Below are 144,179 nucleotides of genomic sequence, written 5' to 3'. Positions count from 1 at the left end.
ATCCTGAACCGCTGCGTTCCACTCCTTTATCAATTGCGCCCTGGCAAGAAATTTCAGCCAATTTTCTCGGACCACTCCCTTCAGGAGAATACATACTAGTCGTCATAGACTACTACAGTAGGTTCTACGAATTTGCATACATGAAATCAATTACCGCAGACAAAACTATCCAAGCGCTAGACAACATATTTTTTACTCATGGCTTTCCAGAATCACTTAAAACCCATTTTAAACCATATATACTACCACCTGTGATTTCTGTTGTAGACGATGAAGGAGAGAGAATATCAAACAGTGACCAGCTAGAAAAGGACAATGATGACAACATGCCAACCAATAGGGCAAGTCCAGTAAACACCGAGACGTCCAATACCCCGAAAATCAGACAGTCTGAACGAGAGCGGAAAACTCCACAGAAATTTAAAGACTATGAAATGAAGCGATAATCTACTGCAACAAGATCACAAATAGAAAACGGACTGAAACAACACCACGCATGAACCATTATACATGTTCCAACAATCGACTATTGACAAACAAATAATTCAGAAATAGCAACACAATATAATAATAGTCTACCACATAACATTATATTATATATTCATAGCGAATTAAGAAAGATGGGAAGGGATGTTGCGTAGTGATACTATTGCATTTTATACTGCGCATCAACACGTTATGTAACCAGGTTGCCGACCTGGATGAATACTTCTTTCTCTTACCTCGTGGACATCGCAGAGTACACACCTGCATTTCATAAGAGATAATAAACCAAATAAACAGCAATCTAATCTATGTCTATATATATATATTCGAATCTGTCCAATACGCCCGAGGGCATTATATGAACATAAAATTTGAGATAAAATGATTGATAAGAACGCTAAAACCTAATTTGTTGCAACACCAAGATCGTATTAAAAACTGAGGGAGTCATCAACGCCCTGACCCACAACATTCGGTGCCATTCTATTATAAAAAGAGTGCTTATATTGGTCTATCCTAAAATGTGGGTGGACTACTCCATGACGGGTTTGGTGGGATGGGTTAAAAGAGATATAGTTATTGAGGTCTAGTTCGTATAGACCAAACTCAATTCTTTTTAAAAATTTCAAATCCAAATCTTCTCTTCTATCTTTTAGTTCTTGGATGTTATTTACACGCATGCACTCTGTGACACTATCCATAGGCCCGAGTCTGAAAATCCATCGAACCCCCCGTCTTTGAATTGTTTCTAATTTGTCAGTTAAGCCTTTTGCGTGCGGTGACCATACCTGACAGGCATATTCGAGTAATGGTCGAACAATTGTGTTATAGGCGACAATTTTTGTTGATATGCTTGCATTAAAAAGGCAGCGTCGGATAAGTCCGAGTGCCTTATTACTTTTCTTAGTAATGTTTAAAATATGCTCGTGCCACTTGATGTCGCTTTGTATGAAAACCCCCAAATATTTCAGACCATTCGCCTGTGGTATAAAAATTCCGTTCATAAAAAGTTTAAAATCTGGTGTCGATTTGCCCACCTGCATGTGGATACACTTTTCTGGATTAAATGTCATGCCCCACTGTGTGGCCCAATGCTGTAATGCTGTAACGTTAGTCTGCAAAGCCAGCTGGCTGGTGTTTGTCAAATCCATGCACAGCAGAGTATCATCGGCATACAGTCGACAGTCAGCGTCTTTCACACAGAGTGGCAAGTCATCGATGTAAAGAATAAACAATAGGGGTCCCAGCACTGAGCCCTGAGGTACTCCTGATTTAATACTAAAATTATGTGATGTATAACCATTCACTTGAACTACAGAAGCTCTGTTTCTGAGCCACGCTTCTATCCATTTGAGGGTACCTGTATCAAATCTGTAAGCCTTCAATTTGTGTATTAAAAGTTGGTGGGGCACCTTGTCGAAGGCCTTTGCAAAATCAAACGAGACTATGTGATACTCTCGGCGTTCTGCCAGTGCTTTAGAAGCAAAATGTGTAACATCCAATAATTGGGTGGTAGTGCTAAAATGTTTGCGAAAGCCGTGCTGATTGTCACTTAAAAGGTTAAAACTACTTAAATGTTGCCACATAGAACTAGAGATAATGTGCTCAATTATCTTTGAGGTTATTGAGGTCAAACTTATTGGCCTGTAGTTTTGCGGTAGGTCCCGCCTACCACTCTTAAAAATTGGGACAATATCAGCCAGTTTCCAGTCGAGAGGCACATAGGATTGCTCTAAACTGGCCCTCAGCACCGAAACAAAAACGGGTAAAAATTTTGGAACGTTCTTACTGAACTCTTTAAGACAATAAGATGATATTTTGTCCGGTCCAGTTGCCTTTCTGACATCGAGATTTGTAACTAGATTTTTTACACCCGCAATATCTATGCAAATTTTACTCATCGGCTGAACTGGCGGTGATTTTAAAGAAAAGTCTGGACATGCAAAGGTGGTTTCATTGAACACAGAAGAAAAAAAGTCTGCTAGAGAATTAGCAATTCCCTCTGGATCTGTGTTTTCTAGACAGCTGATATTGTTTGATTTTCCCCTAGATTTGTTAATCATATTGTAAAGCGGTTTGGTGTTGCCAACTTTTAGTTCATTGGTGATGTGACACTCTATAAAATCGGTCTTTGAATTACTCACTTCCGTTTTAACGGCGATTTTCATTCCTTTAAGGTACTCAAAGTTCTGCTGTGTTGGGTATTTTTTGTAAACTTGGTAAGCACGATCTCTTTTTCTAATATTTCGTAGAAGAGATCGTGACATCCATGGCTTTCCCCTGGGTCTAGATAGTAATGTTGGGACAAATTCTTTTAGGGCGGACAAGGTGGTGTTTTTAAAAATTTCCCATAGAGCCTGGGCAGATAAATTCTCTTGTTCAGTTCGTAATAACAACTCAAAAAACAGAAAGTCAATTTCTTCGTAGTTTGCTTCGCTAAAGTTATACCTAGTTACACATTTATCATGGTTCGTTTTGCTGTTGCTATTTGGGAGTTGGACTTCTGTAATGATCATATCATGATCTGAAATCCCAGGTTGAAGCAATTCCCAGGTCTGATCCTGTTAGTAAATGATAATTACTAACTACTAACTGACGGACACAACACCTAGGGCTGACACTCCCTCCTAAAAGGCCCATATGGTTCGGCCCAAAACCACGTTTTAGGGGGGTTTTCAGACCATGGGGCACTGTCAGTGAATTTGCTACTTTAGGGGGGTTTCCACAACTAAGCCAGTAAAAGGGCCCATGCTCATTAAGGTTTTATTCAGCCAAAGTAATACCAAAAAATTGCACCAAAAATCCAGTCTTTATTTTAATGCAGATTGCTGCTGCTTGCTCGCTGACGTAAAAGGAACGTAAAGGAGACAGTCGACACTGCATTATCTTAGCAACCCGTTAGCAATATACTCAGAATGGATGATATATTCATTTCCTTGTTATTCATTATGTTTTTCTTTGTAAGTAAATGAAAATGATATTTTGATGGTTGATGTTTGGAATAAGTTTTATTAACCCTTTTGCTGGCATAGCGACATTTTGCCGTTTTGTGATACTGACGTTAGTGGGCAGAGCTACTATTATGTCGCCACACGAACGTTTTTTTATAAATAGATTTATGGTTAGCTAATTGCCTTTTTTGTTTAATTCATTTGCCAATAGTAAACTAAAATATATTGGTCTCTGTCAGCAACAAAAAAATGATCCGTTTGCAGAAGAAAACACGATCGTTTTTGCAATACTAAACAAACTCCCCGGAAAAATTTTATTTTGGAAAAATCCGAAATAGAAACGTATTTAAATAAAACAATATTCAAATTCAAATTGACCAACTAGGTGATTGGGGGTACAATACCCAAGTCTGGGCCTATCCAGGTGGGTGTTTCTTTCAGAGTATCAGCCCTGGGCGATAATACTACAGCTACTGTGCAAACATCAAAACTCATGTTTAGTATTGTCTCTTTGAAGGGTAAAAAGGGTGAGTTTGAGACTAAGTTTGAGACTACCTTGGCACAGTTTAGGCAACTCACTTGTGGTTTTTTGTTTGTATATCATAAAATCCCTATACCATAAACGTCCTTGAACTGAATCATTAAGTTATGCTGCAGGACAGTTAAAAATAATTGTAAATAACATACAAGTCTGTTGAAAACACGGAATGACGGAAAAAAGTTTTATATTATTAAAGGTTTTGACACCAAAAACTAAGTTCAAGATGATAAAGCTGGGTAATATTTCTTTTGACAGTGTAAAAAATTTGCCAAGACACACCAATGATATACAGCCCCCAAGGATAGCCGACGGCGCTCATATGGGCGGGGTTTAATGATGAAGCTCTTTTGGGATTAACCCGAACACGGCACCCGAACAAACAAATATGCTGAATAAAGCACCTTGTAAATTTACGAATATTATGAACTATAGTGGTTATTTTACTTATCTGTTGAATTCATTTTGTTGTCAAATAAATATAGTATCCCAATATTGTCACCGTTATGATCAGTCAGTTGCCATTCACAAGCATTCGTGATATTAACAGTCACAATCGTAAAATAGCTCAAATTCGGTTTCGCATTTAGATTTTGAGTATGAAAACTACATTGCACAGCTTTGCCTGCTGTCCCATCTTATTGGCAAGGTAAAACAATGTGAAACCGATGAAAGACTTTGTCATTTTATATTAGGGGTGGCAAAATATTAATCAAAAACTAGAAAAAAAATGCCGTTGTTCGGGTAATTATATTTAACTTTAGGCATATACTACGACCTTTACCAATTTTAAAATTACTAAAAGTAGGTAATTTGAAATGTTTTATTTTGAATAAATACATTATTTTGGTTAGGTATTACCCCTACATTGCAGAAATTCAATGTTTGCTATTGTGACCCGCGGGGTCTACTGGCTGAATAAGCTAATGAAACGATAACAGCGATTCATGTTTTCTAAAACCTAACAAGGCAACGCGACCGCCCCGCGAGAGTTGTGTTTGCTCCGAAACCCAGGCTAGCACAATCCTAATAGAGCTCCATCATTAAACCCCGCCCATATGATAGCCGTCGGCTATTCTTGGGGGACTGTATATCATTGGACACACAGACCAGTTAGTTTTAGAACCCTAAATCAGTACTGATTGGTTTCTTACTAGTTGATTCTAGCAGAAATGCTAAACACTATTTACAAAACAAACAGACATTATTATTAATTAAACAGTTATTTTATTATAATTGTTATTTGCCAAAAACAATTTAATTCACATTAAAGTAAGTAGGCTTGACTATCTAAAATCATTTAAAATTACCATAAGAACCAATTTTCAAATATATCTCTGCAGGTACAAAATGCTGAACAATGGTTTTACTTTTCCAAATTGTAAATGTTTACATTTTTAAGGTCAGAGCTTTACAAACAAAGGCTAGCATTCAGGCCTCTCATTTTAACTTTTTCATTGTTATCCAATTGATTTATTGCAAAGATGAATCTGCCTGTTCTCGGCGTGGCTTCACTTTTTTAAAATGACTTTTACAATTTCACACAGGAAAAGCTTCAACTTGTACGTACCTAATGAATAAAATTCAGGTTTTATAGTTTAATAGCATGATATATAAACCTGAGGTGTTCTTTTAGAATGATTTGGCATGCATGAAATAAGCTAATCCTTTATGTATAACTAGTGAGAATTAGCTTAGTAAAAGTCTCATACACAGGGAGTTGTCTGCTTTGTTCAACTGGAGTTGTACTCTCTGATGAAAGAAAGCAAAAATATGCTCCGCCTTACAATCGTAACGATCCAAATAAACACACATGCGATGTTTTTGTAACTAGTAACACGCGCATTGAAGCATGGATATTAGCAGTTTTCCTCTGTAAGTAAGGAGTAAGGGAATTGTTTTGCAAAATATTGGAACACTAACTTATCATTTTTTTACAATGTCAAAGAGCTTAAATATATTTTACTAGCATGAAGTACACGGAATGGTTTTTGCAATACTCATACATATTGACATCGTATTTACAGTTTTTGTCATTAGTGACGCTGTGTATGCACCTATATAACACGGTAATACAAATTTATTGCCGGAACCCAAAAGAAGGTTTCCTGTTTGTTTTTGGGAAAATATTGTTTGATGGCACTATAACTGGTTTTATTTTTTTGAGTCGTGTTGAAATAAAGTTTAAACTTACATTGTTTGGTCGGCCGTAAATAATAATGAAACTGTTGCTTAATTTATGTGCAGATTACGTGTGTTAGCGTTTCATCCATTGCATAACAATGTATGTATCAGAAATTTGAAAAATGTGGCCCAATACTGTGTAGTATTGCAGCAGTAATATGCTCTGCACAGACTGTTTTTGATTTCGTTTGTCATATTGTTCTATTTTGACTATTTTTAGTTTGTGCACTTTATTTAGCTTGTGGGAACTAATTTAATTATTACTGGATTAAAGTGAAAGCGTTAAGCTGTTGTATGAAATGTTGATATTTACCAGTAAAAGTTACTTCTTTACTCTGTGAGTTAAACAATTAATGTACATAACTAACCAAATTCTGAAACAATAAAATTAATTACAAAAGGTTTAAAGAGCTAATAAAAGTTACATCCTTACTCGCACGGTCGACCGTGGTTTCTTGGCTCGGTCCATCCAGCTGCATGTTTTGATAGTCAAATGGGAGTCATGATAGTCCTTATATGCAGATGCTCCGTAGTTGAGATAGTGGCGTAGAAGAGGCTCAGTTGATGAAGGAGAATGAAGTTCCATAGGCAGGGGAGAGAGAGGCTCCTCAGCAGGCAGAAGGGAAAGTTCCTCGGTAAAAGGGAAGGATGAAAGTAGAGTTGTGGATAGCGATGCTGAGTCATTGGAGCTGTTCTCTTTTATAGATGTTTGGCATGTGGGATGGTTAACCTGTGGGTGTAGGATGAGTGTTAAGTTTCAATGCTTTCTCTCAGGCGCGTAAAGATGTCTGGTTTGTGTAAGTTTTCAGCTGGTGCACATGATGTTGGCGTGTAAGGTGGGGCTCGTGACTTACTCCTGGTATCTACGTCCTGTTTGACAGCGGTGGCAGATCTGTATGTGACTCCTTTGACTCGTCTCTAATGTTTCTATGGTGGCTCTTTGATGATGGTGGTTGCTGGGTTTAATTGCTTCCACTTCCTATTAGCGGTTTCCACAGACAGTGTTGACACAGTTTCCATGACTGATTTCTTCCCATTCTGAAATTTCTAATTTTTTTTTGACGTTTCCAATTATGGGATCTTTTGATGTATTTTAGGTATCTTACTGTTTATAAGGTATTATATGCTTATCCTGGGGTCTGGCTGCATTCTCTGTTGGTATATTGTTTTCACAGTATCTCTATACAACTCAGTTAAAAACTCATGTAGTACCTATCATTTTAGTTTCTAAATGCCACAATAACACTTATTTTAATTGGCAGCAGCTCATCATTGACTTTGTTTTTCCAATGCGCATTAAAACTGTAGTACATTGACAACACTCACCAATTTGTTGTTGCAAGTTAATATTGTTGGCATAATTTGGGCTATTTCAATCGAAGTTCGTCAAAATCTCCAGACATAAAAATTGAGAGGATTTTCTAATGCTATGAACAGAGCATCAAGCTTTATAGATAGCTCAGCTTTTAGTTAATCAGATATTTATAACGATGCAGATATGCATTTCTGATCGAGCAGCATTAGTTTTCCTTCATGAGTATGACAAACATAAGCAAACTACATCGAATGAAGCCAACTTTTTGTTGATCAACAAAAGAATTGTTGATTGCTATTACGCCTTCTTCTCGACGAGTTTACAAGTAGCAGCAATAGAGTTTCTTCATGAGTGTAGCAACATGCGTAAACTAGTTCAAATCAAAGCAATTTTTTTATGTTTCAAAGAAACTCAAAAGTTAAGACTTTTTTATTATAAATCAAATATACATAATTCAATACTAGGGTATATTTTCAGACTGATTACAAAAGTAGCAATAATTTTTTTAATGTTTAAAAGTTCACACTAAGTTAAAGGTAAAGGATTGTGAGTAAACTACAGAAACATATTATATTTCTGTTGTTTCGAGTGTGTGGTCTTTCTGAGTGTATTCATGGACTTCACTTGCTAATGACCAGTAGTAATATGCCCTAGACCCAAAATGACATAATTCAAGCACTATACATGGACAGATAAACTGAAGCTACAATCCATCTATGTACAGTGTAAATAAATTTAATGCTTATTTGTCATTTTTGGTCTGTCAACCAAATGTTCAATTATAGCGCTAAAGTTTTAAGAATTAAAAAAACTACTTTGCTGGGGAATTAATCTCGGAAACTCCAGTTCTACTGACAGGCGTTCAATCTACTACGCACAGCTCACCTACTATACTATAAAATTGTTGTGCAAATAATTGTTACACCCACCAATCTGTAGGAGGGCAAGATCATAGTAAATTTTCACTATTGGCGTGATTGCAAACAATCTAATTTTGAAAAAAAAGGTTGGTTTTTGTAATGCTAGAGGGCCTTAAGTACCAGAAAACAGCAGTTGTTATTACTTTTTTGCTACGACTTGAGAATTATCAATGGATTACTGGCACCATGTCAGAAAATTGTGTTAGTTTCGGGACAAAACTTAAAATAGGCTGTAGGCTAATATAGGCAAGCAAAATAATTTTTATGCAATTGGATTTTTTCAACATCATCTAAGGAAGCAACAATAGCAGCTCATTCCACTATTATTGCACTGGTTCTTACAAAGCAGGTGTACTTCACTACCATGTGTCCCGTAACTAGCAAAATAAGCATGGTTTTCTTTTTCTAGTGTTTAAGATCATCACAGCATGCCAGTTTTTATTTTCTATTTAGCTGTGTCGGTGTGCAACAATAAAAGAGGCTTTAAATTTGAGTTGAGTTACGTCTACTCTGTGTATGAGCCAGCAAACATACTGTAGTTTCGGGACATTTTGTGAGTGTCGGGACAAAAATATGATATAAACCAGGATTGTACTGTGATAAATGACCCCTGCTGTTCTCATTGACATGTTTCAGCCTTACAATTACTAATCTAGTAAGAAATTCAATAGATTTGGTTTAATCAGCATTGTTTGGTGGTGAAAAAGGCATCTGGTGATCATGTCAAAGGTCAAGTCATAATACCTCTTTACGTTGTGACTTGTGTTGTCACACAACGTTATTGCCTTCATTGTTTGACTGGGTTGCATGAGGGTATCCTATCTATACTGAAATTATGGGTAAGACAAGCAAATAAAGGCAAAGAAGTTATGCTTAAAGGCAACTGGAAAAGGATGCTCAGGATTACAGGAAGAAAAAAACGAGGCTGTTAGCAAATGTCGGCATAGAAAAGCAGCTGTCATGAACAAAGCAGATAAAGCTAAACAACGTGAATACGAAAGAATAAGAAAACGAGAGCAGCGACTAAATAAAAAAGCTGGGATAAGTTAGCCACGACAAGGAGAGTTATGGAACACCGAACTCTGCACCGGCTTTCTTTTCATCCACACAGTCTTTTGGTAGGTAGACATTGAGTGACATTAGGATTTCCTTCCTTGTCAAACATGGGTATTTATTAAAAATTTTGGAATGAATGATAAGGATGGGGGAACTGAACAGGTATTGGTGACCAAACAACAACCATTCATACACGCAGGTTAAGTTGACGTAATGGTAATTTTGTGATTGGATAGCAATTAAATTTAAACTATTTTATTTATAATTTTACAAGACGAGCTATGAAGAAAGTTCACAAGGTACTGCCTACATCCCCCAGAAAACAAGTGATTGTTCTAGATGGTGAACTGGCCAAAAAACTAAATACATTATCTCCGACAACTAAAGCAAGATGCAATCAAAAGATTGGGGAATGTGGATCTAGAAGGACAAGGCGCTCAGATGCCATTGATGAAACTACTGAACAGCTGGTGAGAAAGTTTTTTCTTGAGTGACAGAATAAGTAGAACATTGCCAAGCAAGAAACATGTTGCAACTGTGAGAGATCAGAATGGAAAAAAATAAAAACTTCAAAAGAACCTATTAATGTTTACAACACAGGACGCCCATGTCATCTTCCAAGATGAGCACCCAGACATCAAGATTGGTTTGACTAAGTTTTGAGAATTTCGGTCCCCTAATGTGCTGCCAATTACTACCAATGACCACATTGTATGCGCCTGCTTTATCTGTAAAAATTCACAGCAACTTTTCGATGCTGTGAGGTCAGCTGTGCCAATGCCATTGGAGTGCTCCACATTATATCAGGTGTTGAAGTCAACTGTGTGTGATATAAAAAATGAGAAATGCTGTGGACGTGAATGTTAAAAATGCGAATGTGATGTACAAAGCATATTTGACAACACCAGTTTACCTGAGGAAGGAACGGTGATAGTAAATCAATGGAGACCAGACCCGACCATGGAAGCTATCTAACTTTGCTGCAGGAGAGGATGCAAGTGAATGATGTGATTAAGAAGTTTACAGATGTGCTAAAATCACTTTTCAATCATGAGTACGGGAAAAACCGCCAGCTAGGAGAAATTGCTGCTTTAAAAACAGATTTGCCTGCTGACCATATCATCATACAGTAGGACTTGAACGAGAACTATACCCGTAAACAGCAAGTTGAAATCCAGAGTGCCTACTACTCTATTGTATCAGTAACTCTTTTCATTGCTGTTGTCTGGTACAAATCGTCTGATGGTGTGGTCACTACACGTAGCTATGTCATCGTATCCGATAAACAGGCAGATTGAATGAAGAGTAAGAAGAAGTGAAAGAAAGTAGTGAGAAGAGTAATCAACTAGGAGATATAGTGGCAGTCGCTTATGATATAGATGAAATGCATGTTGGAGAGCTTGTTGAGAAAGTATCAGATAATGAATACGCCATGAAGTTTATGGTCAGGCAGGGCAAAACTTTCAAATGGCCAAGTAAACCTGATATACATCCTTTCCACCAAAACTTCGTACTTACAGCTAAACCGATTCTAAGACCCTGTTCGGCGAACTCTAGATCATTCATAGTTGAGAATTTTGATGAAGTATTGTCAGCTTTAGATGACTATGCGGCCAAATTCTTCAAGTGAACCAAACAACTTGCTATTATATGTGATTATGTGCTTAACATTATTAATTTCAATAAATTTGTGAAGTTATTTCAATAAAAATAACCGTTTTCACTTTGTCCCGAAACTAACACACTATTTCACACTCAACTACCACTTGAAGTAAAACCTCACAGATTGGCAATAAAAATAATCACTTTTTGAACAGACAACACCCTAACTTATGTTAGAAAACTCAAATTGCAAACCTCAAACCATTTACTTCATAGCAATTGGCCAATGAAAATGAACCGTAAAAGAAGGTGATCAAAATTTGTCCCGAAACTGACTCCAAGTTTCATCCCACTGTTCGAGAATGATGCTTTGTTGAAAGAAATATTTCAGCTGCATTTGATGATAGTAACTTAAAGTTTTTATGTACACTTATTTTCTGATATCTCATTCACCTACTAGGCTGGGGGTTACATTGACACACCATTTGTCCCGAAACTGACAACTGTGATCATGCTCAGTAGCAGATAATTAAAATAGTCATGCTTCAGCTAACACACTTAAATCATTAAAAGAGAAATCAGTGCCCAGACTTACCAAAAATGCTATAGGTATAAATTTAAGTCTATAACTAAACCTAATTAAACTTATAAAACACATAAATAATAAAACACTTTCATTCAAAATTTGAATAATAATCTTTGGATATGTTGATTGGATATATTTGTTGTAACAACATTGTTATTACTGTACAATGCCATACATGCAGCTAGTTTCATTATATACTTGAATATTTGACAACTCAAGATCTCGTACTTGGATAGCCAACAGTTTGGTAGGAACAACATTATCAATACCTGTCTAACAAGACAAAAGTGGAATATTATTAAACCTAAACTAGGAATGTTAAGACTTTGATTCTATTGTGATTACCTATTAGCTTACCTAGCTTAAAACTACTTTATTAGGTATTGCTAACAAGACTGACTTCATACATACAAGTAACATGCATGGAAAACACTCGTCTGGTGTAAACTGGTTATATAAACTAATGTACAGTAGAGGTTAGCATCTAAGGTGATCATGGTGGTTCCTGGTACTAACTTTAGAGCATCCTTGTTCACTTCATATAACATATACACCACGTTTGCACTGATCACAAGTCATGCCGATCATTTTGCAGTGATTGCGCTACGCCTGTTTACTATTAAGTCCAGAAGTTATTCTCTCCTGTTGTATTCATACTTCAAATACTACAGTTCAGAATTAATCCAATACATGGTTGAGCCGTTTTATAGCTTACAATGCTTGACAACTGTTATAATGCTGTACCCATTGTTTATCATGTATCGTAATAATTTTATCACTATTACATTTTTATTATTTATAACACAAAAACAGAAAGTCAATATAAGCCAGAAAGACCGGTAACTGTAATACTAAAAGTATAAAACCCTGACACTGCCAAGATATACTAAAACATAGAAAATTCATTTGGTCACAATTTTTGATAGCGTGTTTAATCGGTTGACTTCAACCAATCACTATCACTGATCCTCAAGTCAATATACTGTAAAACCTTAATTAAAAGCCATGACACACTGTTTTTCAACTTTGCCTCTATAGTGGCGGCGTTCAAATAGAGGCTGGTGGTATATTTTTCAAATTGCTCATCCAAATTTTCGGAAGATCAATTTTGCCCTATTATGGGCAAAACGAATATCGCCTGTGTTTTGCTCACAGTTTCTGGTTATACGATATTAAATCTTTAGGATGCAATAAATCTGCTAACCTACCTCTTAACTTGTACCACACTTATATTTAATGCAAAAACTAATATTAACATTTTTTAACGAAATGTTTTTCTGGGATAGCTGCGTTCTTATTGCTGCTTTTGATGGAATGAACATCTTCCAGTTCTATACCTTCCACAATGTCTTCTGGTACCAACTTTTCTTCTGCACTTCTTAATTCTTTCGCTACCGCAAGCTGATGTATCTGTTCAGGTTATCTCATCTTTGTGGTCGGAAGTTGATACATCAGATTGTATACAGTGCGTTAGTTTATTTATAATTACTCAGCTTTCACTTTGGGTAGACCAATAAAATTTGATTTCAATAAAAACGAGCTTGATGCAAAGGATATAGACTGAGCGGTAGGCCTCTCACTAGCGCCTCACTGATTATCCGACAGAAAGTTCACCGCAGCGCAATCACAGACAAAAATAATATCGCGATTTTTACAGTTGTAGAGCTTGTAACGTGCTTAGTTAATGGGTCTCCATTAGCTTTATATCGAGTGATTTTGACTTTTCAGTGCATGTATTTCATGTGAAAAACTTTAATAGTAGCCAAAGATTATGGGAACAGTCAAAATGTGACTATCGAAATTGCTGGCAAAATATCGTTGTTAAAGTTTATAAGATTTTATCGTTTTAATGGAGTTAATTAATGGTTTTTATGTAATTTTATTGTACTTTCTAATAAAGTGTCTTCTTTTCAACAACCTGTTTTTTAATTAAGCGAATATCTTCATTCTTTCTCAAGTTATCGCAAAGTGGATGATGTTATGTCAAAATTTGTGTAAAGAAAAATACTTCGAACCGACCTAGACATAAACTCGATAGCGAAAGAGTCAACAAGCTGAAATTAGCGTCCAAAAGGTTTTCTGGCAGAGTAAAACTTTTACACGCTGCATTTAGCACAAATGCTATGCGTAAAAGTTTTGCTCGCTAAACTTTTACGCATTACATTTACCTTTGCCCAAAACTTGCAGACTGTTTTTCATGCATGTTTTTTAAAGTATTAAGACAGTGTTAAACAATAAACTACTATTAGCTTGATACAGTTAGTAATTATTTCTATGGCTTTGCTTTGAATTTTCACCTATCATTGTAAATTTTAACAGTTTTTATACATGTAGACATGGAAGTATTAATACCGCGTTAAACAAGGAACTACTATTAATCTGAGACAGATATTAATTATTGATATGGTGTTGCTTTCAAAGTTTTAACAAAAAATCGAAGAGTTTGAAGTTCAACAATGAGAAAATTGATTTTTAATAATGCAAACAAGTCATTATTAACCCTTTGGCTGGGTTAAAGCCTCGCAAAAACACCCAAAAGTCGTGTAATTTATTTTTGAGAATTCAAGAAAATCGATATTCTATGAACATGCATTGCTCAAACTGAAGATTATTTCTTCTTACAAAATATTTTGTACATAAACATTCATGTACATGTGTACTACTACAAAAACTACACCTATGTACCATTTTCCCTATACACAATGTTTGGAATCATTTCTTTTTGGTAAAGTCGAACGCTACGGTGTAGCCGTACTAGCTACCATAACGATCACTTTTCTCGGTATATTCAAAAGTCCTAAAAGTTTACATTCCTTCTAGCATCCGAATCATTTTTTGTACTGATCAGACAAAAGATCACTAACAATCGCGCGATCACATGAATTCTCATTTTACCATTTTGAAAGTCGAGCGGATGTTCGCTGGTTTTTCCAACTTCCAGTTTTTTCTTTGTAGTATCGATTTTTGTAACTTCTAGCACAAGGCAACGCCTCTCAGATAATCGTTTTATATCTTATCTTGTTGATGATATTTAAAACTTACTACTGTTCATATCCTTTGTTTGATGTTACTAGACGACCGCTTTGTAAACGTCTACCAAAAGCCACATAATTTTCGTTTCTCCACGCAACTGATGAACGATAATTTTGTCGCTTCCCCAGCCGAATGGCTAATACGATTTTTTGGACACTTTTTTACTGATCATTTGGTATTATGGGTTCATAAAGATTAAATGTAGTCAAATTGGCGGTCAAATGGAGATAGCGTTCAAATAGAGGGTGGCCCTCTATTTGTCTACCCTTGTGATCCTTATAGCATATCATTATCATTATAGGAAATGATCATTAAGAAATATTTTCAAAGTCGTACTTATAATAACTTGGTTACATGGATAACATTTAATGCTTTCGTTGTTTTCGTTCACATCAAGGTCCGTTTTCGAACTTGCAAGCTTTTTGTTTTTTTTTGTTAAAACTTTGTAAAAAACACCATAGACATATTTAATACCTGTATCAGACTAATAGCAGTTCCTTGTTTAATGCAGTCTTGATACTTCAATATGCGAGACAAACTGTTTTCATTTATAATGTTGTATGATTAACTAAAGTTGTCTTTAGCACTTATCCGGTCGAAAGTTTGTCGTTATCCATGCAGAATGCAAAGTTTAATGGTTTCAATCTGTTAGAAAACTTCACGACACTGGTATCCACTAGTTAAGCAGTGCAGAATGTGAGTAGAGGTCCAATAATATAGTGAAAGGTAGTGAACAGCCAATAGATGTTCATTTATATATAGTGGAACAATCACATTACAACTGCCTGAACAAATAATGCAAATATTTTTGTTTTGAAATTTTTAATTTTGGATTCTGCATGCATTATAAGTATCAGTAATTTTTTTTATTAGTTTTAATTATATATAATTTATATTAATTTATAATAAATTATATATTATATAATTTATTTTAATTATATATTTATAGCATTTGCTAGATTAATATTATTATATAACTTGTAAATCTGCAGATTTATAGCAAACTATTTGATAGGATCTTTTCAATTGCTTTAACTCGGCTTGCTATGAAAAGACCTTTTTCTATCTCTCATAAAACTCCTGTTTTGGCTGCAAGCTGTTGCAAACACTTCAGTGAGTGCAATGACTTTTCATCCAGCATTGTTAAATGTTGACTTGCAACAAAATTTACATTACAGTTATTTGGTATCAAAAGATTCACCATGTCTTATTATGTTGTGTTGTAGGTGCCAAATATGTGGAAATGTGATTACAAGCTCTTAAAAGCTCAAAAACAAAAGTCGCCGTAGATTGGAATCTGTTTATTTCTCGGACGTTGTCATTACTGTTTGGTGATTGTTTTGTCACGTGATGTTCTCACGTGAATTGAAATGCCAATAAAAAGCCTAATATAAAACTTATCATAGCACTAGTTTATGACAAACACTTCAGGTTTTACCGAAGACCCCGTATCAAATATAGATGCTCGCTACTTTACAGCTTTGCTTTGGTTTGGTCTAATCGGCAAGTCATAATCTGATCATGTAACCCATTACTTCGCATACAATTTATGCAACACTTTTCAATTATCGCAGGTGACCAACAGGCTCATCATGGTTATCAGACAATAATATGTACTCTTTTGAGCTAAGGTTAAAAAGTTAAACACTTTTATACGGTAAGTTGTGAGATATCACTGCTAAAAGTGAAGCATCAAAATGGCGATAAAACAGACGCTAAAGAACGATAGACATGGTTTTATTGAATGAGTGAAGTATATTTGTGAACATATTTCGACAAACACGGTTGCATGAAACTGTAAACAGAAACCATCTACAACAACTACGTCACATTTGAGCCATTTTTGAAAGAGAATCCAAAATATGGCGGTCTTGTGTGGCTTCAATTAACTGTTCGTTCTTTTAGCTTTTAAGAGTTTGTAATCACATTTCCACATATTTTGCACCCACAAAACAACAGAGTAAGACATGATAAATCTTTTCATATCAAATAAGCCTAACTGTAATGTGAATTTTGTTGCAAGTCAACTTTTAACTATAGCTATAAAAAGAAGTATTTACTCTCAAATTTAGAAAGAAATAAAAAAATTCAAGGTATAAAAACTTGCAAAGCATTGCACAGGCTATAATATCATCGAGTTCCTCCCCATGAATATGACAAAATGTAGACAGCATTTTTGATGGCCTTAAAAGGGTTAAATTTACCTTCCCAAATACCGATGAGCTATTTGAAAATACAGCCAGCCTCTATTTGAATGCCACCTCCATTTGACAGCCTCTATTGGGAGAGAGTTGAATAACTGAGCGCCATGGCATCAACATATAAGTTTCACTGTACCTTTTTGTAAAAATAAGTTTCTACTTCAATGTTTGCCATTATCTGCCCAACTACAGGGTGAATCATTTTTATTTTGTTTGCAAGTTGAATTCATTCATAAAAAAGCTAGTTCTTTGCAATCGCTTGCATAGAAACATGGATGTTACCTAATATAGCATTACACTTTTTTCTTACGTAGATAAACTAATCTCTCCATATAATGGCTGCCATGAACATTGTGTTAGTAAAATCTGACCCAGAAGCAGAGGATTTGAATGACAGCCTCTATCCAACAGGTTAGTTAGAGAGTTCTACTTAACTATGTATGTTGTAAAGATTATTGTTCTTAAGAATTTTTGCAATATGTATTCATGTTTTTCATACCCATTTCTTCTTTAGTCATGCTGTCTATAGCCATGTTATCTGTACCCATTTCCTATTTATCGATGTTCTCTGTAGCCATGCTTGACTAATCATTTTTTCTATTTGTATTTATTTAGCTATGTCCTTTTTAAGCCTGTCTTCTATCTTTATTTATTTTATAGTCATGTCTAGTCTTGCCATGTTCTCCGTAGACGTAACGTAACACTTTTAAATAAACTTTAGCCTCTATTGGAATGTCACTGTTATTTGAACAACACCTCCATTTGGCTGCCACTATAGCAGAAAGGCTGAAAAATCAAGTACCACCCTTAATTTCACCGCCACTCCTATTTGACCACCACTTTGACATTATTTGGTTTTTATGAGTCTATAATAGCAAGTTATCAGTGAAAAAGTCTCCTCAAAATCGTACTAATAATGGCTGGTTACATCAATAACAATTAATTCTTCTGTTTTTTCTGCTCATTCCGACGTCCATTTTTTAACTCTAAAGGTTCTCGTAGTTTTTTTCATTAAAACTTTGAGAGCAACATCAAATAAATAATTAATATCTGTATCAAATAAATAGCAGTTGCTTGTTTAATGGGGTCCTGATACTTTGATAAATGTGAAAAATGGATTACATTTATGATGGTATATGAATGACTAGTTTTAGGTCAAAATATGTGCTTTTCGTTGCTGCTAGCAGCTTATCGCTTGTGTGAAATGCAATCCGTAAATGTTTTGCTCAGTTCAAACAATTATTCGGACGCTAGTCAATTGTTCATGAATATGTGTTTGAGCGATTGATAATTTATAATTGTACAACCTATAAATTAGCAGTTTTTGGCTGCAAACTGTACCAAAAATATCCATGAGTGCCAAAGGTTTCAAGCAACATCATTAAATATAGTTATAAATTGAAAAATTACTTTCAATTTTCGAATGCAGTAAAAGATTCAAAGCACCAGACAATTGCAAAATAATATCATCGAAGGTTCACTGGAAGCCGTAGATATCAACTGTTAGAGATGTTTCTCGGTTTCCATTGCATATTTATTTAGCGATCTGGGACAAGTTAGCAGACTCATTGCAATCAAATGGGTTAATTTCACAGCGCGAAGGAAAATGTGCAATATAAATTACATTCACTTTGCTTATAAAAGGGTTAAATTTATTTTCCCTAAATCCTGATGAGCGTTTTAAAAAAAACAACACCAGCCTATTTTTAACGCCAGTTCCAGTTGGCCCCACTATAGAAAAATGGTTGAAAGTTAGATTGCCATGGTGTCGAGTTATAGGTTTTATGATATCTTATATTCCCATGTCTGCTATAGCCTTGTCCCTTCAATCCATAGTGTATTGTAACTACATACTATTCTGTTGTGATGCTTTAACCAGCCAGCTTAAAGTGCTGGTCAGGTTCATCTGTTTGTGTAGCATCACTATATCAATGTTTGTAGGTAGTAAATTATAAATGCATTATATTGTAGATATCGAGATCAAAGTAGAACCTGATGATCCATTAATCAACACAGACAGTGGTGAAGGTAATTATGTTGAAGATTTTTTTATGAAGTTCATGACATCTTATTATATATACGAAAAACTGTTCATTCTCATTATTTCATGATGAACTTTCATAATTATTGCAGTAGTTGCAGAAGTGAAAAAAGAACAAGGATCTGATGATAGTCCTGATAATCTCTACCCAACTGGTAAGTTAAAGATTGCTTAAATAATTGTGCTAACTGCTGTTGATAAGCTGTGATGTCATACTTGTGAGTTGAATAGTTTAACTGGTTTAATTTTAGTGAAGGTGATATGCAGCCAACTTTTATTTTGGTTTGTTCATACTAATACAGACTGGCCGTGTCAGGACATTTATAATTGAGTACTGTACATTAAACAGACATAGTTGTCTCATACATACCATTAGCGCACAATATGTGTACAGTATGCATATACAGTATACATGCAAGAGTACAAAAGGATTATACCCACAATAGGGAGCAGTATAATCATAGACCAATCAACTGTACGCGTAGGTAATATACATGTAGTATAACATATTATAGGTAATAGGTCTATGAATATGATTGACTTTTTGAAAGGCATAGCGTGATTTATGTCACCTATATTTTGAACCCTCCCCCGGCAAGATTGAAATTGCTGTCGCGGGCTCAGCATTTCTTTTAATTCTTTAGGTGCCATTTTTACATTTCCATATAAAATCTTGTGTGGCCCGAGTGCCAATTTTTGTGAATCTGCAATGGCTGAGAATTGATGGAACTTCATGACCGATGAATGAACATAATATATTTACAAAATATCTACAAACCTGGTATGTTCGCTGTAGAAATATATTTAGATTGTCTATGAAACTGTTTAGACAGTTGGGATAGATATTTAATTAATAGTGGTAAAATAAATGAATTTAGGCAAAATAACATGCTTTTAATTGCAATGCAGCGAATGCTTTTTAAATATTCATCAGCACTGTCAAACCTTTATGGCAACGACGTTAACCCAAATTCCAGCACACTATAACCCTCTATACATCTATGAAACATTAAAATGATGTGCTATATTGCTTTGTAATTGCTTTTCTTAACAATAGAAAAACCTGTCTTGCAAAAGTCAATGGTCCAAAACGGTTTGTTTCTATAAAAAAGACATTTGTATGATGTTTGATGTCTAACGTTTTTACTTTTTTTTAGGTTAAATTCAAACCTTTTTTGCCAGGGCACTGAGTGTCTTTAATTTTAGGAAGTTCTGTTATTGATAATCATATTTCGAATGATACAAATTTATTTGTTAGTCATTGTTACGTTTTTCAGAGTTTAACTTCCAGTTGGTTTTATATTCGTTTTGTGTTATATAACTTTGCATTAATTATTCAATCGTTAAACTACTTTCATGTTATCATGACACCTATAACAGCCAAATAAATTGGCTAGCTTATATGCAATATGAACAAGAGTTAAGAAAGTTGTATTTTTGCATCAACAAACAAGCTTTTTTTGTATTCGCCAACTTCTGGTCTGCTATGAGGTCTCCCAAGAAAGGTACTCTTGGTCATATTCCGTTGTTATAAAGTTCTACTGAGACATTGATTATTTGGGCTAGATACTCCAAGTAATAGCAAAGCAAGAGTTAAAAATGATGTGTTTTTGGTTGAAAAAAAAACAGCGCCATAGCACTTGACGGAAAAAGGCAATGCAGTAGTCAGCAGTTAAAATGGTTTTTCATATATAGGCATACTTCAACCTATGAGCATAATGCCTTCCGTGACTGCGCTTGTACATTGTATGTCAAGTTTCTTTTATATCAATTTTTTCTCTTTCAATTTTTTACTCTCTTTAATATCATTTCTTTCTATATAAAATCACTAATTACAAATTAATCTATTCTCACCCTTTGCAAGAAAGACTACATAAAACAGGATATTACTATGAACAGGGTGTTTTTAGTCTTAACTTGCCACTCACGCTCAAAAAGTAACAAAATCTGTCTAGCGGTTATGATCTACAATTAATTGGTACATTGTGTACAGTACACCATAGTGTTCTTACCTTTGCAAAAGATTGTAGAGGTTAATGACATTGTGACAGAGATGTGACAGCAACATGTTCAGTACACTACACATTACAAGTTACAATTTTGTAAAGCCACGTAATATAACGTAAGCTTTAAATTTAGGTCTAACTGAAATTAACTCAGCTTGCCATATTCACATTTACAAACAAGTTTAAATCTTACACGATACTAAATTTAATTCTAACCTTGCATTAATTTTCAGTTTTAAATATTTTTCTTTCCTTGACGTGGCTGTTTTTATCTCGCTTTGTGACTCGCTTTCACCTTCACTCCTAGCCTGCCTTTTTAAAACTTTTGATGAGAAAAACCTCGTGCTGGTGTTCTTGAAAGTGACCCAACTTTAATACTCGGCCATTCAGCTGCCGCATCTGAAGCCATCTCAATTTGTTTCACTTGAATTTGTTTGAACTTGTTAAGCATAAGCCCAATTAAAAGGTTCTCAACTTAAAAAGTTTGAGGACACCATGTGATAAATGCAGGTCTATGAGAGCTAAGAGAGTATGAGTCATTTTTAATAAATTGTAACTTTTGACTGCAAAAGACACACTGAGTTTAGAGTCACATATGACTTCAATAAAAAAATGTGTTTAAGATATTTTGTATAAATGATATCATTCATTGTATCTATATTTCTATGTTGTTTATATTGTAGACATTGAACTTAATCTAGAACCAGAGAGTTCATCAGCCAACTCACACTGTAATAAAGGTAAATATGATATTAGTCTAACGAGATTAGTGACATGTCGCGATTTTATTTTCAACAGGACTTCAAATACTCCCTTAGTAGAACACTATAATGATACTGAGAAATATTAAGAGCTTTGTTATCATCATGTGTCTATCAGCTTAGTGCTGGATAGCTTTACTTTTTTTAAGTTTGTGTAATGACAAAGGTTGTAAGATATTAATCAATTGGCTCAATTATCTAGGTCAGAGTTCAATCGTAAAACCTGTATTTCAGTGTATTGGCTCAAGTAAAGGTTTCAATCCTATTTTCAATAAGGGTTGGAAGGCGCTGTATTTTTCAACCTTTCCCTTATAGTGATGTTATATTACAGAGTGACATTTTATCATTTGATTAGTTAGTCAGAATTTTGGGAAGATACATTTAACCATTTTTTCCCAAGCGATGCTGATGTTGCCTATACTTCACAGAGGACACACCCCATGTGTCATCAGTCCGGCAGAGCGACATTAATGCCGTTGGGCTTATCCCTTTTGCCAAGTGGTTTTTCACAAATATCGCGGCCATTAAGCCAAAAAACTTTTTTACAATACAGAGTTACAATACGGCATTGAGAATGCCATGAAAATGGCTGCTATCTACTATATAAATGCCAATCGTTGTCTGCCTGCGTGTGAAAGTGAGTGTCCGCCTTATAGAGTACCAAACTCTTCGGACTATTAGCCGCTCCTAGGAATTTAGGACGCGTTAACGGGAGTTTGTGGTTAGTACACGCTTCTATACATAACCTATTCATCGTAGAGATGGACGATAAATACTGATATGCTGATATCGGATCTTTGGGAGTTGTCTTCTCGATATATTGAGTTACCGATAATTCACCTTATAGAGCGGTGTTTCCTTTTATCGTCGTACGAATTTTGGTTGTACGAAGCGAGCTGAATTAATATGAGTAGTGACAGTAAATAAATTATAAAGCGGTCTTTCTTTTTCCATTCGGTCGTACGAATGGATTAATATGCCAGCTGAATTAATATGAGTTGTAAATATCGTGATTTCGGACTATTAGCCGCTACTTTTGTCTGACGATTTGAGCCAACCGGCTTATATAAAGGTGCAGTGATTCTGTTTTTTTTTTCACTGCCAGGGTGCGTTAACCCAAATCTCCGGATCTCACGCTTTTTAAACAGCAAAGTTGCTGCCGTGTTAAAAAGCACCGTTTTGAGGTCTGCGGCCTATACAAAGGTGTCTATACAGCTATACAAATGCACTACTCAATAAATAGAATAAATTAATGAGTAGTGATTTACATGCAACTATTATATACTGCCAACATGTACCGCCAAGGTCACATAAACGTTGGACAAAAACGCAGTTCTCACCTACTAAATTTCCACATTAAAAAGGTAAGTGCTTCTTATTCAATGTTGTATTGTCTATGAACTGCCACACTTTCAATACATAATCCTTTCACTTGCGTCCATGTACAAAGTTAGCTATTGCCTACTGCCAGCCATTTTGTCGATATTGCTTCAAATGTATACAATATTTTTTCAATTTCAAACTCCATCTAGAAGCCAGCTGAATTAATATGAGTTGTAAATATCGTGATTTCGGACTATTAGCCGCTACTTTTGTCTGACGATTTGAGCCAACCGGCTTATATAAAGGTGCAGTGATTCTGTTTTTTTTTTCACTGCCAGGGTGCGTTAACCCAAATCTCCGGATCTCACGCTTTTTAAACAGCAAAGTTGCTGCCGTGTTAAAAAGCACCGTTTTGAGGTCTGCGGCCTATACAAAGGTGTCTATACAGCTATACAAATGCACTACTCAATAAATAGAATAAATTAATGAGTAGTGATTTACATGCAACTATTATATACTGCCAACATGTACCGCCAAGGTCACATAAACGTTGGACAAAAACGCAGTTCTCACCTACTAAATTTCCACATTAAAAAGGTAAGTGCTTCTTATTCAATGTTGTATTGTCTATGAACTGCCACACTTTCAATACATAATCCTTTCACTTGCGTCCATGTACAAAGTTAGCTATTGCCTACTGCCAGCCATTTTGTCGATATTGCTTCAAATGTATACAATATTTTTTCAATTTCAAACTCCATCTAGAACGTTTGTTTTGGTTATATATTTCATTTTGCCGACATGTTAACAAGCACTGCTATGCAAAAACTTCAGTGTACCTATACTTTGTGCATTGATAAAGCGATGTGAAGCTACAAAGCTAAAACGATTCTCTACAATGTTCCTTATTCTCACAAAACCATTACTTTCACCACCATCAGAGTCAGTGCCGCTATTGCTATTTTAATTATCTGTGTTGTCACAAAAAATTGACTCGGCTATAATGTCATCAACATAAGTAGTTATTTGTTTTCTAACTTGGACGCATTTAATAAACTCGCACAAAAAATCTTTGTTTTGTTAGAAATTGGAATTTGAAAGTTGGAAATTCTCGAACAAAGATTTAAAACTAAACTTTAGGCCAATTTTACAGAGAACACTGTCTTAGGACAACACTGTTACTACACAGAAAAGTCATAAAGACCGTTACTTATGTTATCAACAAATAACAAAATTCAGTTGTTAGCAAATGCTGGTAAAATCGCAAAAATACGTCTACGCGGTCCACCATAGAAAACGCATGAATGAGTCTACTTCAGTGAAAGGGTTGAAAACGTTGGATTTGAAACTGTTTGTGATATTAAACATGTTAACTTCTTTCTGAGTTACTTTTGCTTTTTTTCCAGCTACGAGTACTACAGAACAACAGCTACCACACAACTTGCATGGGTACTGCTACTATGTTTTACCTACTAAATTTCTACATCGAAAAGGTTAGCACATTTTATTCAATGTTGAATTGCCACACCTCAACTACGTTTTCAAAAATTTTTTACGGCTGTCAATGAGTTAGCACCTTTTAAAACTAGAAAAGTCAAGTCAGAATCTTTACCTATCTGGCTTGACAAAGAGGTGTAGCAAAATATAAAGTTGAGAGAAAAACTGAAAAACTGCAAAAATTGGACTGCTTACAAAAAGCAGCGCAATTTTGTCACAAATATCATTGAAAGAAAAAAAAAATGGATCGATGAACTTGTTAAACAGTCAAAGCCTGGTGATACGCATAAGCTTTGGCAAGCTTTGAATGTGAAAATTAAGAAACCTCAAAGCTGTGACACTTGTTTGTCAGCTTCAGAACTTAACTCACATTTTGTGTCTATTGCAAGTAAACTTTCAAATTCAATTTTACAGTCATCCAATCCTTATTTGTTTTGTCAAAAAACTGAGTTGAAGACCACATTTAATGAGTTTCCAAAATTTACTCCTCATGATATTGTAAACTATATCAGTAACATTCCTAATTCCAAAGCCTCAGGCATAGACAATATTTCTTTAAAAATGATAAAAGCAACTCTTCCATTCATTGTACCTAATATCACTGATATGGTTAACAGAATATTGATTGATGGCTATTTTCCTTCAGCATGGAAACATGCACGAGTTACTCCATTGTTTAAAGGAGGAGATAATAGCAACCCATCAAATTTCCGCCCTATTTCAGTACTCCCTATTTTATCTAGTTTTTGAAAAGCACTTAAATATTCACATCTACTCTCATTTGTCCAAAAATAATATTTTACATCCTTATCAGTGTGGTTTCAGAAAAAGTCATTCATGCACTGATGCTGTTCATAAACTAATCTCAGATTGTTTGGATTTGAAAACCAGAGGTGAGAAGATTTGCTTGATGTTTTTGGATTTCAGCAAAGCTTTTGACTGTGTCAATCACAAAATATTATATCAGAATTTAGAACTTGCTGGTTTTAAAAATAAATCGTTGCAAATACTTCAATCCTATTTTCACAAAAGGCGGCAAAAGGTCGTCATGAATGACAAGGAATCATTGACACTAGATACTAATGTTGGTGTTCCACAGGGGTCGCTTATTGCGCCAGTATTATTTTAAGTATATATAAATGATCGTCTTAGACTTATTCCAAAAGGCTTTGCCTAAGCCGATGATACTGTTTTTGTTAGTTATCACAAATATGTGCAACTTCTTGAAACGAACTGCAATCTCATCATGCAAATTATCAGCAACTGGTGTACAGCAAATCATATGACAATCAATTAACAAAAATCACACTTTATTTTTTATAATATTGATGAAATCCTTCGAAACAGCTTTACTCTTAAGTTTAACAGTGTAGATCACTTGTAGACATGAGACAAAATTGTTAGGATTTGTTTTGACAGATCGACTCTCTTTGAGTAATCTTGTCTGCACTCTTTGTAGTAAGGTCACGAAGTCGTTGATTCTGCTCCAGTTTTGCAGGCCATACATGAACTCAAAATCTGCTATTGCATTTTATTATCAGTTTATATTTTGCCATATTATTTATGGTATCCACATTTATTATAATCTAGCTCCAAGATATGTCACTAAGGATTTATTTTTGTTGCAAAAAAGAGCATTTCGACTCATGGCAAATTTACATCATATGCCTGCATAAATTATTCCAACAAATGATCTTTCCAAATATCTGCGTCTTCTTACGCTGCCTATGCTAAATATTTATTTTACTTCAATTCAATGTTTCAAGATTTTTCATGTTTTGTGTCCTCGGTTTTACATGACAATTACAGGTTCTCAACTCATTTCAGCTTATGTGATATGAACAAATTGCATACAATCACTAACAATCATTTTTAAAATGTCATTGCCAGCTGCTTTAACAATCTTCCACATAATATCCGTTCTCTTAGCAGAGAAAGGCATTTTAAACACTATTTGCCAGACTATTTATTCAATTTTAATGGCTAACAGTTGCTTTTTTCCCCTTTTTTTGTTTTACTATTGTTGTATGGCCTAATTTGAAAAACATTTCTGTTTGTGAAATGAAATTATTGCCAATAAAGTACTATATATATATAAATATATATATATATATATATATAAATATATATATATTTAAATATATATATATATAACTACTTAATAACATTGGATTTGCTGCTGTTCATGATAGTAAGACGAGTTCGTTTCCTTCAGCAGCCGAGTTACTAATTTTTTTCTAGCCACGAGTAGGCCTTCTGTAACTTACTACTACATAACTTGCACAAGTACTCCGAGGGTTGCGATAGGTGATGGTGAAAATAAAGAAAGCAGCTGGTATCGACTTACTGTCACCCTGCTTTAGCCATGACCAGCTGTACTTTGCCTGCTCAAAGGTAGCCACAAGCCGAAAACTGTTGGCTCATACACCCAACAGGAAAACAAAAAACGTTGTCTATCCGCAAGTGTTGCGTTGAACTAACATTGTGTTATTGTTATGTCATGCTATGTTATTCATGTTCTGCTATACCACATGCAGCATTTTCTAACATATTTTTCAGTATATATATATATATATATATATATATATATATATATATGTTCATGCATTCGTTTTCCTTATTGTATCTCATACAAAGGCTATCATGTTGGTGCTATGTTTTATTATCGTAAGGTGCTAATGCTGCATCTGCCTTGGCATCATAATGTCTGTGCTGTTACACATATAAATTTTATCGACACAACCTCATTGCTGTTTGTATATACCATGTCATAACACAGGCTATAGACAATATACTGGTGAGCTATGATTAGTGTTTTAAGCATGTAGAAGTTTCCATTCATTCAATGCTCGCGATAGCAAAATATTTTGTACAATTTTTTAAAAGATGCAAAACGTTTAAATACTGTCAGTTTGAAGAACTTTAGTTTGCCTAGCAATGTCAATTTTATTATCAGTTCTCTGTACACAAATAAGGCAACTCCAATTTGAGTGGTTTGAGACTGATGCATTGTACACTAGCTGTAAGATGTAATGCAGATTTCCATTGTTCTCCCCAACATTTTTGACATATATGACTGCATATGTGCATGCATAGGGTGATCAGGGCAAAAAAAATTCAGTAAACTGCATATTTGGAGTTGTTTTACAGTATTAAAGACAACTCTCAATAAACCTTTTGCTGTACATAAATCTGTTCCCGTGGATGGGTAATGCAGCTAGCGGTTTGGGGCCACGGCGTAACTCGGTGATGAGCGGGAGACCTTTTTCTCCCCGAGTGCAGCGAGAGTATCCAGGCGCAGCTACCCGGTTGAATGAGTTGGCGAGTGCGAGGCGATTGATTGCGAAGCGATTGAGTGCTAGGCGATTGATTGCGAGGCAATTGATTGCGCGACGATTGATTGCGAGACGAGTGCAAAGCGATTGAGTGCGAGGTGATTGATTTCGAGGCGATTTATTGCAAGGCGAGTGCAAGGCGATTGACTGTGAGTTTGGTGCGGGTTGATTGATTGGAAGTGCGAAGCTATTGATTTCGAGTGCAAGAGTGCGATGGTCAACTGCTTGGCAGGTAAAGGCTGTTTGGCCAAGGCGGGGTTCGGCGGCAGAAGTGCGCGATCCTCAACTGCAAATATAAACGTCATGAATGGGTGCATGAATTTAGGCACATGAATCTAGAATATTTATTAGATTTTACACGCATCTAGCTGTAAAACACATTGCAGATTTCCATCGTTCTCCCCAACATTATTGATATATATGTGCATGCATATTCAGGGCAACAATTTCGGGAGACAATTCACATAATAATACATCAAGAAACAATTTCAGTAGACTGCATATTTGGAGTTGTTATACAGTTGAAAGACAACTCTCAATAAACCTTATGCTGCACATGAATCTGTTCCTGTAGGCGGGTAATGCAGCTATTTACATTATACAGTGTTTCTGAGAAGATATTTCATTGGTCATCAAAATGTTTGGAACTCTTTAGAACAGTTTATAAACCACTCAATGGGCGAATCTAAAGACGAAGATTTAGATTTGAACCTTCGATATTTTGAATCGGAGTGCAGTTCTGATGACTATGATGACCGATCTTCTCAGGCATACCATCACAATCAAAACATTTACGCGTTGAATTTAGCACAATAAAAGTGTGCTCGGTAAGCGTAACCTTCAGTTCAAAACTAGCAAACCAGTTTTTATATGCATGTCTTTTGATGTATTAGGACCACATTAAACAAGAAACTATTATTAGCCTGAGACCATTAGTAGTCTTTTTTTATAATCGTGAATTTAGCCTTTTTACATATATGAACATGTACGTCAAAGTATGAGGACCACGTTAAAGAAGGGACTGCTATTAGCCTGAGGCAGTAAGTCTTTTTATGGCATTGCTTTGAAAGTTCATTTACCGTCATAAATTTATACCGTCTTTTATATACGTAGGCGACTTTGAAGTAGAAAAAACATGTTACACATAGAACTACTACTAGCCTGAGGCCGTTATTGATTTTTGTTATGGTATTGCTTTCAATTTGTTAACGATAAAATCTAAAAGCTTTGAGATTGAACAACACGAGAACTAATTTTTTTGATGAATACGAGTAGTTAGTAATAGAAATTCGCGGGCAATTTTCTACTGTACAGTTGGTATTATTTGCTTGTAATGGTCAAGTAATGTCAGTCGTGGTCAATTGAAGTAGTGTTCAATTGGAGAGTGGGGCTGTATTTTTCAACCCTTCTCTCAGAGTGACGGTCAATTGGAGGTGCCGTTTAAATAGAGGAAGCGTTCAATTAGAACTGACGTTCAATTAGAGGTTGTATAGTATTTAAAGGTCCACATTGAAACTCCCACTGGTGAGAAGCCAATTCGTTGTAAGTTTTCCAGTAGTAGATTTGCTAAACGACGTTATTTATCATTACATTTAAATATTCATAATTGATAAAGAGGCTTTTAATTGTAAGTCATACAACCACACATGTTCGTATGTATTTGGATACACCGCTATATTCTGATTCTGTTTTGTGAAAATTGAATAGTCAGTTTTCTTTTTGTTGTGTGATCTTATCTGTTGGATTTTTAATGTTGATGGAGTTATGTATTTGTATAAAACAAAGTATTATGTTTTATTGAAATAATATGTCCAATAAATGATAAGCTTTGGTTCAGTTTAGTTTAACCAAATTGAACATGGTCGGTGACTGAAGGGTTTTGCGTATGTGTACATGGGTTTGATTTTTCCGCCTGAAGCTTTCGACATCGGAAACATCGCATGTATTGCTTCTGTAATTATATATTACTAGCAAAGCTTTAGTCTTTATAGTACACAATTGTTTAACCCTTTGCGTACCAAGACCGACCTTTGTCGGTTTACTAGCAATGTCTCAGCGTACCAAAACCAACAAACCCGACATTTTTGCCGTTTTCGATAGACCTTTTTTAAAACGTTGTATTTATTCTAAAAACAACGCTAAAAATTAAAATTAAAAATTTGAGCAATTTCAGTAAGTTTTTTACTACTGTTTTGAGGCTAGAAATAATAAATTTTATGCGCATGTGCAAAAAGAACACGTTGTAAAGATTTGATCTTTCTTTATGGAAAGCTGATCAACATGGACGTTTGTGATTATTTGAGCTCGGCTAAAAAATTTGTTTAGTGGATGATATCGACTGGTTCGAAAGTGAAGAAGAGGATTTCAAGTCAGAAGAATGTGGGGAAGACGATGAAAGTGAAAAAGAAGATCACCAGAGTGAATTGGATTGCGAAAGTGGGATTGAAACGGCCGGCGTTGAAACAGGGAATAATGACGGATATCAAAGAGGAGCTGACTTAAAACCAAAATAATTACATTTTGATGACAGCATGGCAGGAGATAAGTTCGAATACTTAAACAGGTAAGTATTTTTTATTATTTGAAGCTTTTTATAACATTGGCCATGATAAATGTAATATTTAACGAAACGAATAAATATGGCTTTCAAAAACATCGCGATGCTTCGGAGCCTGTTGATGATAAATATATGTGACGAGTTATTGGTTTAGTTTTGCATATAGGTATTCTCAAAAAGCATACTCTATTGTCTTACTGTTCCACAATCCTTCATCATCTACGCGGATTTTTAATAAAATTGAAAGTAGAAAGAAAAATAGAAGCAAGTTTACCTTTTACTGACAATTTTGAAGACCCTGCTGGCAATAAATTGTTCAAGTTGAAAAATGTTTTTGCCATGATATGCGACTGGTTATATTCTGTTTTGCTGCCTGATAAATTTCTATCTATAGATGAAAGCTTGCTGGCATGGAAAGGACGGCTCAACTTCAGACAGTGTATTCCATCTAACAGATATGGATCAAAGTTATTTGCTCTCCGATGCTGTCTCTGGCTATGTGCACAAGTTGTCTGTATACATGGGTGATGAGCAAGTAAAGCTGAAGGTACCGGCAGCAGATTCTCTTGTGGAATATCTCTATGCGAGTCATATTTTGATCCCGACCATGCAAAATAAATTTATTTACAAATTGTATTTTATTTAGTTTCTGCAAATGCTTCCTCGCTTTGTATTGCTAGCTTTTGTACATACGTTCGCTGAAATGTCATTATCTATTGTATTTGTTGTGTATTGATATGTTGTATTTGATGCCCATTGCCCTTATCACCCACCTTATCAAAAGAGTTCAGTTCTCATATTGCTTTGCCATCTAGCAGAATGATTTCTCCATCATTTGCTGTAACTGCTCATAATAAATGTTGCTTCCTGTCTTTTGCTGCTTCACAAAATGTGTGAATACAGGCTCACCACTCAATTCTTGTGCACAACCAGTTAATCCTTGCTGCAGCACACATTGATTTTAGCTGCATCACACCTGAATCCGTGCAATGAGTTTATATGCAAAATTGTTACTTGAATCTATAATTTCAAGAAATGCACATAAATCTGCCAGTAAAAAATCATATCTGTGAATATATTCATCTCAAGTTGCAGTCTCGACAAGCTGCTTGAAGGAAAATGTCTCAGCTTTCAGATGCATATTCATTTGTAGTCTTATGCCAATTTGCACGAGAGTTATAGCAGAGTTTGAGAAGCCATGTCGGGTAACAGTTGCACTGCTTATCGCCATGGCGATATGAGCATTTCGAAGGTCTGCTCCCGCAATGCACAGAAGCACCTAACTCAACTTTTGATGCGCTTGAATAACCCAATTTTTTTGCAAACTCTTGTAAACATATGACACCGTGCATATGTTTATCATAAACCAGTTTTGGCAGAGATATTGCTTTTAAAAATATATTTGTAATCGATATTTCATGATAGAGAGGTGACAACTTTGTTAAATCAGAATTTTGACCAAAGTGTGCACAGCCGATTTGCAGGGAATAAATGGTTGTCCGTTGAGAAATTTCTAAGCTTTCAAATGCATATTCATTTATAGCTCCATGCTAATTTGCATGCGAGTTATAGCCAATTTTAGTTGGCCATGTCAAGCCTCGATTGTCGCAGGTCGTTAGGGTCACGCGGTGAAAATTTGGAAAGGCGCTCCTGCATTGTAACGGAGCTCATATCTACACTTTCAATGCTCTTTGACGTCCACTTTTTTTGCAAATTGTTGTGAAGATATGAATCTATGCAAGAATTATTTATACAACCTTGTCAATTGCCTTTATCAATTAAAAAAATAAAATTAAAAATAACGTACAAAAATAAAAAATTCATTGCTTCAGCAAATTGAGACTTCTGTTGGTAAATATTTGCAAGCTATCTACATAAAAGAAGCATCAGCTTGTAGATAAATTTCTCAGCTTTCCTATGCATGTCAATTTATGTAACTGCCACAATTTTGATGTAAGTTACTGCAGTTTCTATGCGGTCATGTCGAAAGCTCAAATCGCGCCAGTTATTGTCTGGTACGCTAGTGGTTTTTCCATCGTAACCTCGCGGTCGCTAAAGGGTTAAATACAGCGCACCCAAGTTACGCTGTCCTTGTTTTATGTTTTTTTAATCTTTCAATATGAAACAGAATATTTTTCATTCCCTTGTTACGGCATTTTGGATATGGCACAAACAGAAATATTTCTGTGAATTTCAAATTTTGCGGTTGGTGTTCTGAAAACTCAGAATGAGATAGAGACTGATATGCTATTCTCCGAACTTCCACTAGCAACAAATAAACGCGATCTGAAGCGATCTCACTTCATTCGGTGTTATTCGTTATTAGTTGCTATAAAAATTAATTTGGAAACATATATGTGGTAAAATTCTAGCGATGAACAATTTTAAGATTGGTAAACTGGTTAAAACCATACTCGAACTTGACTTCAAGAATGCATTTAGTAAGATAAATTCATGTGAGCTGAATTCAACGCTTATTTGATATGTCTTCCTTGGAGGTAAGAACTCCCTACGGTACATACTGCGCAAAGTACATCGTAATCTAACATGTTATTGCAGATTATAACCACCAAATAGACTAAACTTTCTGTAGGTAACTATAGTTAATAAGGTTAACCTATTATTTTGTTATCAATTTTGAATATGTAGAGTACGTATAAACAATTTTGATGATTTTTACCTTGGGGTGGTGTTCGCATTACATAATTACTAAAGCCTGTTTCATACTAAATCGCCGTATTTCGGCCTCGATTCCGCAAAATTTTTACACAATACTCCGGTGATTGTCGACGATAACCATGTTCACACCATCCGCGGTTGCATCAGAAAATACTCTATCACATTCATCTTTAAATTTATCAAAGACATTTAACTTTTTAATTTTTTGCGAAGAGACCTTTTTTTTCGCATGCAGGAATCAAAAGCTAGTCTCGCAGCGGTTACCATGAACGGATATGAAGAAATCATGCTCTGCACAACTGTGAATTACCATCGTCAAATTGGTTCACATTTGAAAGTTTGTCATTCATGCTAGGTGAATCATCAGAGATGTTTGACAGCTGCAAACTTTCCCGACGTGTCCGCTTTGTTTCATCGATACCATTTATTTATGTTTCACATAATCGACGACCAACGGCGGAAATGACACCACCAAGATACGGCGATATAGTGTGAACCAGCCTTGAAAGTTTTTTATCCCTCTACTCAAAATGTTCACTTTATAATGCCATTGTTGGAACAAATTAAAATCATATTGGTTCGCTGTATTTAAATTTTGGTGTAGTAAGCATATGTACATCTATTCTGAAATGCGGGAAGATAATCGATTGCGCAGGTGTTACAGTGGTAATCTAGCAAGCTGCATGCTGTGAATTCAATTCCATTGTGATGTGATTTTTTTTAATCTCACAAATAGGTTTAGACGAATGGAGACAACTGTTGGTATAACAATATTGTAGAAAAATGAATATATGATTATATTGATATAAATAGCTGTAATTTAAAAATTATATCAGTTAACACTTTCGCTGTACAAGTTTACACCATCGTACTCATTCTGGATTGTTCATTCAACTTGCGCGAATAGACAAGAAGGAGACTATGAGCTTTACGTTGCACCAGTACCAGTATCAGCCAAAGCTAAACCTGTCTTCATTTGTACATAAAGTAGGAACTCTATTTGACGTATTTTTAAACACCCAATTTCATTTGAATGCAACCTCTGATCGAACGTCACTATAGGATAATGGTTGAAAAATACAGCGCCAATCTCTATTTAAGCGCCACTTCTCATAAAATGTCATTATAAGGGAAATGTTAAAAAATGCATCACCACGGCATTCATGTTGAGGTTTTATGGTATTTATATGATAAATATTATTGATCACTTATGGATTTTGTATTATGTTTTTAGATCTTCCGTACACGTGTTATCCTTAGTCATGCCATCTATGACCAAATTGTCTGTGCCGATTTCTTATTTATTGATGTCCTTGGTAGCCATGTTTACTTTGTCATTTCCTCTAGCTCTAATTCATCTTTAGTTCATGTCTCTATAAATTTGCCAGCTATTCTTATTTTACAACCATCTCTGCTGTTTCTTGTAGATATATGTATTGTATTCCCATTCCTGCTATAAATAGTTCCACTATTAGCCATGTTGTATCATAACTACACCATATGTTATCTTCATGCTTTTACCAGCCAGTTTTGAGCAATTATTTTCTAGGCTGGTCCTCATACTTAGTTAAACTATAACTCTGCTTGTAGTTAGTAATTTATCGGTATTTTATATAGTAGTTTCTGAAGTTACAGTAGACCCTGGTGATTCATCAATCAACAATGACAGTGATGAAGGTAGTTAATTATATTGCACTTATATTTTCATAGAATTCATCTCAACATAATAAATATACAAGACAATTAACGTTGTTATATTCTTTAGATGACCTCTCATATTTATTGTAGGAGTTACAAAAGTGAGAACAGAGCTAGGATCTGATGTTGGTGCTGATAACCTCTACCCAACTGGTTAGTTAAAGATCAGATAATTATGTCAACTGCTGTTGATTAACTCTGTTGTCTGTTAGTTGAATGAATATAATAATTACCTTCCTCTATTGTCTCACAAACTGGTTCATTAGTAAAACTAAAATACTAAATCCTACTACATTGTATTGTGTCATTCTCTATTAAGTCACAGACCTTTTCATAGATGTTATTTTTAGTACTAGTTGTCAGAGGACTTCAGTTTTATACAGCCAGTTTTTTTTGTCTTGGTTGCTATATCAACATGTGCACCATTGGTCTTAACAATGCTATATTGGTATAACATCTCAACAGTTGGTGGATGCGACGTTTGCAGTGGTCATTATCATTTTGAATGTATTTGCTCATGGCTAAAATAGACAATAACATATTTTGTTTTGTATTCATGTGAAAAAGTGGAGCCATTTGCGAAGCATTTTTAAAACTCACTTTTGAAAGATTATGACAGGAATGAGTTTTATAAGCTTGAGTTTATCGGTTGGCCATGTTTAGCTCATGGTCTTCACAAACACATGACCAAAGCATGGATGACCTGATCTTGACCCTATCCGAAAGTTAACTACTGGTTTCTTGAAAATATAAAATTGTGTATCTATCGAATTGTCACATGATGGCACTTGTCCTTCAAGTTAGCATTTTACCACATTCAGAATAAATTGGGATGAAACACTTTATGAGCTTCATTTTTGCATATGTTTTAACTTACTTTGGTAGCCTTTTCTAGTCTTTGTATTAGAATTCATAGAATACACGCTTACCAACCTTCTAGGTTTGCTTTATTACCAATATGTACTAGCTGACTCCAAGTAAGTACATTTCGAGTAAAACTGCTGATTACTGTAAGACTTCTAATGGAACGCCACCTCTATTTCAACGTCACTTCTGTTTAACCGTCACTATGAGAGAAATGTTGAAAAATAAAGGGCCACCTTCTATGTCTACACCACTTCCATTTGACCGCCACTTTGACAATTGTTGATTGTTATGAAACCATTATATGGAGTGATTAGTAGAAAAGTTTCCACAAAATCGTATTAAAAATGTATCGTTTACGCTAATAACAATATTTTTTGTTGTTGTCCAACTCAAAACCTTTCCACTTTTTTCGTTGAAACTTTGAAAACAACACTAAGGAAATAATGATTAGCTTTCCGTGCTAATAGTAGTTCCTTGTAAACGCTGTTTTGATACTTTGAAGTATATGTATAGAAAAAGACGGTTTAGATTTATGATGATAGATGAACGACTGGATTTAGGCCAATAGTTACAATTAGTTAGCAAAACTGTTACGCATTGCATTTGTGCTGAATGCAATGCGTAGAAGTGGATTATAATACAGTTCAGTACAATTTCTTTGACAAAAAACTTGTTTGTACGAAAATATCAACTAGTTTGGCGTTGCAGAATTATAGTTGAGGTCCAAAGACATTGTGGAATGTATTGGACAATCAGAAAATGTTTTTTCCATCTCAAGCAACAATCAGAACGCAGCGATGTGAGCAAACGATGCCAATATTTTAGTTTTAATTACTTTAATTTTTGTTTCTATGTGTAATAAAAGTGTGATTCATTTATATCTCTTGTTAATCAATATATTTTTGTAGCTATTGATAGGTTATCATTATATAACTTATGAACTTGCAGATTCATAGCGTATAATTTGGCAGCATCATTGCAGTAGTCTGATCTTACGGTTTATCGACGCTCGTAACTCCTCTTCTATTGCACATAAAAAGCTACCTTTAGCTGTAAACTGTAGCAAACACACCAATGAGTGTTATGAGTTTTTAATGAATCATTGGTGCATGAAAATTTAAAATAAAAGTATTTCTTCAAAGTTAGAATAAAATAAAAATGGAAAGCTGCAACAAATCGTCAAACAGGACACATGCTATAATATTACTGCAGGTTAATTGCAAGAAATAGATATTAACTGGTAGATATACTTCTCCGTTTCTCAGTGTATATTTATTAAGGGACCTTTAAGAAGTTGGAGGTAATTTAACAGATTTATTGCATTCAAAACGTTTCATATTGCACCATCGGAAAGAGAGGGCAAACTATAGGCGGCAACCGCTTCTCCCGTAAAATGGATAAATTTATCTTTTAATAATTTTGACAAGCTGATTAAAAAATACAACGCCAGCTTCTATTTAAACACCTCTTCTAATTGACTGTCACAATAAAGGTGGGATAGAAAAAATCAAGCGCCATGGCGTTCAACTAGAGGTTTTACATTATATCAACTTATTCAGAAAGGATAGGTAGACTTGAGTTTCACACAAAGGTTTTTTGTTCAAAATACATCTAGAGGCTGTTATTGTTATTTGTCTATATCAAAGATGTGGTTGTTGCAGCAGGAGGTAAGAGAGAAGGAACATAGATAGGAACATATTTAAATTTGGTTGTCTGAAAACTCCTTCCCTAATAAATGCTTTACATCTTATGGTTGTTCCTTGACCTTATACTGTTTGTTTAAATTATTACATACAGTTTATTAAGCATAGTTGCAATGAAAACTCTCTAAGGAATTTTTAATATTACTTGCAGGATATGAATGAGATTTTGATGATATAACAATTCTTGACTGTACCATACCACTAAGCTTGTGCCCAAAAAACTATTAACTTGTATTATAGGTAAAAAACGTGGACGGAAATCTTTTCAAAGAGATCAGAATAATATATCTGGAAGATTGTTATACACTACCACTGTAAAGACAAAAATAAAAAGTTTCACTGCAAGGAAACTTTTTCAGTGTGAACTATGCAGTGCTAGCTTTGTTTACCACAGCCATTTAACAAGACACATGAGGAGTCACACTAGAGAAAAACCGTTTCAGTGTAAGATATGCAGCAGTCGGTTTGCTCATCACTATCGTCTAACAACTCACATGAAGGCTCATACTGGAAAAAACCCATTTCATTGTAAGGTATGCAATAGGCGGTTTGCCCATCGCCATAATCTAACAAGTCATATGAGGATTCATACTGGAGAGAAGCCATTTCAGTGTAAGATATGCAGTAGTCGGTTTGCTGTAAGCAGTGCTCTAACATGTCATATGAGGACTCACACTGGAGAGAAACCATATCAGTGCAAGATATGCAGTAATCGTTTTGCTGTAAGCAGTAATCTAACAGGTCATATGAGAACTCACACTGGAGAGAAGCCTTTTCAGTGCAAGATATGCAGTAGTCGGTTCGCTCATCGTCAACCCCTTACAAGTCATATGCGGACTCACACTGGAGAGAAACCATATCAGTGCAGGATATGCAGTAGTCGGTTTGCTCAAAGCAGTAATCTAACCAGTCATATGAGGACTCACACTGGAGAGAAGCCTTTTCAGTGCAAGATATGCAGTAGTCGGTTCGCTCGTAGCAATAATGTAACAACTCACATGAAGGTTCATACTGGAGAGAAGCTCCTTCAGTGCAAGATATGCAGTAGTCGGTTTGCTAGTCGCCATAATCTAAGACGTCATACGAGGACTCACACTGAAGAGAAACCATTTCAATGTAAAATATGCAGTAGTAATTTTACTCAACGCTATCAATTCAAAACGCACATGAAAACTCATACATGATTTGAGTCATTTAACTATAAGACATACAAATGTACATGTTCAAATGTATTTGGATACACTCATATACTTGGATATGGTTGAATAAGTATTGTATTGTGAGTCGTCTTTTTGTGGTGTGATAACATCTGTGGTATATCGAGCTATGATTAAATTATCTATGTGTGGTAAACTATACTTAGCTTTGTGTTAAAAAATTACACGCATGTTTTTTTATAAAATGGCAAATCTAGGTTCAGTTTGGTTGGACCGAATTGAACACGACTAACAACTGCAACTTTTTGGACATGGGTACATTGGCTGATACTTCCGGCCAAACCTGCTGATGTTGTAAACGTCGAATAATTACTTTTGTAATTAAATATTTGTAGCATTTTTAATCTTAATAGTGCATGAAATTTCTTACATACCTGCTGAGCAATAGTTCACAAAACAGCTAAGGTTTCTGGTTACATTTATTATTTAATTTTTTAGTCAATATTCAGCTTCATTGTGTGTCTTTCTGGCCTTCTTAATAGTATCCACCGCTGCAGATAACATTAAAGATTCTGGTTTCAAAGCTTGTTTAATTATGGAATATATTGTGTATAAGCCGCCAACATGTATAGGCTTCACATCGAGCTTTAAAGGTTTACTAGCAACAAAATGCATATTACGATTGTTTGGTATCGAAAGGTTCACCTTGTCTTACCCTGCTGTGTTGTAGGTGCAAAATATGTGGAAATTTGATTATTAGTTCTTAAAAGCTCAAAAAGTGGTCAGTGAATAGCAGTCATCACAAAAATGCTGTAGGTCGGAATCAATTTCTTTATCTGGCGTCCTCAAACTATTTGGTTATTATTCTGACACGTGGTGTTATTAAGTGAAATGAAAGGTCAATAAACGGCTCAATAAAAACCGTCTTGTAGCGCTAGTTCATGACAAACATTTTGGGTTCTACAGAAAAGCCTGCATCAAATAGAGATGCACCATATTTTACGTTATTGTTTTGGCTTGGTCTAATAGTCTAGTCGTAATCTGATCATATAACCCATACATCCTGCCGAACAGGACAAATAATTTCTGCACCATTTTTTATACTATCACAGGTGACCAACCTGCTGTTTGTGTTTATCAGATGATGATATGCCATCTTTCGAGCTAAGGTTTATAAGTTAAACAAATTTTCATGGTGGATTGGTTCAGTTTTAGCGCTAAAAATGACAGGATTACAATGATGATGAAATAGACGCGCAAGTACAACAGACATGGTTTTAATAAAAGCGAAAAGTATATTTGTAAAAATATTTTGGCTACTGAGGTTGCACGAAAGTGTAAACATTAGCCATCGTGTTCAACCACATCCCATTTTAGCCGTTCTGTGAAGAGGTTTCTATCTACAGCGTTTTCGTGATGGCTCTGATTAGCATTTCCACATATTTTGCACCTATAACACAGCAGAGTAAAACGTTGTGAATCTTTTGATACTAAATTCCTGTCAGGGAGATTTTGTTCCAAGTCAGTCTTTAAAGGCAGTTTTTCTATTACAGGTATACAGAGTGTATTATCCGCACCCACTGATTTTTCAGTCATTTAACAGACCGAAAAACCTCTATTTGAAAGCCACTTCTATTTGAACGCCACTTCTATTTGATTACCTCTTTAACATTGTTTGATCTGTAGGAATCCAAAATAGCCATAATAGTGGTCAGTCGGAAAGTTTGCACAAAAAGTTGCTAATAAAGACTCGGTTATAACAGTTAATTATTTGGCTGTATTTTTTCGTATCAGCAATCATGATCAAATTTTAAGGTTTTTGTTTTTTCGTTAAGTTTTTGAAATCAACACTAGACATAATTAATAACTATATCAGGCTAACAGTAGTTTCTTTTTGACTCTAACTTAATACTTTGACCTACATGTATATGTAAATCAGTTTAAATTTTCGGTGATATAATTATAAATCACTAATTTTAGGCTAAAAGTTGCGCTTAGCTTTGCTGCTTAAAGTTCATCATTTGTGTGAACTGCAACAACGGCAAAATAGCACGCATTTAATTGTGATGCAGTAAATGCTTTTTAAATATTAATCATCACTTTCAAACTTTATAGCAACTCCCGTTACCCAAATCCCAACACACTATAAACCTCTATACATCTATGAAAGGTTAAATGGAATTGCTTTGTAATTGCTTTTCTCAATAATAGAAAAATTGATGTTTTACAAAGGTCAATGATCCGAAACTGTTTGTTTGTATAAAAAAATACTTTTTTATGATGCTTTATATTTAATGTTCTTACAATGTATTTTAGGTTAAATTCAAAAGTTATTTTGCAGGAACACTCATTTTCTTAAATTTTAGTAAGTTCTGTTATTGATAAGCATATTTTGAATTATACAAATTTTGTTACTCGATCTTAAATTTTCTAGAGCTCAACTTCCGGTTCGTTTTATATTCATATTGTGTTATATAACTCTGCACTAATCTATTTTAGCTTACTAAACTGCTTTCACATTATTTAAACACCTATAACAGCAAACTAAAATAGCTAGCATTGATACAATATCAACTAGAGCCGAGAAAGCTGTATTATTGACATCAACAAACAAGCTTTTTTGTATTTGGCAACATCAGGTCTGCTATGAAGTCACCCAAAAAAGTGTTATTGGTCATATTCTGTTGTTGTAAGAGTTCTAATGAGACATTGATGAATTGGGTTAGATAGTCCAAGTAATAACAGAGCAAGAGTTAAAATTAGGTGCTGTGTTTTTTGGTTGAGAAAAATAGCGTCATAGCACTTGACAGAAAAAGGCAATGCACTAGTCAACAGTTAAAGCGGCTTTTCATACACAGGCATTCCTCAACCTATGAGCATAGTGCATTCTGGTACAGAGCTGGTACGTCTGTTCTCTTTTATTTCATATCAACTTTTTCTTTATAATATAATTAACTAGAAATTTCCTTGTTATACAGCCCACAACCAAAGTGATAATGGAAAAAGAAACGGTACTGCTGGTTGTTGAAAGAGTAGTTGTAAGCAAAAACTGACAAGGTTTAGTGTAAATGAGAGCTGTTCGAGATGATACAAAATAAATTTGAGAGAGCACGACTCCAAAAAGGTGCTACTAACAATTTTGTTTGGAGGTAAATTAGGGTTGAAACCAGGTATATGGGTAATCGGTTAATTGTTGGTATTACAGTTGTATTTGGTAGGGTAATATAAATAGATATATAATGGTGAAAAAGTTCTATTTTAGAAGTGTAAGTATAGAGAGATGTTGGGAATGTTGTGAATGGAAAGTATATGGGGAATGTCAAGTTGTATATAAAGTAATAGAAATGGAATAATGGTATATGATATGGAATAATGTTGTAAAGAGATTTATATGTAGGCCCTATATAATTATGCAAAGTATTTTGTATAAAAACTAATAACGAAGGAAACATATAATAATAGAAATATACAAAAGGCGACATATGATGTGTTTCGAAAAAGTTCATATAGAAAATAGTAGAAATAGTTCTGTTGGTTAAGTTAGTATTAGACATATGTAGAGAGTGACAGCTCAATAGTGCTCTTAGGTACATGTGCATAAATTTTGACAGTGGCTGTAGAAACGGATGGTTTTCACAATGTTTAATTTGTTTTTATTGTTATACTGTTTTCAGAATCTGTTCTTTTAATTCCTGATTTTTCAATTTAAGTAAAAGAGATGTTGATAAGATAGATGTAGCCTGGGCATGGCTCTCGTGGGGATTGGGAGAGAGAGTCTGGGACACATAGCAACACGCAGGGAAGACAACTCTAAAAGTCGACTTCTGAAGTCGCTAATATCACAATCGTTATTTCCGAAGGAGTATCATGTGACCGTCTTATTTATGATCTACGTGAGTATTATGTATTATTTTTAATATGAATTGGCATCAAACAAAGGCTGGTTAGTAAGTATAAAATGTTGGTTGCATAATAAATCAATCACGAGGGTTATATTATTTCATATGTTCAACTCATTATGTTTTGATTTAATTATAATAAAAAATTAAATCAATTGAATAAAAAAATCCACAACAACAATACAAACATGGCAAACGAATAGCAATAGAACAACAAAAATGAATCGTACACTGCTAGTAAAAAAAAATTTATCTAGTAAAAAGTAATCTCAGTTTTATTTTACTCGCGAGTATTATGATTACTGGCGACAGTTATTATGAACAACTCGGACCTACCATTGCAAAACGGTGCCATCTGAAAGCAAATACTTTTTTCGAAGCCAGTAGGAAGAACTATAAATTGGTCAAAGCATGCGATAATATGTTGTAAAGCTTGAAACTGTTCTGGTCTCAGTCTGACTATGCCTAGCTTTAATAGTAGTTTTTGCATTGTTTCATTTTTTATCAGTACGTATAGGAAATGAAACTGCTAACGTGACAACCCAAAAGAATAGTAACCTATGGTTCTTATCGTTTTATTCTCAAACGGGTTGTTACGTAACCACCCAGCCTATCAAAAGTATAGGGCGTTTTACTAGATCAAGTCACGTGACTGGGATAATAGGCTTTTAAACGCCCCACATCTAATACATCGTGAGACCCGAATCTAACGACACGCTTCCATTAGTATCAGTCTGAGCATCATATGTAACATATGTTGCTCGTTTTGCGGAATTTATTTTACTTTTTTTTGCTATGTGTCCCAGGCTCTCTCTCCCAATCCCCCACGAAAGCCATGCCCAGGCTAAGATAGATGTATGTGAGCACATCTTAAGTCTCATTTGTTAGTTAACACTTCTGTATACTTTCTCTTTGTAATACTTTCTTTTTGTTATTATTGTGGTTTCCTATAAGCAGACCTTTGATATAATAGAACATTAACTAGCTAACAGCTACTAAACTACTCACAATCTAATTTTCATTCAAACCAAACCTTAACCGCAAATCATATCACAAACAATATTATCATCATTACCACCCGTATAGAAGCTCACCTTTTTGCATTATTTTGTTTTATTTTTAGGTATGTTAGATGTGAGACTTTATCCTCGTATAGTCTGAATACCATCTTACTGAGTATTTCTACATAAGGTTTAATGTATTAAAACTTATTGAAAGAATACAGTGAACATTATGGATGTAAGTGTTTTCAAACTTTCAAACTTAATCTCCCATTTGATCCCCCAATCCGCCACATCATAAAGCAGGCGTGATTTCTGGATGAGGCACAATAATTAGTCTTTTTAATGGTTAACACCGGACATTGTTAGCCAAACTCTACTAATTTATGCATTATCAATAGTAAGGATTATGACATTTTTGGGATTTGTAAAAAGATATAAAAACTCAGCCTGACCAATTGTCCTACTTATATTTTTGATAGTTTGATGATAAAACTGAGCCTTTTGATAGTTTGATGCCTGCATTTGTGCCAAGAGTTGTCTATATAGGTCACAGCTGACTTGATTTGATCAAAACTTATTGGTTAGATATTGGTACTTACTATTACAGCTGATGTGTTTCAAACTTCACATGATGAAGTGTTGAGGTGTAAGTGAGTTGTGGCATGTAAAAATTCTGCGCAACTGGTATACCAGCAGTGCTATTCATCACCGTAAATAAATCCTTATTATAGATCGGCCAAGCCAAAAGCGTTTTCAGAGCTTACCGCCCAGTGTGGCAGTATAAATTTAAGTTCAGTCCACGCAATGGTACACAGACAGAAACTGAATTAGCTTTTGTTCTTGGCATTGAGAAAAAAGAGGATCAGTTCCCAAATTTTACATAATCTCCAGCGACATTGCATTTTTCTATAAACAACTGCTCAATCATGAACTGAAGCTTGAAAGACAGAGTACCAAGTATCAACAAAGCTACTTCTTTGTTTTGATCAGAGCCGTATAGTTTCACAGAGTTCCGCGACCAGCGGAAGCGTATATGGGAGCTCACACGTTTCCAAACAAACAGGCCACGTCAACTATCTTTATGTACCGCAAGTTATAATAGAGAGGTCGCAACATTAACCAACAAAGATTACTCTCATTGGCAGTTGCTTTAAACTTGATTGTTGTATCATACATCATTTGAAAGAGGACAAAATCTACTACAAGGAATTCCAATTTTTTTAAATGAAAGAAACGCAAAAGATTGAGAAGTTAAAAGCGAAGTAAGAATATTCCATTAGAGATCAGTTTGTCGATCGGGTTTGTTTGGAAACAAGCGTTTGTGTTTCCAGTTTTGGATGGGGACTCTGAAGCTATACGGCTCTGGTTTTGATAATGTCATATAACGCGGCACAATCACGCTTTCTTTACTTCTCTCACAAGAGCTTTTGGGTGCTAATTTCCTCTCAAGCACGGCTTTATGGGCGTTTTGTTAGCCAGTCTTAATTTTGATTTATAAGGCTTGCCAGGTTTTCAATTTTCAACAATTTACTGTCAGAAAGTTGCTTGCGGTACAACCACAATTTCCAATTAGTGGCCACCATAAATATACCGCTTCAATAATGAACTTGTCAATCAATTGAATAGTCGGCTGATAACATGCAGTAGAAATGGCACCACATTGCATGATTATATTCGTCTCAATGTTCAAAGGCAGGAACACTACCACCAAAGCTTCCGAAAAGTTGGATATGGAAGCAATTACCAAAAAATGAATTAAACTTAGATACATGTTCCTACTGAGAATGCCATGTAAAGAAGAAAAAACCATAAGTTTCTATTAAGCTCCTACAAAAAACTAACAAGCATTAAACATGACACCACTGTCCTACTAGAGCAGATACACAATGGGACCAACCAACAATATTTGCCATCGCTTTTACATACCATAAGTTTTCTCCTAAGATCAGAAAGCTAAATCTAACAGACAGATGCTGTGTGCACCCCAGCCTACTTTTGACCGATTCTTTTACAGTTTTTTTACTGATTGCAAATTATATCGTGTGAACAGAACAAACAAGACTGAGACTGATATTGTCCAGAGATAAATTTTATCAGGCAGTGCCCAATCAGTGGCCGATTCTAGGTTGATATTTAATTTGAGTAGCCAATGAAATAATTTTCACAGCGAGTTACACATTGTAATTTAAAGAGAACACCATACTTGTCTTAACATTTGCGTATGTTTTTGGCATAGCTTCACTCATCAGTAACAAAAGCCTATGGAAAATTGCTCGTTAGCACCCATGAAAGGCTGCCATCAACTGAATTGTTGCTCAGGTTCAATTATCATAGCAACGGCATGCTAATTGAAGCATCTGCTTCAATTATTATGCTGTTGTTATAATAGTTGAAGCACATTATGTTAGCAAAAGATCATCCTCCCTATGATTTTCCATTGTTAGTTTTGAGCCAAGCAGTGCAAAATAATCCAAAAACCAAAAAAAGCTTAATGTCGATTAAATTAGGCAAGCTAGATTATTTATAATCATTTCAAATTACCATAAGAATCATTTTTCAAATAACTCTCAGCAGGTACAAGATGCTGAACCATAGTAATACTTTTCCAAGTTGTTAAATTTTACATTTTCAGGCTCAGGCCTTTACAAGCAAAAGCCAGCAGTCAGGACATTTATTTTAGCTTTTTCATTAATATCCAATAAGTTTATTGCAAAGATGAAGCTGCCTGTTTTCGACGTGGCTTTAATTTTATAAAATTACTTTTGTAATTTCACAAGATAAGCTTAAACTTTTATGTATCTAATTAATATACTTCAGGTTTTATAGTATGATAGCACAATACATGAACCTGAGATGATCTTCTAGGAAGATTTGGCAAGCATAAAATAAGCTAACCCTTCATGTACAACTAGTTAGAATTAGCTTAGTAAAAAATCTCATATAAAGGTAAATTTTGCTTTGTGCAACTGAGAGTTGTCCTCTCTGCTTCATAAGAGCAACAATAAGCTCCGCCTCACTGTCGTAGCGATCCAAACAATCGCACACACGATATTATAGGAACTAGTAACACGTGCTTTGAACCGTAGAGTTAGAACAAGTTTAGAACAAGTTTTCTCGGTAAGTTTAAGTTGGGGAACTATTTCGTAAGAGATTGAAACACTAACTTATCATTTCTTTTTTACCATGTCGGAGAGCTTAAATATATTTTACTAGCATAAAGTACACAAAATGGTTTTTGCAATACTCATACATATTGACATCGTATTTACACCTTTTGCCATTAGTTACGCTCAAGCCTGCCAACCCAAGAGTGGGGGAGTGGGGCAATGCTTGAGATTTGGTTTTGGGGCAAGTGATGCATCAATGATAGTGTATATAAAATTGTGGAAATTTTGGCAAAAATCTCACGCATTTCTCAATCATTTTCATTTTTCCATTGGGGTGATTGCGTGAGTCTCACGCCCAATGCATGAGAGTTGGCAGGTATGGTTACGTTTTGTATATATATAGATATATATATATTTGTATATATAATATGTATAAGTGGAACTTCACTCTATATGTTAAACATTTTATTACTAATAGTTTCATGTGGTACAATAATGTGGTACGTATAACTGGTGTGTGAAATTCATTTTAGACATTTTATCTGAAGAGTGTGATACTTATTGTACCACATGAAACTATTAATAATAAAATGTTTAACTTATAGAGTGAAGCTCCACTTATACATACTTTATAATTTAGCTCTGATTTATCATTGAGCACTCTGTAATGAACTGTGCAGCATCTACTTTGTCTATATATATATATATATATATATATATCCTTGACTTTTAACTTAGTGCAAACTTTTAAACACTGAACAAAGTATTGCTACTTTTATTATCAGTCTTAAAATATTCCCTAGTATTGAATTATGTATATTTGATTTCTATTTATAATAAAGTCTCAACTTTTGAGTTTCTTTGACACATTATAAAAATGGTTTTGCTTTGGATCAGTTTACGCATGTTGCTATACTCATGAGAGCACTCTATTGCTGCTACTTGTAAACTAAACTAAAGGAAGGCGTAGTAGCAATCTGCCAAATTATTTTACAAACATTTATATAAAAATTGTCTTTATTTGAAGTAGTTCACTCATGTTTGTCACACTCAGGAAGGAAAACTAGAGCTGCTCGATTACAAATGCATATCTGTATCGTTGTTAATATCTGATTAACTATAAGCTGAGCTATCTAAAAAACTTGAGACTGAAAAAACCTAAAAAACGTAACAGACAAAGAAAAATCACATGGTACAACCCACCATTCAGCGCCAATGTTGCAACCAATATTGGACAAAATTTCTTCAGCATAGTTACAACATGTTTCCCAAAGAAACACCCACTCCAAGCACTATTTAATAGACAAACCTTAAAACTGAGCTACTCAGTAATGCCAAAAATGAAAACAATCATTGATGGGAGCAACAAAACCCTTAATAAAACCAGTACACTACAAAAAAAAGACAATGAAAAAAGTTGCAATTGCAGACAAAAGAACAACTGCTCTTTGGAAGGAAAATGCAGAGCCAAAAATGTGATATATCAAGCAACAGTAAGCAACAATACAAACAACCACATAGCGACTTACATAGGACTTTGCTCGACCGAATTTAAAACTAGATACAGCAACCATAAAGCCTCGTTTAACCACAAAAACAAACAACACCACACAGAATTGAGCAAGCACATTTGGAAGTTGAAAGAAAACAACTCAACATACAACATAACATGGAAAATATTAGCTCAAGCACAACCATATACAAACAAAACAAAACGATGCAAATTACGTTTACGTGAAAAATACTTCATAATACGCAAACCACACTTAGGCACATTAAATAAAAGAAATGAACTGACTTCTAATTGCAGACATGCTAGGAGTTATCTTCTAGGTTACACTTAGCACTAAATTACATGATTAACACAGCGAGCCCATATCTGATATTTTGGCACATTCGGTAAAGCTTTTCATTTTAGTACAATTGCGTCTGAGGAGTGCTTCGCACAAAACAAATTTGTAACGCAAATACTAAGTTTACTTTTTTCGCAATAATTTTTCAAATATATATATAGGTAATATATATATATTTGAAAAATTATTGCGAAAAAAGTAAACTTTTAGTATTTGCGTTACAAATTTGTTTTGTGCGAAGCACTCCTCAGACGCAATTGTACTAAAATGAAAAGCTTTACCGAATGTGCCAAAATATCAGAAATGGGCTCGCTGTGTCAATCATGTAATTTAGTGCTAAGTGTAACCTAGAAGATAACTCCTAGCATGTCTGCAATTAGAAGTCAATTCATTTTTTTTATTTAATGTGCCTAAGTGTGGTTTGCGTATTATGAAGTATTTTTCACGTAAACATAATTTGCATCGTTTTGTTTTGTTTGTATATGGTTGTGCTTGAGCTAATATTTTCCATGTTATATTGTATGTTGAGTTGTTTTCTTTCAACTTCCAAATGTGCTTGCTCAATTCTGTGTGGTGTTGTTTGTTTTTGTGGTTAAACGAGGCTTTATGGTTGCTGTATCTAGTTTTAAATTCGGTTGAGCAAAGTCCTATGTAAGTCGCTATGTGGTTGTTTGTATTGTTGCTTTCTGTTGCTTGATATATCACATTTTTGGCTCTGTGTTAAAAAAGTTTGCGGCACTAATATCGTCTAGTTCAGCTGAGCAGAAGAAAAGTAGAGGTCAGAAGATAATGTGGAAGATATTGAACATCCAATAAATGTTCCTTTTCATTGACAAGAACAATCACAACACAACTGCCTGAGCAAATAATGCAAATATTTTTGTTTCGAAACTATTAATTTTGGTTTCTGCATGTATTATAAGTTTGGTTCGGTTTTTTCACTGGTTCTTGATCAAATATTTATTGCATTTCATAGATTAATCATTTTGTAACTTTTAAGTCTGCAGATTTTTAGCAAGTTATTTGACAGAATCTTTCCGCTAGCCTTAACTCGGCTTGCTATGAAGTGACTTTTTTCTATTGCTCATAAAAAGCCGGTTTTGGTGCGAAGGGTAGCAAACATATAAATGAGTGCAATGACCTTTTATGCAACATTGTTAACTATAGTTATAAAAAGAAAAATATGCTTTCAAATTTTGAATGAAATAAAAAAGTTTAAGTTCTTACAATCTGCAAACCGTCGCACAGGCTGTATTATCATCCAGTTCTTCCCGACGAAGAGTGCAAAATGTAGACGACATTTGCTACGCTCCTGAAGAGGTTTAAATTTACTTTCCCAAATGCCAATGAGCTACTTAAAAATACCAAGTCTCTAATTGGAATGCCACCTCCATCTGACAGCTTATATTATAAAAAAGCTGAATAGTAGAGCGCCATTGCATCAAAATGCAGCTTTTACAGTATATTTTTAGTAATTATAAGTTTCTACTTCAATGTTTACCATTATCTGCCCAACTACATGTATAAGGTGAATTTTTATTTATTTATTTACAAGTGGACTTCATTCATAAAAAGCTAGTTATCCACAATCGTTTGCGTGGAAACATGGATTTTACATAATTTAGTCTTACACTCTCTTATTCAGATAAGCTTATCTTTCCTTATCATGTCTGCCGTGAAAACTGTGTTAGTAAAATCAGACCCCGAAGCAGAGAATTTTAGTGACAGTCTCTATCCAACAGGTTAGTTAGAGAGTTTACTAAACTATGTATGTTATAAATATTATTGTTCTTAAGAATGTTTGCAATTTGTAGTCATGTTTTTCATACCCATTTCTTTCTTATTCCTGCCATAAGTAGCCATGTTATCTGTGCGCATGTCGTATTTATCAATGTTCTCTGTAGCCATGCTTAATTGATCAATTTGTCTATTTGTGTTTCTTCTTTAGCCATGTCCTTTTTAAGCTTGTTTGCTATCTTTATTTCTTTTATAGTCATGTCTAGTATAGCTATATTCTCCGTAGACGTAACTGAACACTTCTAATTGAGCGCCAACCTCTAATGGAATGCCACCTTTATTTGAACAGGATCTCCATTTGGCCGCCACTAAAGGAGAAAGATAGAAAAATCAAGCGCCACCTTTAAATTCACTGTCACCCCTATTTGACCACCACTTTGACATTATTTGATCTTTATGAGTCCATAATAGCAAGTGATCAGTGAAAAAGTATACTCAAAATCGTACTAACAATGACTTGGTTACGTGAAAAACGATTATTTGTTTTTGTTTTTTTTCTGTTCTTATTGACATCTATTTTTTTAACTCAAAAGGTTTCTGAAGTTTTTTTCGTTAAAACTTTAAAAGCAACATCAAACAAATAATTAATATCTGTATCAGGCTAATAGTAGTTGTTTGATTAATGTGGTCCTGATACTTCGACGAATGTGAAAAACGGTTTACATTTGTGATCATTTATGAATGACTATAGTTAGGATAAAAGATGTGCTTTGCGATGCTGCTACAAGCTTATCGCTTGTGTGAAATGCAACGCGTAAATTTTTTGCTACAATCAAACATTTATTTGGACGCTAGTCAATTGTTCATGAATATACATTTGTAGCGTTTGATAAATTATTATTGTACAACTTATAAATTACCATGTTTTGGTCTCAAACTGTACCAAAGACATCCATGAGTGCAATGAGATATTATGCAACATTAACTATAGTTATAAAGGGAAAAATATGCCATACAAACTTGAAATAAAATATTTGCAGCATTGTTAAATATACAGTAGTTATAAAGCAACATCATTAAATATAGTTATAAAACAAAAATTTACTTTCAAATTTTTTCATGCAATAAAAGATTTAAAGCACCAGACAGTTGCAAAATAATATCATCGAAGGTTCACTGTAACCAATAAATATCGACTGTTGGATATGTTTCTCGGTTCCCAAAACATATTTATATAGCGATCCTTGACACGTTAGCAGATTAATTGCAATCAAATGGGTTAATTTTGCGGTCCAAAGGAACGTGCTCAATATATATCACATTCACTTCACCAAGAAAAGGGTTAAATTTATCTTCCCTAAATCCTGATGAGCGTTTTTTAAAAACAACACCAGCCTCTTTTTAACGCCAGTTCCAGTTGACCGCCCACTTTAGAAAACGGGTAAAACAATAGAATGGCATTGAGTTCAAATAGAGGTTTTACGATATCGTATTTTCCCATGCCTGCTATAACCTGACCCCCTCAAGTTACATTCTATTGTAACTACATACTTTTCTATTGTGATGCTTTAACCAGCCAGCTTGAAGTACTGGTTAGGCTTGTCTTTTTGGATAGGTCCACTGAATCAATGTTTGTAGGTAGTAAATTATAAATACATTATATTGTAGATATCGAGGTTAAAGTGGAACCTGATGATTCATCAGTCAACACAGACAGTGATGAAGGTAATTATGTTGAAGAATTCTTTTTATATAATTCATGACATCTTATTATAAATACGAAAAACTGTTCATTATCATTCTTTCTAGATGACCTTTCATGAATATTGCAGGAGTTGCAGAAGGGAAAACAGAACCAGGATCTAATGATGGTCCTGATAATCTCTACCCAACTGGTAAGTTTAAGATTAATTAAATAATAGTGATAACTGCTGCTGATAAGCTTTGATGTCGGGTACTTGTGAGTTGAATGGTTTAGCTGGTTTAATTTTAGTGAAGGTGATATGCAGTCGACCTTTGACCTTTGTTTGTTCAGACTAATACAGACTGGCCGTGTCTGGACATTGATAATTAAATAATAGAGAAAACATAATATTATTATGCTTTATTAGTTATCTTGAAGTGTTGATTGATGTTCTAAAAAAGAATCAAGGAGATTGACCCACTAGAAGCTGAGATATAACCAGCCAAACACAGATCTACCTAATAAAGAATCAGAGGAAAACCCTTCGAAAATCCCGTTAACTATGACGTATGAAATCGACTTAATGGTCATGTGCCGGAGTTGCGCACCCTTACCGCTGTTACGTATAATGATTGTTTTGGCTACGAGATGTGAAACGCTTCTCGCGATAGTAAATAATTTACAGACTAGCTCTGGTTTCTCAGGAAAATCAACCAAACATTGTGTGGTAAAGGCATTTGCCCACAACCCCTCGCCATGATTTTTCAAAACAGAATAACAGATTTTGACTATTGTGCTTCAAATTTTAACTTGATCTACACGGATATGCTCTAAAGATCATCTGTTCAACGAACGGCGCATGTATAGTCTATATGCGACATCGGCAAGTTGCAGTTTGTTTAGAATAAGAAATGGGAATGTGACTTTTTGTTCATTCATCAGTTTTCTACTTTGTATCTACTGCAGCATTCAGTTGATTTTCATGATTATCGTCACTATTAACAGACTGTAAGTTCACTACAGCCATAATCTTAAACAGACTAACTTGACCGTGCTGCTCTTGCTGTAAGAAAAGAAAACGATAACTTTTGATTTGATTTTTCTATTGATCTATTTTCTTATCTATGATTATTTTTTATGATTAATATAATAATCATAATGCATATTATACAAAATAATAATATAACTGTGTATAGATTAATTGATGTAACTAATACAATTTGTAGAAAATTCCAAATGATAACCGAGATTGATGATTGATTTAATTGGTTCATTTATTAGATATAGCTAAAAAATTCTGAACAACGTTAAAGACGAGTCTGAGTAGGGAAGCTAAGTAGGAGAACAACAAAACTGAGCTGAACTAGCAAGATAGCGGAATGTTGCGAAATAATAGATGCGTGTAATTATTTTACGCTAAAACTAAACTACACGTCAGAGGGACTGGTTCGAAATTCTCAGAGCAATGATTGTTAGGCCCAATTTGATTGTTCTATGCTTACAGGGATTAAACCAATTAAAACGCTGTGATTGTTATAGGAGAGTGCATTAGTTGGCTTAATTGACCAATGGCACACAAGTCTATTTCATACGTCATATATTGATAGTTACCAAAAAACTTATGTCTTTTGGTAGACCTGTGTTTGGCTGGCTATATCTCAGCTTCTGGTTGGTCAATCTCCTTGATTCTTTTTTAGAACATCAGTCAACACATCAAGATAAATAATAAAGCATAATAATATTATGCTTTTTCTATTCTTTAGAAAATATACATTAAACAGACATAATTGTCTCATACATACTACTATAGGGCACAATATGTGTATAGTATGCATATACAGTATACATGAGAGAGTACAAAATGATTATATCGACAATAGTGTGCAGTATAATCATATATCTATCAACTATAGTTGTAAGTACTATAGTATAACATATTATAGTTAATAGGTCTATGAGTATGATATTGACCTTTTGAAGGGCATAGTGCGATTGATGTTACCTATAATTTGCATTCTCACACAGCAAGAATGAAATTGCTGTCGCACGCTCAGCATTTCTTTTTTATCCTTTAGGCGCCATTTTGCCATATAAAATCTAACGTGGCCCAAGTGCCAGTTTCTATGAATCTGCTAACTTAATGACCCTATGATTGACGCTGAATGAGCATAATATGTCTGAAAAATGTCTACAAACCTGATATATTCACAGTATAAATATATTTAGATTGTCTATGAAACTGTTTTAGGCAGTTAGGATAAATATTTAATTAATAGTTGTAAAAGAAACAAATTTAGGCAAAATAGCATGCATTTAATTGGGATGCAGTAAATGCTTTTTAAATAATTATTAAAACTTTCAAAACTTCATGGCAACTTCTTTAACCTGAGTTCCAACACACGATACACCTCTAGGCATCTATGGAATATTAAAAGGAAACACTATAATGCTTTGTAATTGCTCTTCTTACCAATAGTAAAAAAGTCGTACAAAAGTCAATGATCAGAAACTGTTTGTTTCTATAAAACAGACATTAGTTTATGTATGATGTTTGATATCTAAAGCTTTTACAATCTCTGTTAGGTTAGATTCCGATTTTTTGTGGAAGCACTCATTGTCTTTAATTTTAGGAAGTTCTGCTATTGATAAGCATATTTTGAATGAAACAAATGTATTTCTTAGTAGATCTTACGTTTTTTCAGAGATTAAATTCTGGTTTGTTTTATTTTCATATTGTGTTATATAATTTTTCATTAATTATTAAATCTTTTAAAATTACTTTCACGTTTTCTTAGCACTTATTACAGCAAAATAAAATGGCTAGCATTAATACAGTATGAACTAGAGCCAAGAAAGTTGTATTTTTACATAATTAAACAAAATTTTCTGTATTCGGCATCATCTCGTCTGCTATGAGGTCACCCATGAAAGGTACTGTTGGTCATACTATGTTGTTGTTAGGGTTCTAATGAGACATTGATGAATTGGTCTCGATAGTCAAAGTAATAACAGAGCAAGAGTTAAAACTAAATGCTGTGATTTTAGTGAATAAATGCATCACCAAAGCACTTGACGGCAAAAAGTAATGTTGCATTCAACAGTTAAAGTGGCGTTTCATTTACAGGCATACCTCAAACTATGAGGGTAATGCATTTCGGCACCAAGCTCGTATGTCAATTCTCTCCTATCTTACATCAATTTTTTTCTGTATAAAATGATTAAATACAAATTAATCCATTCTCAACCTATGCAAAAAGGCTACCTGAAAACAGAATATTACTACAAAAACTGGGTTTTTATTTATTTTAATTTGCCATTCACGCTCACAAGGTAACAAATATCTGTGTAGCGTTTATGATCTACAATAAAATGGCACATTGTTTACACTAAACTATAGTGTTCTTACCTTCTGGGCAGAAGGTAGAAGCTAATGGTGTTGAGACAGATGTGACAGCAACATGTTCAGTACACTACACGTTACACTTTTGTAAAGCCATGTAATATAACCTAAGCTTTAAATGTAGGTCTAACTGAATTAACTTAACTTATTATATACACACCTAGAAACAAGTTTAAATCTTATGTGACATAAAAATTAATTCTAACTGCATTCATTTTCAGTTTTAAATATAGTTTTTTCCTTGACTTGGCTGTTTTACCTCGCTTTGTGACTCGCTTTCACCCTCAATCTTTGCCTGCCTTTTTGAAACTTTTGGTGAGAAAAATTTAGCGTTGCTGTTCTCAAAATTGACCCAAGTTTTATACGCAGTCATTTAGCTGGCACATCAAGAGCCATCTCAATTTGTTTTGCGCGAATTTGTTTCATATCTCAAAAGAAAAGTTTGCTTGAGGAGAAGAGGAAAAGATGAGAAGAAACTTCAAAATAGGTTTGAGTTTCAAAGTACGAATGGCAGTAATAATACCAAACAATAATTAGAGTACAACACACACTCAAGTTCATGCGTTGCTCCCCGCGTCTGCCACTAGATATCATACCGCTCAAAGTTGTTATTCTTCGGACAGACTGGGTCACATGTGACATAGACCACAGACTATGTCTGGACAGTTGAAAGTTGAGGAAGTTAAGTCTAAAAATTGGATAGCGATTGACTGTTTATTGTACGTAATCACAAAGTCAAGCATAAGCACTATGAAGAAATTCTAAACTTAAAGAGTTTGAGGATATCATTTGCTAAGAGCAGATCTATGAGAGTAAAGAAAGTGTGAGACATTTTTAATGAATTGTAGCTTTCGACTGCAAAGGAAACACTGAGTTCAGAGTCACATATATGACTACTATAAAAAAATTGTTTAAAGGTTGACTCGCAATAAAATTCACATTACAGTTATTTGGTATCAGAAGATTCACCATGTCTTACTCTGTTGTGGTGTAAGTGCCAAATATGTGGAAATGTGATTAAAAGCTCTTAACAGCTAAAAAACGAGAAGCGGCTGAAGATTGGAATCTCTTTATTTCATGAACTTTTGTTATGGTCTTGTCATGCGATGTTCTCACTTGAATTGTAAGGCCAATAAAAAGCTTAATATAAAACTTATCATAGCACTAGTTTTTGACAAACACTTCAGGTTTTACCAAAGACACCATATCAAATATAGATACTCGCTACTTTACAGTTCTGCTTCAGCATTATTCAATTGTTAAGTTGTTTCAGCATTATTCAATTGTTAAGTTGTAATCTGATCATGTGACCCAAAACTTCACAAATAATTTTTGCAGCACTTTTCGATTATCACAGGTGACCAATGGGCTCTTCATGATTATCAGACAATGATATGTACTACTTCGAGCTAAGGTTAAAAAGTTTAACGATTTTTTACGGTAAGTTATAATATATCAGTGCTAAAAGTTACAGCATTACGACGCCGATATAACAGATGCTTAAGAACAATAGACATGATTTTATTGAATGCATGAAGTATATTTGTGAAATTATTTCGACGAATAAGGTTGCATGAAAGTGTAAACAGAAACTATTTCTCACAACTATGTCACATTCGAGCCGTTTTGGAAAGAGAATCCAAACTACGGCGGTCTCGTGTGGCTGCGATTAACTGTTTGTTTTCGAGCTTTTAAATGCTTGTAATCACATTTCCACATATTTGGCACCTACAACACAACAGAGTAAGACATGGTGATTCTTTTGATACCAAATAACTGTAATGTGAATTTTATAGTGAGTCAACCTTTAAGATATTTTGTACAAATTAGATCATTCAATGTATCTACATTTCTATGTTGTTTATTTTGTAGATATTGAGCTCAATCTAGAACCAGAGAGTCCATCAGCCAACGCACACTGTAATGGAGGTAAATATGATATTAGTCTAACTGGATTAATAACATGTCGAGATTTTGTTTTCAATAAGACTTCAAATACTCCTTTAGTAGATCACTCGTGACCCTGAGACATATTAAGAGCTTTGTTATCGTCGTGTGTCTATCAGGTTAGCCTCAAATAGGTTTACTTTTTTCAAGTTTCGCATATTAACAAAAGTTGTAAGATATTCATCAATTGGCTCAATTATCTAGGTCAGAATTCAATTGTAAAACCTTTATTTGAGGGTGTTGGCTCAAGTAAAGGTTTCAAACGTATTTTCAACAAGGGTTGGTAGGCGCTGTATTTTTCAGCATTTCCATTATAGTGGTGTTCTATTAGAGAGCGAAATTTTATATACCACTGTATGGATGAATCTAAAGACAAAGGATTGGATTTAGACCTTAGGAATGTCAAATCGGAGTGCAGTTCTGATGACCATGATGATTGATCTTCTTAGGCACACCATCATGAGCAAAACATTTGCGCAATGCATTTAGCGCAATAAAATTATGCTTGGTAAACGTAACCTTTTGTTCAAAACTTGCAAACCAGTTTTTATATGCATGTCTTTCAAAGTATTAGAACCACGTTAAACAAGAAACTACTATTACCTTGAGATTGTTAGTAGTTTTTTCTTAGGCGTTGCTTTCAAAATTTCATTTACCATCGTAAATTTAGCCTTTTTACATGTATGTACATGTACGTCAAAGTATCAGGACCGCGTTAAACAAGGGACCACTATTTGCCTGAAACAGTAATTGTTTCTATAGAGTTCCTTTGAAAGTTCATTTACCATCGTACATTTAGGCCGTCTTTTAAATATGTAGGCTCCTTCGAAGTAAAAAGAGCGCGTTAAACAGAGAACTACTACCAGCCTGAGGCCGTTATTGATTCTTGCTGTGGTGTCGTTTTCAGTTTTGTAATGACAAAAACAAAACGCTTTGAATTTGGACATCATGACAATTAATTGTTATTGGTGTAAACAATTAACTATTACTACATTTTTGTGGACACCTTTCTACTGGACAGTTTGTATTATGCGCTTGTAAAGATCAAGTAATGCCCGTGGCAGTCAAATGGAGGTGGCGTTTAATTGGAGAGTGCTGTTCTATTTCTCAACCTTTTCCTTAGGATGGGGTTCAATTGGAGACTAATGTTCTATTTTTCAACCCTTCTCTCATAGTGGCGGTCAATTGGAGGTAGCGTTCAATTACAGGTTTTACGGTATTTAAGGTCTACATTGGAACTCCTACTGGTGAGAATCCGTTTCAGTCTAAGTTTTGCAGTAGTACATTTGCTCAATGATGATATTTAGCAATACATAACCATATTCATACTTGATTAGTAGGTTTTTAATCGTAAGACATACAACCATTACGGTACATGTTCGTATCTATTTGGATACACCGATATATTCTGATTCTGTTTTGTGAAAATTGTATAGTCAGTTTTCTTTTTGTTGTGTGATCACATATGTTGCATATTGAATGTTGATTGAATTACCTATTTATATTAAATAAAGTATTAGGTTTGATTAAAATAATGTGTCCAATAAATGATAAGTTTTGGTTCAGTTTAGTTTAACAAAGTTTAACCATACTAGAACCCGATTTCAAGAATGTGTTTAGTAAGCTAATTTTATGTAAGCTGAATTCAATGCCTATGTTATATGTCTGCTCTTAGGTAAGAACTCCCTACGGTGCATATGGTACATACTGCACAAAGTACATCGTAATGTTACATGTTAATGCAGATTATTATCACCAAATACACGAAACTTTCTGTAGGTAACTGTAGTTACTAAGATTAACCTATTATTTTGTTACTAATTTTTAATATGTAGAGTACGTATATAAAATTTTGATGATTTTTACCTCAATGTGTTTGTATTAGATAATTACTAAAGGCTGGTTCACACTAAATCGACAAATTTTGGAGTTGATGCCACAATACTCCGCTGATTGTCGACAATAACCATGTTCACACAATTACAAACCCATCCGCGTTTGCATCAGGAAATACTCTGTGACATCTGTCTTTTTAAATTTTTGCGAAAAAACTTCTTTGTTTTTGCTGCGAGAATTAGAAGGTCGTCCCACAGCGACTGTCATAAACAGATATGAAGAAATCATACTATGCACAACGGTAGATTACCATCGCCAAAATGGTTCGCATATGAAAGTCGATCGTTTATGCTAGGTGAATCATTGGAGATGTTTGACAGCTGCAAACTTTCCTGATGTGTCCGCGCTGCTTCGTCGATACCATTTGTTAACGTTTCACATAATCGATGGCCAACGCGGAAATGACAACGCCGAGTTACGGCGATATAGTTTGAACCAACCTTGAAGGGATTTTATCCCTCTATTCAGAATTTTCGCCTTATGATGCCAACATTGGAACAAATTAATATCGTATTGTGTTTAAATTTTAGTGTAATAACGATATGTACATCTATTCTGAAATGCTTGAAGGGAATCGATTGCGCAGGTGTTACAATGGTAATCTAGCAAGCTGCATGCTATGAATTCAATACCATTGTGATGTAATTTTTTTTCCGTCTCGAACCATAGGTTTAGACAAATGGAGACAACTTTTGGTATAAAATATTGTAGAAAAATGATTGTATGATTATATTAGTATAAATAGCTGTAATTTAATAATTTTATCTGTTCACATTTACGCTGTACGAGTTTACACAATCATACTCATTCTGGGTTAATCACTCAACTTGCAAGAATAGACAAGAAAGAGATTATGATCTTTATGTTGTATCAGTATCAGCCAAAGCTAAACCTGCCTTAACTTGTACATAATGTAATAAATCTATTTAAACACCCCCATTCCATTTGAATGCAACCTCTGATAGAACATCACTATAGGATAATGGTTGAAAAATACAGCGATAATCTCTATTTAAGCGCAACCTCTCATAAAATGTTATTTTAAGGGAAGGGTTGAAAAATGCATCGTCATGTCATTCATATTGAGGTTTTATGGTATGTATATGATAAAGATTAATGATCAGTTATGGTTTTGTACTATATTTTCATATCATCCGCACACATGTTCTCCTTAGTCATGCCATCTATGACCATGTTCTCTGTACCGATTTCTTGTTTGTTAATGTTCTTGATAACCATGCTTACTTTTGTCATTTTCTCTCACTCTAATTCCTCTTTAGTTCATGTCTCTAAAAATTTGTCAGATATCATAATTTATACAACCATATCTGCTGTTTCTTGTAGATACATGGCTTGTATTCCCATGGCTTGTATTCCCATTCCTGTTGTAACTAGTTCCACTATAGCCATATATAGTATCATAATTACATAATATTTTATCATCAGGCTTTTACCAGTCAGTTTGGAGCAAAAACTTTTTAGGTTGGTCCTCATACCTAGTTGAACTATAACTCTGCTTGTAGTTAGTAATTTATCGATATTTTGTATTGTAGGTTCCGAAGTTACAGCAGAACCTGGTGATTCATCAATCAACAATGACAGTGATGAAGGTGGTCAATTATATTGCAGTTATATTTTCATGGACTTCATTTCAACTTAATAAATATACAAGACAATTATCATTGTTATATTCTCTAGAGGACCTCCCATTATTATCTTAGGGGTCGCAGAAGTGAGAACAGAACCTAGATCTGATTTTGGTGTTGATAACCTCTACCCAACTGGTTAGTTAAATGTTTTTTTAAATAATTACGATAACTGTTGTTGGTTAGCTCTGATGTCTGGTAGTCGAATGAATATGATAATAACTTTCCTCTATTGTCACACAAACTGGTTTATTGGTAAAACTAAATTCATAAATCTTACTATAATATATTGTGTCATTCTCTATTAAGTCACAGACCTTTCCATAGATGATATTTTTAGTATTAGTGGTCAGAGGACTTCAGTTTCATATAGCCAGTCCTGTTTGTCCTGGTTGCTATATCAACATGTGTACTGCTGGTCTTAACACTCCTATATCGGTATAACGTCTCAACAGTTTGTTGATGCGACGTTTGCAGTGGTCATTATCATTTTGAATGTATTTGCTCATGGCTAAAATAGACAATAATGTATTTTGCATTGTATTCATGTGAAAAAGTGGAGCCTTTTGCGTAGCATTTTGGAAAATCATTTTAAAAAGCTAATGACAGGAATAATTTTTATAAGTTGAGTTTGTCTGTTGGGCATGTTTAGCTCATGGTCTTCACAAACGGATGACCAAAGAATAGATGACCTGATCATGACACTATCCGAAATTTAACTATTGGTTTCAGGAAGATATAAAACTGTGTATTTATCAGTTTGTCACAAGATGGCACTTCTCCTTCATGTTAGCTTTTTACTGCATTCAGACTAAATTTGGATGATATACAGTACTTTATGAGCTTCATTTTTTATTTGTTTAAACTCACTTTAGTAGCTTTTTCTAGCCTTTGTATTAGAGTTCATTGAGTACATCCTTACAAACCTTCTATGTTTGCTTTATTAACAATATGTACCAGCTGACTCCAAGTAAGTACATTTCGAATAAAACTGCTGATTACCGTAAAATCTCTAATTGCATGCCACCTCTATTTCAACGTCACTTCTGTTTAACTGTAACTTTGAGAAAAGCGTTGAAAAATAGAGCGCCACTTTCTATTTCAACATGACTTCCATCTGACTTTGACAATCATTGATCATTATGAAACCATTATATCGAGTGATTAGCAAAAAGGTTTCCACAATATCGTATTAAAAATGTATCGTTTACGACAATAACATTAATTTTTGTTGTTGTCCAACTCGAAAGCTTTCCACTTTGTTCGTTAAAACTTTGAAAATAACACTGGAAATAATTAATAACTGCCCGTGCTAATAGTAATTCCTTGTAAACGCGGTTTTGATACTTTGAAGTATATGTATAGAACAAGACGGTTTAGATTCATGATGATAGATGAATGGCAGGTTTTAGGCCAATGGTTACAATTAATTAGCAAAACTTTTACGCTTTGCATTTGTGCTGAATGCAACCCGTAGAACTTTTGTTCGGCCAAAAATTGTTTGGACGCAAATATCAACTAGTTTGGCATTGCAGAACAATAATTGAGGTCCGAAGACATTGTGGAATGTATTGGAAAATCAGAAAATGTCCTTTCCATCAAAGCAACAATCAGAGTGCAGCTATGTGAGCAAATTATGACAATATTTTAGTTTATAAACTTTCATTTTTGTTTTTGCATGTAATAAAAGTACGGTTCATCCATATCTCTTGTTCATCAATATATTTTTGTAGCAGTTGATAGATTATCATTATATAACTTATGAACTTGCAGATTTATAGCATATTATTTAATAGTATCATTGAAGTAATCTGATCTTACAATTTAATGACGCTTGTATCTCATCTTCTATTGCATATGAAAAGCTACCTTTGGTTGTAAACTGTAGCAAACATATCAATGAATGCAATGAGTTTTTATGAAACATTGGTGCATGAAGATCTAAAATAAAGGTATGCCTTCAAATTTAGACTGAAATAAAAATTGAAAGCTGCCACAAATCGTCAAATGGGACACATGCTATAATATCACTGCAGGCTGATTGTGAGCAATATATATCAACTGGTAGAGATATTTCTCTGTTTCTCAATGCATATTTATTTAGGGACCTTTAAAAAGTTGGAGGTAATTTAGCAGATTTATTGCATTCAAAACTTTTAATATTGCACCATCGGAAAGAGAGGGCAAACTATAGGGGACAATCGCTTACTCCGTAAAATGACTTAGTTTTTCTTCTCACAGCTCTGACAAGCCGATTAAAAAATACAGCGCTGGCCTCTATTTAAACACCACTCCCAATCGACTGTAACAATAAAGGAAAGATTGAAAAATCAAGTGCCATGTCTTGAATTTTAATAAGTTCTTCTATTGATAAGCCTATAGTTAATGATACAAATTTAATTGTTACTCAATTTTAAGTTTTCTAGAGCTTAACTTCCGGTTGTGTTTTATATTCATATTGTGTTATATAAGTCTGCACTAATTTATTTTAGCCTACCTATCTGTTTTCACATTATCTTAACACCTATAACAGAAAAATAAAATGGCTAGCATTGATGCAACATCAACTAGAGCCAAGAAATATGTATCTTTACACACAAGCTTTTTCGGATTTAACATCATCTGGTCTGCTATGAAGTCACCCAAAAAAGGCACTATCGGTCATATTCTGTTGTTGTAAAAGTTCTAATGAGACATTGATGATTTGGTCTCGATAGTCTAAGTATCAACAGAGCAAGAGTTAAAACTAAATGCTGTGATTTTTGGTAGAAAAAACAGCGTCGTAGCACTTGAAGGCAAAAAGCTATGCAGTAGTCAACAGTTAAAACGCTTTTTTTTATAAATAGGGATACCTCAACCTATGAGCATAATGCATTGTGGTACCGAACATGTATGTCTATTCTCTTTTACCCCGTGTCAACTTTTTTCTTTATAATATCATTAACTAGAAATTTATCTGTCAACCTCCCCACGACCAAAGTGATAATGAAAAGAAGAAAGGGTACTGCTGGTTGTTGAAAAAGCAGTTGTCAGCAAAAACTCACCGAGTATAGTGTAAATGAGAGTTGTTCGAGATGATAAAAAAAAATTTGAGGGAGCCTGACTCCAAAAAGGTGCAACTAACACTTTATTTTGGAGGTGAAGTTGGGTTGAAACCAGGTATATGAGTCATTGATTGATTGTTGATATTACAGTTGTATTGGGGAATAAAATATAAATAGATATATACATTTGTGGCCAAATTATTACATGAGCCAAATTGTTATTATAATGAGCCTGCTGTAATCTGATTGGTCTTTTTACATAGTCTGAGAGGTTGTAAAATGAATATTTTTTTCTCATACATCTTATAATTCATTAATATTCATGTTTAACTATCACACTGGTTGTACTGTCAAATGTGCTATTGTGGATGATACTATTTTGACCAGACTGAAGTCATTGAGACAACGTAAAAAGACTTACGCCCAGACCCAGAAAGGAAACTGGGATCTATACAGAGGGGAGACTGGAAGATTGTTTGCAGATGGAATGAGAGTGCGAAAAAATGAGAGTTGATGAGCTTAGCTGTGTTATTTCGTTGTCTGAGATGATCAAGAATATGCCGAATATATAGATCACAAATTAAGAAAATAATAAAAGCTGATTATATGTTTCATCTTTCATATAATTTTCCAAATGATCGTTAGTCTGCCATTAATCACGTTTGCCAAGACTGCCATAGAACTGTATTCTGTCCACTTGGTAGATATGAGATGGTTAGAATTATTACTTTTGGAAGTATGTTTTCAACTGAATTGATTAGTTATACTAGCAAAGGTTAGCTCTACTAGCACTAGATTACCTGTATTAGTATTGGCTACCCCAGGTTACCTGTACTAACATAGGCTACCCTAGGTTAGTTGTACTAGAATAGGCTAATGTTTTTTTGTGTTTGTAAAAACTGAACTAATTTTTCAGGGATAGTCAGCCAAAAATAAACGTTATGGCCTGTGAAGCATGTTTGTTGTGTTCTTGGCGGGAGCCTCAACAGCTGGTCCAGTATGGACTTTGGCCTGTTGAAGTTGAGGGAAGAGCTTACTTCAACTTTAGTTTTCTTCTGAGTGCTTCAATCCTGTAGCACTTCTTACCATCTTTGAGCTGTTAAAACCTTAAAAGTTTGTTAGATTCCGTCAGCTTTATCTCATCCTTGGATGGTGAGGTATTACAGCTGATCTTTATGTTCACAGTGGATGTTAGTGATATCATCATTATATAACATCACGAGTGTCGAGCTATATAATCAGCCAAATTGCGCAATGCCGCATTTTTCATCAAGCAAAGATCCAATTAGCAGAAAAACTAGACACAGAGTCTGTTGTGACATTTCTTAGAAATTTCCATTAGCTTTGAAAGGTGGTGTGGTGTTGTTTAGAGTTTCATGCTCAAACAAGATGTTTTCAACTATTCAATGTCGGAATGGAGGATTCAAGAGACAAACTGTTTATCTAAAGCTTCCGGTGGTTGTTTGTTAAGTTGCCCTGTATGTTTGGACAAGCTCCATGCGATTCACATTGATGGAAATGCAAAACTATTCTGCTATAGAGCTGCAGGCAGGTATGATGTCTAATGAAACGACATTATATCACATTTTTGCATTCTCTGTGTTTACAGACAGTAACAATTTAATATGGGTTTAATTTCATTTTGGGACAGTGGGTTATGCTTATTATCAAATCTTCAAATTACTAAGCACTAGCTTCATTCAGCATATAAAATGTTTGGACGCACCCAACGCTTTTAATATGATGTTGTGTGTTTAAGGTTTTGACAAAAAACAATATTATTCGCACTATATTACTAGATTTCCCAAGTGGGGCTATTGTGTAGTAATTCAAAGAGGAAGCCTTTTTTCATTCATTTTTTACAATTGGATTCTTGTCATTGATTTTAGAGCTTCATCAGGAATTGAGGATCCAAGTGAGTTTTTTATTTCTACTAGTGACATTGAAGACCAGGTAGCGCGTATAAATAACAGCAAACACAATTCGACGAGTTTAAGGTCGTAAAAACTATCTAGCAACCTCATTAGTCTTACTCACAGCCAAGTTTTCAAACCCTGTTGATTAAAAGCCATCCAATCAAATTTCAGTTGTAATGCATTTCTGAAATCTCATACCTTATGAAGACTCATAGTAGGTACCCATAGGTATAGCAGATTCAAGTGAAATGATTAGTTGCAGGCCTAATTAACCCTATTCATAAACTCATTTAGCAAGGTGGATGTACCATTGAATAACCAATCAGTGCACTGAATTGATAGTGCTGCCATCCACCCAAGTTAAAAAAATCTTACTAAGTCTGATGGGTCAAATGTAGAATATTTTATAAACTATCTGGAATATCTTGAAAAGATAAGTGCTGGGGGTCCTGGTCCATAGCCAATGAATCTGGCCAATTGTGGTTGTCTTTATATACCTTAATTACCTAGATCGTTATTACAGGTCTCCAATAGTTGTGGTGATACGGTGTGGAAGGCTGCGTCTGCCAAAGGAAAAGCATTCTCCAAGAAGGATGTGACTGGTTGTTTGCTAGCTGCATGCCGCCATTGTTTCCTGTTGAAGGAATTGGATATGACTAGGGGGAGATATACGCATATCCATACACTATGCAGGTATTGGTGGTTGTCTATAATACCTCATCATCGGTCCAGTCAACCTTTTTTACTGTCGCTGAAAAAATTCACAAACCTGCCTAAAACCTACGACTTCTTTTCTGGCAACAGGAAAGTCTTGTCTACTTATTACAATGGTCTTTCTATTGCAGAAATCTTAAATAGTTTTTGCTGTGATGCTCGCTCCATAAAGCTAATGTATTATGTCTTTAGAGAGAATTTGAATGTGCAAATTTCATTGCCCTTGATACAATGTGCAGATACTGCCCTTGGCTAGAGCGGCTGGAGAAGCTACCACAGCAGCACCGCCCGTTCCTTAGTATCATGCACACCAAAGCCCACCGTTGGAGTTGTCAGGTATCTGTTTCATGAATAAAGCTCTCCGTTGGAGTTGTCTGTAATTTGTATAATGAATAAAGCTTAACGTTGGAGTTGTCAGTAATCTGTCTTATGAATATAGTAATCGTTCATCTACTTTAGTTTAAGTTTCGTATTACCAAAATTTTTTTTTTTTGTTTTTTTTTCAGGTGAAACGGAGTGGAAGAGTCACTGTAGGAACAGGATTAAGTACTGGGGAGACTACAGAACTTGTTAATAGCTACATGTCCTAATTGGGAAAAGTAACAAGGCGAAGGACATCAGATGCTGAGTTTATTCAGTGAGCGCTATTTTATATATTGTCAATCGAGATATTTTTAGGGCCTAACTATCGGGTAAGCTAATAACTTTCCCAATAGTTAAGACCTATCGGGTAAGTTGTTAGCTGTGCATTTGACAATGTAAAATGTATTGTACCACTGTGATATGTTTTATAACTTGATTAATGACAATACACATTGGTGACTTTGGCACTTATCTAAGACATGACAATGAAAGTTATATAATCTCACAAGTGCCAAATTGTCTATGGTATGACTTCCCAATTTATTCTCTTGTTTCAAGGTAGACAGAGACGCTTGGAGCAAGGGTCAGCTTTTTGGAATCTCCGAAAGTTTGTCAATCTGCTCAAATATATATTTACATCTCTTTCCAAAGTATGTAGAAGCAGCAATCAGAGGATGAAATCGTACTGTTCCCCAGATTCAATTTGTATTAACTCTTGACAAAAAACCAAGCTGTTCAATAAAAAATGGCTTTATTGCTGTTATACAACAAGTGAAGAATTATAGTGCTGAGTACGTCTCGTTTTAGGCTAAGAAACAACTACCCATTTAGAGGCAAAAGTGGTTGCACACTGCCACTCATTTGGATTAACTTTAGTTGAACTTGAGGCCAGAGCAATCCTTGTTGCCAAGCCGCAACCAAGTGAGTTTTTTTACTTATACTATTGTTGCATGCTTAAAGAATAAATTATTGTTTTTGTGTCAATTAGCAGTGAATGGTTTGTATTTCATGATAATGCTCATAATAATATGAGTATAATGAAGCCCTCATGCAAATATGAAATGTTGAGATTTATGTTTTATGGTGAAAGATGCTCATTGTAGCTTGTAGTAACAACTAGCTGTGCCTCCGGCATTGCCTGGGTATTAAAAATCAGCTTATAAACAATGAGGAGTGATGAGAGTTGCCTGCCACTATGCTATTATCCTGGCACACTGCCACTAGAAAATTCAATTAAGCTTGCTAATAAGCGCTAGGCCTCTAATGACAGAATGCCATGACGTTGCATCAGCATTGTCCAGTTGTAGCTATTTTAACAATAGCAATTTTAATAATAGATATGGCGGGAATGGCATGCATACATACTTTGAGAAATATACATATAGATATATGATTAGAATGTTGTGATTGATATATTTTATTATTTTTCAGAACCAGATGACATACAAGGTGTCTTGGAAGACCTAAGAGTCAATATCCTGCGGCAAGAAGATGTTCTTAAGAAATCAGGTAGGCTTGTCAGGTGATCTCTCTGAAAAACTATCAAAGTTGAAATGTTTTCTATGTATTGTGTTATCGAGAATGTAATTGCTGTTTATATTAACAGAGAGTGGAAAAGTTGCACAGAAGTTAAGATCGTGTCTGCGTGCAAACCATTGCAGCTATAAAAAAAGGCTTTAGAGTACAGCAACTTCCATCCAGAAACATCAACCTAAGAGCTGCAAAGCTGTTTGAAGTCAGGGTTATTCACATGGGCAGTTGTCCGTTGAGGTAAGTTTTTTCATGAAATATCAATTACCCGCAACAATCTAGACATCCCGTGTTTGACTTTTACACATGAAAACCCTATATTAACAGGTCATGCTGATGTTACTTTTTAATGTTTCAGATATAACCTTCTCACATGATGTTCTTAAGGTAGTGGAGAGCTATCATATGTGGCAGAGAACTCTAGAAGAAATCTCCATTCTAGAACAGGAAAGGCATACAATGATAAAAACAATAGCTGAGTTTCTTATCCGTGTTTGTAGATGCTTAATATACATGATATAGTATCAATAGTGATGTCTCAGTTGTTTTTAGCAGGTCCATTCTATAACAAATTGTCTACAACATCGCGTTGAAACATAAGATACTTTTTTAAGTATTTAGTCGGATTCTGAGTTGAGATTTCTGGCTATTTTAGTCCTCTTCATTTTCAGTCCAGCAACTTGATACATGCAATGGAGAAGAGGCCATATTTCTTCCAAACAAGGTCGAAAAATCCTCTGTTTTCTTCTCTGAGGAAGTTGAAGTATGTACTATTAAATTGGGGTAGAACAGTACTGCCAAAGTGATCAAGCTTTTGCCAATCACTGTTTGCCAGTCAGCAACAACATTTCATATAGCAGAAAATGATAGATTTAAAAAACATCCAGTATTATTTGATGTCATGAATGATGATTTACCTGGCTACATCGAGAAAACTCAACTTGTCTATTTCATTCATTGAATTATTTTATTGTTAGGATATGCAGCTAGCCGTGTCATTATGCCAGGACTTAGATGTATCTGATGATGACAAGGATGACGATGACTCTGATGAAAGTCTTTATGGGGAATAAAATGCCATGATTTACATGTATGCTGATCTACTTTCTGTATTACTTTTGATGCTGATACTCACAAAGCCATATTATAACAAAGCATATTAACTTATTTCTCAACAATAAGCGAAATGTCTTTTGTATAACCTTCAGTATATGTTATGTTGTCAGCCAGAATAAAATTGACAACCTCTCTCAGGCGGGTCTAGGCTATGCGACAATAGGTGAGAATGTCATAACAAGCCAGTCAGGCACCTAGTTTTCACTATTTTGATACCTTTGGATACAGGTGAAAATGACAAAAAATGCATTGCAATGAGCCTCCTGTATCATTTATATATAATATTCAACTATGACAGGCAACGCAATGTGGATATAAATCCTGAATATCTTTTACTGTTTACATAAGAACTAAAGCAATTGTAGCAATATTGAAGTAATATTCAGTGTTTACATGGCTTAGCAGTATACCGTACAGGATAAATTTATTCGCGGAGTGATATTTCGCAAAAAGTGTCTTTTCAAGCATATTCGCGGATTAATTTATTTGCGGCTGAAAACTGCCACTCTCTAGGAAAAGTTAACTCTATTGCGGCTAGTAATAGAGTTATTCCAACTCATGCGCACACCGCGTGTTCCGGTTTATATTTAGCTTACGACTGTGAGGCGATCATGCTAAGCTACGGTAAACGATTTTTGCTGCGTCCAGAGGTTTTCACGAATATTCATCGCTTTGAAGGCCTTTGATAAGCCAACAACTTGTGGTAAGTGATGAGTTTTTTTAAAACCATTTACCAAATTAATAATTGAATTTTACTTTAGTAAAACGCAATATTTATTTTTCCATCCCTACCGCTTTGTTATTCGTTTTAGTGTGAGAGAGGAGCCCAATAATCTACACGAACCATTGACAGTAAAGCTAATAAACGCAGACAGTGCAACGGTTGGTCATCTACCCCGTGAAATAAGTATAGTAAGCAGCTTTTTCATCATATCCGGAGGTACAATGACTGCAAGGGTGGTGGATGTTATTCCTAAAAGATTACCAATCATTCAGAGATGTCTTGAAATTGAAGTGACCACAGCTGCTATAGTTGGGAATATATCTGTTATAATAAAGGAACAAGAACGCCTTTACGATCACAAACTTTTGGCCAACCAGCATAACGTTGCATTAGTAAGCCACAAGGAGATTTATGATGATAACTAACTTACCAGCCCCGTAGTAGTGAGAGAATTGCCTTTAACATCTACCCAAGACAGTGACAGCGATATAGAGCTGCTATTACCAAAATAACTAGTCAGAGAGCACCATTACACGCTAGTATTCACTTATCAAGAGTATCAGTTTAGATTCATCGTTTGTAAAATTGTATTTGTATTTGAAACATTTTATTTGTACACTCAATTTTGTAATAAATTATAATATATCTATACATGAAATAAAGTAAATAATTTAATCATGTTTGCTGCAGCGATATCAAGGAGTTGTTGTTGATGAAGGGGTCTTGGTTGACTGGTTGCTTCTCTGCCAACATTTTTGCCACGGTGAATATCACTACTTGTCTCTAGTTTTCATAATCAGAGTAGGTGGTTTCATTTTCAATCTGCAGTAAACACAAAAAGGAAAAAATATTAATAAGTGTTAAGAAAGTACAAAAACAATAGCTGAAGTGTTTAATGAAAGCAATCGGTTTTTAAACAAACGAATTAACTACTGCAGTTAATTATGGAAAAAACGTATCTGCACTGCAAAGCAAAGACATACCATAATGTCCAGATCAGAATCATGATCGTCCTCAACTTCGGTATTAGAGATTGATGGAGTTGATTTCAATGTAAAAAGACTAGGAGAGATTTTTTGCGATGACGAAGCCATGCCAAATAACTTGTGAAAACCTTGAAGAATTTTGTAAAGTTTGATGCAATGGCAATAAAACTCGAAGCCAGGCGATGATTTTAAAGAAGCTTTTGAACTCGGCTACGTTTAGTACTTCTGCCTAGTGGCTATTTTTGCGTTGACGCTATTATGCATATCTTGTGACAACCTCGAATAATTTTGTAATGAAATGTGATGCATTGGCAATGGTGTTAGCCAAAAGCCCAAGCAATGATTTTAAAAATGTTTTGAAACTAAACTACATTTAGTATTTATATTAAAAACCAGCCTAGCGGCTAGTTTTTAATTTGATGCAGAAGTTATTCTCCCTTGTGATTAAAAATAGAACTAATTACTCACGGAATTTTATAATTCTCGGAGTTGTCTGTTCGTGAAATCGCGAATTTTTATAACCAACAAATATTTTCATCCTGTAAGATATTTACCAAGTTTTGGACATGTGGTCTAAACATTGTAAAAATTCATTCTTACAAAACTATTCAGGGCAACATGAGTAATTAAAATAATAGGCTTCTACAAGTATTGTGATTTGTATGGAGAAGCAACTCGGGCACCTAGTTTTAACTATTTCGATATCTTAGTATACGGGTTAAAATGACTAAAATGCAATTCAATAAGCCTCCTGTATCCACTGAAATAAATTATATAAAACATTCAACTATGACAAGGAACGCAATGTGGAGATAAATCCTGAATATATTTTACTGTTTACATAGGAACTAAAGCGAATGTAGCAATATTGAAGTAATATTCAGTATTTACATGGCTCAGCAGTATAATTACCAAGTTTTTAGACATGTGGCTTAAAAATTGTAAAAATTCATTCCTACAAAACTATTCAGGGCAACATGAGTAAATAAAATAATAGGTTTCTACAAGTATTGTGATTTGTATGGAAAAGCAAATCGGGCACCTAGTTTTAACCATTTCGACATCTTAGGATACATGTTAAAATGACTAAAATGCAATTCAATAAGCCTCCTGTATCAACTGAGTTGAATTATATAAAATGTTCAACTATGACAGGCAACAAAAGGTGGAGATAAGACCTTAATCTCTTTTACTGTTTACATAAGAACTAAGGCAAATGTAGCAATACTGAAATAGTATTCAGTAATAACATGGCTCCACAATATAAATACCAACTTTTTAGACATGCGGCCTAAAAATTGTGAAGATTCGTTCTCACAAAACTATTCAGGGCAACATGAGTAAATGAGTGAATAAACTAATAGGTTTCCACAAGTATTGTGATTTGCATGGAGAAGTAAGTCGGGCACCTAGTTTTAACCGTTTCAATATTTAAGGATACAGGTAAAAGTGACTAAAATGCATTTCAATAAGCCTCCTGTATCTACTGAGTTAAATTATTAAAATATTCAACTATGACCGGCAACACAGGGGGGATATAAATCCTGAACATTTCTTACTTTTCACATGAGAACTAAGGCAAATTTAGCAACACTGAAATAATATTCAGTATTAACATGGCTCAGCAGTATAAATACCAAGTTATTAGACATGTTGGACAAGATTTGTAGAAATTCGTCATTAATAGATAAATTTTATCCATCTACTTTTGAGTTGTCTATCCATACTTGTAAGTGTCTGTACCAGTAAGACAGCCATGACACTTTTAGCCATCACTGCCTTTCCATAATGGAAAGGCAGGGATTTACAAAACTGTTCTGGACCACATCAGTGCACATCCTAAGGCTTCGAAAACTTTATGATGGTTTGTATGGACTAAGCAGGTGAGCAAGTTGCATAAATCAACCTGTTTGGACAACAGATTAGAATTGTGTTAGAATGTGGCGGTTAAGTGTAGGGGGTCTCTGTGATCACTTTTATTGAACATAATTATAAGATTCAAGAATCACAGCAAAGCTGTGTAGGGAACTCCACTCAAGAGTAAGCAAGATTCCGTTCTATTCTATTTCATCTTCCCATTGTTACCCATCCTCAAATAGAATAATGCAAGCCATGTAGTTTGATCTGATGAATTGATTATTGCGACAAAGTGTGATTTTCTGTTGATTATTATTTGATATATTATATTACTATTATATTACATATTTTTATATTATACAACTTTGTGGTAAAAAAGGAAAGAAAGTCTGTGCATGTGGATGGTTGCTGGTGGCAGATAGGAGTTGCTGTTCAGGTTGACTGGACATGTTTTTGCAAAAGAAGGAAAAACTGTAAAGAAAAACTGTCTGAAGTGACAAAACAAGATCTGCATTAGTCACCCAGAAAAACATGGCTATATGATGATTCAGCTCGAGAGGTGAAACTCTTTTCGCTGATGTCCTTGCAACTAAATTGTATAATATGAATGCATATACGTATGTATGATATGAATGCATTGCGTGACAAAATTGGGCAACCTATAGCCATAAAAGGGGTGCCAATTTGACTTCATGATTGTGGCGATCTGTTATCAATGATTTGGTAAAACAATAAGACTGTCAGCAAAGCACTTTTTTGCTTGTGTAAATGGCTAAACTCACCTTATAGTTTAGCAGTGCCAAAGTTTGTTTAAGATTTCCAGAGGGCTCCCAGGTGTTACTTCTGCAACAAACTAAAATTGAGATGCTTATTAGCCTGATCAGCTTGTGAGTTTTAAGATGCTACATGTTTCCGCTCTTAACATAAGGTCATTGTGCTTTGTTGCAACAATGACCAAATTAATAAATGACAACTCAATACAGTATCAATTCCTCTATTGTTGATACTCTTGATTTGTATATACTCTGCTAAATTGTTATTTCCATCGTATCGATTGGCTGAAGCTGAGTCATGACTAAAAGCATGGATTTTAGCCATGACACAGCCCATGAATATTCGCCTCTAATAGACATTCGGCTGACGCAACTTACTGTGATGAATAATGTTTCCATTTCACCAGGTACAGTGTTTTGCCATTTTTGCCCTAAAAAAAGATTCAGAAACAAATTATGAGAATTGAAAAGTGAAAGAGAGAAGAGGGGAGGGGCAGAAAACCTATGTCAAACATGTTGTAAAACAGAGTAGTGAATGTAGTCCATGCATGACCAGAGGTTGAAACTTTTTGAACACAAAATATCAATTTGCATTCCAAATATGTGTCAAGTTGTCTTTTCTCGACAGTAACTTTACCCATCGCTGACACAAAAAATTGATCAAATTTGCACCTTTCTAATAAAACAGTGCCATAAGATATTTAAAGACATTTAAAAATAATACACATAGATTACCGAGTACACCACTTCAGGTATTTGTAATGATCATACCCAGTTAAATTAGAAATTTAGTTTTTTTAGGCAATTTTTTGCCAAAGGATGGATCCTCAAGATTATAAATGTTTATTGGCATGGGAAGACAAAAAATTACCATGATTTGGACTTTGGTATACTTCAATGTGTACTCTGAAACACTGGAAAAGTGCCTTTGACTGTTCATCAACTTACCAACTTTTCACTCAAAATCACTTCTGCATCTGAGTCAGAATAGTTTGGGTTAATATATTCTGCTGGAGTAGTATTTCCTATACAACAAATAAAAACCATATCTTTAGTGAAAAAAGACGCAATGATTGAGCTGCTAGCAACCAGTGCAGACCATAGCATGTTAGCGCAACAAGTAATTTGTACAAGCAAAAAGCCCATCCCGAATCACACCTGAATTCAACCATGGTTAGCTGGAAAAAGCAAATTATTTGATCATTGACTGCTACCCTGTGGGCTGTTGGAATGTCGTGATTATGACAAAGCTGTTAGTAAGCGAAGCAAACGCAAGCTGTGTTGTGGTTATTTGGCTGTCAATTGACGTACAAACATGTCAAATTATGACATATTAAACAAAATGGTAACAAAATCACGACACCAGGTTGTTATAACCGATATTATTGCTGGGTTGTTTTGTGAAATCCACTATAGGCAACAAAGACACCACCCATGGGCAGCAAAAATTCTCTTTATATTTTTCTTTTCTTCCCCTCCCACCTTTCCTCGCAAGAAGCGTGGTGGGGAAGGAAAGAAAAGAATAACAAGAGATTTTGTGGCCTATGCACCACACAGAAGAAAAAATTTACCTGCATTGCAGCCATCCTTCCTAAGAGAAAATCAAATAGCAAAATAGTCAACATCATCATGGTCATAGCGCATTACCGGACTATTGATAAGAGACTCAACACAACGACAATGAAAAATAAGACAGCATTTTCTACTTACTGGAGCGCTGCTTATTCGTGCTTTTTCTCTACTTTCTCTGGAAAATAACAGTACTAAGGTCAATGGCATTCAGAAATTACTTTTACTTTAAATTTGAGCAAACGTCAATTCCAAAGTAAATATCTCGTGGCGTAGACAAACATATCAGCAATGAAATCGCTTGACTGAGGTTCAACAAACTTAGACAGTGAGGAATGAGCTATGGCTTTACTTACTATGTGCCTCTGTGTGTGCCATGCTTTGTCAGCACACCTTTTCTACAACAAACGATATTGAACATTTCATTGCTGGGTCTGCATTAGTTTTTCTGAACTGTTTGTCCATCTTGTATGTCATAATTTGTATGAAGAAATATGACCAAACAAGGGGAAGTAACTCATATGCATTGTTTCTCTAATGATCTCACATTATTTAAAATTTTAGTTTCTTTTGAGACAAAATATAATGAATACTATACTTACAGTCTTTGTAGGTGTTGGTGTGGGTGGTGAAGTAGTAGTAGTAGTAGCTGATCTGGGAGTAGATGTAGAGGGAATGTGGGAGCAGATGTAGAAGTTAATGTGGGAGCAGATGTAGAAGGTTATGTGGGAGCAGATGTAGAAGGTAATGTGGGAGCAGATGTAGAAGGTAATGTGGGAGCAGATGTAGAAGGTAATGTGGGAGCAGATGTAGAAGTTAATGTGGGAGCAGATGTAGAAGTAGCAAATGTGGAAGTTGATGTGAAAGTAGCAAATGTGGAAGTTGATGTAGTAGCTGAAGTGGAAGCAGATGTGGGGTTATAAGGTTCATAGGTCTTTTGCACATAGTCTTCTGCAACAAAACAATCGCATAGGGGAGTAGGATGTAATATAAAACAGGCAATTAGGTTATGTTCTGCTGTACATTGAAAAGACCAAGGGAACTTACTACATCTTGTCATATCATTGAATGCTTCTTTGATGACTGACACAATTTCAGTCTGGTGGCATCCTTCATCGATAATAGTAGACAAGGTACCTTTGCCTGAAGGTTTGAATACCAGGCATAAAACAGATAAACCTGCACCGTGGGCGTGGGCAGCCTGTAAAAATGAACATAAACAATATTATAAGAGTGTATGATACATTCGTTCATACCATGAAATACAACAACAACATGAAAAGCAAATCTTCTGCTAGCTGATAATATACCATTGCACTAGACGTGAGCTGGTTCAGATTGGTTGAGCTTGGAGAAGTTGCACTAATTTCTCAGTTATTTGGATGCTAGGTATTCCTAAAATAACTCTTTTGCACGAGTTGTTGTCTTATTCACTTCATCTACTAAAGAAAGCTGTCCTATACACAGTTGGGATTGTGCAACTATTACCGGCATGTTAAGCTTCAGGGGACCAATCCACAAGTGTTGTAGTCACCGCCAACACATGGCTTCAAAACCACAATTACAAGTGATTTTTAACATTAACCACGTTTGTATCTGATACTACTATACTTTGATATCTGCATATTTTCAGACATATTTCAATGTAAACAAAACCTGAATCGCAGCCGCAAAAGTAAAACGTTTTAAAAGTGAGCCTGAGCGTATTTAAAACTTTCTATTTACACAATTTGGCATGTCAGTCTTATAACTTGACTTAAAGCAAAACATATTTTACTACACTTACAACACGCTCCAGTGCGTCCACATAGTATTTTGTGGTCTTCTGCCCAGCCCTCTTCCAGCCTTTTCTTAAGTGTAGACATCCTTTTCTTTGCCTTCAAATCACGGAAGATGATAGCTGTGAAAACAACAAATGGGTACAGATAAAACTATCGCATACAGAGTAAAACTTTGACATTTTGACATTGATGGATAACTTGGCACTGCAAAGCATGCTAAACCAACATTGCATTTCCACATGGAGTGGAGTTCTGATGATCTAAAGCCTTTATTGAGAACAGTGCGATTTAGGCAAAACAAGAATAGATTTCAATGCTAAAAGACCATGCAAAGCAATCACGACTAGTAGTATTAACACAGAAGCTTTTAAATGATGATTGTTTTAGACTTACGACATGCACCACAGTTTGTGGCTTTGATGGCATTAATGGTCCCACACTGGTACTTTATCTTGACAACTGAAAACAAATGCAAAGTAGAATATTTATGGGCAGCTTACTTTTATTTTGATGTGACTAGGTGCTTCGCCTCTGGATCATAACAAATTATTATAAATATTGCAGAATTAAAAGGGCAGCGAGCTCACTGTTTTAAAAAAATTAGACGAAATTACCACATGCATTACATTTATTTTTAAATACACTTCCTGTGCTATCGCAAACGCTGCAACTTCTTTTCAAAATGTGGCAAGCTTAAACACAGACAAAAGAACATTAAACAATAACATATGAAGTGGTGGTAGCGTGATACCAATAATATAAGTAATAACAAGGAGATGCCCCAACAGTCTGACCGCTTCCTGCATATAAAATGAGCTGTTAGATATATTCATAATAAAAACAATAAAATGAAAAGACATATTGTAGAGACTTTATTGCTTCAAGCCATATACACTGAAACTCAGATAACTCGCCCTCGGATAGCTCGAACAAATGGTTAACTCGTTCGGATTTGTTTGGTCCGTTCCCCCGCAATGATAAAATGCTTTAGATAACTCAACCTTAACTTTGTTAACTCGAACAGTTTTTTGCCCAATGGCTACCGAGACGGTTGTTATCGCTTTAGAATATCACTTTATTCTCAGCCATAGAGATAAACAACAACTCTTAGTAGTTCTTAGGCGTCATTATTACCACTATCGGCAAAATATTTCCGTTAACGACTTTTCTAAAGGTTTGCAAAATTCAAACTTTATCGAACATCCGCTTGGGGATAGCCCAAGCGGATGTTTGGTAAACTTCAACAAGCAAGGAGAAGCGAGGTAACCTTCAGATAAACCTAAAGAAAAATCGGCTAAACTGGTTTTAGTTAAAACGCTCAAAAGAAAAATATGTCTTTCTTTCTGAGAGTTTCAACCGCAATCAGGTTTTGCTTATTTTAATCTGAAAACGTCCTGGCAGTCACATCACCTAAAACAAACAAACGAATCTCAAGTAATAAAAGGAAAATATTCATACATTCTGATCAAAATTGTTAAAACATTACATGAGAGGTCCCTTAACTTGAAACAAGCAATCAATGCTTTTGATTTATATATAGTTTGTATATGTACTGATGAATACAATAATACATGCACTTGTGACAGTGTTCTCATAACCTGAACGCTCTGATAACTGGAACACTTTCTCTCGGTCCCTTGAAAGTCGATTTAGCCGAGTTTTACTGTATTAGATTTATGTGCGTGGTTCACTGATGATTCATGATAATAACTTTTGTTTTCTTTGAATAAACTGAGCGCCGCTTCATATGGTACATGCCCAGCCTAGGACTCCAGTCTCAAGGTGAAGTAGAAAAGATGTAATGTTAAATACGTACCAATTGACGTACCGTCTAAGCAAAGAAATCTACAATTGAGTCACCCGGGTCACTCTCATTGTAAAGTTAATGTATGGCTAAGTTAAGAATTTTAGATAACCAGTACAGCCATAGTAGGTAGTGACTATGAATTTTCAACTACACATGACCTTCAGCAAAGATATTAAACACATATGTCCTGAATTGTTATTCAATGGTACAGCCACCTCGCTAAATCAATTTATGGATGGGGTTAATTAAGCCCGCACCCAATCAATTCCCTTTATTTTGCTATACTTATGGGTACCTATGCTGGGTCTTTCTAAGGTGTGTAATTTCAGAAATGCATTACAACTGAATTGTGTTTAGATGGTTTTTAATCAACAGGGTTTGAAAACTTGGCTGTGTGTAAGACTAATGAGGTTGCTAGATAGTTTTCATGGCCTTAAACTTTCCATATTGTGTTTGCTGTGAGCTACCCTTTAACTGCTGCCCATGTAAAGTTTAGCTATCGGCCTACTGCTAGCCCTTTACTGAAAATTGCCGATTTTGCTTCATGATATGTATACAATTTTTTCTTCAACTTCAAACTTATCTAGAACATTTTTGTTATATATTTCATTTTGCTAACATGTTAACCAATAGTACTATGCAAAAAAATTCAATGTATCTATGCTTTGTGCATTGCTAAAGCTATGTGAAGCCACGATCGTTTCGAAGCTAAAACGATCCTCTAAAATGTTTCTTACTCTCACAAAACTATTACGTTCACCATCATCAGAGTCAATGATGCTATTTTAATTATCTGTGTCATCACAAAAAGCTGAATCTTAATTGGCTATGATGTCGTAAACATAAGTAATTACCTGTTTTCTGGTTCACGCGGTACTTAACAAAACTTACCCAAAAATGTTCGCTTTTATGTTGGAAATTCACTAACAAAAAATTAAAACTAATTCGTTATTTGAGGATAATTTTATGGAGAAATCTTCGGACAATACCGTCAATACTATAAAAGTTAACGCAATAGAAAATAATAATATTATAAATGTAACAAATTAACAAATGGTGCAGCACAGTTCAGACATCTTCTCATTATGTTTCTCATGACATGACCAAACTGCACAAGTTCTTTTACCGTCTCATTAAGCAAAAATCTATGGTGCTTAGTAGTCTGGCTATCTAGTGTAGCGTTATGTTCAAGTTATTAGCGCTGAAGAATTGTCCAACGAAAGAATAATAAATTATTTCTCCAGAAAAAGTGTGGAGTCTGAATACAACAGAGCACCTAACAAAAAAATCTACGGGTCAGCTTGGATGGACACGCCCACCACTCGATCGACTAATATAGTCGGGCAGGTGAAGAATGTACTGCAGTATTATAAGCGGGTTATATTGTCAATGATATCAGTCGTATACGCGTAGCCTTTTACCATGACCACATACGCCGACCAGCGTCCACAACTCTATCGACTAACATAGTCACACAGGCGAGGGATGTACTGGAAAAACCATTCCGGTGCAAAATATGCAGTAGTCAATTTGCATGTCACAATACTCTAATAAGTCACATAAAGACACATACTGGCGAGAAGCCTTTCCAGTGCAAGATATGCAGTAGTCGGTTCGCTCATCGCCAACACCTAACAAGTCATATGAGGACTCACACTGGAGAAAAACCATACCAGTGCAAAATATGCAGTAGCTGGTTTGCTCAAAGCAGTAATCTAACAAGTCATAAGAGGACTCAAACTGGAGAGAAGCCTTTTCAGTGCAAGATATTCAGTATTCGGTTTGCTCGTAGCCATCATCTAACAATTCAAATGAAGACTCATACTGGAGAAGCCATTTCAGTGTAAGATATGCAGTAGTAAATTTACTCAACGCTATCAATTCAACACGCACATGAGAACTCATACTTGATATGAGCCATTTGACTATAAGACACACAAATGTAAATGTTCAAATGTATTTGGATACACTCATATACTCGGACTTGGTTGTATAAATATTGCATTGTGAGTCGTCTCTTTGTTGTGTGATAACATATGTTGCATATTGAGCTATGATTTAAATATTTATGTGTGGTAAAATATATTGAGCTTTGTGTTAAAAAATTACAGGTATGTTTTTTTATAAAATGGCAAATCTATGTTCAGTTTGGTTGGACCAAATTGAACACGACTAACAGCTGCAACTTTTTGGACATGGGTACATTGGCTGATCTTTCCGGCCAAACCTACTGACGTTGTAAATGTCGAATCAATTACCTTTGTAATTAAATATTTGTAGCAAAGCTTTACTTTTTATAGGGCATGAAATTTCTTACATAGCTGCTGTGCAATTATGGCGCCTTACAGTGCCTCGCGTTGCGCGTTCACAACTCGAGTTGCACAACTCGAGTTGTGAACGCGCAACGCGACTTTTCAAAAGTAAGGTGCAATATATTGGTATTACGGTAGCATAACCGTAGATCTGGTTATATTAACGATGGTACATCAATAGGCACCCGTTAGCTAATAGAAATTAAACTATGTATGTACTGTAAAATTAGAACTAATAGCGAATTATTAGAATTAGACTGTGCCGAGTTTGCAACTCGAGTTGTACAACTCGAGTTGCACAACTCGAATTGTACAACTCGAGTTTGTAAATATAACTCTAGTTGTACAACTCGAGTTGTACAACTCGAGTTCATCAAAACCCAAGCCGAGTTCTTTCAACAGCAACTCGAGTTCAACAACTCGGCTTGAGAACATCTCATAATTTTATTTTCTCTAGCAATATTTTCTATATATGGAATTTATTTTGGTGCATCCTTAAACGCCGTTGAAATAATTTCCATGTTCATTTTCGGTGTTCATTCAGTTTCTAGAGAGATCACTCTTTTTCCATTTGAAAAAGAAGTTGCCTGGCTGGCTGCGAATTTCTTTTTCCCACACAGGTTTACATACGGCAGTAAAATTTTGGCTCATGATTGGCTTTAGTAATTGAGATTTAGTAACCAAAACTTACATCATTACATTAGAAATCAATAGTTACAATTAGAAAGGAACACAAAATTCTAAATAACGTAGCAAAACTGATGTTATCATTCAAAAAGTGCTGTTAAAACGTAAGAGGCGCTCACTTAAAACTCATTAATTTAACCCCGCAGAACCCAGGTGGTTGAAGCCATGATAAAAAAAAGTTTTTTTGTAATCTAGTTTGTTTCAGCTTCCTTTTTGCAAGGGTAAAAAGAAAAAAATCATCATGACTTTTTTTAATGTTTATTGCTTTGTGACGAATATGTCACATTGGGCATTACAGTGTAAATTAAGAGCAAGAGTTGAATATTGAATGTTTTATTATAATTATGAAATTGCATGTGCCAGTATGACTGAAATGACATAAATGATAGGACAATACGATTGTGAACTGTTACAGTTGAGCAGGACCTTTTTGAATCATGTACATGACAAATCTTACACATGGAAGTCCACGAAACGATTACGTCCGTCCACAAAGCACAACCGCACACCACATTTACTGCACATTGTGTTAGTGTTATTTATTTCACACAGCCTACGCCTTCCTCTCTTTTCACTCTTTGCTGGCCAATGGGCCACTTGATCTTTTCTCACATCAGCACATGGAATGTTCACAACCTTTTGCTTGGTTATCAGCGGGTTAGAAGATGTGCATCGGCCACGCTTCTTGTCGCTGTCAACTGATACCAGGCACTCAGCTACTATAGCCTGAAACTTGCGCTGCGGGAGCACTTGTTTGTCTGGAAGCTGCAACAAGCGGCATTCTCGCTTGTACATTAGCCAACTATTGACCAGAGCCATGGAGAGAAAGTGCCAAAAGAGGCAAATATACCATCTCCTAGACTGTATTCTAAATCGGTACTTTGCCAGAAAGGGGTCGAGTATGTCAATACCACCCATGTGGTTGTTGTAATTTGCCGCAATTGCAGGCATGGAAACATCAATCCTTTTCCTTGCCTTCTTGTCCCATCTTCCAGCCATGCGCAGTGGCTCTACACAGGTATGGGTCGAGAGCAATGTCACTGCTCGGTTGTCAAACCATCTAACAGCCGAAATGTTGTGAGTGTCTTCGACCTGAAAGTCAAATGACCCTCTGCCTTCCGTCTTGAGCTCTTTTTCACCTTTGATGTTACAGTTTGGAAGCCGATTCTGTCTGACAGTGCCAATGTACTGTAATCCCCACTCTAAAAGTTTCTCCAGGAGTGGAACACTGGTAAATAAATTGTCTGCATAGATCTTATAGTTTGAATTTGTTGCTAGTGTAGAGACAAGCTTCATTACTACATCTCCACCTTGGCTAAGGTGGCTTCGGGTGCCATCGCCACCTTGATAAATGTCAAAGTCAAAGAGCATTTCGCTGGTACCAGCTCTACCCCATACCTTGAATCCCCATGGATGTGGTTTGCTTTTTATATACTGCCTGATTGGGCTGGTTGTTCCTCGATACTGTACCATCATTTCATCAATTGAGTTGCGCTCTTCTGCTGTTACTTTTAGGCACTGATCCCTCAGACTGTCTAACCATGGTCGAATTTTCCAAAGCTTGTCTTTCTTCTGTAAATCTAATATGCTGCTATCGTTGACAAAGTTCAGTTGGGTAGTAAGCTGTTGGAACCTATTCCGTGGCGTTACACTACTTATAGGTACATAGTCGGTACCTTGTTCCCAGTATTGTCTCACGCTGCTCATTCGTACAAGGCCCATATGAAAATACATTCCCATCATCTGCTCTACTTCTTTCTTCGTGGTGTTGATGCTTTTTTCCGTTTTTTGTGTGCTGTAGCGGTTGGTATTGTCAACCATGCCATCAATCATATTAGCAGTCACAAATTGTTGGAAGTACTGATATGGTGTTTTTATATTCTGGTTAGCTGGAGCCTCCATTTTGGCACCGGTGAATGCCAAATTTGGTGGTTGAAAGACCTTTTTCCTCCAGCGGTATGAGGGCCAGACTCTTTTTGGTACATTGCCGGCTGTAGGTGCAGTTGCCTGCACTGTGTTACATAAAGGTTCTTCATCACTTTCATCACTTGGCTCGCAATCATTACCACCAATAGTCTACAGTAGATCAAGAAACAATGTTATAGATGTTAATTTTGTTGTCAAAGGACAGGTTTAGCACCCTAAAGCAACAATTATATCGAGACCAGCTGCGCTTACGCCTACATATAAAGCATTCACAAATAAATACCTGCAAGTCTGGAGGCCAATCTTCATATGAATCACTCTCCTCATAATCTTCAATTTCACTGTCATCGCTGTCAATAATTTCTAGTATATCCTCAACTTTCACGCGAGATCGAGAAGCCATGTTGGTTACCACCAAAATTCACAAATTTAATTACACTGAACTACTATTTCACAGAACTCACGTTGCTCAACTACAGAATGTGACTATGCTCTTCTCAAGTTCTCCTCAACTTATATACTATCGTCAAAACAACTCACTTGGTGCAAAGAATATCCACCATTACCTTACTTGATAATCCATTTGTATCGGTGACGACCCTCAGTTTAAACACAGAAAGAACTACATAATTAGACGGCATTTCTACTTCACCAGTGCATACTATTGTTACCACATATTAGCCAATGCAGATTGTTTTACAATGCATGTTTGTCAGCCATAATTCAACTATAAGCTAGGAAGTGCAGGAAATGAGAACAAAGGCCCACTGTTACGCCGGCGTAACATGAAATAATTTTGCTTATGAAAATGACCAAGACATCAAAGGATTTATTACATCATTATATTGAGTAAAGTACAGATCCTGTTAAACAATATTAAGGATGATTTCGGCAGTGGAAATGCACTTTGGACTTGAGATTATTTGAAGATTCTAGCCAGTTCGTGCCAGTGGCTGGCAATTTGGGACGTGCTTTTTTCCAGGATGGGCTATGAATGCACAACCCAGTATACGAGGGAAAAATTGTTTATGTATGTAAAATATAGGACAGTTTATGTACTCTAGATAAATTGAATAAGAAAATGATAATTTTACAAGGCACCACAGCTGCTCAAATGTTATGTTACGTATGCGTCACAGAGGGCTCTGTGGGGTTAATAAGCCATTTTGAATAAAATTTTGGAATTTTGTGTTCCTCTCTAATTATAACTATTGACTTTCAATGTAATGATGTAGGTTTTGATTACTAAAACTCAATTACTAAAGCCAATCATGAGCCAAAATTTTACTGCCGTATGTAAACCTGTTTGGGAAAAAAAATTTCGCTGCTCGGTTCTCATATAGATTGTTTTTTAGTTTGCTTTTTACATTCTACAATTGTTTTTGTCTCTTTATATTTATAGAAATCAATATGCGCAAATCTCGCCAATATATATAATTTAAATATGTATACATATTTAAATTACTATTATTAAATTTCTGTAAATGAGACACCCCAATTACTCACTTTGCTTTCTTTACCAACCCGTGTTAGTTTTGCGTAACACAACTCGAGTTCATCAAAAACCCAGGCCGAGTTGTACAACACGGCAACTCGAGTTGTGAACGCGCAACGCGAGGCACTGTAAGGCGCCATAGTGCAATAGTTCACAAAACAGCTAAGGTTTCTGATTGCATTCATTATTAAATTCTTTAGTCAAAATTCAGTTTCATTGTGTGTCTTTCTGGCCTGCTTAATAGTATTCACTGCTGCAGATAATATTGAAGATTCTGGTTTCAAGGCTTGTTTAATTATGAAAAACATTGTGTGTAAGCCGCCAACATGTATAGGCTACACATCGAGCTTTAAAGGTTTACTTGCAACAAAATTTATATTATGACTCTTTGTTATCAAAAGGTTCACCTTGTCTTACCCTGATGTCATGTCGGTGCAAAATATGTGGAAATGTGATTACAAAATCTTAAAAGCTCAAAAGTGAACAGGTAATAGTTGTCATCACAAAAAATGCTGTAGGTTGGAATCAATTTATTTCTCTGACCTCCTCTAACAGTTTGATTATTGTTTTAACACGTGGTGTTATTACGTGAAATGAAAGGTCAATAAAAGGTTCAATAAAAATCCATCTCGTAGCGCTAGTTTAGGACAAACATTTTGGGTTCTACCAAAAAGCCTGCATCAGTGTAAAGTATAGATGCTCTATACTTTACAGTATTATTACAGCTTGGTCTAATAGTCTAGTCGTAATCTGATCATATCACCCATACATCCTGCCGAACAGGGCGAATAATTTCTGCAAAATTTTTTGACTATTACAGGTTACCAACCGGCTCTTCGTGTTTATCAGATGATGATATGCCATCCTTCGAGCTAAGGTTTAAAAATTCAAAAAATTTTCAAGATGGGTTTCGAGATATCAGTGCTCAAAATGACAGGATTACAATGATGATGAAACAGACGCGCAAGTAAAATTCATCGTTTTTTTATGTCATCAAGTCATTTGCGCATGCGCTCGTTCACGAAAACGCCGTCATATTTGTAGAAAACGATCGTTTTTTATTTATTTACAAGTACTTGTATGCGTTGTTTTAATACTATAATAAAATATTTGCAAACAAAAGCATTGTTTTCAAATTAGGCCTATCACTGCAAAAGCTTAGTGTTTTTAACGATTAAATTGTCAATAAAGATGGCCAACAACGATAAAATGACATCACGAAAAAACAAAGGATAAACAGGGTTTTATTGAAAGCGAGAAGTATATATATATGAAAATATTTTGACTAGTGAGGTTGCATGAAATTGTAAACAGAAGCCACGTCCCACGTCCCACGTCCCACGTCGTCAACCACGTCCCATTTGAGACGTTTTGTAAAAGTGTTTCTATCTACAACATTTTCGTGATGGCTCTGATTAACTGTTCGTTTTTGAGCTTTTAAGAGCTTATCACATTTCCACATATTTTACACCTACAACACCGCAGAGTAAAGCATTAAGTAAAACATAATGAGCTCTTGCCTTTCTGCTGTGCAGATAAATTAGTTGATTTTTTACAACTGTGGTAGCTCCTCTACAATATTTTCTTGATGCACTGATAACACCGTGTTAACTTGCTCTTAAAATCCTTGTGAATTTTGAATATACTGAGTTTGTGAAATATATTTGTACATGCCCTTATAGGCTTTCTTGTCTTTCCATAGTAGCTTTTAGCTGTGAGTATTTATGTACATACAGTACATGACGAATATAACTCCGATAATAGTTTTGTGTGTAATCTTCCGAATGAATGAATATATCACACTCTCAATGGTTTGCAAATTTGTCCTTTCCTTTCAGCATATGTTTTCTAGTTTTACCAATGCTTTCATACCTAAAGCATTTAGCATGGCGCTCTTTTTTATTTTATACTTGTAATATTATTTTCTAATAGCTCAAGTAACAATAAGCATGGCACCAGTGTTAACAAAATAACACAAGATAACAGTAGATGATATCATTAGTGTAAGGATAACGATGCAAGGAAATGTCCAATGTCTGTATATAACTTTATAAACAAAAAGTTAAATATTGACAAGCCAAGGGTAGTTTTCTTTGCTTTCGATATACTGGTGAATAGTGTCTGATATTGTAGTGTAGAGTGTTTTATGCTGTGAAGTGCTTATATTGTAATGTAGAGTGTTTGATATTGAGAAATGTTTGATATTGCAGTGGAGAGTGTTTGATATTGTAGATCGTTTGATATTGTAGTGTAGAGTGTTTGATATTGTAGATCGTTTGATATTGTAGTGTAGAGTGTTTGACGCTGTCAAGTTTTTGAAATTTTAGTGTAGAGTATTTGATGCTGTATAGTCTTTGCTATCATAATGTAGAGTGTCTGATAGTGTAGAGTGTTTGATGTAGTGGTGTAGTGTTTTATGTCAGTTTGTAATGATTAAAATTAAATTCTTGCACATGGTTGTGTATGTCTAGGGTAAATAGAAGCTCATTCAGTTGACCATAATTTCACATTCAAGATCTTTTCAGCCATGGTCTATGTAGCCATTTTGTCAATAATTTCTTGTCAATAATCATGTTCTCTACAACCATGTTATTTTATGACCATTTTATGTATAATCATGGTATCTATGTCTCTGCTCTCAACAGCCCTGTCATCTGTGGCTATGTTCTCTATTGCTAAGGTCTACATGGCAATGTCCTCTATACCCATGTTCTCAACAACTAGGTTCTCTATTAAAAAATTCTCTATAGTTTGTCCACATTTATAGCATGACACTGTTGCTCAATTTATATATGGGTCATACTTCTGTGATACCTCTCATTACAGTAGATAATATTATCAGTGCGTAGATATTGGCTCAACACATTTCTAAACTTCAGAGCGTGATCCCAGGTCGGTTCTAAACAGAAAGTAAAATAATGACGAGGCAAGTAGCTTTTCTATGCTTTTAATGATATTGTGAAATGCTTTATCAGTTTGTAACGATTTCCAGTGAATTTTAGCACTACTTTCTGCATGTCTAGCATAAATAAAAGTTTATTCATTTGACCATAATTAATTATGTTTGACCAACCAAATATACACATTCTTCTGAAGATGTTTTTTCTTATTTGTAGAAGCTACCTGCTGAGATTGATACCTGGGATTGTCAAGTTAATGTAGGGATATTCATGAGCTTCCAGTACAGAAAACAACTGCAGCAGCAAGCTCTTAATTTCAACATTCACTCTGTAGAACCCTATTGCATAACGACTTCAAACCACACAGTGAAAAGTAAAAATGTATAACATTTTATATTATTGAAAAATGTTTCTTTATCAGTCAGGTGTGATACTCTCTACTCTCAATGATGCGAATACATATGGCTGCTTGTTAAAATCATTATGAAAGCCTGATGTTAGATTTACTAGTTAACAAGAAAGTGTACAAGACAAAAACCAAATGCATTAGACGACATTATAATTTGTGTGCTAAGAATCATCCCCCAATTTTACATCTTTGAATATTTTGCGTACAGGAAATTTTGGGTGTGGTGCTTAGACATAACAGAAAATTTCTAACTTTAGAGTTTAGCTTCATCAAAAGCTAATGATTGGTCAGTTTTTGTAAAATAGTTAGTCAAATCCTTTTTACTGCTTTCCTTTATGATTTGTTGCTTGAAAGGGTCCGTATTGAGGGACCATGACCATAGCATAAGTGAAGTAATAAACCTCAATAAATTGTTATCGTAAAACAAAACATTCGTAACATCCAATAATTTTACAAATAACCATTTGTTGGCAATAGTTGATCAAGTAGTTAGCTTTTGATGGAGCTATTATATTATATCTTAGACCTGGAATATGATTGCTTATGGCTAAGATCTACTGCCCTATGCGACCTATCATACCAGGCAACTACACATTGTGGTACCCTAGGCTGAAGGAAATAATTCCAATTGTAGAGCCAGTAAAGTTAGTTGCCAACACTGTCCTCCCAAGTTCATTAAATTCCTACACATTCTTTTGCTTGGCTAGTAAACATTCCATCTAAATTTTGTATTCTTTTAGTTGAATGTTAAAAATATTTGCTCAACTTCCAACTAGTGGAGCAAGTGGGGCGCTCTCATTATTGAGGTAAGTTATTTTCAATGATTGGTTCCTGGTTCAGACCATAGCATACTATAAATAGGGCATTGTCCTTTCAGCGTTTATTGTCGAACCAGCGTTCACCATTGACTATGTGCACTAGGTACCGATATGATTAACCAAGTAATTGGATACGTCGAGATGTAACAATATGTCACACAGTATTTACCAATGAAATTGCTGAAATGGGGTGCAATAGCGTGACCATTTTTATCATCCATGTTCAACAAATCATTGTGACATCAACACCAAGATACAGTGATATAATCTGAACCAGCCTTAACCAACCAGCATTTAAACAACAATCAACTGAATTTTCTGTATTCATATAAATAATGACTTTAGGCTTTCACTTTATATTAGTCACATCATTATGTTAAGTTGCACTGCTGGTCCTGTTATGTAGAAGGTTGTAGAAAATTTAGATGGTTCTAGAATGGGTTGGGATAGTAGATTGTAGAGTGGTCACCCTTAACTAATCAGGGATTTTTAGGTTGAGAGAAGGCTACAGGAACAAAGAAAGAGATTTTGACTCTCATGTGAAACCAATAATGCAGTTCCTTTTGCTATTGCTATCTGAAATAGGTTCGCTTTTTTTCTATTATTAATATTATCATTACAATAGTCAGCACAGTTAAGTTGGGTGTTGTGATATCTCTACCAGTTGATATCAAGTGCTTGCAATTAACCTGCAATGATACTATAGCTTGCATCCATTTTTGCAATTTTAGCTTTCATTTTTTTTTCATTTGAATTCTGAAGAGATTTTCTTTATATTTACATGTATATTTAACAATTTTACATGGAAACTCGTCGCATTCGTTGATACGTGTATATTCGGTATAGTCCGCAGCCAAGACTAGCTTTTTATTTGCAATGGAAAATGAGTTAGCAGCGTTGATTCGTTGTTAGATCAATTTGCCGCCACAAAATCACTGCTATCAATTAATATGCAAAAAGGCTGCAAACTAAAGCTAGAACTGTCATAACAATCTGGTTCGTTCTGATAGATCGTCATACGTGTCGAAAAGACAGATAGCAGCTGCTACGCAATCGCTCCTACATACAACGACAATCTATTGGTGAAGGTATTACAGCGTCGTTTCACCAATTTAAATGTGATGAGTTACAACATCGTCAAAAGTAGCGTTTTATTCTAAACTTGACCCGTGGTTGCATATAGACGAAAAACTATTATGTTAATTGGCTTTTTGCATACGTATAAAATATTTGCCATTAGTTTTACTTCATTGAATAGAATTGACTGTTTAAAAACAATAAGCAAATTGATGTACATAGACATCGAAGATGCGCGCTCCCCATCAACCTATTGTAAAATTTACTGCAACAATGGTCTAAAATTCTATTAGATTGATTAAAAATGTATAACAAAATACATGTATATACGAAAAGTTAAGTCGAGTTTTTCCTATTTGCATAGCTAAGGGGGTGATTAGATAACGGATTAGACAATTTACATGTATATTATTCGTTATATAATATAAATTCTTTGCAATGTAAATGTTCCTAGAATGGATTATTCACGCTGTATAAATGTCTACTTCACTATACAGACATATTATATAATAAATACAATATATTATTATTTTATATGTTATAAAAAATAACAAATAAAAAAATTATATTTTAAAATTAGTTTTAATAGATTTGGCCAATGAAAAGGAAAAAGGAACCTCTATATAATCAGATTTGTTGAGTTTTAATCCTTACTATAATAGAAGCTGTGTCCGCCTACCCTTGTGTAACCACGGGTGGTTGTTGGGGGGAAAAGTGTACTGCATGAGATTCTACCTCAGACAATCAGCAGAGTAGTCAAGCATGCCAACACCCACAGCTCTCACAACCTTGTTGAATAATCAATCATTTATCTTAACCTCTAACCCTGCCGGCTAAAACTGATGGACAGACAGACACTGCTCTTATGATGGAAGGTGTATTTCTGTTCTATTTTATTCTAGATGTAATCTGTATCTTGGTTTTATTTTTTCTCTGCAGCATAATGTTTACTGGCAAAAAGAATTAAGTTTATTAATTTAATTTCGCCTTGAAGTTTTGCATTTTCCTCAACTCACGTGAGCTTACCATAATCAACAACCCTAAACAAAGTCAAATATATGAGAAAATTGGAAAAGTTCTTGATACAAACCGATAATACTACAGCTACTGTGCAATCATCTAAACTCATCTTTAGTATTTTCTGTTTGAAGGGTGAAAAGGGTGAGTTTGAGACTATGTTTGAGACTACCTTAGAAGAGATTAGGCAATTCACCTGCGGTTTATCATTTGTATATTATAAAGTCCCTATACCATAAACGTCCTTGAATTGGATCATTAATTTATGCTGCAGAACTGTTAAAAATAATTGTAAATAACATACAAGTCAGTTGAAAACATGGAATGACTAAAAAAAGTTTTGTATTATTAAAAGTTTTGACACCAAAAACTAAGTTCAAGATGATAAAGCTGGGTAATATTCCTTTTAACAGTATTAAAAAATTGCCAAGACACAAAGACCAGTTAGTTTTAGAACCCTAAATCAGTACTGATTGGTTTCTTACTAGTTGATTCTAGCAGAAATTCTAAAAACTATTTACAAAACAAACATACATTATTATTAATTAAACATTTATTATATGATAATTATTATTTAGCAAAAACAACTTAATCTACATTAAAGTAAGTAGGCTTGATTATCTATAATCATTTAAAATTACCATAAAAACCCATTTTCAAATATATCTCTGCAGGTACAAAATGCTGAACAATGGTCTTACTTTTCCAAGATGTAAATGTTTACATTTTCAGGGTTAGACCTTTACAAACAAAAGCTGGCATTCAGGCCTTACATTGTAACTTTTTCATTGTTATCCAATTCATTTATTGCAAAGATGAAGCTGCCTGTTCTCGGCGTGGCTTCACTTTTTTAACATGACTTTTATAACTTCACACAGGAAAAACTTAAACTTGTACGTACCTAATGAATATAATTCAAGTTTTATAGTTTAATAGCATGATATATAAACCTGAGGTGCTCTTTGAGAAATATTTGGCAAGCATGAAATAAGCTAATCCTTCATGTATAACCAGTGAGAATTATCTTAGTAAAAAGTCTCATATAAAGGGAGTTGTCTGCTTTGTTCAACTGGAGTTGTCCTCTCTGCTGAAAGAAAGCAAAAATATGCTCCGCCTTACGGTCGTAGCGATCCAAACAATCACACATGCGATATTTTTGTAACTAGTAGCACGCGCATTGAAGCATAGAGATTAGCACAGTTTTCCTCTGTAAGTAAGGAGTAATGGAATTGTTTTGCAAAAGATTGGAACACTAACTTATCATTTTTACGATGTCAAAGAGCTTAAATATATTTTACTAGCATAAAGTGCACGGAATGGTTTTTGCAATACTCATAAATATTGACATCTTATTTACATCTTATTAATACTCATACATCGTATTTTGACATCGTATTTACAGTTTTTGTCAATAGTGACGCTTTGTATATATATAACACGGTAATACAAATTTATTGCCGGAACCCCAAAAAAGGTTTCCGGTTCGTTTTTGGGAAAAATTGTTTGTTGGCACTATAACTGGTTTTATTATTTTGAGTTGTGTTGAAATAAAGTTTAGATTTACATTGTTTGATCGGCCTTAAATAATAATGAAACTGTTGCTTAATTTATGTGCAGATTACGCGTGTTAGCGTTTCATCCATTGCATAACAATGTATGTATCAGAAATTTGAAAATGTGGTCTAATACTGCGTAGTATTGCAGCAGTAATATTCTCTGCACAGACTGTTTTTGATTTTGCTTGCCACATTATTCTATTTTGACTATTTTTAGTTTGTGCACTTTTTTAGCTTGTGGGAACTAATTTAATTATTACTGGTTCAAATACAAATGAGAGTGTTAAGCTGTTGTATGAAATGCTGATATTTACCAGTAAAAGTTACTTCTTTACTCTGTAAGTCAAACAATTAAAGTACATAACTAACCAAATTCTGAAACAATAAAATTAATTACAAAAGGTTGAAAAAGCTAATAAAAGTTACATCCTTACTCGCACGGTCGACCGTGTTTGCTTGGCTCGGTCCATCCGGCTGCATGTTTTGATAGTCAAATGGGAGTCATGACAGTCCTTATATGCAGAGGCTCCGTAGTTGAGATAGTGGCGTAGAAGAGGCTCAGGTGATGAAGGAGAATGAGGTTTCATAGGCAGGGGAGAGAGAGGCTTCTCAGCAGGCAGAAGGGAAAGTTCCTCAGTAACAGGAAAGGATGAAAGTAGAGTTGTGGATGACGATGCTGAGTTATTGGAGCTGTTCTCTTTTATAGATGTCTGGCATGTGGGATGGTTAACCTGTGGGTGTATGATGAGTGTTAAGTTTCAATGCTTTCTGTCAGGCATGTGAAGATATCTGGTTTGTGTAAATTTTCAGCTGGTGCACATGATGTTAGCATGTAAGGTGGGGCTCGTGACTTACTCCTGGTATCTACGTCCTGTTTGACAGCGGTGGCAGATCTGTATGTGACTCCTTTGACTCGGCTCTGATGTTTCTCTGGTGGCTCTTTGATGATGGTGGTTGCTGGGTTTAATTGCTTCCACTTCATATTAGCGGTTTCCACAGGCAGTGTTGATACAGTTTCCATGACTGATTTCTTCCCATTCTGAAATTTCTAATTTTTTTTTGACGTTTCCAATTATCGGATCTTTTGATGTCTTTTAGGCATCTTATTGTTTTTAGGTATCGTAATTGGCAGCAGTTCATCATTGACTTTGTTTTTCCAATGTGTATTAAAACTGTAGTACATTGACAAAACACACCAATTTGTTGTTGCAAGCTAATATTGTTGGCATAATTTGGGCTATTTCAATCGAAGTTCGTCAAAATCTCCAGACATAAAAATTGAGAGGATTTTCTAATGCTATGAACAGAGCATCAAGCTTTATAGATAGCTCAGCTTATAGGTAATCAGATATTTATAACGATACATATGTGCATTTGTGATCGAGCAGCATTAGTTTTCCTTCATGAGTATGAAAAACATGAGCAAACTACATCGAATGAAGCTAACTTTTTGTTGATCAACAAAAGAATTGCTGATTGCTATTACGCCTTGTTCTCGACGAGTTTACATGTAGCAGCAATAGAATTCCTTCATGAGTGTAGCAACATGCGTTCAACTAATTCAAATTAAAACAATTTTTTTATGTTTCTAAGAAACTCAAAAGTTAAGACTTTTTATTATAAATCAAATATACATATTTCAATTATAGGGAATATTTTAGGACTGATTACAAAAGTAGCAATAATTTGTTTATTGTTTAGTAGTTCACACTAAGTTAAAAGTAAAGGATTGTAAGTAAACTCCAGAAACAGCTTATCTTTCTGTTGTTTCGAGTTTGTGGTTTTTCTGAGAGTATTCATGGACTTCACTTGCTAATGACCAGTGGTAATATGCCCTAGACCCAAAATCACAGAATTCAAGCACTATACATGGACAGATAAACTGAAGCTACAATCCATCTATGTACAGTGTAAATAAATTTAATGCTCATTTGTCATTTTTGGTCTGTCAACCAAATGTTCAATTATAGCGCTAAAGTTTTAAGAATGAAAAAAACTACTTTGCCGGGGAATTACTCTCGGAAACTCCAGTTCTACTGACAGGCATTCTATCTACTACCCACAGCTCACCTACAATGCTATAGAATTGTTGTGCACATAATTGTTACACCCACCAATCTTTAATAGCAGATAATTAAAATAGTCATGCTTCAGCTAACACGCTTAAATCACTACAGTCATACTTCAACTTACGAGCTAAATGCGTTCCGAGACTGAGCTCGTATGTCAATTTACTCGCATGTTGGTGCAATTTATTTATATATAGAACAATTAAATATATATTGATTGGTTTCCATACTCTAAAAGAAGCAAATAAAACACTCAAAACAAGATATTGTAACAGAAAGAACATGTTGGTTATTCTCCTTACGTACTACATGCTTTCAAAAAGCAACAAATAAAAATGATGCAAGGAGATGTGATTAATTAAAATGTAAAATTAAATACATGCAATAGCAGTTAACACTCGCGTTTGCCAGGGAGGGAGATATAAGTTATCCTTCGTTACAACAGTTGACTTTGATAAATTTGGATTTTATCAAAGTGTTAAAAGACAAACTTAGAAGCAAACCTAAAAGCAAACTTTCATTTTCAACTAAACGTAATTAAAATTTCTTCGGCGTTCATAGTTTGAAGTTTCTTGCTGGTTAGCGAGAAATTTTTCCTTTTTTTCGCTTCCACGACTAGCCGGCCATTTTAAGATAAACCTATCTAAGGACGTTTGCCTTTGTCGCCCTTGCATCATGTTGCGTTTAGGACGAACACAAGTGTCGTCACAAATGGTTAATGCACAACCACTAGCCAGCTTGTCCGAATGTCTATTAAACAGTTTGGATAGATAGCGCCGGCCTTTTCACATAGCATCGTTTCAGTTACGCTGTCACCGGCCAATTGTTTGTCCAATGCCATCAGCGGTCGTGAAGATCGCTGCACCGTTTAGAAACTATGGTTAGTCCTTTTGCGAACTAAACGCCCTGAATATAATCTTTCTGTTTGATAATTATGAATGTATTTCTGTCATGTTGCCGAGCTAGCTCAATCACGCATACACATTTCGCATATTTTTCAATATTTTTGTATTTAATATCAACTGTTATCATTTGCTTTTTCTTTGTATTATCTTTGATTTTACTGGCAAACTTTCGGTCTACGCACAGTACGTTTAATTCACATAATTCTGCACAGAAAATCGTGCACAAAAAACACGGTACAACAGTATAACCTGAGCAGTTGAAAAATACAGAGTGATGCTGTGTTCTCGTAAAACACCTCCGGCATACTTGGCAACTGACTCAAGTGCTCGTATCTCAAACATGGCTCGTATGTTAGTGCTAAAATTTGCTTGAAAGCTGGCTTGTATCTCAAGTTTCTCGTACGTTGGAGCACTCGTAAGTTGAAGTATTACTGTATAAGAGAAATCAGTGCCCAGACTTACCAAATATGCTATAGGTATAATTTTAAGTCTATAACTAAACCTAATTAAACTTATAAAACACATAAATAATAAAACACTTTCATTCAAAATTTGAATAATAATCTTTGGATATGTTGATTAAATATATTTGTTGTAACAACAATGTTATGACTGTACAATGCTGTACATTCATCTAGTTTCATTATATACTTGAATATTTGACAACTCAAGATCTCGTACTTGGATAGCCAACAGTTTGGTAGTAACAGCATTATCAATACCTGTCTAACAAGACAAAAGTGGAATATTATTAAACCTGAACTAGGAATGTTAAGACTTTGATTCTATTGTGATTACCTATTAGCCTACCTAGCTTGAAACTAATTTATTTGGTATTGCTAACAAGACTGACTTCATACATACAAGTGACATGCATGGAAAACACTCGTCTGGTGTAAACTGGTTATATAAACTAATGTACAGTAGAGGTTGGCGTCTAAGGTGATCATGGTGGTTCCTGGTACTAACTTTAGAGCATCCTTGTTCACATCATATAACATATACACCACGTTTGCACTGATCGCAAGTCATGCCGATCCTTTTGCAGTGATTGCGCTACATCTGTTTACTATTAAGTCCAGAAGTTATTCTCTCCTGTTGTATTCATATTTCAAATCCTACAGTTCATAATTAATCCAATATGTGGTTGAGCAGTTTTATAGCTTACAATGCTTGACAACTGTTATAATGCTGTACCCATTGTTTATCATGTATTGTAATAATTTTATCACTATTACATTTTTATTATTTATATAACAAAAACAGAAAGTCAGTATAAGCCAGAAAGACCGGTAACTATAATACTAAAAGTATAAAACCCTGAGACTGCCAAGATATACTAAAACACGGAAAGTTTATTTGGTCACAATGTTTGATAGCGTATTTAATTGGTTGACTTCAACCAATCACTATCACTGATCCTCAAGTCAATATACTGTAAAACCTTAATTAAAAGCCATGACACACTGGTTTTCAACTTTGCCTCTATAGTGGCGGCGTTCAAATAGAGGCTGCCGGTATAATTTTCAAATTGCTCATCCAAATTTTCGGAAGATCATTTTCGCCCTATTATGGGCAAAACGAATATCACCTGTGTTTTGCTCACATTTTCTGGTTATACGATATTAAATCATTTGGATGCAATAAATCTGCTAACCTACCTCTTAACTTGTACCACACTTATATTGAAAGCAAAAACTAAAATTAACATTTTTTAACCAAATGTTTTTCTGGGATAGCTGCGTTCTTATTGCTGCTTTTGATGGGATGAACATCTTCCAGTCCTATACCTTCCACAATATCTTCTGGTACCAACTTTTCTTCTGCACTGCATAATTCTTTCGCTGCCGCAAGCTGATGTATCAGTTCAGGTTATCTTATCTTTGTGGTCGGAAGCTGATACATCAGATTTTATACGGTGCATTAGTTTATTTATAATTACTCAGCTTTCACATCAGGTAGACCAATAAAATTTGATTTCCTTTAAAACGAGGTTGTTGCTAAGGATATAGACTGAGCGGCAGGCCTCTCGCTAGCGGCTCACTGATTATCCAACAGAAAGTTCACCGCAGCACAATCACAGACAAAAATAATATCGCGATTTTGTACAGCTGTAGAAGCTTGTAACATGCTTAGCTAATGGGTCTCTAGTAACTTTATATCGAGTGATTTTGACTTTTCAGTGCATGTATTTCATGTTAAAACATTTAATAGTAGCCAAAGATTATGGGAACAGTCAAAATGTGACTATCGAAATTGCTGGCAAAATATTGTTGTTGAAGTTTATAAGATTTTATCGTTTTAATGTAGTTAATTAATGGTTTTTATGTAATTTTATTGTATTTTCTCATAAAGTGTCTTTTTTTCAACAACCTGTTTTTTTAATTAAGTGAATATCCTCATTCTTTCTCAAGTTGTCGCAAAGTTGATGATGTTATGTCAATATTTGTGTAAAGAAAAATATTTCGGACCGACCTGGAAATAGACTCGGTAGCGAAAGAGTCAACAAGCTGAAATTAGCGTCCAAAAGGTTTTTTGGCAGAGTAAAACTTTCACACGCTGCATTTAGCACAAATTCTATGCGTAAAAGTTTTGCTCGCTAAACTTTCACGCATTACATATACCTTTGCCCAAAACTTGCAAACTGTTTTTTATGCATGTTATTCAAAGTATTAAGACAGTGTTAAGCAATAAACTACTATTAGCTTGATGCAGTTAGTAATTATTATGGCTTTGCTTTGAATTTTCATCTATCATTGTAAATTTAAACAGTTTTTATATATGTAGGCTTGGAAGTATAAATACCGCACATGAACAAGGAACTACTATTAATCTGAGGCAGATATCAATTATTGATATGGTGTTGCTTTCAAAGTTTTAACAAAAAAAGCGAAGAGTTTGAAGTTCAACAATGAGAAAATTGATTTTTAATAATGCAAACAAGTCATTATTAACCCTTTGGCTGGGTTAAAGCCTCGCAAAAACACCCAAAAGCCGTGTAATTTATTTTTAAGAATTCAAAAAAATCGATATTCTATGAACCTGCATTGCTCAAACTGAAAATTATTTCTTCTAACAAAATATTTTGTACATAAACATTCATGTACAAATGTACCACTGCAGAAACTACACCTATGTGCAAATTTCCCTGTACAAAATGTTTGGAATCAACTAAATGTTTGGAATAACTGTAAAGTGAATTTTGTTGCAAGTCAACTTTTAACTATAGCTATAAAATATTTACTCTCAAATATAGAAATAAATAAAAACAATCAAGGTATAAAAACTTGCAAAGCATTGCACAGGCTATAATATCATCGAGTTCCTCCCGATGAATATGGCAAAATGTAGACAACATTTTTGATGCCCGCAAAAGAGTTAAATTTACCTTCCCAATACCGATGAGCTAATTGAAAATACAGCCAGCCTCTATTTGAATGCCACCTCCATTTGACAGCCTCTATTGGGAGAGAGTTGAAAAACTGAGCACCATGGTATTAAAATATAAGTTTCACTGTGTTTTTGGTAATAATAAGTTTATACTTCAATGTTTGCCATTATCTGCCCATTTACAAGGTGAATTGTTTTTATTTTATTTGCAAGTGGACTTCATTCATAAAAAGCTAGTTCTTCGCAATCGCTTGCATGGAAACCTGGATTGTTACCTAATCTAGCCTTACATTTTGGTCTTATGTAGATAAACTGATCACTCCATATAATGGCTGCCATGAACACTGTGTTAGTAAAATCGGACCCAGAAGCAGAGGATTTGAGTGACAATCTTTATCCAACGGGTTAGTTAGAGAGTTCTACCAAACTATTTATATTGTAAAGAGTATTGTTCTTAAGTATTTTTGCAATATTTATTCATGTTTTTCATGCCCATTTCTTCCTTAGTCATGCCATCATTAGCCATGTTGTCCGTACCATTTCCTATTCATCGATGTTCTCTGTAGCCTTGCTTGACTGATCATTTTTTTCTGATTGTATTTTTTTAGCTATGTTCTTTTCAAGCCTGTCTTCTATCTTTATTTCTTATATAGTCATGTCTTGTATAGCCATGTTCTCCGTAGACGTAACATAACACTTTTACATGAACTTTAACCTCTATTGGAATGTCACCTGTATTTGAACAGCACCTCCATTTGGCTGCCACTATAAGAGAAAGGTTGAAAAATCAAGTGCCACCCTTAAATTCACCGCCACCCCTATTTGACCACCACTTTGACATTAATTGGTCTTTATGAGTCCAAAATAGCAAGTTATTAGTAAAAAAGTCTCCTCAAAGTCGTACTAATAATGACTCGGTTACATCAATAACCATTAATTATTTTGTTTTTTCTGTTCATATCGACGTCCGTTTTTTAACTCCAAAGGTTTTCGTTGTTTCTTTTTCATTAAAACTTTTAAAGCAACATCAAAGAAATAATTAATGTCTGTAACAGGCTAATTATAGTTGCTTGTTTAATGTGGTCCTGATACTTTGACGAATGTGAAAAATGGATTACTTTTATGATGGTATATGAATGACTAGTTTTAGGCTAAAAGATGTGCTTTAAGATGCTGCTAAAAGCTTATCGCTTGTGTGAAAGGCAACGCGTAAATGTTTTGCTCTGTTCAAACATTTATTCGGACGCTAGTCAATTGTTCATGAATATGTATTTGACCGTTTGATGAATTATAATTGTACAACCTATAAATTAGCAGGTTTTGGCTGCAAACTGTACCAAAAATATCCATGAGTGCAAAGAGGTTTTAAGCAACATCATTAAATACAGTTTATAAATTGAAAAATTACTTTCAAATTTTGAATGCAGTAAAAGATTTAAAGCGCCAGAAAATTGCAAAATAATATCATCAAAGGTTCACTGTAAGCCGTAGATATCGACTGTTAGAGATGTTCTTCGGCTTCCAATGCATATTTATTTAGCGATATGTGACGAGTTAGCAGATTCATTGCAATCAAATGGGTTAATTTCACAGCGAAATGGAAAGTGTGCAATATAGATTACATTCAACTTCACCTATAAAAGGGTTAAAGTTATTTTCCCTAAATTTAGATGAGCGTTTTGAAAAAAACACTGCCAGCCTCTTTTTGAACACCAGTTTCAGTTAACCACCACTAAAGAAAAAGTGTTAAAAATAGAGTGGCTGGTTGTTCAAATAAAGGTTTTTTTTGATATAGTATACTCCCATGTTTGCTATAGCCTTGCCCCCTCACGCCATAGTGTATTGAAACTACATACCATTACATTGTGATGCTTTAACCAGCCAGCTTAAAGAATAGAGAAAGCATAATATCATTATGCTTTATTAGTTATCTTGAGGTGTTGACTGAGGTTCTAAAAAAAGAATCAAGGAGATTGACCCACTAGAAGCTGAGATATCGCCAGCCAAACACAGGTCTACCTAATAAAGAAGCAGAGGAAAACTCTTCGAAAATCCCGAAAACTCTGATGTATGAAATCGATTTAATGTTCATGTGCCGGAGTTGCGCACCCTTACCGCCGTTATGTATAATGATTGTTTTGGCTACGTGATGTGAAACGCTTCTCGCGAGAGTAAATAATTTACTGAATAGCTCTGGTTTCTCAGGAAAATCAACCAAACATTGTGTGGTAAAGGCATTTGCCCACAACCCATCGTCATGGTTTTTCAAAACAGAAGAGCAAATTTTGACTATTATGCTTCAAATTTTAACTCGATCTCCATGGATATGCTCCGAAGATCCTCTGTTTAACGAACGGCGCGTGTATAGTCTATATGCGACATCCGCGATTGCAGTTCGTTTAGAATAAGAAATGGGAATGTGAATTTTTGTTCATTCATCATTTCTCTACTGTGTATCTACTGCAGCATTCAGTTGATTTTCATGATTATTGTCACTATTAACAGACTGTAAGTTCACTACAGTCATAATTTTAAAAAGAATAACTTAACCGGGCTGCTCTTGCTGTAAGAAAAGAAAACGATAACTTTTGATTTGATTTTTCTATTGATCTATTATCTTATCTATGATTATTTTTTATGATTAATATAATAATCATAATGCATATTATACAAAATAATAATATAACTGTGTATAGAATAAATGATGTAACTAATATAATTTGTAGAAAATTCCAAATGAAAACCGAGATTGATGATTGATTTAATTGATTCATTTATTAGCTATAGTTAAAAAAAATCTGTACAACGCTAAAGATGAGTCTGAATAGGGAAGCTAAGTAGGAGAACAACAAAACTGAGCTGAACTAGCAAGATAGCGAAATGTTGTGAAATAATTGATGTGTGTAATTATTTTATGCTAAAACTGATCTACACGTCAGAGGGACTGGTTCGGAATTCTCAGAGCAATGATTGTTAGGCCCAATTTGATTGGTCTATACTTCCAGGAATTAAACCAATTAAAAGGCCGTGATTGTTATAGGAGAGCGCATTAGTTGGCTTAATTGACCAATGGCACACAAGTCGATTCATACGTCATATATTGATGATTACCAAAACACTTATGTGTTTTGGTAGACCTGTGTTTGGCTGGCTATATCTCAGCTTCTGGTTGGTCAATCTCTTTGATTCTCTTTTTAGAACATCAGTCAACACCTCAAGATAAATAATAAAGCATAATAATATTATGCTTTCTCTATTCTTTAAAGTACTGTTTAGGCTTGTCTTTTTGTGTAGCTCCACTAAATCAATGTACGTAGGTAGTAAATTATAAATACATTATATTGTAGATATCGAGATCAAAGTAGAACCTGATGATCCATCAATCAACACAGACAGTGATGAAGGTAATTATGTTGAAGAATTTTTTTTATGAAATTTTAATATATATGTACGAAAAGCTGCTCACTATCATTCTTTATAGATGACCTTTCATGAATATTGCAGTATTTGAAGAAGTAAAAACAGCACAAGGATCTGATGGTGGTCCTGATAACCTCTACCCAACTGGTAAGTTAAAGATTAATTAAATAATAGTGATAACTGCTGCTGATAAGCTTTGATAGGTTTGATGTGTTTGTGAATTGAATGGTTAAACTAGTTTGGTTTAGTAAAGGTGATATACAGTCAACCTTTGACCTTTTTTTGTTCAGACTAATCATGTCCGGACATTGATATTTGAGTACTGTACATTAAACAGACGTAATCGGCTTAAACATACCACTAGGGCGCAAAATGCGTACAGTATGCATACACAATATACATGAGTTTGTACAAAACGATTATACTCCAAATAGGTTACAGTATATTCATAGACTATTACCTTTAGTTGTAGTTAATATATTATAATATACATGTAATATAGGTGATAGGTCTATTGACCTTTTAAAGGGCGTAGCGTGTGATTTATGTCACTTACCCTACAAGATGAAAATATCTGATGGATATAAAAACTTGCGATTTCGCGAAGTCTATTCCGTGAATTACTAAATTCTGCGAATAATTAGTTTGATTTTTATTCACAAGGGAGAACAACTACTGCCTCAAATTGAAAGCTAGCTGCCGGGCATAAATACCAAACGCAGCTGAGTTTCAAAACCTTTTGATAATCATTGCCGGGGCTTTGAGTTAACCCCATTGTTAGTGCATCACATTTCTTTACAAAATTATTCAAAGTTGTCACAAGATATGCAGAATGGTGTTATTGCAAAAATAGTTGCTAGTCAGAAGTACTAAACGTAGCCAAGTTCCAAAACTTTTAAAATCATAGCCGGGGCTTTGAGTTGAACCCGTTTTCAATGCATCAAACTCCTTTACAAAATTATTCAACGTTTTCACAAGTTATACGGCATGGCATTGTCATTGCAAAAATCTCTCCTGCAGTCTTTTTACATTGAAATCAACTCCATCAACCTCTAATACCGAAGTTGAGGGTGATAATAATTCTGATCTGGACATTATGGTATGTATTTGATTTGCTGTGCAGATACTTTGTTCCATAATTAACTGTGTTAGTTAATTCTTTTGTTTAAAAATTGATTGCTTTCATATTCCGATTACGAAAACTAGAGACAAGTAGTAATATCTACCAAGGCAGGAATATTGCCAGAGAAGCAACCAGTCAACCTAGACCCCTTTCATCAACAACAACTCCTTAATATCGCTGCAGCACACATAATTATATTATATATTCTATTTTAAGTATAGATACATTATAACTTATTGCAAACTTGGGTGACAAATAAAATATTTCAAATACAAATAAAATTTTACAAACGATGAATGGAGTAAATAGAAAAAGCTTAGCCCCTATGGCTGTTTTCCGGCAATAAAATTAAACTGATAATCTTGATAAGTAAATACTAGCGCGTAATGGTGATCTCTGACTAGTTATTTTGGTAATAGCTGCTCTATATCGCGGTCACTGTCTTGGGTAGATGTTAAAGTCGATTCTCTTGCTACTAAATGGCTGGTAAGAGAGTTGTCATCAGAACTCTCCTCGTGGCTTACTATTGCAAAGTTCTGCCATTTGGCCAAAAATTGTGCTTGTAAAGGCGTTTTTGTGCCTCTTTTTTAAACATATATATTCTCCTCTTTAGCAGTGACGGTCACTTCTAACTCAATTTCAAGACCTCCCTGAATGCTTGGTGATCTTCTAAGAATGACATCTACCACCCTTGCAGTCATTGTGCCTCCGTGGATGATGAAAAATCTTTGTCTCACGCTAAAAGAAATAACGAAGCGGTAGGGATTGAAGAAATAAATATTGTGTTTTACTGAAGAACTTAAGTAAAATTCAATTATTATCTTAGTAAATGGTTTTAAAAAAAACCTCATTACTTACCCTAAGTTGTTGGTTCATCAAAGGCTTTCAAATCGATGAATTTTCGTGAAAACCTCTGAACGCAGCGAGAAATTTGTAGCTTAGCAAGGTCGACTCGTAGTTGAAAGCTAAACAGAAACTGAAACACGCGGTGTGCGCATGTGATGGGTTAACTTCATTGCTAGCCGCAATAGAGTTAACTTTTAATAGGGAGTGATTGTGTTCATCCGCAAATAAATTAATCAGCAAAAATGCATAAAAAAGGCAATTTGTGCGAAACCTAACTCTGCGAATAAATTCATCCTGTAGGGTATGTTTTGACTTTTCTACAGTAAGAGTGAAATATCTGTTGATGAATTGGTCTATATAGTCCAAGTAATAACATAGCAATAGCTAAAACTAAATGTTGCATTTTGGTGCATAAATGCAGCGCCGTATGTACAGTACTGTATAGAGTTCTTACCTTCTTACCTTTTATTCTTTTGTTATAAAGGTTTTAATGAGACATTGATGAATTGGGTTAGATAGTAGAAGTAGTAACAGAGCAATAGCTAAAACAAAATGCTGTGTTTTGGTGCATAAATGCAGTGCCGTAGCACTTGACGGCAAAAAGCAATGTTTTTAGCTTTTCAATAGCTTTTCATATACAGGCATACCTCAATATATGAGCATCATGCGTTCTGGGACTGCACCCGTATGTCAGTTCTCTCTTATCTCATATCAATTTTTTAATATAAAATAACCAAATACAAATTAATCCGTTCTCACCCTATGCAAAAAAGACTACCTAAAACAGGATATTTTCACGAAAATATGTTTTTCTTTATTTTATTTTTCCATTCACGCTCACAAAGTATCCAATATGTCTAGCGGTTATGATCTACAATAAAATAGTACATTATGTACAGTACACTATAGTGTTCTTACATTTGCGACAGATGGTAGAGGTTAATGGCATTATGACAGAGCTGTGACAGCAACATGTTCAGTACACTACACATTACGTGTTACACTTTTGTAAAGCCACGTAATATAACATAAGCTTTAAATTTAGTTCTAACTGAAATTAACTTAGCTTACTATATACACATTTAGACACAAGTTTGAATCTTACGTTTAAATCTTATCATTCATTTTCAGTTTTAAATATTTTTCTTTCCCTGACTTGGCTGTTTTTACCTCGCTTTGTGACTCGCTTTCACCTTGACTTTTAGCCTGCCTTTTCAAATCTTCTGATGAGAAAAACTTAGCGCTGCTGTTGTCGAAAGTGACCCAACTTTAATACTCGGCCATTTAGTCGCCGCATCTGAAGCCATCTAAATTTGTTTCGCTCAAATTTGTTTTGTATCTTAAAGGAAAAGTTTGCTTGAGGAGAGGGGGAATAGATGAGAAAAAACTTCAAAAATAGGTTTGAGTTTCGAAGTACGAATAGCAGTAATAATACCAAACAATAATTATAGTACAACACTCAACACAAGTTCACGAATTGCTCCCCGCGTCTGCCCTGAAGCGCGTATTGCTCAAAGTTGTTATTCTTCGGACAGGCAGGATCACACGTGACACAGCCCACCTGGACAGTTGAAAGTTGAGGAAGTGAAGTCTAAAAAATGTTATGTTGATAGACTGTCGATGGTTCCTAATCACAAAGTTAAGCATAAGAACAATGAATAAATTCTAAACTTTAAGAGTTTGAGGATATCATGTGCTAAAGGCAGATCTAAGAGAGCTAAGAGAGTATAAGTCATTTTTAATAAATTTTGACCTTTGACTGCAAAAGTCACACTAAGTTTAGAGTCACATAGGATTTCTATAAAAAAAATTGTTTAAAATATTTGGTACACTTAAGATCATTCAATGTATCTGCATTTCTATGTTCTTTATATTGTAGACATTGAGCTCAATCTAGAACCAGAGATTCCATCAGCCAACACACACTGTGATAAAGGTAAATTTGATATTAGTCTAACAGGATTAATAACATGTCAAGATTTTGTTTTCAACAGGACTTCAAACACCCCATTAGTGGAACACTAGTGATCCTGAGACATATTGAGACCTTTGTTATCATCGTGTGGCTCTCAGGTTAGTCCTGAGATAGGTTTACTTTTTTCAACTTTTGCCTAATGACATAGGTTATAAAATATTCATCAATTGGCTCAGTTATCTAGGTCAGAATTCAATCATTAAACCTTTATTTGAGTGTATTGGCTCATGTAAAGGTTTCAACCCTATTTTCAATAAGAGTTTGAAGGCGCTGTATTTTTCAATTTTTCCTTTTAGTGATGTTCTATCAGAGAGTGGCATTTTTTCTGTTGACTAGTTGGTCAGAGTTTGGGAAGATACATTTAAACATTTTACTTGCCAAGCGATGCTAACGTGGCCCATACTTCCCAGTGTACACACCCTATGTGTCCTCTGTCAGGCAAACCGACATTCATGCCGTTGGGCTCCGCCCTTTTTCTAAATGGTTTTTCACATATATCGAAATATAAGTTTAAAAAACACCAAAAACCTTTTTTTAGTTTCAATAGTCTTGAAAATGCCGTAACAATGGCTGTTATTACATCATACAGTGTTTCTGAAATTAATTTTCATTGGCCATCAAAATGTTTTGAAGTCTTAACATCAGTTTATAAACCATTTTATGGGCGAATCTAAAGACAAAAGATTGGATGTAGACCTTCGGCATTTCGAAATCGGAGTGCAGTTCTAATGATCATGATGATCGATCTTCTCAGGCACACCATCACGAGCAAAACATTTGCGTGCTGTGTTTAACACAATGAAAGTATGCCTGGTAAACATAACCTTTGGTTCAAAACTTCCAAACCGGTTTTTATATGCATGTCTTTCGAAATCTTAGGACCAAGTTAAACAGAGAACTACTATTAGCCTGAGATTGTTAGTAGTTTTTTTATGGCTTTGCTTTCAAAGTTTCATTTACCATCATAAATTTAGCCTTTTTACATAAATGTACATGTACGTTGAAGTACCAGGACTGTGTTAAACAAGAGACCACTATTAGATTGAGACAGCAATTGGTTCTATTGAGTTGCTTTGAAATTTCGTTTGCCATCATACATTTAGGCCGTCTTTTATATGTGTAGGCTACGTCAAAGTAGAAAGAGCGCAATAAACATAGAACTATTACTAGCTTGCGGCCATTATTGATTATTGCTATGGTGTTGCTTTCAAATTTTTATCGATAAAAGCAAAGTTTTGAAGTTGGGCAACATGAAAATTATTTGTTATTGATGTAAACGATTAATTATTAATACGATTTTGTGGACACTTTTCTACTGAACAGTTGATATTATGTGCTCTTAAAGGCCAAGTAATATCAGTGGCGGTCAAATTGAGGTAGTTTTCAATTGGAGAGTGTGGCTCTATTTTTCTACCCTTCGCTCAGAGTAACGGTCAATTGGAGGTGCTGTTCAAATAGAGGTGGCATTCAAATAGAAGTGTCCTTCAATTAGAGGTTTTATGGTATTTAAAGGTCCACATCGGAACTCTCACTGGTGAGAAGCCATTTCAGTGTTAGTTTTGCAGTAGTAGATTTGCTCAACCACGTTATTTAACAATACATATGAATACTCATACGTTATAGGGAGGCTTTTAATTGTAAGACATACAACCATTACGGTACATGTTCATATGTATTAAGATGCACAGATATATTCTGATTCTGTTTTGTGAAAATTGTATAGTCAGTTTTCTTTTTGTTGTGTGATCATATCTGTTGCATATTGAATGTTGATTGAATTACCTATTTGCATAACATGAAGTATGTTTGATTAAAATAATATATCCAATAAATTATAAGCTTTGGTTCAGTTTAGTCTAACCAAATTGAACATGATTGGTGACGGAAGGCTTTGGGTATGTGTACTTGGGTTGATTTATCTGCCTGAAGTTTTTGGCATCGGAAACATTGCATTTATTGCTTCTGTAATTATACATTTGTAGTGAAGCTTTAGTCTTCATAGTACACAATTGTTTAAATACAGCGCACCCAAAGTTCCGCTGTCCTTGTTTTATGGTTCTTATCTTTCAATATGAAACACAATATTTTTTCATTATCTTGTTGCAGCATTTTGAATATGGCACCAACAAAAATGTTTTTGTGACTTTCAAATTTTGCGGTCGGTGTTCTGAAAAGTCGGGATGAGATAGAGACTGATATGCTACTCTTCGAAATTCCACTAGCAACTAATGAAAGCAATCCGAAGCGATCTCACTCGATTCGGTGTTATTCGTTATTAGTTGTTATAAAAATGAAATTGGAAACAGATGTGTAATAAAATTCTAGCGATGAACAATTTTAAGATTGGTAAAATGGTTAAAACCATATGATGACCTGACTTCAAGAATGTGTTTAGTAAGCTAAATTCATGTAAGCTGAATTCAACGCCTATGTTATATGTCTGCCCTGGAGGTAAGAACTCCCTACGGTACATACATTACATACTGCACAAAGTACATTGTAATGTTACATGTTATTGCAGATTATAACCACCAAATAGATGAGACCTTCTGTAGGTAACTATAGTTACTAAGGTTAACCTATTAATTTGTCACTAATTTTTAATATGTAGAATACGTATATAAAAATTTGATGATTTGTACCTCAAGGTGTTTGCATTAGATAATTACTAAAGGCTGGTTTACACTAAATCGACATATTTCGGCATCGATGCTACAATACTCCGGTGATTGTCGACGATAACCATGTTCACACTAACACAAACCCATCTGCGTTTGCATCAGGAAATACTCTGTGACATTTATCTTTTTAATTTTTTGCGAAAAAAACCTCTTTGTTTTCGCATGCAGGAATCAAAAGCTAGTCCCACAGTGACTATCATAAACGGATATGAAGAAATCATGCTATGCACAACTTTGAATCACCATCGTCAAAATGGTTCACATTTGAAAGCCAGTATTTCATGCCACATGAAGCATCGGAGATGTTTGACAGCTGCACACTTTCCCGACGGGTCCGTGTTGCTTCATCGATACCACTTGTTTACATTTCACAAATCGATGACCAATGCGGAATTGACAACACCAAAATACGGCGATAAAGTGTGAACCAGCCTTAAAGGTTTTTATCCCTCTATTCAAAGTTTTCATCTTTTGATGCCAAGATTGGAACAAATTAAAATAGTATTGGTTCGCTGTATTTAAATTCTGGTGTAATAACGATTGTACAGCTATTCTGAAATGCTGGAAGATAATCGATTGCGCAAGTGTTACATTGGTAACGTAGCAAGCGGCATGCTGTGAATTCAATTCCATTGTAATGTAATTTTTTCTTTGTTTCAGTCTCGCGCCATAGGTTTAGAAGGATGAAGACATCTATTGGTATAAAAATATTATAGAAAAATGAATATGTGATTATATTGGTATAAATAGTGGTAATTTAAAAATTCTATCATTTCACACTTACGCTGTACGAATTTACGCCATCGTACTCATTCTGGGTCATTCACTCAACTTGCACGAATAGACAGGAAGGAGACTTTGAGCTTCACGTTGTACCAATATCAGCCAAAGCTAAACTTGCCGTCATTTGTACGTAAAGTAGGAACTCTATTTGATGTATTTTTAAACACCCCATTTCATTTAAATGTCACCTCTGATAGAACGTCACTATAGGATAATGGTTGAAAAATACAGCGCCATTCTCTATTTAAGCGCCACTTCTCATAAAATGTCATTATAAGGGAAGGGTTGAAAAATGCATTGCCACGGCATTTATATTGAGGTTTTATGGTATTTATATGATAAAGATTATCGATCACTTATGGTTTTTATATTATGTTTTTATATCTTCTGTACACATGTTTTCTTTATTCATGCCATCTATGATCATGTTCTCTGTACCGATTTCTTGTTTATTAGTGTCCTTGATAACCATATTTATTTCTGTCATTTTTTAGCTCTAATTTCTTTTTAGTCCATGTCTCTATAAATTTGCCAGATATTGTAATTTGTACAACCATATCTGCTTTTTCTTGTAGATATATGTCTTGGATTCCCATTCCTGTTATAACTAGTTCCACTATAGCCATATAGTATCATAACTACATAATATTTTATCATCATGCTTTTACCAATCAGCTTGGAGCAAAAAATTTCTAGGCTGGTCCTCATACCTAGTTGAACTATAACTCCCCTTGTAGTTAGTAATTTATCGATATTATGTATTGTAGATTCTGATGTTACAGTAGAACCTGGTGATTCATCAATCAACAATGACAGTGATGAAGGTAGTCAAATATATTGCAGTTAAATTTTCATGGAACTCATTTCAACTTAATAAATATACGAGACAATTATCATTGCTATATTCTCTAGATGACCTCCCATAATTATTGTAGGAGTTGCAGAAGTAAGAAAAGAACCAGGATCTGATGGTGGTGCTGGTAACGTCTCCCCAACTGGTCAGTTAAATATTTATTAGATAATAGTAATAACTGCTGTTGATTAGCTCTGATGTCTGTTAGTCGAATGAATATGATAATTACCTTCCTCTATTGTCTCACAAACTGGTTTATTAGTAAAACTAAAATCCTCAATCTCACTATAATATATTGTGCTATTTTCTATTAAGTCACAGACCTTTTCATAGATGTTATTTTTAGTACTAGTTGTCGGAGGACTTCAGTTTTTTACAGCCAGTCCTTTTTGTCCTGGTTGCTATATCGACATGTCTGGTCTTATATTTGCTATATTTGCTGGTCTCAACACTCCTATATTGGTAAAACGTCTCAACAGTTTGTCGATTCAACGTTTGCAGTGGTCATAGTCATTTTGAAATGTATTTGTTCATGGATAAAATAGACAATAACATATTTGTTTTTGTATTCATGTGAAAAAGTGGAGACTTTTGCGTAGTGTTTTGGAAAATCATTTTAAAAAGATAATGACAAGAATAATTTTTATAAGCTAAGTTTGTCTGTTGGACATGTTTAGCTCATGGTCTTCACAAACGCATGACCAAAGCATGGATGACCTGATCATGACCCTATCCGAAAGTTAACTATTGGTTTCATGGAAGTATAAAATTGTGTATTTATCAGTTTGTCACATGATGGCACTTGTCTTTCAAGTTAGCTTTTTACTACATGAAGACTAAATTTGGATGAAACACTTTATGAGCTTCATTTTGTCGAATGTTTAAGCTTACTTCAGTATCTTTTTCTAGTCTTTGTATTAGAATTCATTGACTACACACTTACAAACCTTTTAGGTTTGCTTTATTAACAATATGTACCAGCTGACTCCAAGTAAGTACATTTTGAATAAAACTGCTGATTACCGTAAAACCTCTAATTAAACGCCACTTCTATTTCAACGTCACTTATGTTTAACTGTCACTATGAGAGGAAGGTTGAAAAATAGAGCGCCACCTTCTATTTCAACACCACTTTCATTTGACCGCCGCTTTAACGATCATGGATTGTTATGAAACCATTATATCGAGTGATTGCTAGAAAAGTTTCCACTAAATCATATTAAAAATGTATCGTTTACGCATATAACAATAATTTTTGTTGTTATCCAACTCGACAGCTTTCCACTTCTTTTGTTTAAACATTGAAAACAACAGTATGGAGATAATTATTAACTGTCCATGCTAATAGTAGTTCCTTGTAAACGCTGTCTTGATACTTTGAAGTATATGTATATAAAAAGACGGTTTAGATTTATGATGATAGATGAACGACTGGTTTTAGGCCAATGGTTACAATTAGGTAGCAAAACTTTTACGCGTTGCATTCAGCACGAATGCAACGCATTCGTGCTGAATGCAACGCGTAAACACAAATGTGCAGAGCAACGTAGAAGTTTTGCTCTGACAAAAAAATGTTTGGGCGCAAGTTTCAACTAGTTCGGCCATGCAGAAGAATTACATTACAGCATTACATTACAGAATTACATTACGGCATTACAGCATATCATTTAAAAGTATCATTGCAGTAGTCTGATCGTACAATTTATTGACACTCGCAACTCCTCTTCTATTGAACATGGAAAGCTACTTTTGGCTGTAAACGGTAGCAAACATATCAATGAGTGTAATGAGTTTTTTTATGAAACATTGGTGCATAAAGATCTAAAATAAAGGTATGTCTACAAATTTAGAATTAAATAAAAATTGAAAGCTGCAACAAATTTTCAAACAGGACACATGCCATAATGTCACTGCAGGTTAATTTTGAGCAATATATATCAACTGGTAGTGATATTTCTCTGTTTCTCAATGCATATTTATTTAGGGACCTTTGAGAAGTTGGAGGTATTTTAGCTGATTTATTGCATCAAAAACGTTTAATATTGCACCATTGGAACGAGAGGGCAAACTATAGGCGACAATCACTTCCCCCGTAAATGGCTAAATTTATCTTCTCACAGTTCTGACAAGCCGATCAAAAAATACAGCGCCAGCCTCTATTTAAACACCATATTCAATCGATCGCCACAATAAAGGAAGGATTGAGAAATCAAGCGTCATGGCGTTCAACTAGAGGTTTTACATTATATCAACTTATGCCGAAAGAATAGATAGACTCGAGTGTCACACCAAAGTTTTTTTTAACCAAAATACATCTAGAGGCTGTTATTGTTATTTGTCCATATCAAGGATGTGGTTGTTGCAGCAGGAAGTAAGATGCACACTGAGATAGAAACATATTTAAATTTAGTCATCTGAAAAATCCTTCCGTACTAAATGCTTTACATCTGATGGTTGTTCCTTTACTTTATACCGTGTGTTTAACTTATTGCATATGGTATATTAGGCATAGTTGCAATGAAAACTCTTGGAGAATTTTTTAATATTACTTACATGGTATCAGTGAGAGTTTTATGATATAACAATTCTTGACTGTACCATACTACTTAGTTTGTGCCCAAAAAACTATTAACTTGTATTATAGGTAAAAATTGTGGACAGAAATCTTTTGAAAGAGATCAAAATGATAGATCTGGAAGATTGTTATACACTACCACTGTAAAGACAACAATAAAAGGTCTCACTAAAAGGAAACTTCTTCATTGTGAGATATGCAGTGCTAGCTTTACTTGCCACAGTCATCTAACAAGACACATGAGAAAACACACTGGAGAGAAACCATTTCAGTGTGAAACATGCAGTAGTCAGTTTGCTCGTAGCCATCATCTGACAGGACACATGAGGACTCACACTGGAGAAAAACCATTTCGGTGTAAGACATGCAGTAGGCGGTTTGCCCTTCGCCATGATCTAACAAGCCATACGAGGATTCATACTGGAGAAAAACCCTTCCAGTGCAAGATATGCAGTAGTCAATTTGCTCATCGCCATACTCTAACACGTCACATGACGACACATACTGGCGAGAAGCCATTTCAATGTAAGATATGCAGTAGTCGGTTTGCTCAAAGCAGTGATCTAACAAGTCATATGAGGACTCACACTGGAGAGAAGCCTTTTCAGTGCGATATTTGCAGTAGTCGGTTTGCTCAAAGCAGTAATCTAACAAGTCATATGATGACTCACACTGGAGAGAAGCCTTTTCAGTGCGAGATATGCAGTAGTCGGTTTGCTCAAAGCAGTACCCTAACAAGTCATATGAGGACTCACACTGGAGAGAAGCCTTTTCAGTGCAAGATATGCAGTAGTCGGTTCGCTCATCGCCAATACCTAACAGGTCATATGAGGACTCACACTGAAGAAAAACCATACCAGTGCAAGATATGCAGTAGTAACTTTACTCAACGCTATCAATTCAAAACGCATATGAAAACTCATACTTGATATGAGCCATTTAACTAAAAGACAACTGTGCATGTTCAAATGTATTTGGATACACTCATATATTTGGATTTGGTTGTAAGAATATTCTTCCATATTGTAGTATTGTCTTCTTGGTATTGTCAGTTGTCTCTATGTTGTGTGATAACACCTGTTGTATATTGAGCTATGATTTAATTATCTATGTGTGGTAAAATATATCGAGCTTTCTGTTAAAAAGTTACAGGTATGTTTTTTTTATAAAATAGCAGATCTAGGTTCATTTTGGTTGGACCAAATTGAACACGACTAACAATAACAACTTATGGAACATGGGTACATTGGCTGATCCTTTCGACCAAACCTTCTGACGTTGTAAACGTCGAATCAATTACTTTTGTAATTATAATTTTGTTGTCAAGTTTTAATATTTATAGTGAATAAAGTTTCTTACATACCTGCTGAGCAATAGTTCACAAAACAGCTAAGGTTTCTGGTTGCTTTTATTAAATTTTTTAGTCAAAATTCAGCTTCATTGTGTGATTCTCTGGCCTGCTCAATAATAGTCGCTGCTGCAGATAACATTAAAGGTTCTGGTTTCAAGCCTTTTTTTAATTATGAAAAATATTGTGTATAAGCTGCCAACATGTATAGGCTACACCCAGTGTTGGGCCGGTAAAGATTTATCCGCTTTTACCGACACCGAGTGATTATCGGTCTCCGAAAAATCAATCATTTTCGGTGACAGCTAGTTGTCCGCAGCTGGTTTGATATGATCGGTATTTATCCGTGAAAGCCTATCGGTAATTGGTTATCTGGAAATATTTTTGTATCTGACAGGCTACAGCATACCGGCGATGTGTGCGAACGGGATACTCTCCTTCCCAATAAGTTGCTTATGAAAGAGCTCATTTGATGTCTCACCCACAATCGCTATGTAACGGATTGAGAAAGTAATGAGAAAAATCGTGCGTCAATTGATGTTACGGTTAATAGCAGAAACGCATCTTTGAGGAACACGCTAATCAAAGAAGGTGGCTCAGCGCACATTGGCAATCACAACTTTTTTCTCAGAAATTCTGAAAACCACACATGCGAATTACATTATAACTCTTTCTTCAACCGACATTACCACGCTACCTATAGGTATCTAGTATTATATTACATTCTACATTGGTAAAATGTAAAACGACATACGTGTTGTATATTTTATCAAATATAAATAAAAATAAAATATATTTGATTTATCCCCCTACCTGCGTTATATAAAAATGTGCAGTAGGTAAGCTCAAGTTAAACACACACTTCAAACCAAATGCAGTGTACCGAACTACAATACCGACATTACCGAACTTTCTTAGTTGGCAGCAGATACCGAAGATGGTAAATACCGAGGATACCGACACCAGGAAAACCGATAAAGAAGTGCAAGGATATCCTATTCGGCACTAAATTATATACTGGCCCAACACAACTATACATCGAGCTTTAAAGGTTTGCTAGCAACAAAGTTCATATTACGATTATTTGGTATCACAAAGTTCACCATGTCTTCCTCTGCTGTGTTGTAGGTGCAAAATATGTGGAAATGTGATTACGAGCTCTTAAAAGCTCAAAAGTGAACAATTAATAGCTGTCAATTCAAAAACGCTGTACACATAGCTTTATCAATGCACAAAGCGTGGATACATTGATTTTTTTTGCATAGTGCTATGGGTTAACATGTTAACACAATAAAATATAAAACAAAAGTGTTCTAGATAAGTTTGAAGTTGAAGAAATTATTGTATACATATCATGAAGCAAAATTGGCAATGTTCAGTCAAAGGCTGGCAGTAGGCCGATAGCTAAATTTCTACATGGGCAGCAGTTTAAGGGTAGCTCACTGCAAACACAATTTGGAGAGGTCAATACCGTGAAATCTATCTAGCAACCTCATTAGTCTAACACACAGCCAAGTTTTCAAATCCTGTTGATTAAAAACCATCCAATCACTAATCAGTTTTAATGCATTTCTGAAATTACACACCTTATAAAGACCCAGCATGCGTATCCATAAGTATAGCAAAATAAAGGGAATTGAATGGGTGCAGGCTCAATTAACCCCATCCATAAACTTATTTAGTGAGGTGGCTGTACCATTGAATAACAGTTCAGGACATGTGTGTTTAATATATTTGCTTAAGGTCGCTTGTAGTTGAAAGTTCATAATCACTACCTACTATGGCTGTACTGTTAATCTAAAGTTCTGAACTTGGCCATACCCTAACTTTACAACGAGATTGATCCGGGTGACTCAAGTGCTGATTTCTGTGCTTAGATGGTACGTCAATTTTACATATTTAATATTACAACTTTTCGACTTCATCTTGAGACTGGAGACCAGGTTCTTAGACCTGCCATGTACCATATGAAGCGGCACTCAGTTTATTCAAAGAAAACAAAAGTTATTATCATGAATCACCAGTGAACCACATACAAAAATCTAATATATGGCTTGAAACAGTAAAGTGTCTACAATATGTCTTTTCATTTTATTGTTTGTTTTATGAACATATCTAACAGCTCATTTTATATGCTGGAAGCGGTCAGACTGTTGGGGCGTCTCCTTGTTATTACTTATATTACTGGTATCACGCTATCACCACCTCATATTTTATTGTCTGATGTTCTTTTGTCTACGTTGTAGCTTGCAGCATTATGGAAAGAAGTTGTAGCGTTTGCGGTAGCACAGGAAATGTATCTAAAAATAGTTGTAATGCATGTGATAAGTTTGTCTATTTTTTTTTAAACAGTGAGCTCCCTGCCCTTTTAATTCTGCAATATTTATAATAATTTGTTATGATTCACAGGCAAAGCACCCAGTCACATCAACATAAAAGTAAGCTGTCCTTAAATTTTCCTTTTTGCATTTATTTTTAGTTGTCAAGATGAAGTGCCAGTGTGGGGCCATTAATGCCATCAATGCCACAAAATGTAGTGCATGTCGAAAGTCTAAAGCAATCATCATTTAGAAGCTTCTGCGTTAATACTATTAGTAGTGATTGCTTTGCATGGTCTTTTAGCATTGAACTCTTTTCTTGTTTTGCCTAAATCTCACTGTTCTCAATAACAGCTTTGATCATCAGAACTCCGCTACATGTGGAAATGTGATGTTGGTTTAGCATGCTTTGCAGTGCCAGGTTATCCATCAATGTCAAAGTTTTACTCTGTATGCGATAGTTTTATCTGTACCCATTTATTCTTTTGACAGGCATCATCTTCCGTGATTTGAAGGCACAGGCAAGGATGTCTACACTTAAGAAAAGGTGGGAGAAAGGCTGGGCTGAGAAGAAGACCACAAAATTCTATGTGGATGCACTGGAGCGTGCTGTGAGTGTAGCAAAATATATTTTGCTTTACATCATATTATAAGACTGACATGCCAAATTTTGTAAATGGAAAGTTTTTAATACGCTCAGGCTCAGTTTTGAAACAACTTACTTTTGTGGCTGCAATTCAGGTTTGTTTCCATTGAAGTTGTTCAAAAATATGCAGATATCAAAGTATAGTAGATTCAAATACAAATGTGGTTAATGTGAAAATAACTTGTAATATTGGTTTGGAAGCTTTGTGATGGCGGTGACTACAACACTTATTGATTGGTCCCCTGAAGCTTACCATGCCAGTAATAGTTGCACAAGCCCAACTGAGTATAGGACAGCTTTCCTTAGTAGATGAAATGAATAAGACAACAGCCCGTGCAAAAGAGTTATTTTAGGAATACCTAGCATCCAAATAACTGAGAAAATAGGGCAAATTCTCCAAGCTCAACAAATCTGAACCAGCTCACCTTTAGTGCAATGGTATATTGTCAGCTAGCAGAAGATTTGCTTTTCATGTTGTTGTTGTAATTCATGATATGAACGAATGTATCGTACACTCATATAATATTGTTTATGTTCGTTTTTACAGACTGCCCACGCCTATGGTGCAGGTTTATCTGTTTTATGCCTGGTATTCAAACCTTCAGGCAAAGGTACCTTGTCTACTATTATCGAGGAAAGATGCCACCAGACTGAAATTGTGTCAGTCATCAAAGAAGCATTCAATGATATGACAATATGTAGTAAGTTCCGTTGGTCTTTTCAATGTACAGCAGAACATAACTTAATAGCCTGTTTTATATTACATCCTACTCCCCTATCTGTCTTTGCTGATTGTTTTGTTGCAGAAGACTATGTGCAAAGGACCTATGAACCTTATAACCCCACATCCGCTTCCACATCAGCTACTACATAAACTTCCACATTTGCTACTTCTACATCTGCTCCCATATCACCTTGTACATCTGCTCACAGATCAGCTACTACTACTACTACTACTACTTCCTCAACCACACCAACACCTACAAAGACTGTAAGTATAGTATTCATATTATTTTGTGCTAAAAGAAACCAAAATTTTAAATAATGTGAGAACATTAGAGAAACAATGCATATGAATTGCTTCCTCTTGTTTGGTCATCTTTCTTCATACAATTTATGACATACAAGATTGACAAACAGTTCAGAAAAGCTAATACAGACCCAACAATGAAATGTTCAATATCGTTTGTTGTAGAAAAGGTGTGTTGAAAAAGCATGGCACACACAGACACACAAAGTTAGTAAAGCCATAGCTCATTCCTCACTGTCTAATTTTGTTGAGCCTCAGTCGAGCAATTTTGTTGCTGATATTTTTGTCTATGCCACAAGATATTTTCTTTGCAATTGACCTTTGCTCAAATTTAAAGTACATGTAACTTCTGAATGCCATTGACCTTAGTACTGTTATTTTCCAGAGCAAGCAGAGAAAAAGGCCGAATAAGCAGCGCTCCAGTAAGTAAAAAATGGTGTTTCATTTTTGCTTGTCGTTGTGTTGAATCTCTTATCAATTGTCCAGTAATGCGCTATGACCATGATGAAATTGACTATTTTGCTATTTGATTTTTTCTTAGGAAGGATGGCTGCTATGCAGGTAAATTTTTTGTTCTGTGTGGTGCATAGGCAGCAAAAACTCTTGTTATTGTCTTCTTTCCTTCCCTCACCACTCTTCTTGCAAGGAGAGGTGGGAGGGGAAGGACAGAAGAGAACAAAAAATGTTTTTTTCTGCCCATGGGTGGTGTCTTTTTGTGCTTATAGTGGATTTCGCAAAACAACCCAGCAATACTATCAGTTATAACAACCTGTTGTCATGATTTTGTTACCATTTTGTTTAACATGTCATAATTTGACATGTTTGTACGTTAATTGACAGCCAAATAGCCACAACACAGCTTGTGTTTGCTTCGCTCACTAGCAGCTTTGTCATAATCACGAAAGCCAACAGCCCACAGGGTAGCAGTCAATGATCAAATAATTTTCTTTCCTCAGCTAACCATGGTTGATTTCAGGTGTGATTCGGGATGGGCTTTTCGCTTGGACAAATTACTTGTTGCGCTAGCATGCTATGGTATGAACTGGTTGCTAGCAGCTCAATCATTGCGTCTTTTTTCACTAAAGATATGGTTTTTCTTTGTTGTATAGGAAATACTACTCCAGCAGGATAAATTAACCCAAACGATTCTGACTCAGATGCAGAAGAGATATTGAATGAAAAGTTGGTAAGTTGATGAACAGTCAAAAGCACTTTTCAATTGTTTTAGAGTACACATTGAAGTATACCAAGGTCCAAATCATGGGAATTTTTTGTCTTCTCATGCCAATAAACATCTATAATCCTGGGGATCCATCCTTCGGGGAAAAATTGCATAAAATGACTAAATTGGTTAATTAACTGGGTATGATCATTACAAATACCTGAAATGGTGTACTCGGTAATCTATGTGTATTTTTTTAAATGACGTTCAATATCTTATGGCACTGTTATATTAGATAGGTGCAAATTTGATCAATTTTTTGTGTCAGCAATGGGTAATGTTACTGTCAAGAAAAGACAACTTGACACATATTTGGAATGCAAATTGATATTTTGTGTTCAAAAAATTTCAACCTCTGGTCATGCGTGGACTACATTCACTACCACATGTTACAATATGTTTGACACAGGTTTTCTGCCCCTCAATTCCTCTCTCTTTCACCTTTCGATTCTCATAATTTGTTTCTGAATATTTTTTCAGGACAAGAATGGTAGAACACTATACCCGTTGAAGTGGAAACATTATTCTTCACAGTAAGTTGTGTCAGCCGAATGTCTATTAGTGGCAAATATTCATGGGCTGAGTCATGACTAAATTCCATGCTTTTAGTCATGACTCAGCTTCAGCCAGTCAAAACGATGGAAATATTAATTTAGCAGAGTATACACAAATCAGGATTATCAACCATAGAGGAGTTGATGCTGTATTGAGTTGTCATTTATTCATTTAGTCATTGCTGTAACAAAGCCCGATGACCTCATGTTAAGAGCGGAAACATGTAGCATCTGAAAACCTCCAAGCTGATCAGACTAATAATCATCTCAATTTTATTTTGTAGCAGAAGTAACACCTGGGAGCCCTCTGGGAATCTTAAACAAACTTTGGCACTGCTGGACTATAAGGTGAGTTTAGCCAGTTACACAAGCAAAAAGTGCTTTGCTGAAAGTCTTATTGTTTTACCTAATCATTGATAAAGATTGCCACGATCATGGAGTCAAATCTGCACCCCATTAATGGCTATAGGTCGCCTGATTTTGTCACGCAATGCATTCATATCATACATATGTATATGCATTCATATCATACAAGTTAGTTGCAAGGACATCAGCCGAAAAGAGTGTCACCTCTCCAGCTGAATAATCATATTGCCATGTGTTTTTACTGGGTAACTAATGCACATCTATTATTGTCACTTCAGACAGCATTTCTTTACCATTTTTCTTTCTTTTGCAGGAACATGTCCTGTCAACATGAACAGCAACTCCTATCTGCCACCAGCAACCTTCCACGTACACAGACTTTCTTTACTTTTTTTACCACAAAGTTGTATGATATAAAAATATGTAATATAATAGTAATATAATATATCAATTAATAATCAACAGAAAGTCACACTCTGTTGCAATAATCAATTCATCAGATCAAACTACCCGGCTTGCCTTATTCTATTTGAGGATGGGTAACAATAGGAAGAAGAAATAGAATAGAACGGAATCTTGCTTACTCTTGAGTGGAGTTCCCTACACAGCTTTGTTGTGATCCTTGAATCTTATAATTATGTTCAATAAAAGTGATCACAGAGACCCCTATACATAACCACAACATTCTAACACAATTCTAACCTGTTGTCCAAACGGGTTGATTTATGCAACTTGCTTAGTCCATACAAACCATCAAGGTTTTCGAAGCCTTAGGATGTGCACTGATGTGATCCAGAACAGTTTTGTAAATCACTGCCTTTTTTGGAAAGGCAGTGATGTCTGAAAAGGTCATGGCTGTCTCACTGGTGCGGACACTCACAAGCATGGATAGACAACTCCAAAGTAGATGGATTATATTTATCTATTAATAACAAATTTCTACAATTCTTGTCCTGCATGTCTAAAGACTTCGTATTTATACTGCTGAGCCATACTAATACTGAATATCATTTCAGTACTGCTACATTTGCCTTAGTTTTTATGTAAAAAGCAAAAGATATTCAGAATTTATCTCCCCCTTGTGTTGCCTGTCATAGTAGAATATTTTAATAATTCAACTTAGTGGATACAGGAGGCTTATTGAAATGCATTTTAGTCATTTTTACTGGTATCCTGAGATATCAAAATGGTTAAAATTAGGTGCTCGACTTGCTTGTTCATACAAATCACCATACTTCTGTAAAACTATTATTTTATTTACTCATGTTGCCCTGATTAGCTTTGTGAGAATGAATCTTCACAATTTTTATGCCACATGTCTAAAAACTTGGTATTTATACTGCTGAGCCATGTTAATTCTGAATGTTATTTCAGTATTGCTACATTTGTCTTAGTCTTTATGTAAACAATAAAAGTTATTCAGGAATTATCTCCACTTTGTTTTGCCTGTCACAATTTATTATTTTATATAATGGATACAAAAGGCTCATTGCAATGCATGTTTTGTCATTCTCACCTGTATCCAAAAGTATCAAAATAGTTAAAACTAGGTGGCCGACTAGCTTGTTATGACATTCTCACCTATTGTCGCATAGCCTAGACTCGCCTGAAAGGGGTTTTCCAATTTATTCTGGCTGACAACATAACATATACTGAAGGTTATACCAAAGACATTTCGTTTATTGTTGAGAAATAAATTAATATACTTTGTTATAATGTTGTTTTGTGAGGCTCAGCATGGAAAGTAAATGCAAAACTAATTTATAATACTTGAATCAAATGCAAATGTTGCTAGATGTCCATAGCAAAACTATGCGAGAAGCCTGAATAATAATGATGATCTCTTCTTGTGTTTGTGTGTGTGTGCGCGCACGCGCGTGTGTTTGTGTGTGTGTAGAATTCACCAAGGAGTTATATAATTTAATCATTATTTCTCGTGAGAAGTACTTTGATAACCTATAGAAAAGTCCAACTGCTGGACGAAGGTCCTTTAGAATGTTAGATATATGAGTAGACCAATTCAGATTATTATCAAGCCAAACACATAAGAATTTAAAAAGATCAGTCTTGTTTAATATGTTCTTTCCTATCCGCAGAGAGTGCATTTTTAAATTAAATTTGTTCTGCGGATTTTTCGTAGGCATATAATTAGCTTTCTCAATATTAATTGTGAGTTTGTTACTGATGCACCAGCATCGGAAGATTTCCAAATCTGCATTTATCTGAGGTAACATGCTGTTAAGTTTACTTGATTCTAGAAAAAGAGTGGTTTCATCTGCATAAAGAATAGGTTGTAAGCATTTTAATGATTTGCAAAGATCGTTTATATAAATCAAAAACAGTGTAGGGCCCAAAATTCAACCTTGTGGAACCCCCAGGTTACGCGCTTTTCAGTAGAAAGTACACCACTAATTTTTGTTCGTTGAAATCTGTCGTGTAAAGGGCTTTTAACCCAATTAATACTTTGACTACTAAAATTTAATTTTGTTCGTTTTCGTAAAAGTATATCACGGTTAATAGTAGCAAATGCTTTGCTAAAAACAATAAAAATTACTAAAACACTGTTTCTTTTATTAAAGCCTCAAAAGCTTTATTTGTAAAAGCTGACAAAGCTTCCGAAGTCCCACTCTTTGCTCCAAAACCAAATTGATAGTTATTCAACAAGCTATTTAGTTCAAGATAGTTTATTATTTAATCATTTACTAGCCTCTCTAATATTTTACTAAAAATAGGTAAGATAGATATAGGTCGAGTTAATTCGCGCCTGGGTGCGAATGAGTTAAATCTATCATTTTCTGCTACATGAAATGTTCTTGCTGACTGGCAAACAGCGATTGGCAAAAGCTTGATCACTATTGCGATACTGTTCTTCCCCAATTTAATAGTACTTACCTCAACTTCCTCAGAGAAGACAACAGAGTATTTTTCGACCATGTTTTGAAGAAATATGGCCTCATTGCATGTATCAAGTTGCTGGACTGAAATTGAAAAGGACCAAATTAGCCATAAATCCGAACTCAGAATTCAACTAAATACTTAAAAAAGTACCTTATGTTTCAACGTTATGCTGTAGACATATTGTTATAGAATGGACCTACTGACAACAACTGAGACATCACTATTGATACTATATAATGTATATTAAGCATCTACAAACAAAGATAAGAAACTCACTTATTGTTCTTATCATTGTATGCCCTTCCTGCTCTAGAAAAGGGATTTCTTCTAGAGTTCTCTGCAACAATTGATAGCCCTCCACTGCCTTAAAAACATCCTGTGAGAAGGTTTTATCTGAAACATTACGAAGTGACATCAGCATGGCCTGTTAATATAGGGTTTTCATGTGTAAGAGGTGAACAAGGAATGTCTAGATTTGTTGCAGGTAATTGATATTTCATGAAAAAACTTACCTCCATGGACAACTGCCCATGAGAATAACCCTGACTTCAAACAGCTTTGCAGCTATTCTGTTGTTGTTTCTGGATGAAGGTTGCTGTATTCTAAAGCCTTTTTCTTATAGCTGCAATGGTTTGCACGCAGACGCGATCTTAACCTCTGTGCAACTTTTCCACTCTCTGTTAATATAAACAGCAATTACATTGTCGATAAGACAATACATAGAAAACATTTCAACTATCATAGTTTTTTTTAAAGAGATCACCTGAAAAACCTACCTGATTTCTTAAGAACATCTTCTTGCCGCAAGATATTGACTCTTAAGTCTTCTAAGACACCTTGTATGTCATCTGGTTCTGAAAAATAATACAATATGTCAATCACAACATTCTAATCATATATCTATATGTATATTTCTCAAAGTATGGATGTGTGTCATTCCGGCTATAGCTGTTATTAAAATAGCTATTATTAAAATAGCTATAGCTGGACAATGCTGACGCAACGTCATGGCGTACCGTCATTAGAAGCCTAGCACTTATTAGCAAGCTTAATGGAATTTCCAGTGGCAATGTGCCAGGATAATAGCATAGTGGCAGGCAACTCTAATCACTCCTCATCGTTTATAAGCTGATCTTTAATACCCGGGCAGTGCCGAAGGCACAGCCAGTTGTTACTATAAACTAGAAATTCCACTGCCATACAGCCCACAACCAAAGTGATACTGGAAAGAAGAAAGGGTACTGATGGTTGAGAAATGCAATATTAGCAGTGAAATAGGATAACTGCATTGGTAGCTGTAATGTACTGGGTGTGGGTGTTATTATATACAACAAATAGCAATAATGAAAAGAAAAGATTATATGTTTATATCTCTCCTCCTGCAAAAAGAGAAATGCAATATTCACCAATATTAGAAGTAAAATGCACTGATATTATTAGAATAACCAATATTATTAATATAGTAATAATATAAAACCAATGCGCAATTTTGTTTACATTTCAAAACGTCATAGCTAACAATATCACGAAGTTGTGATATGTATATAGATTTTTAGAAAATCTGTTCTATGTAGTCATTGTTCTGTACTCATCCAAACTTATAATTAATTATTGTAATAATCTCATTAGAACCGTTAGAAAAAAATATCATCGTCATGCCTTTACTTACACTGCGTTAGATTTTTAGAAAATCTTTACTACGTAGTCATTGTTCTGTAGACATCCAAACTTATAATTAATTAGTGTAATAAACTCATAAGAACCGTTAAAAAAATATCATCGTCATTTCCTTTACTTAAACTGCTTGCCAGAAAAGAAGTTGTAGGTTTTAGGGAAGTTTTTGAATTTTTTCTGTGACAATAAAAAAGGTTGACTGGACCGATGATGAGGTATTATGGACAACCACCAATACCTGCATAGTGTATGGATATGTGTATATCTCCCTCCTAGTCATATCCAACCCCTTCAACAGGAAAAGATGGTGGCATGTGGCTAGCAAACAACCAGTCACATCCTTCTTGGAGAAGCTTTTCATTTGGCAAACGCAGCCTTCCACACCGTATCACCACATCTATTGGAGACCTGTAATAACGATCTAGGTAATTGAGGTATATAAAGACAACCACAATAGGCGAGGTTCGGTGGCTATGGACCAGGACTGCCCAGCACTTATCTTTTCAAGGTATTCCATACAGTTTTCAAAATATTCTACATTTGACCCAGCAAACTTAGTAAGATTTTTTAATTTGGGTGGATGGCAACACTATCAATTCGATGCACTGATTGATTATTCAATGGTACAGCCACCTTGCTAAATGACCTTAAACTCACCGAATTGTGTTTGCTGTTCTTTATAAGCATGACCTGCTCTTCAATGTCACTATTAAAAATAAAAAACTCCCTTGGCTAATCAATTCCTGATGCAACTCTAAGATCAATGATAAGAATCAAATTAAAAAATGAATGAAAAAAGGCCTCCTCTTTCAAATACTACACAACAGCCCCACTTGGGAAATCTAGTAATAGAATGCGAATAAAATAGTTTTACATCAAAACTTTAAACACACAATATCATATTAAAAGCATTGGGAGCGCCCAAACATTTCATATGCTGAATGGAGCTAGTGGTTAGTAATTTGAAGATTTGATAATAGGCATAACCCACTGTCCCAAAATGAAATTAAACCCATATTAAGTTGTTACTGTCTGTAAACACAGAAACTGCGAAAATATGATATATTGTTTTTTCATTAGATATCATACCTGCCTGCAGCTCTATAGTAGAATAGTTTTGAGTGTCCATCAATGTGAATTACATGGGGCTTGTCCAAACATGCAGGGCAACTGAACAAACTACCTCCAGTAGCTTTAGATAAACAGTCTGTTTCATGAATCCTCCATTTCGACATTGGGTAGTTGAAAAAATCTTGTTTGAGCATGAAACTCTAAACAACAACACAACACCTTTCAAAGCTAATGGGAAATTCAAAGAAATGTCACAAAAGACTCTGTGTCTAGTTTTTCTGCTAATTGGATATTTGCTTGATGACAAGTGCGGCATCGCACAAGTTGGCTGACTATATAGCTCGACACTCATGACGCTATATAATGATGATATCACTAACATCCACTGTGAACATAAAGATCAGATGTAATACCTTGCCATCCAAAGATAAGATAAAGCTGACTGAATCCAACAGACTTTCATGGTTTTAACAGCTCAAAGATGGTGAGAAGTGCTGCAGGATTGAAGCACTCAGAAGAAAACTAAAGTTGAAGTAGGCTCTTCCCTAAACGCCAACAGGCCAAAGTCGATACTGAACCAACTGTTGAGGCTCCCGGCAAGAAGATCACGAACATGCTTCAGAGACCATAACGTCTATTTTTGGCTGACCATCCCTGAAAAATTAGTTCAGTTTTTACCAACACAAAAAAACATTAGCCTGTTCTAGGACAGCTAACCTAGAGTAGCCTATGTTAGTACAGGTAACCTAGGGTAGCCGATACTAATACAGGTAACCTAGTGCTAGTAGAGCTAACCTTTGCTAGTATAACTAATCAATTCAGTTGAAAACCTACCTTCAAATGAAATAATTTTAACCATCTCATATCTACCAGATGGACAGAACACGGTTCTATTGCAGTCTGGGCAAACCTGGTTAATGGCAGACTAACGATCATCTGCAAAATTATATGAAAAATAAAAAACATTATCGCCTTTTATTATCTTCTGAATTTGTGATCTATATAATCGACATATTCTTGATCTTCTCAGAAAACGGAATAGCATGTGCTAATAGCTGGAATAGTGTGGAATAGCTGTAGCTATGCTCACCAACTCTCATTTTTCGCACTCTCATTCCATCTGCAAACAATCTCCCAATCTCTGTTGTATATTGCTTTATCGGACTCGCTACATGTGTTATATATATATATATCATTACTGTATAGTTATTAGGCTCGCTAGATTGTGAAGAATAAAGAGGGTTTCCGTTTCCTGCTACAAAACATGATGGCTGCGTACAATTAATGTTAGAACACAAATCGATAGTAATTATTGTCATCACCGTATCATACATGGTGGCAGCGTGAAAAATTTGCGTGATGGGTGATGAGGAAGATGTTGCCAATCAAAGAGCTGTAATTGTCCAACGTAATGCACGGAGAATCGACCCCCCAGGTGAACTTGTTTTAGATGGCGAGCGTGAGGTCAATTTTAGAAGGTTTCGGAGCAGGTGGCAATCCTTCTATGTGTTGTCTAGGTTAGCTGAAGAAGAGGAAGAATATCAACGTGCCTTATTATTATATACCTTGGGTGACAATGCTGCACAAATTGTAGAATCGAGTGAGATTGATAATACTGATAACTCATTGACTGCCATTTTGAACATTTTGGAACAATATTGCATAGGGGAGAGAAATGTAGTTCACGAACGTTACAAGTTCAATGTGCGAAACCAGTTACCCGATGAATCTTTTGATACTTTCTATGCAGAACTGCGAGCTTTAGGTGACAGATGTTCATATAATTACCATTCAGCTGCTGGAAACACTGAGGGTGACTCTCCCTACAACGAGATGCTGAGAGACAGAATGGTATTGGGTGTCAAAGACGACACTGTACGCAAAAAGTTGATTTCACATGGAAACACATTGACCTTAGCTCAAGCAGTGAGAATTTGCCGAAGTGACGAGGTTACCTCTTCGGTGATGCAGTCGGTGAAGAAGAGTGGTTCAGGGACCATAGGGGTAGATGCAGTCAGTAGGACGCACAAGAAAACCCAGGAGCAAAAACCAGGACCAAGCCCACCAATCCATGAAGAGAGAAACCTACCCGTATATAACCAAAGATATGGTGGACAATCGAGGTGTTCAAGATGCAGAAAGGAACCATCACACCCAAGGAGAGATTGCCCAGCTAAAGACGCCGAGTGCAGGAAGTGTCGAAAAGTAGGACACTCTACCAGAAGCAGTGTCGTTCTAGGACAATTCAGGAGGTCAGAGAGACCCCAGAGACCTATTATTCAACGGTGAGTTCCGCATTGGCCAGTTAACGGCGGATGCCTGGAAAGCAGAAGTAGAGGTAAATGGCCACAACACATGTTTCAAACTAGATACTGGAGCTGATGGGACGGTGATTAGTGACAAGGTGCCCTGGCTGAAAGACACAACTCGAGAAGACTAATTCGCACCTTTTTGGGCCAGGAGACCAGGAGCTCCACGTCCTAGGATCCTTTGATGCTGAGCTCAAATACATGTACAAAGCATGGAAACACAAGGAAACTGTGTTTGTGATTCGCAACCAGGCAACCTTGCTGTTAAGCAGAAAAGCTTGCGAAAAGCTCAAACTCGCCACATATAATGTAAAGGAACAAGCTGAAGTTACAAAGGACATGCTGAGCGAATTCTCAGAACTTTTCAAAGGACTAGGAAAACTGAAGGACTACTCATACAGCATATCGCTGAAGGAAAACTACCAGCTAGTCTGCATCTACACTCCAAGAAAGGTACTATTACCTCTACGAGAAAAGACAAAGCGGAAACTTGAGGAGATGGTAGTTCAGGGAGTGATTTCACCTATGGCTGAAGCTACCGAGTGGTGTAGTGGCATGGTGCCCGTCCAAAAAACCTTCTGGAGATGTCCGAATCTGCGTGGATTTGACTGGATTAAACAAAGCTGTGAAACGTGAAGTTTTCCCCATGCCATCAGTAGATGAAAGCTTGGCTTCTTTGGGCGGCAGCAAAATATTTACTAAACTTGATGCCAATAGCGGATTTTGGCAGATCGACCTCGACCAAGACTCCAGAAAGCTTACTACCCTTCTGACACCTTTTGGGAGATATTCATTCAACCGTCTGCCGTTCGGCATATCCAGTGCCCCGGAGATATTTTCACGAGCAATGAGCAAGCTCCTTTGCGGTTTGGAAAATGTTATTTGTCACATGGATGACATCCTGATTCATGGCAGAGATAGAGCCACCCATGACGAAGCTCTGAGGAGAGTTCTGCTGAGACTTCAGGTAGCAGGGCTCACGCTAAATCAGTCAAAGTGTGAAGTAGGAAGATCGCAAGTCAAGTTTTTGGGACATATTGTAGATGGAAATGGCGTTCGCCCGGATCCTGCTAAGACTGCTGCTATTCAAGACTTCCCTCCCCCAAAGAACCAGACTGAGCTGCGAAGAGTCAATGGGATGCTCAACCAAATGGCTCGGTTCATCCCCCATCTCGCCTCAATGAATGCCCCCATGCGTGAGCTGCTGAAGGAGGGCAGGGAGTGGATATGGGACAAGCCCCAAGAAGAGGCATTTCAGAAGATTAAAGGCCTACTTACTTCCACTCAGGTCATGGCCCACTACAATTCCACTCTGGAGACAATCGTGAGCACAGATGCTAGTCAGGCTGGACTTGGGGCTACAATGTTCCAAGTACAGCCAGATGGTAGCAGAAGATCAGTTTATTATACATCTAGATCCCTCACAGAGACAGAACGAAACTACGCTACTATTGAGAAAGAAGCATTGGCCATGGCCTGGGCCTGCGACAATCTGGACCAATTTCTTCGAGGACTGTCTTTTACTGTTGAGACGGACCACAAGCCATTAGTCAGACTCATGGGTATTAAAGACTTAGATCAAGTGCCCGCACGAGTACTTAGGATGAGACTCCGGCTTATGAGATACGCACCAATCGTGAAGTATGTTCAGGGGTCACACAATCACATAGCCGACGCTTTGTCTCGGGCACCAGCAGAGAAACCTTCATCGGTAGACATCCTATTCATCCAGGAGGTGGAATCAGTTACGGCTACTGTGCTGAGTGAAGATCCTCTGATCCATGAGATGAGAAATGCCCAACAGCTAGACCCTATATGTCGAGAAGTCCTATCATTAATCAGAAAAGGTTGGCCTACAAACAAGTCGAATGCCACTACGGCTATTCACCCGTACGGGGATGTTAAGGGCCATCTCACAGAAGTGGATGGGGTCGTGGTTTATGACCAAAGAGTGGTTGTACCTATGGACTTAACATTGCGGACTCTAGAACGGATTCACCAGGCTCGCCAAGGAATAGTGAAGTGTCAAGCCCGAGCCAGGAGAGCCGTCTGGTGGCCAGGGATCTCATCACAGATCAAAGAGATGGTCCAAAATTGTCATACATGCCGAATCAACACACCAGCACCAGTAGAACTCTTGTGTCCCTCAAGCTTCCCGGATAGGCCATGGTCGAGAGTAGGTGCTGACCTTTTTGAGTTTCGGAAAAGAACTTATCTTCTCGTTGTGGATTACTACAGCCGCTTCATTGAAGTAAAATGACTGGAGTCCATGGGGTCAATAGCGACCATAGGCAAGCTTAAAGCAGTTTTTGCTGTGCACGGCACTCCAGATGTAGTTATCTCAGATAATGGGCCGCATTTCAGCTCCAGGGAGTTCAGGGAGTTTGCCAAGAGCTATGGGTTTCAACATGTCACCTTACTAATACAGGTAACCTAGTGCTAGTAGAGCTAACCTTTGCTAGTGTAACTAATCAATTCAGTTGAAAACCTACCTTCAAATGAAATAATTCTAACCATCTCATATCTACCAGATGGACAGAACACGGTTCTATTGCAGTCTGGGCAAACCTGGTTAATGGCAGACTAACGATCATCTGCAAAATTATATGAAAAATGAAAAACATTATCGCCTTTTATTATCTTCTGAATTTGTGATCTATATAATCGATATATTCTTGATCTTCTCAGAAAACGGAATAGCATGTGCTAATAGCTGGAATAGTGTGGAATAGCTGTAGCTATGCTCACCAACTCTCATTTTTCGCACTCTCATTCCATCTGCAAACAATCTCCCGATCTCCTCTCTGTGTAGATCCCAATTCCCTTTCTGGGTCTAGATGTAAGTCTTCTTGCAGTGTTAGTCTGGTGGACACAGGGCATTTTTGTGTTGTTTTTTGCCAAGGTGGCATGACAATGGGGTATAACGAATCTTAAGTGTATTAGATAGAATAAAGCATCTCATAACTTTTTTACTATACCTACTGGAATTATTCTTGTCAAGCAGTGAGCATTTGCCATTAAAAAATGGGTAGAAATACATAAATGAAATTTCCCTTGCGCTATGCGCAATTAGCCAAATCAGCCAATCAGCTAGGTAAACATAAATCTATGCATTTGTTTAATACAGGGCGTATTTGCTTTCTCTAATAACATTTGTGCCCTTAGTCTGTTTCCGTTGTTCCCTGTTAGAAACTGCCGTCCACGTTGGTTAGTAGTAGCGCAAATTTAGTATCTTCTATTTAAATTGATTACCACAGCCAGCTTTTACCGGTTACATAATTCATTATAATCAAGTTTTACATGCTAAGAAATCAACAAAGCTTTACTAACGGAACAAAACGATAATCCAAAGTTTTTATGAGATGTAGAGCACCATCTACAAACAGTCAGATCGCAACTCGCAGTGTTAGTCGTATGTAAATGCCACACTGAAAGCTTGAGGAAGATTGCTAGTGAGTCGAAATAACTAAGAGCTTCTCAAGTTGCAAAGAATTTCAAACCCCTGAAAAAAACTAAGGTGAGATGATAGCAAACTCAATTACTTAATATTTATGATTAATTAATCAAAGATTAAATGCATTGCTTTATTGAAAATCTTGCGTTTCCTTCACTGTTTACTGTAGTCAGTTGGATCAATGAGTGATAGGTGTTGATTATAATGAATCAAACTCTCAAGTCAAACTTCTCAGTCCAGATTTTACATATTGATTACAAACTATACAATAAACTACTCTCTGTCGTAGGTATTGTTGCTGTGTCTTTAGACACTCAGTGTTTCATACACTCAATAGCTTAATTCAATTTGTTTAATTTTTAGGCTAAGACGGTAGCACTACATAACATTATAAGCTACTTATATTATTGGGCTTCATAAATAGAATACCTAGATTAGGTTTTTTTTTAATAAACCAGTAATACTGGACTATTTGTATAGTCCAGTAGTCCAGTAGTCCTCTGCCGATTTGTATTAAGACTTAGCTCGCCTATTTACAAAATTGGAGACTGTATTGCTCTTGGAAACGTCAAACCAATATCAACACAAAGTGTAGTACCTTCATGCAACTGTATGATTGTTATTTAACTGATGGTTTTGTTAGTTTTAAGTTACTATATTGTGTCATGCAGAACTTATCAATACTGTATTATTGTGTTATTACACTATATTCTGGTGTATTGTATTATAATAGCTGTATTATGTTGTATTGAACTGATTTGAATTGTGTTATAGGGTTGATATGTTGCATTATGTTGTGTGATATTATATATATTAATACATATTTTGTTGTATTTTAATCAATTGTATTATATTGTATTGTTATAGCGCTCACATATCAATTATTTCCTTACAGAAGTATGCGATGTATGAGTTAACAAAGTATTGTTGTGGTTAAAGCTAAAGGGGGTACATCTATTACTTTTATGTAGGGGTATGCACATTGCGTACACGTTCAAATCAGTCTTCTAGCTCTTCCTATTTTCAAGTTTTAAACTTATTGCTACATGCTTTGATAGATCGTTTTTCGGGTAGGCTATGATCGATAAATATTGCACCATAAATGTATGTCAGCTCCTATATGTCTATATGATCATTTTGTATTTTGAACTCATTGTAATAGATGTGATTCTTTACATTGTAGTCGGCCGCCAGGGACTCGATATGACAAACATTTCTCGCCATCACCTTAGCCAATGATCTGCCAGAAACCCTCTTCATACTTGTTAAATTAATACATGTACAACTACTGATTGACAGACTATACTGTATACCTCATTGGGTACACTGGTTGTGACGCAGACTACCGTAAGTCCTCATGCTCAAGCCGCGCGGCTTGTGCTCAAAACCAGATGATTCACGAAAGAAAAAATAATCCTCCAACAAGCCGCGTATGCCCACAGACCGCGACTAATGACCGAGGTTTTGTCGTCCTTGAGCCATTCAGGAGCGAGAGTGTTGAGAAGGGTTTTATTATACCCAGTACTCTTGAATAAGAAAACAGGCTACATCAGTACATGTGAAAAGAATTTTATTTTACTTCCAAGTTCGAATTAAAATTTCTAAACCCTTGCATCAACAACATTTTGTCATGTCTCAGCTAAATTGTTGTTGCGCTGTTAGAGGGCTTCACGTTTATGGAAATATGCAGTCAGAAATGAAACGGTTTTAATGACCTACGGACTGTGGTGAGTTAAACATTAGCAATAAATTCTTTGTTAGTCTAAAGTATTCCATAAACATAACCCTGAAAATAAACGAGTAGGTTGCCAAAATCCTGTACATAAAAGTGTATCATGACTGCGGTTCTATGGATATAGCGCGGAACTGAGCAGAGACCGCATTTATCGAGAAGCCGCCCTAAGCCTCACGTAAGTTTTAAAAACTTGGATTTAGCCGCGGCTTATTACATTGAACCAGAAGCCGCGTTCAACGACAAGCCGCACGGCTTGAGCATAAGGACTTACGGTAACTAACGAATCTAATGTAAACTTAATATTTTAAATGAAATTATTATATTGCTGGGCAGCAGTTGACAAGCATAAAGTATTTATTATGCTTATCTTAGTATTTTCGGTTGGTACATGTTATTTCTTTTTTATTTAACTGACATTTATATGCGAAATTTCTGGCTTAGCTTTAGATTTATTGTACTGGTAGCATGTTAAAACCATGCAATATTTTAAAACCATGTATGGTTGAAATGTTGAATGTAACCAGTATGATAGAATGTATGGTGCAGTATTTGCGATGACAACCAACTTTCTGGATGATTAATTAATATCATGTCTTTGTATGGGTATCTTAGTACTTTGTATGATTATTATATAGCATGTTTACCAAAGTAAATAGTCTGTTTATCATGATACATCAAAAACTGTTAATTGATTCTAGAAAGCATATTGCAAAGTATTTAATAAAACTATTACATAATTATAATCTTAAAGCTCATCATCACCGTCTAATTGATTACCATCCTCAATCTCGTCAGTCATTTCATTACTGCACTCTACACAGCCGCATAGACTTGTGCAAACTCTTTTTGCATGAGCAACTGGTCCATTGGACAAGCTGCCTAGGAATAGCTCTTTGCTCATCAGGAAAGCATTGCTCATAAATCTCATCATCGTCTTTACTCCAGACATGGTTTGTGGGATCTGGGGGCACCATTAATGGTTGAATTTCCCACTGCTGTATTGCTGCTTAGTAATTGACCCTCATTAAATGCTGACGGAAAAAACCCTATTGGTGGAAGGTTTTTTTCATAAGATGCCCTTGATGAGAACAACCTGTATCTGGCATCGGCTTCACTTGTAGAATCAGACTTGCCATAAAGATGCAGTGTTGAACGTGTTAGTGCGTTGGACAACCTTTTTCCTATTACAATGTGGTAGTTGGTTATATTGAATTATGTAATTCATGACAGCTAGCTTTGGAAATCGGTATAATTTGTAAATTAAAGTTTTCGATCATTACTACAAACGCCGACGGTCGCTCGGCGAGACAGGAAACTGACTACAAACCTAATTGATATCGGGGTAATTTAATACCCCCGTACTACATCATGACGTAAATGTTGGTCTACGGCTCTGATTAGCTAGTCCGACTGACTGCACACGGCGTAAGAAAATTTTTATTTTTGTATAACTACTCACCATTTAATGGCTAATTACTCTTAGCTTATCAACTAAAATAGTGGTAGAAAACTAAATTAATAATGAATCAATTAGAAACATGTTAAAAGTGTCAAGTTACCATAGACCCCATCTTCTGCCACCTGTTGACACGATAATGCCCTGTGGCCACCAGACTACTTTGTTCAACTGGGTGTTTCCTCCCTGACAGAAAAGAGCAAAAATAAGCTCTGCCTTGGAGTCGTAGCGATCCAAACAATCACGCATGCGTTATTGTAGTAACTAGTAACACGCGCTTTCAACGGGGAATAGAGTTTAGTACAATTTTTCTCGGTAAGTTAAAGTAAGGGAATTATTTCGCAAAACATTGGAACACTAACTTATCATTTTTTGACTATGTGAGAGAGCTTAAATATATTTTACTAGCATGAAGTACACCAAATTGCTTTTGCAATACTCATAAATATTGACATCATACATGTATTTACAGTTTTTGTCGTAAGTGACGCTTTGTATACGTATATAACACGGTAAAACAAACTTTTTGCCAGAACCTCAAACAAGTTTCCTGTTTGCTCTTTAGAAAAAGCTATTGTTGGCAGTATAACTGGTATAACATGTTTTGATTTGTGTTGAAATAAAGATTAGATTTACATTTTTTGGTCGGCCTTAAATAATAATGAAACTGTTGCTTAATTTATGTGCAGATTACGCGCGTTAGCGTTTCATCCATTACATAACAATTTATGTATCAGAAATCTGAAAAGTTGGTCTAATGTTGTGTTGTATTGCAGCAGCAATGTTCTCTGCACACACTGTTTTTGAATTTTAGACCAATTTCACAAGACAGTTATGTGTGGCTGTTAAGAAATTATTTTATGCATAACTAATCGGAATCAACAAACATCATCAGTGTTGAAACTGCTTGTCAAATTATTCTATCTTTACTATGTTTAGTTTATATACTTTTCCTTAGCTTGTGGGAACTAATTTAATTATTACTGGTTCAGGTACAAGTGAAGGTGTTAGTTAAGCGGTTGCAAAAAATACTGATATTTACCAGTAAAAGTTACTTCTTTATTCTGTAAGTCAAACAATTAAAATATACAACTAAAACAATTGTAAGACAATAATATTAATGAAAAAGATTAAAAGAGCTAATAAAATTTACATCTTTACTCGCAGGCTCGTTCGTGTTTGCTTGGCTCGGTCCATGCGGCTGGGAGTTTCGATAGTCAGCTGAGAGTCATGGCAGTCCTTATATGTAGAGGCTTGGTAGTCGATATAGTGGCATAGAAAAGGCTCAGTTGATGAAGGAGAAAGAGGCTCCATAGGCAGGAGAGAGAGAGAGGCTCATCACCAGGAAGAGAGGAGAGCGTCCAAGGAGCTCCTCATGAAGAGAGGGATGGAGATAGAGATGTGGATAGACACGCTGAGTCATTGGAGCTGACGTTGTAGATGTCTGGCATGTGGGATAGTTAGTCTGTGGGTTTAGGTTGAGTGTTGAGGTTCAATGCTTTTTGTCAGACGTGTGAAGATATCTTGTTTGCGCAAGTCTTCAGCTTGTGCACGTGATGTTGGCATGTACGGTGAGGCTCGTGAATTGCTCATGGTATCTAGGTCATGTTTGACAGGGGTGGCAGACCTGTATGTGACTCATTTGACTCGTCTCTAATATTTTTCTGGTGACTTTTTGATGATGGTGGTAGGTAGATTTAATTGCTTCGACTTTCCTCTGGTGGTTTTCACAGGCAATTTTGACGCAGTTTCCATGACTGATTTTTTCCAATTCTGAAGTTTCTAATTTTCTTTTGGCGGTTCCAATTATTAGATATTTTGATGTCTTTTAGGTGTCTTACTGCTTTTAGGTTTTATACGCTTATCCTGTGGTCTGGCTGCATTCCCTGTTGGTATCTTGTTTTCGCAGTATCTCCATACAACACAGTTACAGGATTGCATAGTATTTATTGTTTTAGTTTTTAAATGCTACAATAACTCTTATCTTAATTAGCAGCAGCTCATCATGGACTTTGTTTTACAATGAGTATTAAAACTGTAGGTACATTGACAGTAATCATCAATTTGGTGATCGCAAGCTATTATTAATGACATAATTTGTGCTATTTCTATCGAAATTCAACAAAATCTCTAGACGTAAAATTTGTGAGGATGTACTAATGCTATGAACGGAGTATTAAGTTTTATAGATAGTTTAGCTTATAGTTGATTAAATATTTATAACGATGCAGATATGCAATTGTGATCGAACAGCACTAGTTTTCCTTCATGAGTATGACAAACATGAGGCAACTATATCGAATGTAAACAGTTCTTTAGATTAATGTTTGTAAAAGAATTTTGTTAATTGCTATTACACCATTTTTAGTTGAGTTTACTAGTAGCAACAGTATACATCCGTTACGATTATAGCAACATGTGTAAACTAATCCCAATCGAAACAATTTTTTATAATATTTTTAAGAAAGTCAAAAGTTTGTTTTAAACAGTTCACACTAAGTGAAAAATAAAGGATTATAGTTAAGATTATAAGTAAACTTTAGAAACAGCCTGTTTTTATGTTGTTTTGAGTTTATGGTCAGTCTAAGAGTATTCATGGACTTCACTTGTTAATATGCCCTGGACCCAAAATCACAGAATTCAAGCATTAGGTGAGACCGGGGTAGGTTGAGGGCTGTTTTGAATAGGTCTCACAAGTTCTCACCCGATGAATCAAACGGCTTCAAAATTGGAAAAAAATATGCAAAGTATGTGATTAGCCACCACTGAAGTCATTGATGTTAGAAATCAACTGATATCAAATCATGATAGAAAGAGTTGCCTGAAAAAAATGGGGCAGGTTGATCACGCATGGGGTGGGTTAAGCATTGGTGTGGGGCAGGTTGATCATACATGGGACAGGTTGAGCAAAACTTGAATTTGGACGTTTTCAAGACATTCACAACCAAATTTATGTTTTTAGTGCATTTTGAGAATCTTAGTCATATAAGTGTACATTTTAATGCAAATACACAATATCAAAGTAACATAAAAAGTTAGTAGCCAAGTAAGTCAAGGCTACGCACTCAGTAATGAATGAAACTGAATGTAAAATAATGCAATTAAAAAGTCATCCCAAAGTATTTTGTCTGTGGTTTCCAGAAAAGTGAGAAATTAGCAGAACTAAACTCTTCTTTCCATGTAACAAGTAGAAATTCCAACTAACAAAAGCGCTTATGCAACATTTATGTAATTATTGGTAACAGAGAACATAAAACATTGAGCCGCAAGAGAGTTGAAAACTTTCAATGTTTGTTAATGACTGAGTACCCCTGTTCTTCACAAGTTAGTGAGCAGATAAACTAAAAGATATGTGCATGTTTGGGCAATGACTATGTTTAACAAAACAATGACTGTCATTTATGGATGGTTTAGTCGGCATCAACATCCTCAGAGAATTTCACAAAACGATCACGTACAATTGTTTCTTGGAGAACTCTTATAATTTCAGATCCTCCAGCCCAATCTTCTTCTTAAGTTGTAGCAGTTTTGCCAGGAGTTACTTTTTTCAGGAAGGTTATGAACAGATATTTTTCACTCTCTATCATAGCCACTACCAATACATACTTCTTATATCGGTTTCGTGTCTTACTGTATACCTTGAACGACACATAGTCGACAATTCTTACATTGAAGTTTGGGATTACATATGCCTTCTCATCTCAGAAGTTAGGAGACTTTACTTGTTATTATGTATTCGATAACTCAGAATCTTATGATTACTTGCTTCTCTTCCCTTTATTTTTCTCCTTTGTGCTGCCTCGGCCTCCAGCTGTAGCTTCATTATGGTGTCAGTCAAAAAGAGTGTTTAACCTCTATTACGGTCCCATTTTTCAGGGGCCAGCTTTGGGCGCTTGAATAGATACAATAGAGAAACAATTCGTTGCTCTGGTTTTTACAGGTCGATCTCTAGCGGTATATCGGTTGATACCCCTAAAGGGATAGTCTGAGTTTCTGAAGTAGATGTTGAGATTAGAATTAGAAAACAGTAGATGTTGAGGCAACAGGCTCATCATGATGTTTCTAAAGGCTGCTTCTAAATGCTGGATTACCAAGTATGAACTATAAGATTACAAACTAGACTTATAACAACAATTAATTCATACATAGGTAGAGAAGAAAGAGGCAAAGTGAATGCTTATCACTATGACATGTGAAGAGTCACTAACATATGATTGGCTAACAAGATGACACTTACAAACAGCTGTGTGAAAAATAGGTCAAAAACAGAACATCAGTAATTAAGGGAGAATTTGGTGGTCTAGTATTTAAAAGGCTGCTTCTAAATGCTAGACCACCAAGTATGAATTATAAGATTACAAACAAGTCTTATAACAACAATTAATTTATTCTATTCCACATAATATGGCCTCCAGTGTTACTGAAAACAGAAAATTATTTGCCTAATTTATGGGTTTTATCCTAGGACCCCTATCTGGTGGTTAAATTGTCTTCGTACAGTCATTTTTTGCATGTATACATGGCTAGTAGAGGAGTTAACTTTATGAACCTGATGGTAACATTATGATTGTTCATGAAAGATAAAATTCCAATGGGCCGGTTGATCACTTTTGAACCTGTCTTAAAATGCAAATGATCAGCCTGCCCCAAACTGCCAATTGTAGAATTCTCATGAATGACAAAACGTGCATTGAAACTAAGCATGCACTATATTGGCATGTTGGAACATGTATGTTGCTGAAATAAATTGTAGCACATGAATTGTCAACAATGAATATTGTGTCCAGTATTTAATGCCCAGTCAGCATGAAATATGAGATCAAAAGGTGAAAAAAACAGAACAAAACGCTTAAATTTTCTATACCTCATGTCTTCATCGGCTGACTTGACTTTTACCTTTTCCTTCAAGGTTTACCACCATATTGATATGATAAGTCATGAGATAAACATAATACCTGCTGCAAGAAATCCAATGAGCAACCCGCCCCAATGATCAACCTACCCCGGTCTCCCCTATTTATGGATAAATAAAACTATATATGCCCTAGACCCAAAATCACAGAATTCAAGCATTATACATGGATAAATAAAACTGAAACTACATTTCCATCTATATTCAGTAGATACTAATTTAACGCTTATTTGTCATTTGTTGGTCTGTCGTTCAAATGTTCAATTATATTGCTAAGATTTGGAGAAAGAAAAAACTGCTTTGCACTGGAATTGAACTATGAAACTCCAGTCCTACTGTCAGGCGTTCTATCCACTATGTACAGCTTACTTACCATACTATAGATTAGTTGTGCACATAATTGTTACACCTACCAATATGTAATAGCAGGTAGTTAAAATACTCATGTTTCAGCTAACACTTGATTAAACTTCTACCAGAAAAATATGTGGCCAGACTTAGCAAAAATGCTATAGCTTTAAGTATATGTCTACAACTAAACCTAATTAAACTTATAAAACACAGAAATGGTAAAACACCTTCATTTAAAGTTAGAATTACAAATATATGTATGTTGTATTTGTTGATTGAAAATGCACATATTTTTTTGTAAAAAAACATGCTTTATTACTGTACAATGCCGGAAATGCAAATCGGTTCATTATATACTTGAATATCCAACAAATTGAGATCTTGTACTTGGATAGCCAACAGTTTGACAAGAACAGAATTACTAATGCCTATATAACAATAACAACACGAAAATGGAACATTATTAAACCTAAACTAGGAATGTTTACCCTTTGGTTTTATTCTGATTACCTATTTGCCTACCCAACTTGAAAGTACTCTATAAGGTATTGCTAACGAGACTTGATACATATATACAAGTGACATGCATGGAAAACACTGTTCTGGTGTAACCTAATTATATAAACTAATGTACAGTAGAGGTTACCATGTAAAGGGATCATGGTGATTTCTGGTACTTGGTTTAGAGCATCCTTGTTCGCAGCATTTAACATATACACCACATTTGCATTGATCTCAAGTACGCCCGGTCCTTTTGCAGTAATTGTTATACGCCTGTTTAGTATTAGGTGTAAAAGTTGCTCTCTTTAGTTGTATTCATATTTCAAAACCTGCAGTTCTGAATCAATCCAATTGGTTGTTGAGCCATTTTATATCTTACAATGCTTGACTACTGTTATAACGCTGTACCCATTGTTTATCATGTATTGTAACAATTTTATCACTATTGTATTTTTATTATATATAACACTAAAAAAGAGAGTCAGTATAAGCCAGAAAGACCGGTAACTGTAATACTAAAACTATAAAACACTGAGCCTGCCCAGTTATATCCAAACATGGACAATTTATTTCGTCACAATGTCTGATAGTGTATTTAATTGGTTGACTTCAACCAATCACCCTCACTGATCCTCAAATCAATATACTGTAAAACCTCTAAATGAAGGGCATGGCACACTATTTTGTCAACCCATCCTCTATAATAGTGGCTGCCAACTGTAGGCGGCATTCAAGTAGAATATGGCTGTATATTTTTCAAATGGCTCATCGAAACTTACGGAAAATAAATTTCGCCAAATTACGGGCAAAGCGAATATCGCCTATGTTTTTCTCACCTTTTCTGGTTGAGCGACATTAAACCATTTGGAAGCAATAAATCTACTAACTTACCTCTAACTTGTCAAAGATCTCTTAGCAAATACGCATCATCGAGAAACCAACAAATACCACCACCTGTTGATATCTAATGCTTGCAATTGCCTCACGATGATATTATAGCCTGTGTCCTTCTTTCGAAATTTGTTGGCATTTTCAATTTTTTTTCGTTCTAAGTTTGGAGAAATATTTATATTTCCTTTCTATAGTTAACCCTTTGACCAGGTATAAGCCCCTCCCCCAAAAAAACAACCGAAACTCGTGTAATTTATTTTTGAAAATTCAATAAAATCGATATTTTATGAACATGCATAGCTCAAATCATAAATTTATTTCTATGAACAACAATTTTTGTTCATAAACATTCATTCACATATCTACTACTCAAAAAAATACAATCATCTGCAATTGTCCCTGTATGAGATGCTTGGAAGCATTTTTTTTCGGTAGAGTTAAACGCTATAGCGTAGCCGTGCGAGCCACCATAACGATCGTTTTCTCTGTATATTCTAAGTATATTAAAAGTCCAAAAAGTTTACATCACTTCTATAATTTGAATTATCTTTATTCTGATCAGACAAAAAATCACTAACGATCGCAGGATCAAATAATCTTTTACTTTACCGTTTTGAAAGTCGAGCCGATGTTGACTGGTTTTTCTAACTTTTATTCGTTTCCAGGGAGGCGCGATTTGTTTAGCTTTTACCACAAAGCAACGCTTCTCAGATAATCGTTTCATATTGTAACACATCGACCGATATCTTGTTGATGATATTTGAAGCTTGCTAGTGTTCATATCCTTTGTTTAACTTTACTAGGCAACAGCTTTATAAACGTCTACCAAAATCGACATTAATGTCGTTTCCCCACGCAACCGGTAAACGACATTTTGGTCATTTCCCCTGCCAAAGGATTAACATTGTTGAATAAAAATTCATTTCACTCATAACTATGTTTGCTACAGTTTGCAGCCAAAACTAGTTTTTGCTGGGCAATAAAAGGGAAATTACAAGCTAATGTTAGCTAATTACGATGCTATTAAATAACGTGCTATAAATCTGCATATTTGTAAGTTATATAGGAATAATTTATCAAATAATACAAATATATATTCATGAACAAGTGACATAGACGAACCACACATAAATTACATGCAGAAACAAAAACTAACGTTTTTTTAAACAAAATCGATTCCATCATTTGCTCGGACAGCTGCGTTCTGACTGTTGCTTTCGATGGAATAAACATCTTTTAGTTGTCCAAAACCTTGCACAATATCTTCTGGCCTCAACTTTCTTCTGCACTGCCTAATTATTTCGCTACCGCAAGCCGATGTATCAGCTCAGGTTATCTTATCATTGTGGCCTTCTAGAAAGTGTGTTAGTTTCTTTATAATTACTCATATCATTACTTCATATAGACCATTAAAATTTGGTCTCCGTAAAAAAAGCTTGTTGCTAACTAGATAGACTGATCAGCAGGATTTTCACCAGCGGCTCACTGATTACCTAACAGAAAGTTCACAGCAGAAAAATCGCAGACAAAAAATACTGCGATAGTTTACAGCTGTAGAATTTTGTAAGATTTTTAGCTATTGGGACTCCAGTAACTATACATCGAATGATTCTGACTCTTTTGTTGCATTTAACTCATGTGAAAAACTTTATTAGTAGCCGAATATGATGGTGACGGCCAAAACATGGCAGTCAAAATTGCTGGCAAAATATTGTTAGAGAAGTTTATAAGATTTTTCATTTTTCAATGAAGTTAGTTTACGGTATTTCTTTATTTT

At 35.3% G+C, this 144,179-nt stretch overlaps 1 protein-coding gene across 1 annotated transcript; it reads left to right on the top strand.

The window, feature by feature from the left end:
• The first annotated feature begins 37,749 nt into the window (after positions 1-37,749).
• On the top strand, positions 37,750-118,852 carry LOC137387032 (zinc finger protein 26-like). Its single transcript, XM_068073314.1, has 6 exons — positions 37,750-38,390; positions 80,375-80,571; positions 113,985-114,539; positions 117,825-117,943; positions 118,526-118,679; positions 118,785-118,852. Exons 1-6 carry the CDS (start codon positions 37,750-37,752, stop codon positions 118,850-118,852), a joined length of 1,734 nt encoding a protein of 577 aa, XP_067929415.1.
• The last annotated feature ends 25,327 nt before the right edge of the window (positions 118,853-144,179 follow it).

The sequence above is a fragment of the Watersipora subatra genome, chromosome 2 (genome assembly GCF_963576615.1).
Source record: "Watersipora subatra chromosome 2, tzWatSuba1.1, whole genome shotgun sequence".
Lineage (NCBI taxonomy): Eukaryota > Metazoa > Bryozoa > Gymnolaemata > Cheilostomatida > Watersiporidae > Watersipora > Watersipora subatra.
The sequence above is the reverse complement of the archived record's forward strand: the minus strand, read 5'-3'. Positions and strand labels throughout refer to the sequence as shown.

Coding starts and splice junctions, on each gene's coding strand:
- LOC137387032 (XM_068073314.1), top strand. CDS start 37,750: ATGAGGAGTCACACTAGAGAAAAACCGTTTCAGTGTAAGATATGCAGC. Junction 117,944..118,525: donor TGGATGCACTGGAGCGTGCT/GTGAGTGTAGCA, acceptor TCGTTTTTACAG/ACTGCCCACGCCTATGGTGC. Junction 118,680..118,784: donor CAATGATATGACAATATGTA/GTAAGTTCCGTT, acceptor GTTTTGTTGCAG/AAGACTATGTGCAAAGGACC.